Below are 144,179 nucleotides of genomic sequence, written 5' to 3' on the forward strand. Positions count from 1 at the left end.
ATATTATAGCACAAGTTGTGCTGAATAAAATATCATCATTAGGATCGATCAAACTGGGTTAATTTTCAAAAACATAATCTTAATTATCCTATACAAATCAGTAAATGAGACCTGTTATGAGAGGCCTGTTATCAACACCTGCATGGATGATCTGTTAACCATTACATTAGTAATTTTTCAGAGGAAATAAAAAAAAATAAAACCTGTGCACAGGGGTTCATTAATATTTCATATGGAGCCCGTGTGCATGTAGTTCTTTAAGGAATAATACATCACACATTCTGTGTCTCGTTTCCCTGAGCTCAACTCCCACACACGCACCGTATCGTTCGAACTTTGTTTAAAACAGTGCATTCGTGTGGGGGTGGTTTGATATAAGGCCTGTCTCATTTGAATATACAGCAGCGCCTGTGCTCATTGAGTGAGGACCTTTTATCTCTTTAACATTCAGCAGCTTTGGAGACACACAGTAGAAACCAGAGACCAACGATATGAAACCATGGCAACAGCAGCTGGGGGTAATCTGACCGGTGTGTTTCACAAGACGGCATTAATTGAAGTGATTCTACAACATTCAGATGTGCAGAAGCCATTCGGTTAAGTGGTAAAATAACTGTGAGAAGAAAAACAAATAGTAACACTTTTTAATAGCTATTTTCAGTTGGCTAATGCATTAGGTATGGAAAAAAAAATCTAAATCGAGGGTATTCATTTTTGGGTAATGCTTTACAGTAAAGTTCAGTTTGTTAACATAACTGAAAGCATTCCCATGATTCATGAACCAACAATTGACACATTATACAGTATTTGCAGCATTTCTTTAGTTATATAAATATTTACGCCATTGCGATCAGTTATTTTATTTATGTCAATCTATAATTCATTAACGGTGCATTCAGTAGTTTGGTGCTAATCTAAGAAGTTTTAAACATTGAGAAATAATATGTATTTTTGTGAAGAGCTGAATGGTGTACACTCAAATGAGATGAAGACTGTTCTCATAACAGTTTGTTTTAATTATATTTTTTCAGTGTGTTTCACTTTTCAGAGAATCCTTTTCAGAGAATGTAATTTGGTGGTGCAAAGAGTGAAAAAAAAAAAACACATATTCAATGAGAAAATAATTCCCTGTACAGCCAAAAGAAGCCGTAAAGTCTGAACCCAGAAGACAAAGCATTTGCCATACTGATGCTTTGTCTTCTGGGACAAGGAAATCTGACTTTAAAGTGATCTTAGATTAATGTGATGTTTGAGATTTGAAAACATTTCCCACTTAACAAGAAGGAGAAACTTTCAAAGTGGTTGCATGTTCCCATGATGCAAGTGAAAGATATGACAGCAAAGAAAATGTCAGTTAGTGTTGATCTCTGATAAAAAGTAAAAAAAAAGCACTGTTTCTTTCAAGTGTGGTGCAGGTCTTCTCATCCTGTCAGGAAATGGTTGTATAAATTATCATTATCAGAGCTGTCAAAACTAAAATAGTGCAAATAGCATTCTGCATAGCACTTGGCATTCCTTAAAAGGGGTCATCGTATGTCTGTTTTCCACAAGTTGATATGATACTTTCATGGTCTTAATAAAAAGTCTGTAATATAGTTTGGTTAAAATTTCACAATCGTAGTGTAAAAAAACAAAAAAAAATTTTACCTTGACAAAAACAGCTCTTTTCAAAGCAAGCAGTTTTGAGGCATTTTCCTTTAAATGTTAATGAGCTCTGCTGACCCCGCCTCTCTCTTCAGAGCTGCTCTCAGAGAAACTGTTCATTCATCATGAAACTTGCTAATTAGCACATTATTAGGAAAGGCTATTTGCAAAGATTAATGAAAAACCTTATACTCACCTCTTCTGTTGGTAAATCTGGAACACCAATGATTCTTGTGAAGATAGACACTTTTATGTAGTTCAGGGGGTGCATTCCCTTCAGAAAAAAATGTAATCAACTGTGTCTTAAATGAAGACTGCTATGAGAACACTTCAATCGCTTAGGAGTCATTCTTGTCTACATCTGCTCCTGCGGTGAAACAATGGTCGACTGATGACAGCTCAGTCTGCGCTGAAATGCCACTGTCAGTCAAACTATAGTGGGAGGGGCCTGTCTGTGTGACATCACAAAGACATGCATCTGAGATTGGCTCGATGTGAAAATAGGGGGAAAGATCTGGATTAAAAAAAAAAATTCTGGGTGGATTTTTATCATTATAAGGTGGTTGTGTATACACACTGCCAAACATACATTTCAGTTCAAACTACTTGTAAAAGTGCATGTAGCATCCAATGACAGTTTTTTATCTAGTACTAGTCTGTTAACAACTTCATAGCATGCATGCTTTTAATATCACAAGCAAGGATAGCTATTGAATGATTCATTTACATTTTGCTTGTGCATTATGGTCATGATAGCCATAAGGGCAAATACTTAATCTGTAAGCTAACTTGCTACATGCTAACACCAGCAGATAATACAAGGACAAGGACAAGAATGTGTTTTCTTTTGTACTCTGTGCTTTGTTGTTGTGTTTTCAGTGTAAGAAACAGGCCTGCACACAATTCCACAAAACCTCTGTGTACTCATTGCATTAAGGTGAAAGAGAAAAACAAAAAGGCCAGGAGCTCTGGAGTGCAGACTTTTTCAGCATCTCTGGCTTCTAAACTTCAGAGCTGGCTGGTAGAGCTGTATAAAGCTCCTGAATCAGAGCAGGTCATTACATATAGGAAACTCTATGATGTTTTACTACACCACAAGGGCACTGTAGAAGGGCCCAAGTCATTTAAATTGTTGGGACTAGAATGTCTGTCTGTGTTTTATGAGGCCATTTTGGATCTTATTAGGGCCTCTGCCTTGTGTTTCTTCCCACGAGAACAAGGTATTTTCTTTAAACACTAATATGTTGCTGTTTAAACTGTGGTGCTGTCAGTATGGATGAATGCTGAGTGCTCCCCTGCACTCTTTATTAACGATGCCGTTGTTTTCAATACAACCAGAGCACATGCCATTGAGAAGAGGGGCAGGATGTTTAGACACTCTCTAGAAGTGGTTTAACCAACACACTGGGCTAGCTAACCAATCAGAGCCATCAACAATTTCTGAGGGAGGGGCTTCATAAAAGCAGGAAATTATCAGCACCTTTCTCAAAGAAGGGACAGAGCAGTTTGGAAAAAAGGTAAATTATGCGGTAAAAAAACATTCAGACATATTAGACTGCACCTCATAAAATCCTAGGAAAAGCCTAGGAAAAAAAAAACAACGTGAACCACCCCTTTAAGGACACCAAAAGCCAAATTAGGTGTGCTCACTTAAAAAGACAATGAATCCATAATTATGATACACATCTGATTTCTTTCTCCACTGTATACTTTCACTTTAGACATAACCAACATTTTTTTTTTTTTTTTTGTCAAAAGCTTATTGTGGACCAGTGTATTTAGAATTGGAATAAAGCTTGGCATGTTTATAAAATATACTGTTAAAAGGATAGCGGTCAGGGACTGAGCCAGGGTAGTGGAAAGGGACAGGGTTGGAGGAAGTTGCTCTTCGAGAGAGAGTGTCTGCACCTCTCCCTCCCCCGAAGGAGGTCCGGGTGGAGAATCTTTTGTTTCATTTTCTTTCTGCTCTGGTGCTGGCTTCTCGAAGTCCCGTGGTACCCACCTTTTCAGTAAAAGAGCAATTTCTTCCATCTCTGGGTCACAAGAGGGCGCAGATTGCAGTGAGACACTCCTTTCCCCCTCTTCCATCGCCAGCGGGCAGCAGTATGTGAATCAGAGACACCCCCAAGCCTTCTGAGGTCTCTTCATTGGAGCTGCTCAGAAAGATATGTTTGCCTCTCCAGACTCGACCCATTGCCAGTTGTTTTATTCCCTGTCCGAGCAGACCCTCGGCATGGATGCACTGGCACACAGCTGGCCCTGGGGGCCTACGCAAGTATGCATTTCCCCCAGTGAGCCTTCTCGCACAGACTCTGTGCAAAGTCAAGGAGGACGAGGAGCAGGTCTTGCTATTTGCGCCGTATTGGCCCAACTGGACCTGGTTCCCAGAACTCATGCTCCTCGCAACAGCACCTCCTCAGAGACGAGTTCCTCCGTCACCCCTGGGCATTGTTAATAAGTGGTGGGCGATATATATTAATACAGGTAACTGGACATACCAAATCATTACAGTAGCATTACAGATGACCTGATGTGATCTATGATTACGCTATTTGTGCCAGTTAAGGCTTAGAAATAATAATGATATATATATATATATATATATATATATATATATATATATATAATATACATTTCCACATAGACTAATCTATTTATATGAAAATAATGTGTATTTCTTGATCGTATAACTGTGTAATAAACATCTTGGCTTGAAATGAATGGGGCTATCAAATGTGTGTAAATGAAGTCTTTGCTCATAATAGGCAGGAAGGCCAATATTATTAGTCTAAAAATGAAAAGTGGCTGATTTAACTGGATTAATGTACTTAAGTATTATTGTTGGGGTATTTGTCCATTTTGATATATTTATTAGCTGTAGTATATTGGCTGAGTGCAAATACTATCAGTGACGAATTTAAATACAATTCATGTTTTGGCAAGGATGGCAGCTTTTTAAAATTAAATGTTACAAATTTCCAAAACATGTTTAAATGAGCCTTGTATGTTATATTAATTATAAATCATGTTTAGTGATGTTCTTACCAGGGAGTGGACTTTTTATACCCCAGGCTAGTTACTATTTTTCAGTGTGATTTTTGGTTAATTGTATATAAAAAAAAAACTAGGGTAAGTTTGATCCTCAAACACCACTGTATCAATTATGATATTAATGTATGGAACCCACAATAATAAAATAAAAAAACACAAAAACAAACTGTCCCCGTTTTTAAATTTGTAGATAATGACAAGTGAGATTTCAGTGATATTTCATTTCAGAATTCTGGTCACCTTATTTTACAGTTGCTTATGGAAGGCCCTTACTGAAACCCCACAGTACACAACTGCTCATAGCTATCAGAATATGAATAATATCCTCTGCTTCTCACTAGGGCTCAAACCCATAAGTGATATTAAAACATGTTAGCGCCTTGAATTAGAGCTAACTCACTGAAACTTTTGCTAATAATCTGACTATCAGCATGTACACACATAGACAGACACACTTGTTTCTTGACATTTACAGCTAACTTGGCTTCTTACCTTTCCTTTTATTGGCTAAACCGGGAGTACATATCAAACCTAAGTGTGTGTGTGTGTGTGTGTGTGTGTGTTGGAGCTGTGGAAAAGGGTGGAGATCAAGATCAGATAGAATGTGTTTGTTAATTATTGCAATATTATCCTGACCTTAAACTCTTCTCACTCAGTGTACCTGTAAATTATGCTTTGTACAAGAACACAAATTAAAACACACAACACACTAATAAGAAGACACACCTCATGCCCAGAAACAAAAGTGTAGGGTGGGTGTGTGTGTATGTGTGTGTGTGTGTGTTTGAGTGAGGACGAGTGGTGTGGACAGAGAAACATTTTCAGAGGATGAGTCAGCTGGGATATATGAGGCTCTGGTTTCAAGATAAATCTGCTTTTCATTTAAACGTTATCGCACCTCTCCACACGCTTGCGTTTACACACATTTCAGAAGAACCATATCGAGAGACAAGACACATCAGCATAAAATCAGATAGCTTTCTGTTTCTCTGGCAACCTTGACTTTTAGCAGCTACATATGTATGTGTGTCTTAGTGTGAACCTTATCACCATTTTTTGTTTTGTCCTATTTTAAGATCTTGCCATTCTGGTAAGTGAATACTTGTACCACTTTTCTTTGTCTTATATGATCCTGTCATCATATGTGTGTGTGTGTGTGTGTGTGTATATATATATATATATCCGTATGTTATTTTTGATCTGTCATTTATTTTTATGCTGGCACCTCTGCAGTGCATTACAAAATTCAGTGAAAGGTCAAACGGAAGCAAAGATTACTTTCCCCGTAACAAACACCTTCTGATGAAATCAGTGAGGGACAAATCTGATAAGTAAAGCCTATTTATTTCCCTTCTAGAAAAATAAAGAAACCTCATGTTTATAGAAAACAAACCACTACTCACCAAGTGAGTCTCACTTCCTCTCAACACTGAACATTCTTTATGTTCCTGTACACCTCACAAAGCATGTCTTAAAAATCAATGATATCCTCCTCCTTCCCCTCTCACAACTACACAAATTAATATACGTTGAGTATTTTATATGATTTCAATCTGTTTAAAAATCTAAACGTGATGCTGTTTGAGGTCAATCACTGCCCTGGCCTTTCTTTATTAAACCACCTGCAAATGCACTGGTTACTGCAGAGACCATTCTGTCAGCACATTTTCTATTATTAATAAAAATACTGACAGGCCCAACACTACCTTACACATATCTGTCATTGCCCATATTATTACAGGAGTAATAGCCACAAATTAAGTCGTGTCACCTCTGTACATATGTGTGTTGGTAACAAATTAGGAATAATCAGTTTTTACACAAATTGTTTTCTGTAACAGTTTTGCTTGTTTGCATCAGATAATGTTTTATATTATGTATTAATTAGTATGTATTAAGTTATTCAAAGTTTTTGTTAAGGGATTAGAGATGAGTTTTTATTTAGCTTTTATTAAAAAAATAAAAATAAAAAAAATAATAGAAAATATAGTTTAATATACATAATTGGTTTCACAAATCTTAAATCAGTAAAACAATATTTTTTGGTTTAGCCCAAAGCAATCTAAGCTCTCTCTCTCTATCTCACAGACACACACACACAAACACACACACAAACATGCACTGAAAAAGAATACAAAATATCCTCCAATGCAGGTGTGTAAAAATGATTCTATTTTGCAAAGAGGACAACTGAGTTTCATTATACCTATATGTACCATAAAAAGTCAGGACAGTGATATATTGTATTTAGGTGTGAGATAGAGAGCAGCTGTGGCAATGTGATCTCATAAAGAGTGAATTCATGAATGTTTTGGGGGTTTTAATGATTTTATCTCTCAGACTAGACAGGGCTAAAGGGTTACCTTACAGCATCTTGGTTACTGTAGACTGAATTGATATTTAAGGGATTCAATTTCAAAATTTAATTTTAATAATAATTTAAAAAAAAGTTGATGTAAAACATTTTATGCTAAAAGCATATCTAATGTAAACACTTCTGCTAATCTCATAAAACATTTAGAAACACAGGCTCTTCTTAAGGCGGGCGTACACGGTGCGATTTTTGCTGTCGTACGAGTTCGCATGCGATTTTTTTCAATCGTGTGGAAATCGCGTATTCTCGTATGGTCGCTGCTCGTATCATTTGCGATGAATTACGAGCCGAGCAGAGTGGCTTACGAGCACTTCCCGACCTCCCGATCATTTTTAAACATGTCTAAAAAGTTCGTGAGCTATCGGTTTGAATTCGTGCCATTTGTGCGGTTGAACGAGCCGATTTGTTGATTTATCTGAAGTTGACCAATCACGAACTAGGAAAACCACAGAAGAAGAAATACGAAGACCGCAGCTGAAGTCTGTCAGGAACAGCGAGCGCTGTATGATGTTTCTAGCAACGTATTCCAATGCCTTTTTAGTTCTCTTCTCTCTCTTTCTCTCCCTCTCTCGCTCACACACGCATATGTAGTTTACAGGGACTTTCCATAAACGTAACGGTATTCTATACTGTATATCCCCATACACTACCTTTATCATCACGAAAAATGCATGTTTAAAATTTCTATTAAACACCGTATAGTATTTTTTTTTTAAAGCCATTTGGTTTACGAGGGCACAGTCCTCACAAACCATGTTTACATTTTAATACCCATTTCAGATATTTATAAACCATATACAAGAACACACACACACACACACAGGGTAACCAAACGTCCCGGTTTCCTATTGCTGAAAAATAACCTGTACGTGTAGGAAACAGTCACGGCTCATATCAATATTTTATTTGCAGTTATGACAGAGGGAGAGCAGTTATATTAGGCGCGTCCCACTTGAAGGACGGCTGCACGCCCAGAAGGATCACCTGTATGACATCAAAGTACCGCGAGAACGATTCGAATGCATTGGATATGTGTGCTCTCATATCGCTCTCGCGGTACTTTGATGTCATGCAGTGATCCTTCTGTGCGTGCAGCGCTGCTTCAAGTCGAACGCGTCTATCAACTTCGTGCGATTGATTCTGGAATTCGCAGGTGGTAAAATCGTGTAGTATATCATCTCGTCCGTACGATTTACAGATAAACTCACTCGTGCCGTGTGCGTGGACATACGATCTTCCGACCATCCGAATTCGCACCGTGTACGCCCGCCTTTATAGTACATTTAATGAATGTTGATACATTATAAGCTATCGTGCAGATCTGCTGGCCAATTGACCTATTGGTAAGCCCCTCCCCTCAAATGAAGATGAGCCAATGGCAGTCAAGTGTCAGTTGCATGGGGAGCGGAACTCAGACATCTGTAGGTTTCATCGCCATAGAGAAACATTGGAAGATCCGAAGCTTTCATCATTTTGATGTTGTTTATGCTGTGAAAATGGAAAACTATGTGCCTGGGGTACTTGTAACACTGATTCCAGGTATCCTGAGAGGACAGGCATTATCACTTAGTTTACTGCATTTCCTAAACCCAAACAAAACAGAGCAAAATGTCACTATGCATTCAACCCCAATGAAGACAAAAACATTCATTTTCTGGTTGTCACTCTCGTTAAGTTACAATTTTCATCTGCTCAAGCAGAAAGTTAATATCATCTTGCGTTTCAGCAAGCTAAAACTAGTTAACGTAAAAGTTAGTGAGTCAATGCTATTACAAACCTAAATAGCAAACTTTTGTCACATCATGTACAGTGAAGGGCATAAACAGATAAACAAAGGTCTACATTACACTTTCTCTTAATATTAAACTGGTTAAATGTCAATTAATTTACATGAACAGTGTTGATCTGGGATGTTGTTATCTGCGATCATGAAGAACGTAACATAAAAGGCTTCTCCCGATGTGATTTGTAAACTCTCGCTTCCAAATGAATACCCACAATCTTTATTTTAAAATCTTTTATATATCCCTCCATGGCATATTTAAGTCCCACTTGAATGGTGGTCCTTCTGTGTCCAAAATTGATCAAAAAGATATAAGAACAAGGATTTCAAACTGACAGCTGTCATTGTGAGACAGTTAGAAACTCTGTTTGTATGTCCGAGTTCACAACAGTAACTAATTGGGACGGATCTTGCCGATAGGTCAGTTGGTAAAAACATAAAGACAGTCCCACAGCTTTTTGTATTCTCCCCACATTTGACTGCAGGATCATCAAACAAAAGACCCAAATATGCAGCTTCATGTGATGCGGTTTGAAATAAGCTCAACAAACAAAACAGGAGGTAAGGAAACCTCAGAGGATAAGAGAGAAAGACGACACCCATCCTGACTAATGGAACAGTCACTGGAGCATGAAGGTAAAGGCACAGCGCATATTGTGAAAGACTGATAGAATTATGCTGCCACAACTAAACACAATGTGAGTATGGACTCATGAAATGGAGATGGTCATGAAAATATATAAATGGGGGTAGGAGACGGACAGATGTAAAAAAAATAAGAAAAGGTTAGGTTTTTCCATGAGTGGGAACGAGACCTAGAAAATAAAAGTGGAGTGGAGCGTTAGCACATGATATTTCACAGGGTCATGAACAGGTATTTCTGTCGAGATATAATGTAGCAGACATCTTTTCAACAACTAGGTCTTTTGTAATCAAGTGGTCAAGGATTATGACTGCAAAAATAATATTTCTCAATTTTTTGCCGATCACAATTAGTTGTGTTTTTTTGCAAGCAACACAAAGTAGGCCTATATATCAGTAATATTTCCTACTACTACTAAAAATATTTAATGCCTGATTCCTTTCACGTTTCATGTCACAGTTTATAATAGTTGCCAGTGAAGGGTTTCAAAATCAGACCCACTTTATATTGAGGGGCCTTAACTACTATGTACTTACATTTTAATTAATAATTTAGTACAATGTACTTATTGTGTACATACATGTTTTTACATTGTAAATGTATTTAAAAAAAACAAATGTAATTACATCTGTATTTAATTTCTGTAATAACATTTATAATTACACTGTTGACCCATGCTTTACACCTTAACCCACCCTTAAACTTACCCATACCTCCAACCCTCTCCCTAACCTTACCCCTATCCCACCTCGATAGCAGCAAAAGTGTTTTACAATACAATATGAACACAATAAGTACATTGTGCTTATTTTTTATGTAAATACATAGTAGTTAAGGCCACCTAATATAAAGTGGGACCTCAAAATCTAATTTTAATCTGGAAATAAACAAAAAAAGATGCTAAATGAAAAAGAAGAATTGTAAAACTAAGTACCATGCATATTATAACATATTAAAGCCTTATTTTGCATGGCCGTCTTTTAAATCCCTTATTCTACCCCATACCACCAGACAAAAATCCAAACTGTATATATCTATACATGACCTTTTGAAAGAAATAAATACTTTTATTCACCAAGAACACAGACTGATCATAAGACATTTTGAATGTTACACAAGATTTATTTTTTAAATGAATATCTTTATGTTGCTAATGGAAGCTTTTAGGCTGTTCTTGTGGTGCCATCACGCATTGTCATGATGTCATTTCCGTGCAGCTTTACAGAGATTAGTCAGGTCTTTCACAGCTTGTGTCATGAGCAAAGCCAAATCCTGAATCCTGTATTTCTGGTGGTTTCTGAGCCAGCATGTCACTTTTTATGAACCTCTTTGTGCTATAAAAATTTAAACCGACAAACTGAAAACGTAATTTTAACTGCTGCCTTAAATTTTCAAGTAAAATCAAATGTATATCCTGCAGTGAAAGTTCAGTGCAGTTTTATGACCACTTTGAATTTAATTACTGATTAATAAAATTAAGTTGAAACTGAAAACTCCTGATAAGTTAAATAGCCTCGGACACTTGCTGAATCTTTATTATATAACACAAGAGCTAAAAGTTATTATTTATTTATTTTACTTTCAAATGTATATGTGTGTGTGTGTGTGTATCATATAATTACCTTTTCTCCACAAAACCACCAATTAGTCCATGCAAAAATATTTCATAACATGAATTGTCAGAAACTAATGTAGTGTCATGCTATCGACTGATATAAGTTGTTGTTCTTGCTATTTAAAGAAGCCACAGCATGAAGAGCTGCCAAACACACAGGACCAATACCGCATTCTAATCTTAGTTATACATTTGCCATTGTAATCGAACAAACACCAGTGTGTCCACCTAAATCCAACCTTCAGAGTCCTTACTTTGTGCTGGGACTCATAATCGTCCCCGTCCCGTTTGTGTGTGTGTATGTGGGTGAGTGATTGACAGTCCTCTGACTATGTGCCACCCTGTGCTCCCGGAGGGCTGAGATTCGCTCATTAAGCACGTGTGTGTGACAGGCTGGCGGTGATCTACTGCTCTGGGCTGCCTGGCCCATGGCGTCTGGAGATTTATAGAGTCATAAAAGGACCCTCAGCTCCCCCCCCCCCCCGCTACCTGAGGAGAGCAGGAGGAAGACAGAGAGAGAAATGGGGGATGTCAATGACAACAAGTTTTACAAAGGAAGTTAGGCTAACCTTAAAAAGGAACAAGTCAGTGTTCAAATGTATAATTTATTTTCAAGTGCATATGATACATCACGCTGATAGAGTACTGAACTCAAAACGCCCTTGGAAAACAACACATGAGCGCTCTTTCATTGGTGCTGTTGTGTGTGAGTGTGTGCAGTGGTGTAGGTGACCATCAGGCCCCTCTAACTGCAGAGGATACTTTATCCTTCTCTAGTCTTTACTTCATGAAGGAAAGGGTCCAGATAGACAGGTGTGATGCTGCATGCAGTAACTGACAGACAAAGGAACATCATTATAGTGAGAGGGGAGGAGAGGTGATCAGAAAAGCAAACCCGTCATGCTCTTTTCACCCATGAGCCATACTGATGAAAAGCAAAGGAAGTACGAGAGACAGAGAGTCATGCTCACAATGCTACACTGGGTTTCGGCTGTCACCACTTAGTCAAATTGTTTTCACGTTCATTCGCCCATGGAATTACACCTGTGATGTTTTATGGGTCATTGACAACTAAGAGAGTCTGCAATAAAGGAAAAATCTTTTTATTTAAGGTAAAAGGTATTTTACAAATATTATTAAGTAATAATTCATAATTCTGTTTTAGGGGAGTCAAGTTACATGAAATGGATTTGGCGAGCAAAAAAAAATAAGTGGTAAAATTTTTTTAAAATCTATTAATTCAGAAATTAATAATGAAGGATCATGCCAAACTGTTTTCTTTTCTTTCTTTTTTTTTGGAGCTGATAGCCTTGTTAGCAACACTCTGATACATTTATGCATTTAGCAGATACTTTTATCCAAAGCAAACTGCAAAAGAGGAACAATTAATATTTGTAATACACAATGCCATGTTTATTAAACTACTAGATTTGGAAGCAAGCTACAGAATAGGAGACACGCCAGATTTTCCTATTCATTTTATATTATTAGGAGTGCTTGTATGAGTAAGTGCATTGGTTTTAGGTGGTTAAATGGGGAGTCATTAACACTGTTAAAGAGTTGGATTCTAATGCTAATCATGGCCAAAGTTTCAAAAAACTATTTGGATTTCTGTGCAAAATACTCTCCTTCTGGGTTCAAATGTGATGAAATTGTGTGTTTTTAAATACATTTAAAACTAATAGCTGCTAAGCAAATGATTGCAGTATTTAACCATTATTTGCTGTTTCTATTGTTCTTGATGTTGAATCTCAGACTCAGGACACGATTCTGTACGTCATAGTAGTACATTATAGTACTAAATAAGTCTTGTCTTTGCCACCCAGCTACTGTTGTAAAATTTTGAAAATGTTAAAAAAAAAATAATAATATTAATAATAATAAAGATTGCTAGTGGCTTCACTTGCAGAAGTGCAGTCTGACAGTGCATGTGCATGTCTGCAGGTCCACTCATGGCATTCCTCCAGGAGCTCAGCTGTTTTGGGAGAGAAGCTTAAAGCTATATATTTCTTTTATAAATCTGATAAAACTAAATACTCTTCAGAGATATGAAGGATACAATACTATATGGGTACTCAAGATTAACATGAGATTGGCAGAAACTGTGTGCTTATTTGAAGGATGTGATTGTCTCAGCAGTTCTGGTGGAGGTTGGAAACTCATTCCACCAGAGAGGAACAGAGAGGGTGATTAAAAATACTTCTTATTTGAGGGACTGATTTGATGATGATGGACAATTATGTGTTTGCACTTACATGCCTGATTTTTGCTAACCTTGTAATATTTGTTAGGTCAGTGACAATGATTTGTTTCCTGAATCTTTTAGTTTACTGAAAAATACATTGCAAAAATTACAAGTTACAATGTTAAATGTTAAATGAAAAAATAAATAAAATTAAAGCCTTGGGATAACTTTAATGTTTTTGGGACTTGGTATGTTTATGTATAAACCCAAGTAATAAAAAATATAATAATATGAATTATAAATTCAATATCTTGAATGTTGCAGTATCCTCATCTCATCTTAACAGAGCAGTTACAAGATATTATAAGACCATAATACATAGTATATAAAACAATATTAATACTACTAATATTAATGATATAAATATTAATATAAGCTATGAATATTATTGAACAACTATCATTAAAAGTTATTTATAATATTATTAAGGTCCTACATAGCACTTTCAAAGAATGGCTCTTTATAAAACCTTATAAAAAAGGCTTCCGCTATTGTTACAAGCTGAATAACCCTTTTCTGATATGGTAAGAGTGTACACATGGTTTATCGTGATGCAATATCAACAACACTCCAGTGTTTCCTACTAGAGTTTTAATGATCAGTGACACCAGACATATTGCCAAAGCTTTCGGCACCATGCTGGAGGAAAACTCCCATAGTAGCCAAGTGTGTAGGAAACCCTCAAGAACAAGGATAAAAAAAGTCTGTACATACACTGTAAAAAATTTACCGTAAAATTTACAGTAACTTACTGGCAACAATTAGCCAGTAAGTTACTGTGAACACGTTTTACAGTAAGGGTACTGTAATTCTATTTACAGTATTTTATGTATACACTGTGAAATCAAAAACAATTAAATACTGTGATTTTAGTTGTATTTACAGTAACTTACTGGCTAATTGTTGCCAGTAAGTTACTGTGAATATGTTTTACAGTAAGGGTACTGTACTTCCATTTACAGTATTTTATGTATACACTGTGAAATCAAAAACAATTAAATACTGTGATTTTAGTTGTATTTACAGTAACTTACTGGCTAATTGTTGCCAGTAAGTTACTGTGAATACGTTTTACAGTAAGGGTACTGTACTTCCATTTACAGTATTTTGTGTATTCACTGTAAAATAAAAAAAACAATGAAACACTGTGATTTTAGTTGTATTTACATACAAAAAACAGTTAAGCACTGTTTTTATGTATTGTATGCAATACAGTACTATAAGCAGTAGATAACAGTTAATCACTGTAAATTCAGTTTCTCACTGTACAATTTAAATACTGTATCACTGTGACTTAATATTAGCCATCATTAAAAGAATCACCCATATTCTTAAACCCTGCAATCAACTGCAGACAATAAGAAAATTGTTAACAGTTATTTATTTAAAAACATTTGGTGAACAGGAATGACAAAACAGTTACAACATAAAGGGATAATTGACACTGGACAACATGTCATTATGCCATCCAAAGTTAACGAACATTCTGTGTTTGTAATTTTTAATGGCGTGAAGTCTATTATCTGCGTATTCTACTGTTGCTAAATTTAATTACTGACTTAAGAAAATTTTACAAAACGAGGCTATTTCATTACAAGTTTTGTAAAGTTACAGAGCAAACTGTTACTAGTTCATTCACTAGTTCCACATGACTGGTTGCTATGGCAGAACAATAACGCAAATTGATACAACACGGTCAAAATATTGAACTACTTTGAAGCTTTTTAAATAACTGATTATTACCACATTCTAAAGAGTAATAAATAACACTATGGCAATACTGAAATAAAATAAAACATTGAACATTTAAAAAAAAAAAAAAAATTTAACATTTACATGAACATTTAAAACAGAAAGGAAAATAAACTTCCCCTGCCACTATGGCCTCTTGCATGCCCTGACCTTGGAGACCTAGAATCCTAGTTGGAGCCCTGAAATTAAAGAAGAAAACACATTAGATCAGCTGAATGGTTTCGAAAATGGTAAAACTAAACTGTTTAACTCTGGGGGAGTTGTAAAATGAGCCTATTTCCAAAAAAAGTGGAGTGTTCTTTTAACAAATACAACTTTTTATTTTAATAATGTAGGCTACTATTAAATAGTGAAATTAACATTTAGAAAGATTAATAAATGCTGTAGAAGTGCAGTTTATTATTAGTTAATGTTAACTAATGTAGTTTATCAGTTTACCAGTTTAATAAATCGAACCATATTGTAAAGTGTTACCAATTTGTTATACACCGATTCAGACGACTCGCGAGTTCAGTGTTGGACAGATCACTTGTTTTAACCATTCATTAAATGTAATCGGTTCAAATGAGTCATTAGTTCGAGAATCGGACGTGTCAGTAGCGGACTATGGCACGCGCTTTATTATCCCGGGAGTTTAGGACATTGCACAAGATTTTTGTCAACACAGGAAACATTTCATCACTGGATAGTTTTTTGTTTGTTTATTGAAAGTGTTTATATTTCAGGTGATGCAGAACAATTTTCAGAGTACATAAGGCAACGTTTTCTTTAGCACAATTCACACCCAGCGGTAATTCAGGGGAAACAAAATCTCTGAATGCTCGACATGAACTTCGGTCTTCCGATCTTTTACCATCATGTCAATTCTCAATTGATTTTGATTAATATTTAGATTTACATTTATGCATTTAGCAGTTGCTTTTATCCAAAGCGACTTGCAGTGCATTCAGGCTAACATTTATTTCCTAACATGTGTTCCCCTGGGAATTGAACCCATAACCTTTTGCGCTGCTAACGCAATGCTCTACACCACTGAGCCACAGGAACATGCCTGAGGGAGCGAGAGAGAGCAAGACAGTTTGACGACTGTGAGAGTGCGTGCGCGGCCAGGGCTCTCTGCTCGTTCTATCAGTAACATGCGCCCTGTCACAAGTGCAGCAGTCATCTACATCACACCATTCAAATGGCTTTGGCGGGACAAAAATTCGTTTTGGCGGCTGAGAGAAATGGAGGGTGAGTTAATAATTTTCTTTTAACTGAATAATGAAACGCAATTCAGACCCTGATATTTATCTATCACCCAAAAGCCGGTATTAGTTTTCCTACACTGTTCATAGGCTTGCAGCCTCCATGTTACAGCTAATGCTGTGAGATTTTATGCATGTTAAATCTTAAACATAAAATAACCTGATCATGTTTGATCAAGGCAAGCGACTGTTCTGACTTGCATAAAAATCCTCTCTATTCATTTGAAATATAGAGTTGGGTTCTGTTTTAATGTACCCAAGTGTACCTAAAATAAAAAGAGTTTAATATACAGGTTTGTGGCTCTTAATTTCTTATTATTAATTTAAAATCAAGAATCGAAAGCTTGCGAATCGAAATCGAATTGGAATATCTGAATCATTAAGGTTTTAATGGTATTACTACTCTTACCGATACGGCTTCAATCGATCGATCCGATACTTTAACGGTATTCTTGTCGGTACTCTTTGATAAATATATATATATATATATTATATATATACATAACAAAAGATAAACAATTAACAAAGATACACATTATATAGGCCTACACAGTGCTTTCATTTCAGGAAGGTCTACTACTGTTCAGGTATGGTCTAAACAGAATTCTAGTAAAGCAATCAAATGTAAAATAACGCTGCATCGTTTATCATAGATAGATTAATGCTTATTAAAGCTGAAGTTATTCATTTAAGCCTTTTTTTTGTTTAATTCACAGTAATGGTGCAATCGTCAGCATGTTTATTAGACACTGACCCTTTAAGACCGAGTGCAGATCTAATAGGCGACTGATGCGCTATATTTTCTGACAACTATTTCCATACCTACGTCCATTTTAGACATATTTTTGTGTACATTTGCTAGTTTAGATGTGCACATTAAACTGAAAGTATAATTTGCTCATTTCGTTGCGTGCGCCACCTTGGGAACAGCATCTCATGAGCATATTTTTGTGCTATTAATAGCTCTTTTTATTATTAAACGCGTCTCCACAATTTAGCAACAGTAGCTAGACTGCATTTTACAACAATCACTGAATGCTGAATCTGATTCTGTCGTTACGTTTAAGTTTTAGGGAAAAATGAGAGCGTAGCCTACTGCTGCAAAGGGAATTAAGTTGCGCTATACAGAATGCAGCTATAGTTTTTAATGGTTTTACCTCAAATATATTATTATTATAATCTTTGGAAGCCAAAATCTAAAATAAAATCAGAGTAATCACAAATCTGAAGTGTAACCAGGCTATGTTTGAATGTTTAGTTCTGTCCTCCAACGTCACTCATTAGGGCTGTCATGTGCGCACTGTGGAGATCTCTCTGTCTCGGACTGCGAATAGCAAAAATGCATCACAGACAAATGGTTTAATATTATGGTATATAGAAAAGGTTGGCGAAATAAAACGTCTTTATAGCAATAATAACATTACGTGTATTTTTCCAAGTACCAACAGCATAACCGATAACGTCCGAGCTTATCGATACAGCGGTCTTTCAAAATTCAGCCCCGGGGCCCGTTTAATACCAGCTTTCGGTACCCACCCCTACCCAGCCCTATATGTTAATGGAATATTTTTATGAATGAAGGCGTGTATCACTGATATTAGTAATATAGCTACTGATGTCTCGATGAAAATGTTTAAGAATCAGTATCAGTTTTGCAAAAATGAGAATCAATTAAAATAAAAAAAATCTATATTTTTTTTACCCAGCCCTAATAAATAAGGTAACAGTTTATGTTTTACTTACATATATGATTTAGTCAATCAAGAGCAATCAACAAGTATCTCTCTCTCGTCAGTTAACGTTGATAAGCTACATTGTCTTGTTTGACTTTCTTTGCCATTTACATCTGACTGAACTACAAACTTTCCAATGACGTTTGGATAAATGGATGCGCTCAACTAGCTCACGCGTCCCGCTGCACGCTCAAGCCACAGCACGTTTTTCTCTTATCAGCTCGCGCACCAAAGCAATGTGTGTTATATCACAATGGTACTATATTTCGTTTAATATTTCACTAGTAAGATAGATTTACTTCATATACTGCCTTTTTTATCCCCATTATACCCTCTGTTGTGTGTTTCTTTTTCTAAACACAAACACTATTTACACGCCTGGTATCGGTTGTTGGTATCGGAGTAAAAACAATCATTTTTACGACTACGAGAACATTGAGCTTAGTATCGGCCCGATATCAATACCAGTATTGGTGCATTCCTAATAATTATTATTATTATTATTATTATTATCATCAAATTATGATTAATTATATTAAACCCACAGATACCTATATTATTAATTGTATTATAATTATTATTAAAGCTATTATCAGAACCTCACCTGTATCTAGTCAGTTAGCAAATAGAACTCCGTGAAGTCCCTGATGAAGGAGATTACATGGGGGTTCATGTATGAAGTCTTCCGCTTCACCACTCTCCCAGTCGTCTTGCTCATCTGCTCCTTGGCAGTGCACTTGTTGGAGTCAGGATTAATCCTGACTAAAAACCTATGAACATGAGTATAGGAATTAGGAGATGGGACAATATGCGCACATTAATGAATAACTGTAAGTGCAGTGAGCAATGTAGAATCATACATAAAGGCCAACTGACAGAGGCATTTCACATCTCAACAGGAGTTAGTCAAGGCTGTCTACTTTCTTGATTACCATTCCTCTTCGAAGGACGACTAGATCATGCGGCCGACTAGATCATGCAGCCGACTAGATCATGCTGCAAGCCACTGACAACAGGCGCAATGGGATCCAATGGACCCCATTTACACAACTGGACGACCTAGACTTTGCAGATTATATCACATTACTGTCCCAAAAACACCAACAAATGTAAGAGAAACTTAGAGGGGTAGAACAGAAGTCAGCTGAGACAGGTCTCCACATTAGCACAACGACCAAAGTGCAAACAGAAAGACACTGGCCAGCTTGATGGTTAACCACAAGAATGGGCAAGGCAAGAGCTGCATTTGACACTCAAGACCAAACTACGGCTATTTGACTCAAGCATTAACACCATACTCCTTTAAAGATCTGAGACGTAGAAAACAACAGAGAACCTCCTGAACAAGCTACAATTCTTCAACCAGAAGATATATTCTCAACATCAGATGGCCTGAAAAAAAAAAAAAAATGAAGAATTAAGAGCTTAATTACTCCCAAAAGGTTTTATGTAAAAAATATAGTGTGTACATGCCCAACAGTCCTCCTAAAGCATTCAAATTGTTAGGAGGCTTCAACCTACACTATTTAGATACTTTACATAATAGGGCTGGGCCATAAAACATTAACAATATGTATCGCGATAGACATGTAATCAATATCAATAAAAAATGCGTTCGATAAAACGTTCGATTTTTTTTTTCTTTGCATGAACAAAGGCACTCACTCACTGGTAACCTAGCAACATAGGGAGTAACACACTACCAGCCAATCATGTAACAGTTTAGTTGCACCATATTGTTGTCTCGTGTTGGATTCTTCAATAACAGAACTGACGTGGAGTGATAAGTGGAAAGCCTTGTTTGATCGGTGAGTGATGTAGATAAGATGACTGACTGCTGCGCCAATTCTGACAGGCAAGCGCATGTTACTGAGAGAACGAGCAGAGAGAGAAAGAGAGCCCCTCCTCCGGCATCGCGCGCACACTCTCACAGTCTTCAAACTGTCTTGCTCTCTCTCCCTTCTTCGCGCATATTAATTAAAATTGATATTACCATCAAAATCAATTGAGAACTGACACAATGATAGGTCGGAAGACCGAAGTTTCAGGTGAAGCATTCCGAGATTTTTTTCCCTGAATTACCGCTGGGTGTGAATTGTACTAAAATAACGTTGCCTTATCTTCTCTGAAAAGCGTTCAGCACATTCAGCTGACATAAACCACACTTTAAATAAACGACAAACACTATCCAGTGATGAAATGTGTTCTGAGTTAACACAAATCTTGTGCGATGTCCTAACTACTGGAATAATCACACGTGCTGTCACTGCGTCATGATAGGTGCGCATTATATTTTCTTGCTTTTTTGTCCTTTGCCAATCACACCTATGAATCAGAGGAAGGTTAAAGGATTAGTTCACCCCAAAATGAAAATTTCCTAATCATTTACTCACCCCAATGCCATCCAAGATATTCACGTCTTTCTTTATTCAATAGAAAATAAGTTTGAGGAAAACATTTCAGGATTTTTTTTTAATTTAATGGACTTCAAATGGCAACTAACTCAGTTGGTTGCTATTGTTTCCTCAAAAAACTTAATTTCTTTTCCACTGAAGAAAGAAAGAAATTTTCGTTTTGAGGTGAACTAATCCTTTAAGTTTAAAATAAAAATGTTTAAATGTAATATATTTTTCTCCTGGTCCTTATTTTAAATAGGTCATAAAAATATCAATAATTATCGATATCAACCAATATGAAACACTTATATTGTGATACAGTTTTCAGCCATATCGCCCAGCCCAATTACATAACATTTTAAATAGGGGTGTCAAAATTTATCGTTTCTACGATGCAGATGAGGACGATACGGTATCGGTTCAGTAATAGACCATAACCGATTATAATGTACTGACACTTTTCTGACGTCATTTGTCGCGGTAGCATACAATGGCAGAGGGAGGCGAGACGCGAGTGCGAGTAATTAAAGATGCTCCAACTACTTTTAAAGCCTACATCTGGGCACATTTCAGCTTTTATGAACAACCTGGTAAGCACATCCTGAAGAAGACGCACTTTGTGCACTCATGTCACGCACAAATAGAATATGCAGGAGGTAATACCACTAACTTGATAAACCACGTTAGCCGTTTTCACCCCGAGCTGTTAACGCCTGGCAGAGTCTGATTGCTTTTAGAGATGCACGGACGAGCTCCAACGCTGAATCCACAGCCAAAAATAAATCATCCACCCGCCCCAACAATTTTCTCTGACTTAAGTATCCGCACCCGATGGTCAAATTACTATTATTCTGTGTTGTTATGCGTGATTATAAATGGATGATAGTTACCTTCAACAGCGGACTCAGCGACGGTTGATGCGTGCATCTTTAATGGTAACATAATACACCGATTAATAAACGCTGCTTTTAAATGAATATTTCTTTAAAACAATTTATATGACAGATTTTTCTTTTCTTAATGGCATAAACAAGCTTTACTCCCAACTGGAATGTCACTGTTTCAACAGGCGAGCACACACACGCGCACTCATCACTTTTGAAGAAAAATGTCAAATTGAGTATGCGGTGCATCGCGATGCATTGTGATATCGAATTGAACTGAATCGATGACATGATAATCGTAATCGAACCGAACCGTGAGACCAGTGTCAGTTCACACCCCTAATTTTAAAGGGAGAAGTTGATTTTGAACAGCTTTTCAATTGTCAATTTGCTTTTACACTGTAATCAAACTATTTAAGATAAAAAATACCTCTGAACAAACTCCAGTGTTGTGCTGGCTTCCACCTGATACTCTAGGTTGAATACATAGTAACAGGCGAAGAGAGCGGCCAAGGCAGTGGTGAAGTCTGCCATGTGAGCACCAGGTGGGATTACGACCCTCCCCTCGATCGACAGCATCCATTTTTTTGCAGTCAGGATTGTCTCTCCTTAGTAAAGACAAGAGTCATCACAAATTATATTTCATAGTAATACATTCTATAAAAGATTTTCTCCACATAAATTATTGTAAAAACAGGGCAGGGAGCATACATATCTTCGAAGCAATGCATTAAAGGGTTAGTTCAGCCAAAAATGAAAATTATGTCATTAATGACTCACCCTCATGTCGTTCCAAACCCATAAGACCTCCTTTTATTTTCGGAACACAGTTTAAGATATTTTAGGTTTAGTCCGAGAGCTCTCAGTCCCTCCATTGAAGCTGTGTGTACGGTCTACTGTCCATGTCCAGAAAGGTAATAAAAACATCATCAAAGTAGCCCATGTGACATCAGAGGGTCCGTTAGAATTTTTTGAAGCATCGAAAATACATTTTGGTCCAAAAATAGCAAAAACTATGACTTTATTCAGGATTGTCTTCTCTTCCGTGTCTGTTGTGAACGCGACTGTTGACGTACGACGCTGCTGACGTGTTTTCTGGTGCAACCAATAACAAAGAAAACACGTCAGCAGCATTGTACGTCAGGGGCGTCACTGCAGTGTTGTGAACGCGCTCACAACAGACCCGGAAGAGAAGAAAATGCTGAATAAAGTCGTAATTTTTGTTATTTTTGTAGCAAAATGTATATTCGATGCTTCAACAAATTCTAACGGACCCTCTGATGTCACATGGACTACTTTGATGATGTTTTTATTACCTCTCTGGACGTGAACAGTATACCGTACATACATTCTCAATGGAGGGTCAGAAAGCTCTCGGACTAAACCTAAAATATCTTAAACTGTGTGAAGAGGTCTTACGGGTTTGGAATGACATGTGGGTGAGTCATTAATGACATAATTTTTATTTTTGGCTGAACTAACCCTTTAAAGGAACACTCCTTTTTTTTGAAATAGGGCTTATTCACATTATTTCCTACATTTAGATAGGTGGGCAAATGCATTTTTGTGTCAGTGCATGCATTGTTTTAGTTTGACTGGGTCGGCGTTAGCTTAGCTTAGCACAATGAATGGAATTGCTTTGGAATGGCTTTGTTGCCAGCTAGCATGGCCTGAGTAAAAGTGATCAAAAAAAAAAAAAAAAAAACCCACCTAATTACTTCTTGTGGCCTGCGTATTCACAACGAGTACAAATAGCGATCCAGATTAACACTAGGCGATTTCCTAGGCAGATATTGACTTGGGACTATATTATGGGGAAGCACAGGCGAAGCACTGCTGCTTAGGCGAAGCACTGCTACTTCGGCGCAGAGATATCACGCAACACATGAAATCCCACGACTTCCGTCAACATACCGGCATGAATAGTAGCTGCCTGGCTATTTTCCTTACAGTACACGAATGGCGATGAACATGGCTGATTTTGAGAGAGACGAAGAGGGTGACTTCTCAGACAGTCAAGAACCAGAACCATACCTATTTGAACCAGAGTTTACAGAAGACGAGCTGCATGCTTTGGAAATAGACAGGAGGAGGAGGTTGCGATCGCTCAACAGCCTGAGGACGTGAGGATGAGAGCCAACATGAACTGGTGGTGTGAATGTGGGGGAATATGCCAATCTATGCCGACGGAAATAGAGTGTCTGTGCTGTAGAGAGTGGGACATGTTTTTGCCATTGATGACCAGGCTCAACACGTCAGATCAAGATGAGCGTGCCCGAAATTGTGTCACATCTACAGAGGATTTCACGGCGCTGATCCATTCTGCAGTACTCTATTTTTTTTCCGGTGTGACAAAGTGAACTGGAAAAAACGCCCCACGCCGAATGGACCAAATGGACAGCTGTCCACAAAGTAAGTGATTATTTTAATCATGACGCATGTATAGATCGACCCATATTATACCTGTATTCACATAGAGCTGATGTTTTCATGTGTTGCGTGATATCTCTGCCCCGAAGTAGCAGTGCTTCGCCTAAGCAGCAGTGCTTCGGCTGTGCTTCCCCATAATATAGTCCCAAGTCAATATCTGCCTAGGAAATCGCCTAGTGTTAATCTGGATCGCTATTTGTACTCGTTGTGAATACGCAGGCCACAAGAAGTAATTAGGTGGGTTTTTTAAAAAATTTTGATCACTTTTACTCAGGCCATGCTAGCTGGCAACAAAGGATTCCATTCATTGTGCTAAGCTAAGCTAACGCCGACCCAGTCAAACTAAAACAATGCATGCACTGACACAAAAATGCATTTGCCCACCTATCTAAATGCAGGAAATAATGTGAATAAGCCCTATTTCAAAAAACGGTGGAGTGTTCCTTTAAAGGATTAGTTCACCTCAAAATGAAAATTTCCTAATAATTTACTCACCCCAATGCCATCCAAGATATCCATGTCTTTCTTTCCTCAGTGGAAGAGAAATTAAGTCTGATTAAAACATTTCTGGATTTTTCTTCGAATAATGGACTTCAATTGTAACCAACGTTTTGAAGTCTAAATCAATGCAGTTTCAAAGATCTTTGAAGTGCTTCAACGGGCTGTGCAGGATCCCAGCTGAGGATTAGGGTCTTATCTAGCGAAATGTTTGGTCATTTTCTAAAAAAAAAAATTATAATAATTTATATACTTTTTAACTACAATTGTTAGGATTGAGCTGGGAACTACATGTCGAAAGGTTGCGCTCGATATCGCCGGTGGAAATACACAAAGATGGCCGGCGAAATGGAGCGCGACCTTTCGATGTGATGATGTAGTTCCCAGCTCAATCCTAACAATTGAACTGCATTGATTTGGACTTCAAAACGTTGGTTACAATTGAAGTCCATTATTCAAAGAAAAATCCAGAAATGTTTTCCTCAGACTTAATTTCTCTTCCACTGAGGAAAGAAAGAGATGGATATCTTGGATGGCATTGGGGTGAGAGTTAATTATTAGGAAATTTTCATTTTGAGGTGAACTAATCCTTTAAGCAGCAATAACTGGTTTGGTGATAGAAAAACTATGAGTGATACAGGCATAGCAAGCAATCTGAAATAGCAATCACGACATTATAGGTGGCTACTAAAGATGAGAGATTACTCCACATAACTTAAATTTGGAGTGACTGTGCTGTTACTGACTGGTGCAGAAGCAGAGAATGACACAACACACATTCACTAGTGTTTTCCAGAAACTTTGCTTTGCTTGTGCCCTATACATTCAAAGGATTCGTTAACATTGAATGTGAAACTTACCAAGTATGATGATCCTTGGAGTGACTGGGAGAGACAGCTGGGCCTCTGCGTCTGCGGGAGTGGTAGTCTCCTATGCCAGCAAAGATAAGAGTTACTTGAAACAAGGTAGACTGTATATTATCTCTAGGATAGAAAAAGCTTTTTGAAATTTGTTAATAAGGAAGCAATGAGCAATGGTCCTTTTTTTTTTTGCTCTGAAGGTTTGTGAAAGGTTTACACAAAAAATTAACTAAGTACCACAATATCTTTATCAATTACAACACTACATCAATTTTCTCTTAATTAAAATATTGTGCTCACAGTGGACAACAGTGACTTTACCCAGCATTTACCCAGGAATTGAGATAGAAGCTTGCACCATGTGGGTTATATTGTGAGGTGAGGTCTATCAAGGAAAAAGTGCTCAACCACCAATAACATAAACCTGACACAAACCTGTATTTACTTGAAAAACTGGAGGTTCGTCAACCTGCATTAACAATTTGAGGGGGGGGGGGGGGGTTCACTCTAATCAGGGAAAATGATTCTTCCACAATAAATGTGACAATTAATTGTTGAAAACTCCAAATAAAAGATTTAAATAATTAAGGAACTTACATCAGCAATGAGAAAAAGTGACTCCTCTTGCTCTTTGAAGTGTGCCAACATCACAAGCATCGCTGCTAGGCCATCAGATCCTTCTCGGTCCTTCTTTATGGCTTCCTTCAGAACAGCTCTTACTTCTTTCCTCCACTTTGTAATCTGACTACTGAAGAAATCCAGGAGTCTTTTACCCTTTTTGTCCATATCTTCATTCAGTCTTGTGTATAGTTCAACATTGGTGAGAGTGGTGAAGTGTGACAATAAAAACTTCTGTGAAAAGAGAAATGGCCACTCTTTACCCACATTCAGAATGCTTGGGGAAGGCTTTGCGTTGATGTATTCCCGCTGTTTGGCATAAGTGATTGCCATTAGGTCTTCTACCCTTCCTCTCTCAGCGCCCTTTAGTCCCTCTCGGCTGAATATATCAATCATCTCAAGCTTCTTTTCCTCTAATGATGCTGATGTTTCCCCATCTGGATAGTCCGCTGGCTGCCAACGAACACACCCATAACTGTCGATTCTTGCACATGTAGCTACTGCTGGCTGGTCATCATCACCATCCTCATCATCTCTCTGGGTGCGTTTGTGCTTCCTCAGACGGGAAAGAGAGTTGCCTCGATTCAAATATTCTACTCTGGTTTTGAGCTGATTTATAACGCTGAAATACCCACATCCAATTAGCTCCCCCTCTTCATTTTTGTCTAAAAAGCTATTTGGATATTTTTGAGTTATAGCTTTAGCCACTACCACACACTCTCTGCGAGTAGGGTTCAAGGAACGCTCTCTCATCGCATCAACAGTGACTTTTATCAAGTGTCTGCGGTCATCCGGAGCTGGCCTCTCACCAGCATCTACTGCTCTTCTAAGAGTCAGCCTCACTTTGTTCCATGGCACCTCAAAACTGTTCACCCATGCAGAGATGGGACTTATAGATGATATGGGGCATGTGCTGGAATAGGCAACTGACAGTGGCTCAGACGATGAAGGGCTCAGCTGGGGATTTGAAGGACCTGCATTACACACTGTGAAAGCACAGAATAGTCAGGTGAAAATAAGGTTTGACCCAAAAAAAAAAAAATCTAACAAAAGTTTTCTTAGTGGTTTACAATAGTATCAGATGTACTTAAACTAAAACTTAAAAAAAAAAAAAAAAAATCAAAATGGTGGCCGTCAAGTCCTTATAGGTGGGTCAATATAGGGTTAAACCAACAAAATTTATATAAAATGTTTTTTGTTTGTTTTTTTGGATTCTGGTACAGTTCTAATATACAAACTATAAAAAATACTAAATAACAGACTACAATGTATTTAAATGTGACCTTGGGAAAAGGGTCATTTCAAAAATGGTTGCCATGGCTTCATCTCAATTACTAATCAGCCTAGATGGGTGATTTGAGGTCAACTGATGGCAAACAAGAAAATTATTTTACATGTTAACATTGATATATTTTTGATGATGTGCTTTTTTCCAGCCGCATTGCAGGTGTATGTTAAAATCAATGTGTTTAAAAAAAGAGCAAATGCAATGCATGACTATGGGATCTGCATGGATGGGGGAATATGGGCAATATTTTAAATGCTGTTTTCAATTGCAATGCGACCACTATCCTTCTGTACTGTATTGCACTGTTCTTACATACTTGGGCCTATAATCAAGTGATTAGGCTCTTTGGAAAGTTGTGGGTCTGTAGTTTTGCGTGGAATAACTGTATCTAGTGCAGAGACAGCATTGCAGAGGCAAGAATATAGTTTTTATTTTTCCCTTATATACCATCTTTTTTTTTTTTTAAGCAAATTTGGCTTTATATGCTGCCATTAGCAAACAGCAAACTGCACATCCAGAAGGGCATCTATTGCCGCGGGGGATTTCAATAATTCTAACCTCAATCTGTACTCCTCAAGTTCTATCAACATGTCACCTGCCTGACCAAAGGGGACAGAATCTTGGACCAGGTATACACTAACATCCACATATAACAACTTTTTTTTTTATTTTTTACAAAATTATGATTGAATGATTGCGGATTTATTTAGTTATTAATTGTAGCGGATCAACTAATATATGTTAATTAAAAGAACTAATCTCACCTTTCAAGGAATGAATAATTTTTCTGCACTGAATGGGTGTGAGCAGATGTTTGATGTCATCTTCTTGAATAAACTGCAGATCATCTGGTCCTTCAACACCTACTTTCACCAACTCATTGACTAAAGTTTCAAGCTTTGCTTCATCTAGCTGTGGTAGCACGGCCTGTATTGCCTTCTCAATGGAGTCCATTACTCATTCTTCTGAAACACAGAATGATGCAGAGCAACAAGATTAAGACCAAATTGATTATATACAGAAAGAGGGTAATAATCTGCAAGATTCTCTACAGTCAAACACTGATATTGTGCTTCTGAGTTGCTTTGTAAGCAATAAACACCAAGATCCACAACAGGCACAGACTGATACTGCTGGACAACAAAATGTACGTTTGCCTCGTTTACCAGTATCAACAGTATTTTCCCAAGTAGATACCCTGTGTCATTTTGGTCCACTACAACAGTCATGCCTCTTTTGTACAGAGTGCCTTTGAAAGTGACAGAGGGTGTTTCAGTAGTGTCTTCTGGGCAGAGACCCTTGAGACTGATAGCTCTCTGAATGCCAACCTGGTACAGTTGGTCATCGAATTTACTTGGTTGGCCCATTTGCAGAGTTGGAGGAAATAAGTTACCAGCATGTAAATATGCTTGTAGCAACTGGTGTCTTTCTGCTAAGGTACTGCAGAGGTTTTTAAAGTTATGCAGTTTCCTTGCACACTGCTTAAAATATGAGTGCTTGCTTTCAAAGCGCAATGTCCACAACCTAATGAGGGGACCAAACTGAAGAATGAGTTCTGGGTAATGGACAAGATAGTGGTGTTTGGGTTTAAGTGTCTTTTCTGGGAATGTGGCAGTTCTTAGCTGGATGTATTCCTCAATGAGAATCTTAAGGTATGCTACTTGGTTGGTATGGATCTTGGGTGCACATATCAAATCCACAATTTCTCTGAGCTTTAAGCACAACTGCCACACCTCATCATCAAGTGGATTTTTGATTCGGTCTCCAACCAGAATAGGAAAGAGACGTAAGAGGCACCAGTTTTGAGCAGCATGTCCTCCCAGCTTCTCCGCATTAGTTTTAACCTCACATGGCTTGTTATTTGCATCACTGCCTAGGTATGTGAACTGTGATATAGTCCGATTCAGTTGACCATAGGTAAAGTGTTTGCCCACTGTCACTAAGTGCTTAATGTACATAGCAAGATCAAATGAAACAACCCCTTCAAACAGGTCATGACCCAGGCACGGAGGGAGCCCTGGCTGGCAAACATGAAAATATTTCAACTGATTGAAAATTGAGTCAAATTTTACTCCACTGTTCATCTCCTGGTCTGCCAGGTCTGCCACACTATTTTTGTAACTCTCTATGGTTCTTTTAGGACCAGATTTGCAGGGATCTGTTTGAAAAGACACTCTGTCGATGACACAGTACCGGCAAAAATGTGTGCTTTTACTGAAGTTTTCAGTAAACCCGCCAATACTGTGTGACCCCAGATTATCTCCAGTAATGGCAATCACAGAGCCTTTTATTTTCTCCTCAGCACCATATTCAATTCCATTTTCCTCCATTTCTTTTAAGTCACTGACTAAAGTGGAGAACACTTTTTCTTGTCCAAAAAATTGGAAATCCTCCTCTCTGCACAACATAACAAGTTGCATTGGATCAATGGAAGACCTGTTGTGTGGTGCAATCTCTGCAAGTGTCATGTACATGGCCAGTATTTTGTGTTTTTTTCTGCCTGAGCCCAGTGGGTTCGCAACTTCGAAAGAATCCTGATACAAGATGAGAGACAATGAAGATGGTGAATCTCGTAAAAGTATATTCTCTTTAAAGTTTCTACCATCTCTCACATCTTCCAGAACATCAGGATTTGTTTCTGTGTCAGCTTTAGCTTGGGCATACTGTTCTTTAACAGAGTTCTGAGAGAGGAGTGATTTAACTGTATCCTTGATGGGCACGTACTGGTAGAACCTCTCTTTGCCTTTAGCATCAATGCCCAAATAAGTCTTGACTGGCTCAACATAGCTAAATCTGCTCTTAAAGAAGGTTTTACGGGTTTGATCTGTTCTAAACACTCCTTCGTTGCACATTTTCAGAAGGTTATCTTTTGAGAGATTATCAAGGAGCCTCTTAATATCACTTTCAGGGACATTCAGATTTGTTAACTCTTCATGCATCCTAGACAATAGATGAGTCAAACCAGTGTTGTGTACCTCTTGTATTTCCTCTATTAAGGTCTGAATTGTACTGGCTGGTAACAGCATTTTAGCCTGCATTCGGAGATAAAACATGGCCAGATTGTTCATAAAATCATCTGTGTCCACTTCATCTTCTGTGTTGTCATTATCATCGTCAAAAGTGGTCTCAAAAGTGTGATCTAGTTCACTGTCTGATGACATGGAGGCACAGGTGATGTTAGTACTAGCAGCACTGGTAGAACTTTGGCTAATACGTGGAGAAGTAGATATACTCTTGTGTTTCCGATTCAAGTGCGAGGCAAAGGTTGAACGGACACGGAAATGTTTTAAACAATTAATATAAGGGCATGACACTTTTGTGCCATATTTAATATGCCACTGAAGATGTTCATGTAAGCTTGGAAAATTTGCTGACACATAGTTACAACCTTCAACAGAGCAAGCCAAATCAACTCCATCAATGTTCCTTTTAAGTACTGGTTTAGCGGTCTTCTTGTGAAAACGGTACATGTGGCTCTGAACGGCACCACGAGTCACAAAAGTGGCAAAGCATTTTGCTACGCCACATGGAAATCTAAAGTTAGCTAGATTTCTGTGTATGCTCAAATGACGAACAAATGCAGTAATTGAAGCTGTGGTGAAATTACAGTGCTTGCACGAGTAATTCATCTTGATGGAAAGCTAACTAATTTTACTCCTAGCGCTAGCTGTATACACTTGGCTTTCCACAGCCTGACAAGGGTGTGGCACTGAACTTTCTATTTTTCCTTTTTTTTATTTTTATTTTTTGCTCTAAGTAGTGATGGTAGAGTTACTTACTGATTTTCTGGAAGTCCCGATAAGCAGTCTGTGAAGGATCCGCGATTCCAAGATGGAAACTCCGGCAGAGGCCACGGGTGGGAAAAATACATTAACGTTAAAGCCTGTGAAAACGTCTCCGTCGGAGCTCTCACGGAAACGTTTTCGCTGAATTCCTCTCAGGCAAAAAGTGAAAGATATCAACACAAAGACGAAAACAAAATAAATAACTTTACAACCACAAGACAAATCCGTGTATAAAGAAACGTAAATTTGAGTAATAGTCTGTTATTAACGGAGCTTAACGTTAACGGCTGCGAAGACGTCTCCGTCGGAGCTCTCACGGAAACGTTTTTGCTGAATTCCTCTCAGGCAAAAAGTTAAAGAAATCAACACAAAGACGAAAACAAAATAAATAACGTTACAAGACAAAACCGGGTGTAAAGAAACTTAGATTTGAGAATTAACGGAACTTGTCTGTCACTGACGACGAGTCAGAAATTCAAGTGCTGCTGCCTCTTTCGCGCTTTTTTCCCCCACAGATACTAGATCGTTCTAGACTGGGTAAACTCCGCCCACTCTGGCGCTTTGATTTCGCCAAACAGCTCTGGAAACTTGCACCTTTATCTCTCCTGCTTCCGAAGGAAAAAAAATATATATAACACTGATGTTTGTAAAATAAAAATCCCATGGTACGTATTTATGAGTTAACCAGACAGCCCCAATTTTGGGAAGTAATGCACATGACATAGCCTACCCAAAATAAAAAGGCTGCTGCTCATAAGTCATTCTGAATAGACACATAACCTACATATATTTACAAAGCTTGAGAGTTTTGGCTCAAGTTCAAAACTCAAAATTAATCAGATGTTATTAATATTGAGATATACAAGCTCAAAAATAAAAACAACAAATATTAAGATTATATTTATTAAATGTATAAAATATTAATATTTAAATATTAATATACATAATTATGTGAATATACTATTGCAACTTATAACCAATGGTCATGCTTCAGTTCAAATCTGAGGATGATATCTCAAAAAATGATGCGTTTATGAAGCCTATATTGTTAGACCATGTCAGCGGAGACTTTGGAGAAGTTTAAGATAAGGCTTATCAAATATTTTATTGCCCTGTTAACACCCATTTACACCCAAACACCCATTTACAGTCACAAAACAAACAAACAAACAAAAAATATTCTTGAGAATGTGAATTCTTTAAAAAATATATATTGTATGGAATAGAAACCTGCAGCAGGTGCATCAGAGTACAAGTTACATGACACATTTTAATTTATTAATATTACACTTTTACTTAAAGCTCACCATTGAGTATTTACATCATATTCCGGTAATGAATTATGAACAACAATAATCTGGAGTTGTCCATGTGAAAGGGGTACAAAGAAAGATATGATAAAAAAAGGAAAATTACAGTAGTTTACTTTACTATTTACAGTACTATAGTGGCTAAATTGTGATTTTTTGCAGTAATGCTTTGACTACTGTGATTTCAACTGTAATGCTTGGACTACTGTGATTTTTACAGTCTTACTGTAAACTTTACAATATTTTACTGTAAAAATCTTATACAGTAATGTTACTGTGAAATCGACAGTAAATTACTGTAGATTTCACAGCCATTTTTTACAGTGTAGCAGATAGAAGTGTGTGGACTGAGTGTTTTCCAAAGTTTCGCTCTTAAAATGTTTTGTTTCACAAGCAATGACTCATGCAATAAAGAAATGTTATTGAGCTTCAAACACCTCTGAGCTCTTTCCACAGTAAAACACGTGCACATACATTTTAATCACTGTGGCTGAGTTAATATATATAATGTATATAGTATAAAGCTCGTATTTTCTAATGCTTTTAGACGCATAAAGGTAGTCATGAATGTTATGATATTTATATGACTTTAAATTTAGCAGGACACACTTTAAGTAGGGTAACATTAAAATATGATATTTACACATTTAAGGGACAGGTCTTCGTTTATTTAAAGCTTACACTACTACTGTTGACCAGATGCTGTATTTGGATCATTTAGTTTATTTTCAGTTGATGTTGCACCAGTTCCGTCTATCATTCCTCCTGCTTTGTACGTTTTGGCTGTTTGCGATCACTCTGTGTAACTCCTCAGGGATGTATTAGAAGTAACTCACTTATCTCAGCAGTTTACCCAAATGTTTAACTTCAGAATGCTAGCGGCGAAGCCCGAAGCTACCCTTCTTTGTACTCTCTGTATTGCATTAAAACATTGCTTAGGGAGAGATATGGCAATAACCATGGATAACATTCAAAGCACCTCTCCATGTCTCGCTCTCTTTTATGTTATAAATATATTCTCTCTTTTATGTTTTATATATATATATATATATATATATATATATATATATATATATATATATATATATATATATATATATATATATACATATTCCAGCTTGTGTGCGTGCATAATTTGTATATAATAATTTATTATATTATAAAATAGTATAGGTATAGTTATATAGAAACCCAATTCCAAAAAAGATTTTTTCAGAATACAACATTTGTGGTGTCCCACCTTTTTAATCGGGTTTGTATAATGATTAGATGAATAGCTAAGCTAGATAGATCTTTAGTGCATATGTTTGAAACAAAGAAAAAAAAACACACTCGCCAACCTTTGTGTGTTGGAGAAAAAGACAGAAGAGAAAAAGGAGTTCAGTAGATATTGCTGAACCAGCTACTGACTTGGCAATACAAATGTACCATCTTTTGTCCTGCCAATAACTCATGCTGAACGTGAAAATAAGAGAAAGAGAAATGGATGTATTATAATATATTGATCTGCATAGCTGATTAATAGTACATCATGGGTTTTTCATTAGTCAAGGCTTGATGTGAATTAATGTGAATTATGTTACATGTCCTTCATGCATTGATTTGGTATTAATCTATTAGCCTTAGAATACAGATCATGCAATACAAACTGTGTGTATGTGCATTGGGGGCTCAGAGAGGGCTTTGCTTAATGTAAAAACAATATTTAACATTTTTAAATAAATGTTTAAAATATGGCATTTTAAATAGAAAAATAATTACAAATTTTATTTAAATAATTCATAATTAGGCAAACATCATCTAAATAAAATAAATACAATTTCTCTTCACTATTCAGTGAATGGGCTAATGAACACCAGCCATTTTTTCCATATTTGAATGTGTCTGAGGTGTAATGCAGCGCTGCACTTGTCTCCGGTGTGCAACCCGGAAAAGGCTCTGGAATAGCCTGGAATAGTCTGGAATAGGCTCTTGTTTCAGACGTGGAATTGTCAAATTGTTCTTTCCCATGACAAGAGTACAGGGAGAGGGCCTAGCTTCTAGAGTCGCGGTTCGCTATACATTTGTCATTTTAAAATGTAAATGTATGTCAAGACTTACCGCCTGTGAAACTTTCAGGTAGATGTTTCAGCAAGAATTTATATATTAAAAAAAATATGTTACCTTAAATCTCAGTGCTTGTGTACAGTATGTCTTCAGTGTCTCACAAGGAGACTTAATTTACCACTTTCCATAAAGAAGACTCCAGACTTGCTGTGCTCAGCATGATCTTGAAAAAGCCTGACCTGCATATCTGATCATGTTGAGTTAGCTATCTAAAGTACAGTAAACCACGTTGTAGTGGTTTGTCCACGACTGTACCAGCCTTGACCAGCAGTGGGCTTGAATTTAAAGCACTGGAATTGTGTTTGAGTTGGCATTGGAAAGACCAGAACTTATCCAATTTTAACAGATTCTGTTACGCCAGATTCTGTTTTTGTTTTTTTGCCCAGATTTTTTTCCACAGTGTAGGGCTATTCACAAAATGTTGGCACAAAAAATACATGCATAATATTTAAAAAAAATGAAAAAAGGGATCTCTGAAGTCTCACACTGAAAAGATTAGTCTTTTTTTTTTTTTCATTTTACAAATGCCAAGAAAATTGATAGTAGTCTTATTGTGAAATAACTGTTTTCCGAGTATTTAAAATGTTTATGCTTCAAAATTATGCACCAAGCAAAAACTACATATTTTGCATATCAAAACACATCGAAGTGAATATTTAAGCAAACTCACAAAAGCAGAATCAATTATCTCCAAGCAACACACAGTAGTAATCAATAAATCAGTATTTCTGACTAAATCAGTTGACTGAATGATTTTTAGTAATGGCTCCGTCTCACTCACAGACAGTCACTTGTTTTGTTCCTAAATAAATCATTTGAGTGAATGAATTAATACCTCACTCAAAATAACTTTTTTCTTTCCTGAATGAATCAGTGGTTTAGAATGACTATTTTAAATTAATTATTTAAAGACTCACTTACGATGATTTTCACTTGTCGTTATCTACTGGTGTAACATTGTAGCCTGCAGAAAGAGTCCCTGAAAGTCTAAACAGAGTACCCCAGACCCGAGGACCCTGAACCCGACCGAGATCCATACGGGTTCGGGCCTGTATTTTAAATGGTCAGCCGGGTCAGGGTCCGGGTTGGGTCCCAATATTTTTACTTCGGGTCCTGGGTAGATTTAACATTGTGTGTAATACCCGAGTCGATCAGACTCAGAGAACACCCGACCGTTATCAGTGTCCATTAGCCCTGTGTGTGTGCTGTTTTGTAACTTTCAACTTGTAAAATTAGGATGAGAAAAGTGTGAGTCTGTAATGTGAAATAAGGTGGGGAAGAAAAACAAAAAACTTTTGACAATTGGCTTCTTTTTTTTTTTTTTTTTTAGAAGGCAGGACTTATTCCACCATACCACGCTATGCAGTTTCTTAAATTTGTATAATAATATTATGAATGAACCGTCTTGTTGTTACTGTGTATCTAAACTTTTTGCTCAGACTCGGCTCAGAGAGCACAGAGATTATAGCAAAAAAGTAAAGCTAACATCAGCAGTCATGGCACTAGACAAGCAATGGTTATTATAATCCATTGGCAAACAATGGATAATAAATTATTATGCAAGTTGACTCAAGATACAAAAAAGCAAAACTGCAAAGTCGCATTTGTCATCCATCACCGTGAGAGCAAGTGGACTTTTGAAGCTGGAATAATAAGTGAATTAAGGATTTCATTTGATTTCAAGAGAGGAATAACACAGATGGGACTTTCTTGGCGAAGAGGATTGTGTGCATCACAGTCAGGTACAAGGGAGAAGGCTTCTTACATTAGGTAAGACAAAAAGCAACTTGTTTATCGACTTGGTAATAGAAATTTTCAGGTCCAACTTTCAAAATAATAGACGGGTCCGGTTGGTTCAGTGTAGCATGTTTACATGTCTCTTCGGGTTCTTGTTTGGACTCGTGTAGAGTAGACCTCTACCTGAAAGATCCCCACCAATAATGCAAAGAACAAACTCAGACAAGTGATGCGATTCAAACTGTCCAGTATATAAGCACTCTTTGTAACAATGTTCAGCCGATCAGACTGGAGGTTTGGAATTGTTGTACAAAATTCAATTATTTAGACTTTGTTTTCTCATGCACTGCTGTACAAATAACACTGAACATTTTATTACTATTAAGATCTATTTAATTTGTATAAAAATATAAAAATAAACTCACTGTCTGCAACAATTACCATGTCATCATTAAGCATTCTCATCATCTGGAGAATTTATTAATAGCCAGCTGCAGATCGTGGATTACACGCGGCTGTGATGTGGTGTGTGGGTAAGCTGGGGAGCTGTGATGTTTTATTACAGCTGCAATCTTTGTGGATCGCTGAGTTCATGAGAGATATTAAGCATTTGCTTGAAGGTCACACACAGTGGGGCGTTAATGACTGACACTTAGTTTAAAAGCTGCTAGTCCTTCTGACTCATGATGATAATGAGAGAATGTGTGTATCTAAATACACATTCAAAAGTGATGCGTTTGTTTAGCTAAATTAGACATAAATTGCACTGTTTTGGCCTTTTTTCTTTTATTCTCTAGACTCATAGCATTAGTGATAGTTTTTCTCCAGCGGAGAGAGGTCTGTGTGTGCTCTTTGTCTCGTGTTATGCAGCTGTGGTCATCTTCTGATGAGCTATGAGGAGTTAATGGTTCAAGAATTAAACTGCATTAAACTTGCTTCTTTTATGCAACATAGATATTAATTGTTTCAACTTAGTTCATGCTTAATGATCTTTTAAGTCACAAAGTCTTCAGTCACATAAACATGCAGATACACATTTGTCTTAATCTCCACAATCCAATCTAATCATAATAAATAAAATAAATTAGCATTATACATATAGTATCATATTTATGTATAGTGTTAGTGTCATATGCAGGTTCTTACCAGGGGAAAATAAACCATTCATACATTTTGAACAAGTATTGTCTCATGCTTACCAAGGCTGCAGTGATTTACTCAGAAATACATGAATGGTAGTAGACTATATATTTATGAAGACAAAAACTAAATCATATTGGGTACTCCTGCTCTACCTTATTTGTTTGTTTGCAATTGTAGTACACTACAGTATATAAGCATATTAGAGAGATTCAGACATACCCGGGATAACTATAGAAAGTTTCATTGTCTTTTATTTTTAGAAAAGTGTTTGAAATAACTTTTCAAGGCTAAGCCACAAGAGCACTCGTGTATACACTGCAGAGCAAGGACACGGTGGTCAAGTATGAAATGTGGCATCATTACAACTTTGGATGTTGGAGGATATTTTTATGAGGACACAGAGCCGAGAGGGATGCTGGTCCTAATGAAGACAGATGGAGGTGTGTACTTTTTAATAAGCTGGGATGAGTTCTGATGACAGTTCAATCAGGACAGCTATTAGCTGCTGCCCTTGTGACTGCCTGAATCAAATAAGAACCTTTCATTACAAGACACATGCACATTCTTTCGAGATACTCGTTCACAATAGGCCTGATATAGGATGGGTGTCAACACGCAGACACACACAGTGGGGTAATTTAAGGGAACAAAGCCGCCTCCAGAAGCTCACCGCTGAGAGAGCAGGTGGGTCGACAGGGATGGTAATAACTGTAGTCATGAACCATCAGCTTCTATCATGCAGACTTCATAATACTGTCCTGCTGCTGCAAGTACACACACACCGACATTATTAAAACATCTCATAAACACATGTGTCCCAGACACAGCCTGACTTTGTAAAGGACCCATCACCCACACAGACACACTCTCAACTCTACACTTTACTGAGGTCACACTGCTCCTGTAGATTAACACACACAAACACACTATCATACAGAGGCAATAATACTTGGGGCTTTTATCTCCCTCGGAAACAGCTGAGTCAGTCTGGCTAGTGAGCCATTGAAAAGTGTCATTAGTAATGCACACACACACACAAAGTGATAACAGGTGTGCGTGTGATTGTTATTGTTCAGAGTGGTGACATGTTGAAAGGTTGAATATGTGCGAGTGTATTCACCCACACGAGCCGCAAAGGCCAAACGATATCAATTACAGACACGGTGTGTGTAGCAGGTTTTGTAAAGGGCAGAATTAATACAACCAGAACAGCTGCCGTATAACCTCACCAACTATCAGTCTACCATCAGTCTACCATCTGTCTGGGTGTTTTTAATATGGCCATTGTGCCGTGGTGGAAATAACAGTCCTATTTATTTAGCAATTGACCAAAATCATTTTACACAATAAAAATGAAAATGGTTGTGATTATTTTATTATTTGTTCATAATTTTAAATGTAATAATTTACATTACTAATGGATTTCCACACTAAAGACTGAAAAATCTGTAGAAGACAGCTGAAAGGTAGAAAATATAAATGCGGAAAGCATAGTAAAATGATTCCAAAAAACTCTTCTGTTAGTACAGTATCTATAGACTGCTTTAAAGTTTGGGATCAGTAAGAAATTAATACTTTTATTAAGCAAGTACTCATTCAATTGTTTAAAAGTGCCAGTAAATGCACTCTAATGTTACTAAAGTTTTTAGTTTAAAAATGAATATGAATCATTGTTGTTAAGAAATGTCTCTTGAACACAAATCAGCATATTAAAAATGATTTCTGAAGGATCATGTGACACTGAAGACTGGAGTAATGATGCTGAAAATCACATTTTAAAATATATTAAAATGTTTATTTTAAATTGTAATAATATTTCACAATTTTTGATCAAAGAAATGCAGCCTAGGTGAGGATAAGAAACTTTTTTTTTTTCAGAAACATTGAGTCTACCACCCCCAAACTTTTGAGTGTATCTTTCCATTCATCCATCTAAAAAAATAATAATAATACACACACCCTCTCCTAGATTATGTTTTAAAATTATATTTATTGTTTCTGTACTTGTTTTCCATTTGTGTGGTAAATGTTCTGTTGATCTATTAAAGTAACATTTTGGGAGAATCCCTGTGTTAAGCTGGCAGAGAAGGACTGTAATTCAGAGACACTTCAAAGTGCTGCACACACCCTTCAGCACTAAAGACTCTTTTAAACGTTCTTATCTGACAGGTACACAACCTCATTTCTCTTTCATTCTCTCCTTCTAATCTCTTTCTGACGTTCCCTGGTATTTCTCTGACTGACATCCCCTCAAAATTATATTGATACATGGAATGTTTTTGAAGAAAAGAATAAGCACTTCAGTTGTGTGTGTGTGTATTTGTGCTGACAGCTCCAGAACAGAGGCCTACTTTTTGACTAAAGGCTGTGTGTATTTGTGGACTGTCAGTGTTACAGTTTTGACAGATACAGGGCTTCAGATTGATACAGTGAATAAGTGTCTTGTTGACTCAGAGGCTTTAGGGATTGGAGGATTAAACAGGAGTGACACTCTTTTGAGATATCTCAACATGCCGCACTTCAGATGAAGATCTGCGTGTGTGTATTGCTCCACTGACCCGTGGTAAAACCCACTCCCTAAGCACCTTTCACAGTCTCACTTTATTACTGTACAAAACACCATTCTCACGCCACTACAAAGACATAATGACGGGTTTTGACATCAGCAGCAGAATTACCGAAACTTTTCATGGTTCACATGGGACAAAAGACTTTCAAATGTTGCTCTATCAGCCACACACAAACTAAGTTACTGGCCTTCAGTCAAATCCTCTAATTATCAGAGCTCATGAGGCGATCACATATGTGCTCGTGTGTCTGTGTGTGTGTTTGTTCGTGAGGGCTAAAGAAGGACAAATTGGGAAGTACTTGTCTTATTCCGTCAGGTGATGAAAGACAGCATTGACACTCCCTGAGGAAGAGGGGATGGAGAAATGGAAGGATTAGTAAGAAATGAAAGAGTGTGAGAGCAGTACACACTTGAATGTGTGTGTGTGATGGCTGCAGGCCTCTGCTCAACATCAAAGCTCAGTAATGTGCGTATGTAATTACTATGTGTTTAGTAAACAGGGACCGCGGCTTTCCTTTGTAGCTGAAGTGTGTGCAGATGTGTGTCAGTGTGTGATGCCCACAAAAGTTACCAAACGTTACATGACAACATTTTTTATACATATCCATTTCTGCAACCTTTTCTGAACCCAACACAAAGATTTAATGAGAAAAACACATCAGGAACGGACACCCACAAAGTATAAATACTTTTTTTGTTTTTTTCAATTGAGCAATATCACGCAAGCAATATTGTTTGATTATCTGCGTACTGGTATTCACAGCCATAATGATTTTACTATTGTATAAAAGCAATATCACACCTGCAGTCGTGATGCCTGCACAATCCCAAGTGTTATATTGCTTTTATACAATAGCTCCAACAAGTTCATATTGAGTAACTTGCATTATTTTAGACACATTCATATCGCCAGTTAGTCAGGCATGACACACTTTCAAGCCAGAAATAACATGGATGTTTTTAGTTCAATTGCAATGATATATATCTTTTCTACATTTTGTTAATCACATTACATTCAAAAAGCAAATATAATGCTATTTAAAGCCAAAGTTAAATTTACTAAACTATAGGCTAAAAAATGAAAGAATAACTGGATGAGCTCACTACAAAAATACACTAGTTCTATGTTAGAAATTTTGCATATGGCACATTTATTGTCCAACAACAAATATTTTAACAAATTGTATATTTTAGTCAGAATGATTGTGATCTTATTGTGTTGCGCTGCGTCTGTTTGGCACGCATGCACATGGTGGCACTCATTCACTGAAGGCTGTTAAGTTTAGAGGAGAATCGCGCAGAAGGAACTGGAAACTAGAAATATATCCGTAACTTTCTGACATTCACAGATGTAGAAACTACCTGTTTAAAGTTATGCACTAAGGAAAACAGCACATCTCAAGGCATTAAACAGTCTGTCAGAGCACGTGTTAACTGTATCTCATGAGTTATTTTAAAGACCTTTATACACAAGTATGTCTAATGTTATGAACAAATTAGATTAGGCAGTTTCCCCGCAGCAGTCTTCTACTATTTCTCTTTCTCAGATGCGCTCATTATATACCGATATACCACCCAGCCCTAAAGATTATTAAGAATATTCAGTTCTATCACTTATTTTTATACACGGTTTCACAGGTAAATGTTTTTTTTTTTTTTTTTTAATGTTTTAAGTTACCTTTACATTATTTTCTGACGACATGCTCACTTATCTCTATATAATAAATTAAAGATATTATATTTATAACCTATTATAGGTCACTGTTTCAGCCATGTTTCAAAGCAATGTTACAACTCATGTAGCATCTACAATTCAGAGACAAATAACAAACAGGGCAGTGAAAAAAACAACAAAAAACACTGGTATCGAGATGCGTTTTTAAGTTGACAGCATCCTAAAAACAGTGCTCATGCAAAAGACACTACATATGATGAAAAACAAAACAAATGAAACAGCCAAAGGCACAGCTGCACAAAAACATCAATGCAGTAGAATGTGGGGTTTAAGTGAATAAAGAAAAAGTGCTCTGTATGTTGCAGTGAGAACAGGAGAACGACTTCACTTTCACCATTCATTTGCTATAATTTACAGATTTAAATTTTGTTTTTTACACTATTATTGAATTAAAAAAAATGTCTATGTATATAAGATAAAGATTAAAATAAACAAGTACAAAACAATGCTTTGGGGTCTATCAAATGTAAATGTTTTTAAAATGGCCTAGTAGGCATTTTTTATATTGATTACTTTTGTGTTGTCTTGTATCTCAAGTTTAACACACCTGTCAAAGTAATATGTAGAATATGCACAAGAAAGGGGTTTCTTCTTTAGAAGTGCCATGGGTTGGATACTAGTTATTGGCTGTTATTTATTTGACAGGTTTACAGTGGAACTCCTCCTAAAGTCATTACAGTGCCATGGGCAGGTGTTTTGTACGGTTGGCTACTGTCCCCACCCACTGATGCATTACTCAGCGCTGGTATACTATTGACTTTGTTAGCTGCAAGTTGTGTGAACAAATGATCTTTAAATAAAAGAGGGAAACAAAAAAGATATATTGAGGTTTTGCTCTAATCCCTCTGAATATATAACAAATAAGAGATTCTAAAAATATCTGTTTAACCAGAATAATTGAATGCGATTACATTTTTTCCCTACACACACACTTTAAAAAGTTAGCCTTTAGGTGAGATTGTTCAAAATTACAAAGGTAAAAAAAAAACAAGCAGCATGTGTTTATAATCTTGTACTAACACTTTTACAAATGACTGAGAAACTGCACTGTATGGATTTTTTATCAATTGGTTCTAAAGTTTTGAAATGGCAAAACAATCCTTCTGTTCACTTTACTTGTGCAGCTAAATGCCTTTGATACAAAAATGGAAAGAACATGTCTAAATAGGTTTTGCATTTGCAATTACAGTCTGATATATTCAGTCTCAAGAAGCCCAGTTCTGAGAATCAGTCTTCAGTACCTATACAATTCTATAATTTATTTGCGACATTTGTATGACATAAACGGTCATTGTGAAAAGGGCAACTTGACTGACAATAAATCTCCAGTTAAATGATCTTAAAGTCAACATGAAATCAAAACTGCCGTAAGTAGATCTGCATTCATTCATAGATACAGATGTACCAACAATGAATTTTAAAAATCTAGTTGGAGCTGTGTTCTAGCAGTTATGTACATAAACACACCATTGTAAATATTAGATATCAAAATCTATCATAAAATAGATGGAAATTGTTTCAAACAAGAAAAAATACAAAAGCTGATGTATGAACGTTTACTATATAAAACACCTGATACACCTGTCTACATACAACAATTATACAAAACATGCTCTATGTACATAACAATGATTTCTTAAAAATATCAACAATAAATAAGGTCTATGGATTGGAAGAAACAAAACAAAAAATAGCAAGTGTTCTCACGTGCAGTTTTTCAATAGAATAATAAGTCATTTAAAAAAGCAAATACACATTGTATTCTTGTCACTTTACATCAAGTACATAATAACACCTAGTACTGGTCTGTACTGGTTTCTTTTACAACAATTATGCCTTGAAATTTGAATTGGGATTTTTATTTATTTATTTGTTGTTTTTTTGTGTGACTGAAATGACAGCAAGCTTGAATTATGCAATTTACAAACATATAGTCTATGTATGACCAAAAAGTGTTTATAGTGTTGCCCCACACAAGCAATGAATAATATAACAGACAACATTCAAAATGTGTGAACAAAGCCTTTAGACCAATACAGAAACATTTGAATTACCCTAAAGTATCAAGAAAAATATTTGGATGCAGTGCTGATGAGACGTTTTTTTAGACGTTTACTGCACATGTGACATTACAGGCAATGGTTCATGAGCACCAATGAATCTGAACCGTTTCAGAAGAGTAAAGCAGGACACCACATTATCCTCCATACGGACAACCAGTTTCCAAATGTGAGAGATTGAATTTGAAAGGTAACAATCAAATTCCTAACTCTAAAACCCACACATACATAACATAACCCTGACTCATATACTAAGCAGTGAATGCTTTTATAAACCAAATCATCATTCAACTACTGAAAGAAAGGGTCAGTATTTTTGCATCCTGATGTGAGCTGGCATGGGCAGTTGCAGAAAAATACATTGTTCAGCAGTGTGGGTGGGGGACTTTTGTACGTGTGTGACTAAACGTGTGCTGAAACTGCCTAACCTGATTCTGTCATTGCAGGCTGCAGGCTATAAAGCAAAATCCAGCCTCAGACGAGCCCCGTCTCACACACGGACCAAAGTAAGTGCTATGAAGTCTGGAGAATGTCACAGAAGGCCAAAAGTTTGATTAAAGTTTAAAGAAAGAAGCCAAAAGCAAGGAGTGGGATCAGATCCGGCCCAAATCTCAAATTGAAAATCCAAGTCCAAATGTTTCGTTTCAAAACCAACCATTTCAGAGATACACAATATTCTCCTCCGCATCAGTATCTCTGTTCTCTGTCTCTATGTTAACAAAGGGCTGGTTGACGAGCAGGACGTCGGCTTGATGAAGCTCTGCCCCTGTTACTCCGGCTGACCAAGAGTCTTGGACATGACTGAGATGACCCACGTCTGTGAAGGCAAGACCGGATGTTATGATTCATTGCTTCATCAATAGTCATCAAATTACATTACTCATCATTTCCTTAATGTTGATCCATCATTTTCTGTTGGTGAAACACAGAACGTTTTGTGTACAACTGTGGATTTTGGATGATAATGGTATTTTACAATGTAAAGCTCCACAAAGTCTCAAAAGCGATCTTGTGTGCAACATTCCAAGTCTTCTCCTAGCTTTGTGAAATTTAAGTCATTATTTACTGAAAAGGACAACATTTGAGAGCATCTGTTTCCATTATATATAAAGCTCCTTTTGTGTTTGATCAGAGGAAATAAAATGGGTCAACATTTTTTATTTGAGCAAACTATTATGTTCAGTTTCATGTGACTACATTCATGTAAAAATCTACTCCACACAACAGGTCCAGCTGAAATGTTTTCACATGTCATTTCCATTCATGTGATGTTGTGAACGACACTGATGAATTCCTCTCATTTAATTACCTGCTTTTCAACAATGAGCCAGTTTCATTATCTCCATTCTGAATGTTTGTGTATGTGAGGTAATGTTGTTCGCAGAGTGAAGGTCAAACAGTGACCCTTGACCTCTGACTAAACCATTAAACAAAGCAGTGCTTGTTAATTTAACCAGCACTTCAATAAAGGCCTTCATAGAAGGACAGGTAACTTTCATATTTATGCACTTAGATTAAAATATTTTCAGTTTGAAGCTACAGCAAACTGTAAGGAGATCTTTCAGTTTGTTGAGTGAATCATGACCCACTGTGGACACAAAAATGTATTTAATTTAGTGCTGTCAAAATTGACTAAAATATATTAATATGTTTTTCTTCAGTTTAACGTGTTTGGCCACTCCACTCACAACTGCTGCTTAGGTCTCTTTTTTTCTGGACAAGTATTGTGTTTATAATTTATTTAAATTATATTTTTTATTATTAATTTAAATTTATTTAAATATTTCATTTATTTGAAATACACATTTTTATAAACATTCTTAATGTCTTTGCTGTCAATTTTTGAGTGCTAGGGTTAGGCTTGGTAAATAATAAGATGTGCTATTTACTGTAATATCCACCTGTAAAAACCTGCATTTCATTTCAGTGTTCAACAAGTACCATCAGAAATTACAGAGATAAAGTGTATGTGTGTGTGTGTGTTTATACGTATGTGTGAGGGAAACAATTCATAATGTGAGACAGCTCATGTGTAAAAAAACAGATGAATAAGTCTCTGTCCCTCTCCTCCCCTCCCTGGTAAGATGACAGGCCACTCTGTAATGAGTTTGGTAAAGATTTTTAAGATCAATGTTCCAATCAGTCTCTCGTAGCTGGAGGCCTTTGATTCACACGCCACTGTCACCTCGACAGTCAATAGACAGAGGTGTAATCGATCGCCGAGACAGATGTGTATCTGTGTGTGATAGAGTCAGGATGAATCTTTGTTATTAAACACAGATTAACAACACAAATAGAGCAAATCGACCTTCACTGCTGCAACACAAGATTTAGTAACATTCTGCAAGTTGATGCGATGAAATCGAATGTTTCTTTTGCTTCTATGGCATAGTTAGGGGCTGAAGATATATACAGTATTGTTCAAAATAATAGCAGTACAATGTGACTAACCAGAATAATCAAGGTTTTTCGTATATTTTTTTATTGCTATGTGGCAAACAAGTTACCAGTAGGTTCAGTAGATTCTCAGAAAACAAATGAGACCCAGCATTCATGATATGCACGCTCTTAAGGCTGTGCAATTGGGCAATTAGTTGAATTAGTTGAAAGGGGTGTGTTCAAAAAAATAGCAGTGTGGCATTCAATCACTGAGGTCATCAATTTTGTGAAGAAACAGGTGTGAATCAGGTGGCCCCTATTTAAGGATGAAGCCAACACTTGTTGAACATGCATTTGAAAGCTGAGGAAAATGGGTCGTTCAAGACATTGTTCAGAAGAACAGCGTACTTTGATTAAAAAGTTGATTAGAGAGGGGAAAACCTATAAAGAGGTGCAAAAAATGATAGGCTGTTCAGCTAAAATGATCTCCAATGCCTTAAAATGGAGAGCAAAACCAGAGAGACGTGGACGAAAACAGAAGACAACCATCAAAATGGATAGAAGAATAACCAGAATGGCAAAGGCTCAGCCAATGATCACCTCCAGGATGATCAAAGACAGTCTGGAGTTACCTGTAAGTACTGTGACAGTTAGAAGACGTCTGTGTGAAGCTAATCTATTTTCAAGAATCCCCCGCAAAGTCCCTCTGTTAAAAAAAAGGCATGTGCAGAAGAGGTTACAATTTGCCAAAGAACACATCAACTGGCCTAAAGAGAAATGGAGGAACATTTTGTGGACTGATGAGAGTAAAATTGTTCTTTTTGGGTCCAAGGGCCACAGGCAGTTTGTGAGACGACCCCCAAAGTCTGAATTCAAGCCACAGTACACAGTGAAGACAGTGAAGCATGGAGGTGCAAGCATCATGATATGGGCATGTTTCTCCTACTATGGTGTTGGGCCTATTTATCGCATACCAGGGATCATGGATCAGTTTGCATATGTTAAAATACTTGAAGAGGTCATGTTGCCCTATGCTGAAGAGGACATGCCCTTGAAATGGTTGTTTCAACAAGACAATGACCCAAAACACACTAGTAAACGGGCAAAGTCTTGGTTCCAAACCAACAAAATTAATGTTATGGAGTGGCCAGCCCAATCTCCAGACCTTAATCCAATTGAGAACTTGTGGGGTGATATCAAAAATGCTGTTTCTGAAGCAAAACCAAGAATTGTGAAATAATTGTGGAATGTTGTTAAAGAATCATGGAGTGGAATAACAGCTGAGAGGTGCCACAAGTTGGTTGACTCCATGCCACACAGATGTCAAGCAGTTTTAAAAAACTGTGGTCATACAACTAAATATTAGTTTAGTGATTCACAGGATTGCTAAATCCCAGAAAAAAAAAATGTTTGTACAAAATAGTTTTGAGTTTGTACAGTCAAAGGTAGACACTGCTATTTTTTTGAACACACCCCTTTCAACTAATTGCCCAATTGCACAGCCTTAAGAGCGTGCATATCATGAATGCTGGGTCTTGTTTGTTTTCTGACAATCTACTGAACCTACTGGTAACTTGTTTGCCACGTAGCAATAAAAAATATACTAAAAACCTTGATTATTCTGGTTAGTCACATTGTACTGCTATTATTTTGAACAATACTGTATATTAAGTCCAGCTATGTTTTCTGCTACGTTGTTAACTATAGACAGCTATAAAATAGTAGAAAGGTTCCAATCATTAGAGATTCTCCAATACCTTTTATATCGCGGTATATCTGTGACATGATTTTAAATCAGAAAACTATAGCACATACTCCAAAGTGTGTTGCACTTTGGACACTTTTTGCATGAAGAGCTTTGTTGATTATAATGGGAGCAGTTTGTGCCTGGTGCAGTTAATTTTAGATTGTTTACAGTTACCTATTAATGTCACAACTGGTATTTCAACAGGCTCATTAAATTATTTTTGTCTTGTTTTTAAACTCAAGTGTTATGTATTGTGAGGCTTTATTCACTTCATCAGTTCATATTCTTACCCTTTGGTTTGAGTCATAGTATATTTTGAAAATATAACTGAAAATACATTATGGTTATGCAAAAATATTAAGGAGCACAACTGTTGTTAATAATAATAAATATTTCTTGAGCAGCAAATCAGCATATTAGAATGATTTCTAAAGGATCATGTGATAAAGGTGCTGAAATTTCAGCTGTGCCATCACATGAATAAATTACATTTTAAAATATATGCAAATAGGAAACAGTTATTTTAAATTGTAATGATATTTCACAATATTAAGATTTTTTTTTTTTTTGATCAAACAAATGCATATTATTATTTTTAGAGGAGGGGAATATGCAAAAAAAAATTTTTTAAAAAAATAAAAACCTACTCCCACTGAGACAAACGACTCTTCACTCTGCCCACGTCTACTGTCAACACAGTAATTAGAGATTGCAGTAAAACCATTACCATTGTTTGGGATATCTGTTAGACTTCTCTGAGGGGTCAAGGACAGTGTTCCTCCAGTCCAGCTCTCAAGCCCCGCAGGACCGTCAGATAATCCAGCAGAGCTCTGTCGGTGGTTGGATCGGGCCAGGAGTGAATTGAGACTGTTCTGAGCACTGGGAGAATCTGAGTATCCTATAGATCCTGAGTGAAGGTGAACAGTCTGATGATGATGTTGAAGATGGGTGTGCCTGTTGTTCAGAGAGGGAGACATAAACGCTGCCTCGTTCACAAAAATGGATCCATGCTCATCCTGACCACCCAGGCGATGGTGACCAGCGTCCTGAAAGACAGATATGCGGATCACTCACATATAACTACAATATACACAAATACAACTTATCTATAAACAATGCAATCATGGTACATACAGTTGCACCTCATTCAAATTATATAATCAAAGTAATGCCCAGATGGAAGAAAGGTGTTTCTGTGCAGCTTTGCAGCTTCCGATTATGTATAAATGACACACAACTTTACCCCACTTTTTAAAGTCATGATATCGAACATAAGAAGTATTGAACTTACATAAGATGTTTAATCCTGGGAGTTAGTTTGAAAATAATAACAAATAAAAATCAACAAAGAGAATGTGTTGGGGGGAAAAAACAGCAAAAGTATAGATAATATATGATAATTATTATATGATAATTTTGTTTCCTCAAAAATGTATTTTGTTTGTACTTGATTTGATCAAATTTAGAAACCACTGATTCACCTTATAAAACTGACAGCAGAGCCCTACAGTATGATGCAGTTTTCCCATCAGACATCATATCCACCTCTTCACCTCTCGTCCAGCGCTTCTCCTCGTTCATTAAGCTGGCCAGCCTGAATCCTTGATCCACAAGCTCAAAATCACCATTCTGTGCTAACAGAGCCCTCACAAGCAATACAATGACTAAAACCTGGGCCTGAGGTGGCTTTATTTTATGTGGTTCAATGTGTGATGGAGACTCTTAAAGGTAGACACAGAAATACACTTTCCAAAAGGTTACAGCTTAGATGGTGGATACACACTCTCAAGCCATTTAAAGTCATGATTTCATGAACGCCATTCTGAGGGGGAATTCATGCAGTGGAGAAAGAAATAAGAGCCTTTGGAAAAGGATTTTAGCTGTCAGATTGTTGCTGTGTTCATGTCTAAATGCTAAGTGTTTTTGTATCTAGTGAAGACACTTTTGTGATGGACACTACTGCCCTACATCTCGCCCTTGCACCTGTCCACTTTCTTATCATTCTGATCAAACTACACCAACAAATGAAACACCACTTCCCTGACCTGCAGAATGAAGCACAAAAGAGCTGTTTTTAATTATGTTGCCTTGGTAGGGGCTTTTTAATTATCATTAATCTTTAGCTTGTTTACTAGCACACAGTAAAGAGGCTGAAGCTAAGACTGCCTCACACGGCCTAAGACTGATGGGCCATGAAATGCTCTCATTATCCCAGGTAGTGAATCAGAGGCTTAGCTTTGTGTGAACAACAGACGTTTGACCGCAACGGAATCCTCCCTGTGTACAAGAGGTCGAAGGAAAGAAATGCTTTCTTCCTTAGTGGCCTGCCACACCTGATTTGACTCTGCCTGATAAAACAAGACTGGCTTTGAACCTTAACAACTCCACTGAGTTTGGGTTTCTGTTTGGGAGGACTGGTAACTGAATTTCATCCAATAATCCAAAATACTGTTCACCTCAAAGACAAGAAGAGAGAACGAGAGAAATATGAATGTGAAATAAACAATAAGAGCAAACTGAAGAAATAGGGATGCTTATTACTTCTCATTTAGATTTTTTCATTCAGCAAGGATACATTAAATAAATCAAACATGACACTAAAAAAAATGTTAGAAAAACATTTTTATGTCAAAATGCTTTCTACTCAAAGAATCCTGGAAAATTTTTTACTGTTTCTCTTGGGGACCAAATCAGCATGAATGAATGATTTCTGATTTCTGTTGATGAAAATTTACAATGATCTGTCAATCCAGAGAGAAGAGAGACAAAAGATTGAGAAAGACAGAAAGAAAGTGTACAAAACAGGTGAAATATGTAAGGAACAGAAAAGAAGAAGAACAAAATGAGACAGAAGGGAATTACAAGACAATAAAACCAAATGGGATCAAGAAAAACAGAAAAAATATAGCTTCTCTTTTTTGAATTCCTAACTGACAGTTTTGTTCCTTCTTCAAAGTCAAATGAGAGCGGATTTGGGAGAGCTTTCCTCTGACATCACTATCTGGGTGTTTTGGCAACAGAGTAAAGGAGGGATGAGGAAAGAGCAGAGGAGGAAATAAATATTTCAGCGTTTAGAAGACAGCTGCGTCTTCAGACTCATGCTGTTCACGAAGGCTTTTATGACATACCCACAGCTCACAGCTATAGCTTTTAGGAATATTTCAAACATACACAAACAGATATGGAGAACATGCATATACATGCATATGAGCAAACAGGCAGAAACTACAAAGTCCCAAAAGCAAAACAAAAGCCCCCTTGGTGCCACTAGTGACAGTCCATCACAGGAGTCAAGACAGCCTCAGTTTCCTCACAATTGATTTCGGAAGAAACTGATTAAAACTACTTTTAATCAATCTCTAACTAATGTGTATAACTCGAATAGATTCTTCTTTCATATGTGGTAGTCTAAGCAAGTTCAAATCATTGTATGAGAGTCAAAGGAAGGCTGACAGCTAAGTCTTCTGACGTATAAACTGATCAATCAGAATACCAATGCACAAATTACAACACTTTAATTTTAAAAAGTATGGCTTGAAGGGCAGAAAGAGAACTAGAATTTGTCTCCTTACAGATAAATGAGCAATTTTAACTAATGCGTCCATTGAGGTTGCTTCCAGGAGACAAAGATTGCACTGCATGATTCAATCCATTCATATGAAGTGGTTGGCTGGTGTTTAAAAAATGATCATTGTTAAAGGTATAGTACACAATAAAGAATCTTTGTTTCAAATTTACTTGGAAATGGACAAAATACTAAACTCATCCAAAATCACCCTCTTGTCCTACCTCGAGTCATTACGGCCTACAAAAACGGTTGATATTTTGATATTCATTCAATGGGAAATGTCAAGTTTATGTCATTCCACCTTCATTTTCACAGATAAATACAAGGACACCTTAAACCATTAGATTAATTGACTCATAAGAGAAGTTCCAAAGTACAACTGACGTAAATTATTTTCCTTAGCAAGTAACATAAAAATTGTAAATGATTGGATTGTTGTTTTTTGCTAATGTGCTTAAGTCACCATCACCGTTTCCAGATTCAAAAACTCTATAAGAACCTAAAAGCAAACAACAAACTATTAATTTACACTCATGGTGTATATCACGAGCCTAACCTTTATTTTAGTAGCGAAATATCCAGGTGTTGACCAGGTGTCAAAGTATTTAAAATCTTAAATGTGTGCTATAAATAAACAGTGCTCGTAAATACCCGTTGAGATTCTTAAATTAATTCTCAATTGAAACAAAGTTGAGAATTGGAGCAGCAAACAGTAATTGATATGTCATGATTTAACAAGTGGATTGATTTGATTGTTTCGTGTAAATGACAGGTTGCAGGAGGTGAGGGATTGAATTTTTTTTTTTTTATAATGGTGTATATAATAATAAACCATTTATAATGAACATGGCGATATTCCATTCCATATTCTAGTTTTAATTTCATGGTGACTACATCAACGCAGACCATACATTTCCATCCCATCCCATGATGATCACCTGTGTCTGCTGTCCATCCAGTGGTATCACCATAGCTGGGAGGTTCTGCTGGTAGCCCTGCCTCAAACTGTCCAGCAGCCTCCGCTGGGCATCCAGCTTCTCCTTCTCCTTTTCCACACTTCTCTGGCCTTCTTGCAGCCTCTCCAGGCTTTGCTGGTACTCCTGCAGCTGCTCTTGGAGCTCCTGCTGCTCACTCTGTAGTCTCCGCTCCTCTAGGTGGCACACCACCTCCCTCTGCTCCAGTGATGCCTCCAGGTCTGACTGCTGAAGCTGCCTCACCTGGCTCTCCCGTTCCCACTGCTGACGCTCTCGTACCAGGGCGCCCCGTAGACGGGCCACATCCGCCAGCTCCTCTCGCCGGCGCTCCACCTCCCGCTGACGCTCCTGCTCCTGCAGGGTCTGGTTGCTGCGAGTGATGGGCAGTGGGCGGGAGTGTTGGTGAGGGGAGGGGCTTGCTAACAGGAAGAGGAGGAGCCTCTGGACTTCATAGCAACTGTCTTGGATGGTGACTGCGGCCTATTCACAAAAAGTGAGGGGGTTTAAATGTTTGTGTTTATAGCCAGAACGTGTGTAGTGTCTTGACTTAACAACTACCCTCATCTTCAATTCATCTGACAATTCATCACCAGCAACAATTCTGACAGTTCACTATCATCATAAGGTTTTAATAATTTGATTCTGCATGTATGTACATGCACATATGTACATATGTATACATACATATATAACGCAAGCCCAATGCAAAAAATTGCATATTTTCTTGTGCCGTCTCCAGTGACATTTTAAATGAAGCTGTTTTCAGCTCTAAAAACCTGAGGAAAATTAGCATTTTTTAGACATGGTTCCCTCTGGTATATCTAATTGGTTTTCGATTTTGAGTAAAATAAGGTCTGTGGTTAACATCTCTTGAAGAATTACTTTCATGTTTCGTTATATAACTAATTGAAGTCATAACTCAAATGTTACAAAAAATATACATTTCTAACAAATTACTAAAGACTACATTGCTGTCTTGCATATGTAAAAGACAGTAACTACATAATCTGTGAAAACTGAATAATAATTCAAATCGAGTCTCTTAGCCTAAGATCTGTGGGTTTGCCTCAACTATGCTCAGGTTCAGATTCATGCTCAGAGAAAGCTGACTGTGAAAACAACTATAAACGTATATATCATATATAACATTTGAACAGTAGTGCACATTGTTGTAATAGCTGCAGTCCTTGTAAAGCAATTATCTATCATCTGTTTTTAAAGCACACAACAGCAACAAATTCACATTTGATTTTAATTGTAACGGTGTAAATTATGCTACATAACAAAATGTCTCCGTTTTATTTTACATCATGACTGAACAGATCTATTATGCCTACCTACTCACAAACAAACAGTAGAAATATAGTTTTTTTTTGTTGTTGTTGTTTCTTTTTCTAATAGTGATTCATAAAGAAGAGCAATCTCTTCTAAGAGCCTTTTGCAGGTGTGTCACTTATTTCTATGTTCCAGATCACCTGCATTACAACACCTGCTATTATACATCCAAACCATAGCATATTATATAAGAGAGTTTTATAGTCGGTCAAACATGTTTAGGCGATGAAACTTAAGGCTTGGACAGAGCTATTAACAGTGAGTCATGTTGTGGGTTTGTGTGTGTCTGACACAAGGGCTGTCCACTATAATTACTCTTTCAGTTGGTATGTGGTTGTGTGACATGAGCTCACCTGTAGACTATACAGCAGCTGAGTCAAGCTCTGCACACTCTGACTCACCTGCATTAAGACAACAAACAAACAATGAGTGACAAAGTGAACAACTCCAAAATAAACCTATGAGCCTACTCTGAGCAATGTCACTTCTTCCATAGCTGCGTGCACTATAGCAGTATGTTCTGTTCCATTGCAAACAACTGTGCAATATATTTCATTTACATTTTTTGGCGGACATCTGCTTCCTGTAGCACATTTTACAAAACTGCAAGCGTTGCGTTTACTTCAGCAGGTTGCTAGGGATGATTCAAAAACTTCAGCATCTGTTGACTAAAATACCACTTGGTTCATTATCTACAAAGTCAACAGACAGCACAGGAAACAGACGGCGGTGACCTGAGTTAAAGAAAACAGCCTTTTAGCCAAGTAGGTTTGTAAATTAGCAAGGCAAAGTGTTCACTCAAGGATGCATGAGTAATGTGGGAGGACATATTTAGACATTCGTTGATTGATTACTTCCCAGAAAGTGAGAGGATGAAAAAAAAATGCCTGTTAATGGTTGTTATACCTCTAAATTCACCTTAACTTGAGTTGGACAGTTTCCTATGTTAATTAAACATTGTGTTGGACTGAAAATCAATTAATATTACTACACTTTAGTGCAATTTGGATTCTAGTGTAGAAGTATAAACGGGAAGATAGTTGCAACAAATACACTCTTTTGTGTTGAAATCAACACAAAACAAGTCTGCCCTCTTAAGGCAAGGTTTATGGCCCGTCAATATCAATATTAAGTTCGTAGCACCATCTGGTGGACACACAAATATGTTTTTGTTGGCTGCTTATGTGCAACAGGATCAATTTTGCCTCTTCTATAACTACACGGAGTACAAATATAACATAATATAAATTGTCATCTAAAGCTTAAGTGCCAGAATAAATACATGTAGAAAACAAATAAATATAAATTTATTTAACATCCTGTAAAACAAAAACCCTTTGTTCCATTTCGGTTGATCACTTTGAAGGTGTGTCGAAGTTCCAAAACTAGGGTTTGTCCTTGGGAGCCCAGACACTTCTGACATTGAGAAAAGGCCAAGACAATTGGAGAGAAAATTTGCATAGCTGGTCACACCCCAGACATCAGAGTATAAATATAGCAGCATAGCATTTGCTCGTTATTTCGGTTTTTCTGAGCCAAATGTAGCGTCTCTGTGAGAACCCCCACTCATTCACCTCTCTATCTCCTCGTCTTTGGATCTACGGCACAGGCAGTGGTCAACCAATTATGGAGAGAGCAATTGTGGTGCATCTTTGCCTTTAAAATACCTCTAGCTGGCATGGTTGCCTGAGACTCCCGTCCAGGGCCTGTATGTTTTCTTTATCCCTTGTGGTGAAGGATGCCCTGCATGCCATGGCTATCCTGCAGATCTACTGTACAAGGCCAAGTTGTTGAAATAACTACACAAGGGTTGTCCCAACCCAGAGGTTTTCAATGAACTCCGCTCAGCGACCAACTATGCCCTGCGGGCTACAAAGGTCACAGCACAGGCTCTGGGCAGGGTGATTTTGCCCCCATTTCAATGCCCCCATTTCTAGGGCTGTGACGGTGGCAGATTTTTAAAACTGCGGTGGTAATGGAACAACTACCGCAATTGTGGTGTTGATATAATTAATATTTATTAGGGCCTAATATGTATATGTATAATTTATGTAAATATATATATGCCTCGTCCTATTTATGAGGTACTGACACAAGTTCAATTGTCCTGTGTAGAGACTCAACCTGTTCCACCGCCAAGCAAGCGGGCACATTAACTCCTCATCTGCACGCTCTCTCTTTGAAATAGGAATCTTTGCCACATTTCTTGTCAACATCTTTCATTTATTGCTGTATTTTCCTGCACTCAAACCTGCCAAACTAAAGGAACCACTGTGTATGGCGTCTGAGGTAATTTGAGAATTACCATAGACTTACAGTATAGTCTAAATAAAACAATTTGCAACTATTACTGATTTTACACTTGTATACAAAACTTAGCATTATGCTTGTTATAGAGTGCGTGTTGTCACATGCACTGCCGCCGGTGGCAGTAGACAACCACGGATGGCAGCTGACCACTGTGGTGACACGGTTTCATGGCTGTTACCGCCCTACCCATTTCATAGATTGGTCTCTTCAGCAACACTGTTGAAGAATTTACACAGACGTTATCCACAGTTACAAATACTCCACCCCATAATTAAAATTTTCTCATTAATCACTTCCCCCCATGTTGTTCCAAACCCGTAAAAGCTTTGTTTGACTTCGGAACACAGTTTGAGATATTTTGGATGAAAACCGGGAGGCTTTTGACTCTCCCATAGACTGCCAAGTAAATTACAATGTCAAGGTCCAGAAAAGTATGAAAAGCATCATCAGAATAGCACTAGCACTGTCATCAGTGTTTCATCTGTAGCGTTATGTAGTGATGCAAATACTTTTTGTACACAAAGAAAACAAAAATAACAACTTAATTCAACAATTTCTTTGTCAACAGAATTCAGTCATTATTTTTGTTTTCTTAACTTTACAAACAGTATTGTTGTCACTTCATAACTTTACGGTTGAAACACTCAGGGCAGATAGAATATTCGGACGATGCTTTTGATACTTTTCTGGACCATGACAGTTTAATTTACTTGGTAGTCTATGGGACACTCACAAGCCTTAACGTTTTCATCCAAAAACATCTTAAATAGTGTTCTGAGGACGAATGAAGCTTTTATGGATTTGGAATGACATGGGGGTAAGTGATGAATGACAAAACTTTCATTTTGGGGTGGAGTAACCCATTAAGAAGCAGATGGAGGCTATTATACACATTCTGCCTTCTTCCCTGGGTCACAATCACACATCTAGACTATCTGGCCTTCCCATCTGTGATGCCCAGATGCTGAGACACCTTGTCTCCTCATTTTCTGATCCAACAGGTTTGTCATCAAGCCGGCATGACACATGTTGACGAACTCCTGTTCTCTCATTCATCAATGACTCGTTTGACAAACCTTGCGGACAAGGCACAGTGCACTTCTTCCTAGTGCATTTTGCTCCACTGAACCACAGGAACCCTGCCCTAGGTACAACAAACTCTATTCCTTTGAGTCCATTGGCGAGGTGTCTGGAAGCTTGGTTAAGCCTCCCCAACCTTTCCTGCTGGCTTCTCAGAACCTTTCGTCTCGGCTATGAGATACAGTTCACCAGGCTTCTGCCGAAGTTTAGTGGCATTCTGTTAACCTCAGTGCGAGGCAAGAATGCTGTTGTTACACATAGCTGAGTTTGACAGAGGAACTCACTGTTATAATCCATTATGAAAAGGCATCCCTCAAACGAACTCTCCACATGAAGTGCTCCACACAAATAGTTGCTCGCCTATATGGTCCCATAAGTGTTTTACTTCATCGACTTGTCCGTTGGGATTTAGTGTTTTCCCTAGATAGACGTTCAGTTTGTCAATGAGTTCTGTGCTTGGTATTTCTCCCCTTTTTTGGAGCCCACAACAGAATCTTCCCTGTGTGGTCCTTCCTTCAGTAAGTCCATAGGTCAGTCTTTAAGTTGCCTCCCCTTCAGGTAATATGTGATCTCCGAAGTGTCTTTTTCCCTTCTAGGAAAACAGACACGTTCCCAACATTGCCTACCAGGATTTCAGCCATTACTTACTCTTTTTCTAATAAGCTCAGGCTGAGGTGACCTCCTCCTTAATGTTGGCTCTCTACGATGTTGGGTAGTAAGATCATAAGTCTTGGATGTTGTAAGGTTATGAGGATAGTGCATTTGGTTGTGACATGCCGGTCTTGTCAACATCTATGCCCCAGGCTCTTGTGGCGCAGTTCAGCATCTGAATTGAGACACTGTGATCATCTCCCTTATGCCACAACTCTAAACTGCCTCGGAGTGGGTTGAGACGTTTCTCGACTCCTCAGAACAGAATGAGTGAGCAAATGCTATGCTGGCTTATTTATACATGGATGTCTGAGGTGTAGCCAGCTATGCAGATTTTGCTTCCCAATTTCACTGGCCTTTTCTCAATGACGTCAGAGGTGTCTGGGCGCCCAAGAGCGACCCCTTTGTGTTAGAAATTCAACACAACATCTCAGTTTCCTCCATTAGGGAATGAGGTTTACCATACGTAACCAAGAGGTTTTGTAACAATAAAATGTAAATACCTTTTAAATATTGATCATCTCTTTTCATGAACTGTGCTCATGTCAGCAGCACAAAAAACCTTCTCAGCATGATGTGCTGTGCAGTGCACTGCAAGACGCCATAGACAGCAGAAAACAGATCCAAGAAAATGAAAGCCTAATTCTTTGCTTTTATTTTTAATGAAACGGGACCCTTGAGGCGGTGAAATGGACACCTCTTATGTCAAGCTCATGAATACTTAGTAACATAAAGAATGAGATGTGATAGCTGAAGAAGAATGTGAATAATTCATGCAAGGCGACTGTAAACTCATGCTGAACACAGCCTTTTTGGTAAGGCTGCAATTAAAATCACTAATAATGGAAAATATTGACTATTTCTTACCCATGTTAGTATATTTCTATTAGTAATCATGCTGTGACATTATACTTCCACAATTCATCTTCTAGTGGTAATCCTGTGTGCAAATAATGGCTGTGTTATGAGAACATTTACCTTTAGGTGAATATTGTGATCAGCATCTGAGCTGTGATTAAAGGCCTGTGTTTCCAAACATTCCTCTCCATCCTCTCTCTGGAGGGGGTCCATCAGTGGGCTCTGGTGCTCAAGGGACAGAGGGGAGGAGGGAGAGCAAGGCTCGGGTTGGGTCTGTTCTTCTGGACAAGACAGGATGGCAGCAGTTGAAGCACAGTGAGAGGAGAGAGCTGCTTTCAGGTTCTCCACTGATAAGGAAAGAGAGAGACAAAAGGATTTAATAAAAGTAAAAACTACTGTGCATGCTGTTATGTGTATTGTGGTTCATAACAAAGTAAACTAACAGTAAACGAATAATGATCTATTATTACAATTTAAATTAACCGTTTTCTGGGTTAATATATTTTAAATGTTATTAATTCCTTTTGATGGCCTTTACAGTCACATCTGCCCAGTTTAATGAATCCTTGCTGAATAAAAAAAAAAAACTGCACTGTTTTGAATGGTAATGTAAATATGGATATGCTTCCCTCGTTGGACTCTCACCCTCTATAAGAGCAGCGCTGAGCAGTACTCCAGCCTGAGGGATGTCTTCAGTGCTGGGCCGGACCAGCAGTCTGGGCTCTGGTCCTGTCTCACTTTCTCCTGCCATGATATGATAGATGTGTAGCTTCTCCTCCAGATTTGCACAGATGAGGTGATCGTGGCCACACAAAGATTCTGTGAAAGAAGGAAGTTGGTTGTCATGTAAAAAATATATATATTATTCTTTAGCTCACACAAATAGCTTAAAGGATTAGTTCAGCCAAAAATGAATATAAGGCTGTGATTTACTTACCCCTGAAGCATCCTAGGTGTATATGCCTTAAATTCTTTCAGACAAATCGCGTCTGAGTTCTATTAATAATGGTCTCTGATTTTTCAAGCTCTGTCATTTCAGTCTGCAGGTGTTGCATTGCTTCAGTTCAAACAATGTTTAATATAACTCGGAATGGTTTCGTCTAAAATAAGAAAGTCATATACACCTAAAACACAGCCTAATTATCATTTTTGGGTGAACTAACCCTTTAAGAAACCCTGGTCTCACTGACCACTATTCAAAATAAACTGTGTATGCTGATGAAATAAAAGCAACACACAAATCTGATGTATTTGATTATGTTATTAGATGTTTTACCAGTTACAGATTATACTGTTGGCACATACATTGACAAATCCATTTCATAGTACTATAAGAGCTCTCCAAAATAGTTAGGGAATGTGTGCATTCTTGAGGTGCCATCAGCCAATCACTTATCATAATGTAATTTTCTTGCTAATCCACAGTAATGGCCTGCACCACAGAACAATTTGAGATGAAAGATGAACAGGGATGCAAATGGATATATATCTTCAGTTATTGTGAATTATATATACATTTCAGCTATTATAAACTATTATCCTTGGGTTCAGCATATCTGGTTGGTTGTACCTTTTAGCCTGTGGATCTTTTGGACCTTTGCCTCTGTGACTCTCTTTTCCTCTTCTGACTCACTTGTGGTTTCATCCTCCTCTTCAGGGCAACTTATGAAACAAATATAAATTTATAATTAGTTTAATCACACACAGATTTTTTTTTTCACTCTCAGCTGCCTTTGTAGATCAAGTGTGAATATTAAGTATGACATGTTCCAGTTCCTCATCACTTCACACCTCTCCACAGCCTCTCTGATGAGTCTCATCCAGGCATTTCGTTCATCTTTAGAAGCAGCGTGCACCTCATACATCTCAGGACCAGCTGAAGACGCGCTGATCAGAAACATGCCTCTCTCCTCATTGGCCACCTCACGCACAATCAGCTTCTGCAGAGAGATCACCGGAGGCTTCTGGTCCTGAGAAAGACAACATAGCTGAGAGATTGGCAACACAGTATTCAACAGATTTACGAAGAAGAGCGGGAAGATTCTGCTCCACTTAAAAGTGGAGCTTGTTTAAGACTTGCACAATCCATAGCAATGCAATGGCAACATCAAATAAATGCAGCCTTGATGATTATAAAAGACTTCTTGTTAACCCAGACCTTTGACCTGTAATGCATGCTTTATAAAGATGAAAATGCATAGTAATCTCAAAAACCAACCACAGCAGCAAAGATGTATTTCTGATCTTTCTCCTGAAGGAACACCAATGAATCAGACAGCAAAAACGCCAGAACATCTGTGGATGACCAGAACAATCAAATAATGTAGCCAGACCTTTCATCTGCTGAGCCAGACAAGAATTAAGCACACATGGTTATTCATATGTCCTTTCGTTTGACTACTGTTGTGGCCGTTTTATTGGATAATTCTTTTCCTCACCTTTCAGTCTTCCTGTGGCTGTCTTCCAGAGCAGAGGGCCCTGGTGCAGCAGAGCTCTGCCACTGGTGATGTCCTGCTTGCGGAAGGGGTTTCCACTCTTCAGTTTAGTTGAGCACTTGTTCTCCATGCGGCCCAGGACCTCACTCAGCTTCTGGTTCTGCTCGCACTGACTCACGCACTGGTCCACAGCGGAGATCAGCTCTCGGATCAGGACTAGTGCACAGGAGAGGTCAGCATGCTCTTCTGTGCCCTCTGAAGCAAAGAACAAGAGAAACTGAGAGTAAACGAATGTGTATGCACAGTATATGTTCGGGACTGGTTGTGATGTACTGTGTGTGAAGACAGATACCCTCTGTATATTGCAGGATTCTTTCCAGGAGGACGGGATACTTTGTAATTCTCTGCGTCACTAGCAAGATGCATTCTGGGATTTCTCGTCTTTTTACCAAGGAGTTGCTACTCTGTTGCTGTGGGACCAAAAAGATCAGATTAACGGAAATGTAGTGCTACCAAGAGCATCCATAATACAAAATGTGACCGATACAGTCATTGATTTGGCTCTCACTCTGATGAAGAGCTGAAATCTCTTATTCTGCTGCTGAAGCTCTTTGAAGTAGCTGACCGCTTCTGTGTGGTGACTGCAAAACTCGCCATACACCTGCTTCATCTTCTCTGCATTTTCCTGGGAGAACTATGATGAACACAAACACACACCTATGATGTTTCTTATGATGTATGTACTCTATATGTACTTGATACCAGCAGCAGGTGTGACTGGAACTACAGCTCTCGAATTCTGGTGACAAGCAGGGATGCACCGAAATGAAAGTTCTTGGCCAAAGCCGAACTAAAACAAAACACTGGGCCGGGTGCCGAAGGCTGAATACCCGAAAACATTACCTATGTAGGCCTATTTTTCCTTTTCAAAACTGCATTAATTAAATAATTTTTACATTCTAGCAGATATTATACCAACAAAGCACAGTTTAACTTAAAATGTATAAGTCAGTAAAATATTATTTTTTGTCCATTTTTGAGACTTGAATCAGGCATCTATTTTTTTTTTTTACTGTACAAATAATGGCAGCCTTGCTGAGCCGAATAGACTTCTTTTAAAACATTAAAAAATATTACAGATCCCAGTTTAAACACTATGTATACATGTTATGATAGATGTATTAATAGAGCTGTTGTAGGGTAATTATTATTATCAGTGAAACTAACAATGGAAAATAATTACCTTAATGTTAATTTCAGCACCTGAATTAATATGAACTAGCATTAATAAAAACAAAAAATATATAGTAACAAATATATTGATTACTGTTAGTAAAAGTTAACTCATTAACTAACAATAAACTAATGTAACATCATTACAAGTTTTACGATTAAATTGATCAGGACCCTGAATTATTTGAATTATGTAATCGTACAGAAATATATACGACTACTACTATAATTAATGTACCTGTTGCAGAAAGATGTCACCCACATGGTGGATGAGGTAGTTCTTGCGGCTGTTGGGCTGAATGCAGCTTTGCCGCCGTTCCTTCATCGCTGAAAGGAAGTCACGGTGGAGGAGAAGCAGCTCATCTAAGCAAGGGAAAATCCGATCAATAGTGTCCGCATCCAGTCCGACTTCTTCCCGCATTCCCCGCCTGAAGACCTCCGCCATTATCACGAGCGTCTGTACGTGATGGAGCTCGGTCTGCATGAACTCTGAGTAAGACCAAGAGTACAAACACTTTCAAATGATGTACAGAATTAAACTGAACAGAACATTTCAGGTGAGTTTCAGCTGACCGTAGATGACATCCTGTCTCTTGACGATGCGTTTTTCTTGCATCTTACAGAACTGGGGCTCTACCGCTAGACTCCATGACTCCGCCTCCAAATCCACAGCATTCATTACCAGCTCATTCTGTAGTGGGGAATCTACAGAGTCTATGGAGAGGTGGGATACACATAAGAGCACTTTTTTTTTAAGTTATTAAGGCAAAATTACTGGGTTCCAAGTATGTTGAGTTGAGGTAGGAATTTCCTCCATCAAATGCCCAGCTGTTTTACCTTCAATAAGAGAAGAATCAGTGGATGTTGAGGACTCCAATGTTTGGAGGAGCTCCTCTGGTTGAATATTGTTCTGCCATGGGGGAGCGTCACTATCTGCTTCTGGGCTACCGCAAAGCCTGATGGGAAATAAATGGCATTAATGTTCATTACAACACCAAGGAATCCTAAACACTCTTGTTCATTTCAACAAATACAAACTTTGGGCACTTATGCTGTGTTGGCTTATTGTAATGCCCATTCAAATATTGAATATCCAAACAGTTAAGGTCAAGTAGCAATTATTTAGCATTTACAGAGGAAACAAATTGATAAAAGTTAGTCAGCTTGTGTTGAGACTGCATGCATTTCAATATTATGTCTGAAATTGTCAGACTGAAAATAAATAAGAATGTTGCAGTTATTTTCAGTCAAAAATTTACCTTTTAACTTTTAATATTTTAATAATCAAACAAAAGAAATCTTCTCACTCTAGTTGATTTTTGTAGTATTATTACATTATAACAGCATATGGGTCATAAACATTAACAATAAATTGATCTAGTTAGTTTTTGGTTGAATATTGCAACACACAGAGTTTCGGACCTTTCTGTGACTGCAGGCACACTTCTAGACAGAGGGCAAAGAAGAGGTGTAGAGTCTCGTGATGTCATCACAGGAAGAGAGGCGGAGATTGGCATCTGAGACCACGAGGAGGAACTTTCACGCACTATAAAATCTAAATGTGACAAAAAAGGTGAGAGCAAATTCAAAACAAAACTGTAACTGCTTAAAAAAACCTCTTTAGGATTTTCAAAGAGATGATAGCATGAGTCATATCGATTTCCTTTACATATTTTATTAAGGTGGTAAAACTCACTCTGAGGGAGGGAGGCTGTCCTGCTTTTTACTGTCATAACAGAACATTTGTCTTGAGGTTTCTGTAAAAGAAAGCATGATAAGTATATATATATATTTTTTAAATTAACATTACTTCCTCGTTTGACACACTGATTAGCAGAATTCAGTATTGTAACAATAGGGCTCACTACAGAGCCTCTGTCCTTTGTGTATGACCAAACATGGGCAAACGTGTCTCTAGGTTTAAATATTAAACTTAGACAATGTAGTTCAAGACAAAAAACTAAAAACAACAACAACAACAACAACAACAACAACAACATGTAATCACAAGCGCAGTCCACCTTCAGGCATGGTGCAGATGAGTCCTTACAGCCCTTATGGATGCTAACTGCACAGTCTAAGAGTCAAGAGAAATATAAACAAACCAGAAGAAAGAACATTAATATAATATAATATAATATAATATAATATAATATAATATAATATAATATAATATAATATAATATAATATAATATAATATAATATAATATAATACAGATAAACACTTAATAAATCAACTGGGAGACATCCAAGACCTAAATTTTCCAAATCACAAAAATAGATCAAGTGAAATGTCTCATTTCAAACCTCCTTGTTGCAAGAAACACAGTCTATCTTAATGTCTTATTATTTAAAAGATCTGAACAAACTCACATGTGCAGTGGAGGACCTCTTTCCCAGGAGCTGGCTTGCCGCAGATCTCACAAAGTGTCGACCCCAGGACAGATCCAGCTGTGAACTGATGTCCATTGACCTGTTTGTCTTTGGTCTCTCTCTCTTTTCCTCTCCCCTTAAAGAACCAAGAAAAAGCCATCAGATCACTGACAGTCCACATCACCATCTGCCATGACTGCACATTAAACTCAACATGTTCATCTCTTCACGTTGTCTGCTTGCTAAGTTAGTCTAAGTCTGACATGCTTGTGTAGCAAAAAAAAAGAAAAGGCCGTGGGAGAGTTTGCTGCTAGTAAAACAGTTACAGCCAGAACAAGGTTTAATTATTAAAGAGACAACTGTGGTTGTTTTCCGGTCGAACAACCAGTCTTTACCCCCAATTTCTTTTTCATACATCATGAATGGCTATTAAAGGATATTGTGTGCAAAAACCAGGAAGATATAGTACAGTAAAAAAAAAAAAAAACACCTTTGTATAAAGTAACATGTATTGTATAAGGTAACTTGTATAAGAATATAAACCAAAGTTTAAGATTTTAATAGATTGCTTATATGTAATAAGGTAAAATATGATTACAATTTAAAATAAATGTTCTATTTTAATATTTGAAAATTATTATTTTTTTCCTCCAAGTAACATTTCTTATTATCAATGTTGAAATCTGTTTTGCTTTATATTTTTGTGGACATTGTGATACTTGTTTTATTTCAGGTTTCTTTAATGAACTTGAGTGAATGCTGTTTGTGTGATCAAAAAACAAACTTAGAAAATGACAGCATTTGTTTGAAATATAAATCTTTTGTAACATTATTAATGCCTTTACTGTCACTTTTCTTAAATTTAATTTACCTTTGTTTAAAGTATTACCCAAATGTTTTGAACAGCAGTGTATAAATATACATTACGTGTGTACAGTATGTTTACCTTGTTCTTGTTGCGAGTGCTATACATCCGGCTCTTTATAAAGCTGAACGTGCGACTGACTTTGCATTTTTCTGACTCTGTTTTGGAAGGGACGATGTATTTGTCCCATTCCTCTTCCTCAATCCTGGAAGACAAAAGCCCGCTTAGATTATTCACCTGGTGTGCACTAGAATCACAAACACATGCCTGTCCAGTGAGTGTTTAATGATAACACTGCTTTTACTTTCAGACCATGATGCAGTGGCTGGCTAGTTTCATCAATGCATTTGTTTCAGAGTAAGTCAAGCATTATTTTCCAGGCAGCCGGAAAATTAATAATTAGTCATCACCCTCCGTGCCATAAATAATTAGGACATACCACCTGAGCAGTGCGGACATTCTCTGCATTTCACACATACCTGATAGAAATCTTTGCTTAGTTGGAGGTGAGTTGTGAGACAAGGACCACAGTTAGGTTCACAAACAGTGTTATTACATACTGGGTGAAGTGACAGCATCATTTGGAGTTTTACGCAAACATTAACAAGCATTAGACATGATTTCATGCCGGTGGGTGACAGTGCATTCTGGTTAGGTTATTAAGACGCTCATGCCAAGTGTTGTTGGTGTTTTGGGGCTACTGGGACTCTGTATTGACATACTCTTTGAGGAATTCAGAGAGCGTGAGGTGTTGGAGGGAGTTGGCCAGCTCTGCACTGGTCTCGTCGTCAGCCGACTGAGCACGCCTACGAAACCTTAACTCCCTACAGAGGTACAGTACAGCACTCTGAGTGTTTATACACACAGCAGATCCATGCATTTACATTTCAATGTATCACACACATGTTGTCTCTAGAGGGCGCTATTGTGCTTTGCTAAAAAAAAAAAAGTAAAAAAAAAACTAAATGTGATTAAAATAAGCTGACATATGGACGATGACGATATATGAAATGCAATAAAACATACAAAGTGATCTTATCACATAAACTGTAAGTCAATCACCAACTATTACATGCATATTTTTGTATCCATTGACATGTTAATAATGTTGTAAATAATGATAATGTTTTTGCTCATTAAGAAAAAGAAAAAAAAAAGGTTGACCCATGAAAAGGTGCCATATCCTTCAAATCAACCAAAAGCACCCTGTCACCTGGCCACCATGTTGTCAGGGACACTGGAGAATTCTTCTCAACAGTTGTATTCTCTGTTCAACACCCAATACAGGGTTCAGAGGAGATGACAGTGGAGGTTGTTCGAGGTCTGAATTACCTTTTCTCTCGAGGCTGCTCTGATGTGCTGCAGGCACGATGTTCTGTGGAAAGAGAATATAGGTGCTGATATGAAGATTATACTCTAAAATTGAAGTTTTATCATTTAGGTTGCTATGAAACATGCTTCTAACAACCTATGATCAAGTGTAAAGGCAATTATGTTCAGCTGCTATATTATATGTTAGTGTCCAGAAATTATTTTTAACAGCATAATAACCAAAAAGGAATCTCATCAGAAATGTCCTATAAACATAATAATAAAAAAGGAAAAGTGATTTTAAATTAGTCACAAATCCTATCATCCTTTAAAAGCTCACCATGCTTGAAACAGCAATTTGTGACTTAGTATGTGATTTATAAATATCTCAGAATAAAAGGACTTTTGTTTATGCGCTGTGATTCATGTTTGACTTGACTTCCTGTCACCTGACTCTGAAAAAAACCTAACCTTTGCAAAAACACACATCATTTGGGACAAAATGCGAGTAAAGTGAGAGGTGGAAGGTGAAAGGTTAAAGGATCTGACCCTGGTTGAGGTCGGTAGGTGGAGGTTGGGCATCCCTGCTTAACCGTGGAGGCAGCAGGCTGATTTTGGGGGATGTGAAGGAATACGAACGGAGACGGATGCCCTGCTCAATATCCTGAAAAAAATTAATAATTAACATTTTCAATCCACAGTGCTCACAAATGTAGTAACGACCATCATGTGTAGTAGCTGTAGTCAGATATCTGTATCTGTGCATAGTTTGTAATGTAGGGAACCAGGAAAATAAGTGTGGTACCTTTGCAGGGGTGGGGTTGCAGGGTGAGGAGGCGGAGTGTGAACGCGTGCAGGTAAGATCGGGGGCGGGGCCAGATATAACCCGATCATCTACGCTGTTTTTGAGCTCAGGCTGTGGCTGGGGGAGGGGCTTCTTCATTAAAATGTCATCATCATCATCATCCTCCTCGCTGTCCATTTCCAAGGCCACCAGACTCGGGCTTAGAGAGAGGATTGGACTTCAAAAAATTCTCAACAACTACTGCGAGTAAGACGAGCATCACTTAACGCTTTGTAAATAATTTATACATTGTTAGTTTATACAAACACTCCTCAAACTAAGGTGAAATATCACAGCAAGGCAAATGTTTTAAATCATGGAAACATTTTTTAATTGATTCTGGGCTTTTGCATAAAAACTGCATTCCTGCTTTATAAGGCATCCAGCAGACAGAGCCAGGTAAAGTCTGCGTTTGTTTTTGTATTTTTCTTCTCTAGTTTAGTCACTGTCACAGTTCTTCTACCAAGTTTTAAAAGATCTAAACAAAATGTCCTTAAAATGTTTTCTGAACAGTGACGGCATCATGCTCTCAGCAGCTAAGAATTCATTGTGTAAAACACATGTGGTCGGCTCAAACCATGTTTATTCTTGCTGTAAGTGAATCTGCGTTTGATGTACGAGTTGTTTTGTCATGTCATGCAACCTGTCCATGTTGGCATGTGCCTGATTTGGCTACTTCAAATCACTATGAAGTATAAACCGAGGCCATAAACTAGTATTCAAAAGCTTGGGGTTGGACGTTTTTGGGAAAGAAATGGATTATTATTGATTGTTCACCAAGAATGCATTAATTTCATCCAAAGTGACATTAAAGACGTTGACAATCCTACAAAAGATTTACATTTCAAATAAATGTTGTTCTTTTGAACTTAAAAAAAAAAAAGAAAAAAAGAAAATCTCACCAACCCCAAACGGCAAACGGTAAGTGTAAAGTGTCAAATTTTAAACACCACCAGCAATTAAATAACTGTCACAACAAAACATCAATGTTAGCATGCTTACCTTAGGTCACATGGCTCTGTAGGTGAGCTTGAGCTGTTATATGTCAGTTCAGCAGGTCGTGTGGCACGTATGAGTCTATCCAGCATCAGTCCCGCTGGAGAGGTGGGAGAGAAAGAACAGGAAGCATGCTGCCATCCTCTCTGACCTTCATCATCTTTAATAGCTGGAGGCATATCTATAGTCCCTGGTGACAAGACCCCCATATCTGACATTCGCCACACACCGCTATCTGTCCCAGAACTGTCCTCTGTGACACTTGTAACAGCGTACTTCATGTTGAGGTCATTGTCCTACACCAGAAGTGAAAACAAACAAATATTTAAAGGGTTAGTTCACCCAAAAATGAAAACAGTAGCCAAACTCATAAGTCATCCACCTGGAACTGCTTCCGTGTACAACAGTGAGCGCAAGCTATATTAAAGTGATTATTACATTTGGAATATGGATATTTTTCTTACAAAAACGCATCGATTCGCTACAGGAGGCCATTTTCTTTTCTTTTTTATTGATGGGCACTTTTTATTTAACCTCTTTTGGACTGATGCATGAGTGCCATGAAACATCTTGAAAGATCAAACACAATCTTTAATGTAACTCTGACTGGATTCATCTGAAAGAAGAAATTCATACACACATAGGATGGGTGAGGGTGAGTAATTTATGGCCTAATTAAAATTTTAGGGTAAACTAACCCTTTAAGGTACTAAGAAAACGACAAAAGTAATGTAGCGATATAGTAGGGTTATTTCACTTAAAGTGAAATATTTTTTCTCACCCTCATGAAACATTTTAAATGAAAAAACCTGTATTACATGCTTCTGGAAAAATCTGCTACCATTTTTGTCCATAAAGTGAAAGTTAATGCGGTCCAAAACATTACTGGTCCCCGCTGACATTTGTATGCACAAAAAACACTGAGAGATTTTTCAGAATCATATAGGTTTGGAAGGACATGAGGGTGAATAAGTGATGACAATTTTTTTGTTGTTTTGTTTTGGGTGAACTATCCATTACACTAAGTCTGGTGTCTCATAAACTACAGTGTCTTGATTCATGTCAAACTAAAGACTTGTAAGGCAGTAGAAGAGTTGTGGCTTAAGATTCAGGCTACAATGTGCCAAGATCAAATAAAGTATTTCCCCAAGACTTTCAAAGAGATCAATCATAGGACAAAGGCAGTAGAGTGAAGGGAGGAGATGGGATTTGGATGGAAAATGTTACAGCCGAGTGTCTGTAGATCTGGCATACTGAGTATGCTGATTTGTAGGAGTAGCGATATGTGTGGCGTCTGACCTTAGCGGAGTCTCTGAGCATGACAGCAGCAGTGTCTGAAGAACTGAGGTGAAATGGAGTGCAGGAGTCAGGAGAGGAACACAGCTTCTCTGTCAAAACAAAGCACACTGTCAAATTGATGTGTGTGTCAATACAACTGGATGGAAATGCAGAGTCAGTGATATTTAGCAGTTAACTAATAGAAAAAATAATGTGAATGACAGCACTTTACATGCTGCTGCCTTTGTTCTGTTCTATGAAAAATGATGTGTGCGTTAGTGTTTTGACAGTCTCTGAAAGCCAAGATGGCAGAAGAAACCATTAAAATAGAAAATAGCACAACAGCATAGTCTCTTTATGGCTGGTAAAGCTTTATTTTTAAGGAGGCTTTTGCTTTCCTTTTGCACAGTTAAATTTTATGTGTCTCTGTGCATTTATCCAAAAAACTATTTTTGAAGAATATAAAAGACATAAAAGATTTATATTTTCAAAAAAGGCTGTTCATTTGAACTTTCTAGAACGATTTCTTTTTACCAAATCAGCATATTAGAGCGATTTCTGAAGTATAATAATGTGACACAAAAGACTGAAGTAATGGCTGCTGAAAATTCATTTCTAAAATAGAAAACTTTATTTTATATTGTAATGATATTTCACAATATTACTCTTTTTACTGTATGTTTAATTCAAATAAATGCAGTGTTGGTCAGCATAAGAGAGTATAATTATTTCTCACACAGTAGCATGTACATTTATAATTATTCATTTAGCATGTTCATGCTTTTACTTTTACCACTTCTATTTATAATTTTAAATTGTCTTAGAAATAACCAACTTGTTAAGCAAATCTGCTATTATCTTAAATAAATATCTGAGAACTCCATTAATACACCATAAACTATGAAGAAGAAACCTCTGAACAATAAATTATCTTCTGGGCAAACGTACAAAATGTGTGGTCCCAATGCAGTCAAAGTGGCGTAGTGTGTAAAGAAAATGGAAGAAACAGACATTCAGCCTCACACACACACACACACACATACACACAATATTGACCTTTACAGCTATGTGCAGAAACACAAACTTACACATGCACCTATCCATTCACATGACAAGAACATCCACCGACATTGTCAAACAAACACAAACACATCAAGATTCAATGTTCAAGGGAGAGGTATGTATGTGTTGGCACAAGATCATGTGTGTGTGTGTCTTGGTAAAGATGAGTGTGTATGTTTAAGTGAAACTGGGATTCAGATAACTTGCAGGGGCATCCCGTCATGACGGATGCATGTGAAGGTCTTCCAACAACAACGGAAATACCAGATAGTGATGTCCACTCCACACACAAGCTGGATTAATCACTCACTTAACTTGACCTGTGACTGGCAGTTTAGTTTTACTCTTGCGTAGATTGTACCTCTGAATACAGCATTTCTGGTCAGGATGACTATACACACTTTTGAGGTAAGAAATGAAAGACCAATACCAGTGAAATAACCACTTTAATATCCTATCAAAAACATCTCACTGCAATTCTGGCTTAAAATTCCCATTGTACAGAACTAGAATCAGCAATCTGAGCTCTGATTCACTGCTGAATTAAGCTTGTAAAGCTGCCCTGCACCACAGACCCAAAACAATGAACAAAAACACACAAACTAGTCATGTGAGACAACCAAAGACTTTTAGTCTGTGTATGTTTGCTTTCCTTAAGCATTATATATATGTGTGTGTGTGTGTGTCTTTGTTGCATGCATCATTCATTCAGACAGGTTCTCTCACTCTCTCTTACTCGCTCTCTCCATTGCTCTCTAGTTACCTGCTTTTGATGTCCGTCTCCGGATTCTCATCTTTGGGAAGGATGGCCATGAGTAGTTAAACGGAGAGTCTGAATCAGAGTCCATGTTTTTAATCTTCCTTAACTGCTCCGTTTTGTGAAACACATAACAGTAAAATCAACAAGGAGTTACGCAGGAGTTTGAGAACACCTTTCTGAAGAAAGCAGATTCCTCAGATAAGCACTGAGGAGATGAGTCCACGAACGCTTGTGCTCATGTTGAAGCAGGTGGGCTCAGACTTGACACTCTATACTCCCACTTTCTTGTTGCAGGCAGAGTCAGGATTCAATCTGGACCTGGGAGAGCACGAAGGAGGTTTTTTTAAACTAAGGTGTCAGCCAAGGTTTATGAATCATTAACCATAAACGTTAATAAAACCCCATGAGGTCCTGGGATGCACAAGGAAACACACCTCCTCTTGATCTTTATAAAGCAGACTGCAATTTCAACGTGGAACAAATCTCCATAATTATGTTTTCATGAATTCATGATGCAAAGGAACCTAATTTGTAATGCAACTTCTCACAGGCAGGAATGAGCTAAGTATCGCCTCAAAAACAGTACAAGGGTGGCCCAAACTGACTTGCAACGAACATTAATTAATTTGAATAACAGTCCCAAACCAATCCCGGAGTGGTGGCCCACAGTATAATCTAGAACATGATCTAAAATCTCTATTTAAAACATGAGTTTACTGAAAAACCAACACAAGTCATGCTGAGCTGATAGCTAACGATAACTAAAATATATCGGTAATAATATTGTACCTGTATATAATAAAATATTCATTTATATTAACATAACATTGAAATTAAACTATAATCTGCAACTAAATAAAACCTAAACCAAGAAAAAGCCAACCCTACACAGGCAAATTAACACCAAATCAACCTCAAGTCAATACAAAACCCTACAAAACCCACCTATACATAAAGTAGCCCACTTAAATTGAACAGCTCACAGACCCAACTCACAAAATCAAACCCACTGAAACACAACACAAGCTCTACAACACACAGTAAGTCTCCTAGTTAAAAAGCCAAGTCACCCCCAGCCAGGAACTTTTCAAAAGCAGCATTACAGCCAGGTGTGTGTGTGAGTGTGTGTCTGAGACGAGATGAATTACTCTCTGCATGTGGAGGACATTCAGACTCTGTTAGCGAACCGCTCCGTGTGTGTATTTATCCATCCTTCAGCGGAAACATGCGCTCCAGTAATCCAAACAGCAGACTCATTCAGCTCACCAAAGGTCTCAAAAACCAGCAAAAGACTTATTTCACAGCTTATTTTTACCATAAGTCTGCTGCAACTCAATAATTATATATGTCTGTTTAGAAAATCCTCCTTATGAAGACAGATCTCCTGAAAGGTGAAGGTGAGTAAACAAAAATGTCATATTAAATTCCTTTTTTGTTATATCTGTTCATCCATGTTCATATTCCCTTACTTCGACGAACTGTCCATTCAGTTTAAATAGAGACCTCCAAAAGAGTTTGCTTCCAGTCTGCCTGCTCTGACTGCCTGACTGTTTTAGTCTCTCATCTCATGAAATCTGGGCTCCAACCCCTGGTTTCTCCTCCCTCTGCCTCCAGAGTTTCTAGTGGCTAACTGTCTGCGTGTGAGAGACTTAGTTTGTGTTTAAAACGAGAGAAAAAGGGAAATGTTAGCTCAATATTGCTCAGATTATGAGAATGGGTTGCATATGTGAGTGTGAATGAACAAATATTCTTATAATCATTATCATGGGCAAGTACTACTTTTCAAATGTTTAGAGTCAAAACAAGATTATTTTGGGAAATGAATACACAATTATGCTACACTTATTACAGAGAAGATCAGCTCAAGTTTGATCAACCCAAAGTCATTTAATAAAACACAAGTCATTTTCATCTTTTGTGTTGTGCAATTTGTTCATTTTAACATTTAATTTAAAATGTACTAGTACTTTCCTACATTTTCATTCCTTGAAAAAAAATATCACAATTAATAAAGTACTTTCTTTTTCTAGGTTTAACCAAATAAATCTCTCCAATGTAACCCCTCGGGTACCATAGACCTGTATGGAAAGCAAAAATTAGGTAACTGGGAGAAATCGATGAGTGCATTTGTATAAGATGAGGAACCCATTCTGTCAGATTTTAAAGCATCATCTTAAATGTCAGCTTTTGTGCAAGTTCAAAAATCTAAGCCTGAAACTGTGAATGTGCATGTCTGTGTGAGAGGGCTGTTGTGTTGAAGGGACCAAAGTGGTTTCAAAAGAAAAGAGTTATTCTGTCCTTCCTTGCCTATAAATCTTCCTCCAAAAAAACAAAACAATGCACTTTTTGTACCAAGGAAAGCAGATCCATAAGAGCAATGACAGCATCTGAAATCCAGAAGGCAGCAATGACATGAAACTAATCAATGAACACTGAACAGAAGGTCTGCACAATTTCATTTAGATGGAAAATGAGCATGTTCTGGTGCCAGTGCCTGCTACTCGTACTTGTAACACACTGAGAGAATAATTAAAAACACAAGACGTCTGTTTTGAATGAACACGATTTTGCTCTAACCTCAAAGAATCCTCTTAAATTAAACACTTTGCTGCTACTCCTTTGGCCAGACTGATGTAACTGCACTGAGGTAAATTTGGTTAACATCACTCCAATTAGACAATTCATGACTTTTCCATCTTCAGTAAACCCTTCTCATGCATGCAAGGACATACACAGAGCATTAACAGTCAACAACAAAATTTCTTGTTGATGTTTACATATAAGAACTTTGTACAATATTCAATATTTATCTGTAGTCCAATCAATACATCTGTTGAAACAAACATAAACATTTCTGACATCAGAAATCCTAACATGACACACTACCAGGCACCTTTCCATACTCAATACTAAATCTCAACTCCAGCATCATAAATACTCTGCTCAAAACCCAGTCAGCTCCTTTAAGATCATCCAGTCATTCTCTGCCATCTGGTAAGTGCTTCCGTAGCCTGATGGCAAAAACTGAGAGACTTCGGAGCAGCTCCTTCCCCAGGACACCAGGCTCCTAAACTCAAACCCAGCCTCTTAACATGACTTCACTTAATTATCAGTAAAATTGCACACAGCAATATCTGCAATTTAATTTTTTTACCTCTATTGCTGCTATGTAAAGCAGTACAAACGGTTTGCACGTTCTTCTCTTTTACATTCCTGCTCATCGTAATATTTATTAGGTCTAGAATATACTGTCCTGCACATTTAATTTTATAAGCATTTTATTTTATCCTTATTTTTTATCTTACCTTTTCCGTACCATATTTATATATAATTTTATTGTGTGTTTGTATTCTTTAGCAATTGCACTGTTGATGGAGCAGACCTGACTTACATTTCACTGCTGGTCATATGCTCTCCATATAACCATGTATGTGACAAAAAAAAATTATAATCTTGAATCTAAGGATACATTAAGCAACTTAATTATGCTGCCTGTTATAATCACTTCTTTTGGACAAAGGTTCGGATTAGGATATATTACTATATTATTAGTCAGCATGGACCATAATGGCCTCCAACAAGCTCAGTGAGAAATGAATTTCAACATGGCACAACGAAAGTTTTTTTTTATTATATATATATATATAATATATATAGATATTTTTTTTTTGTTGTTATTTTACCCAATTTGTTTGCTATATATTTTTATCCTTATTAGAGTATCACAGTGTTAGCTTAGCAACATGCTAACTTCACACTCAACCTCCAGTGTAAAACAATATTTGAGTTGCTGCTACTGTACTCCAAACCGTCCACGACCAAAAATGATTATGAAAATGAAAACTACATTACAACTACATTACTGTTCAAAAGATTGTTTAATGCTTCTGAAAGAATTATCTTATGCTCACAAAGGCTGCATTTATTTGATCAAAAACAGTTGAAACAGTAATATTATGACATTTTTTTACCATTTAAAATAATTGATCTTATTTTAATATATTTTAAAAGTTATTTATTTCTGTGATGGCAAAGCTGAATTTTCAGCAGCCATTTCTCCAGTATTTGGTGTCACATGATCCTTCACATGATCCTTCCGAAATCATTTTAATATGCTGATTTGGTGCTCAAACATTTATTTATTTATTATTATTATCAATATTTAAAACAGTAGTGATGCTTAATATTTTTATGGAAACTGTGATCCAGTCATTGTTTATATATATATATATATATATATATATATATATATATATATATATATATATATATATATATATATATATATATATATATATAAACATTTATCTGAAATAGAAATCTTTTAAGATTATAAAAGTTCTTCACTGTCACCCTTGTTTTTATTATTATATCCTTGCTGAATAAAATCAATTCTTTGGACGTATGTTTACCTGAGTTAAACGTGTTTAGTTCTTCTTCCTCTTCATCCGGACAGAGAACAAGCTGTTCTTCAAAGACCTGAAAAAAACAAGACGACAAAAACACACTCTCACACCGCAATTCAATCGTTTTCAAGAACAAAAACAGACCAAAATAAGAACGCAAGCACGAACATCAGTCCATTAGCAAACAGAAAAACACTACAAGAGCACATATGGCAGGTCTGAAGAAGACTAAGTGGTCCATTATTGGGTTTCCGATTCCAGGAATTGACTGAGACTCACTCACACACAAAAATAACTCCACTCACACTATCCACCAGGGTTTCATCCATTCTCAGTGGGCTATTCAGATCTGAGGAGCAGAAACAACAAATACAAGATGAAAATCGATTTCCACTTGTATGCATTTGCAAACTTGAGCACAAACAAGCCTTTCTGTTGGAAAACCAAGACACCTATCACCATGGTGAGCAATGACAGGAAGTGTGTGAACGTCAAGTTCACAGGGTCACAGAGGCTGAACCCACAGAGGCTCATGCCATTTTTTTTCTTGATCAGTCGAACTACAGACAGATTATTTCTCTCATTTTGTCCTCTCTTACCCCTCCCAAACATATAGTGTCTCTGTCTCTTGGCCCACCCAGGAGGAATGTGTCTGCTCATACTAGACATGTTTGGGAAACCGGCCGGAGGTCCCTCACAAAGACTGTTCTGTGTATGTGTGTGTGTGTATTAGTGTATGTGTTCTCCTCATCCCACATTCTACCACAAGGTCCTCCCGACTGAGCCAAACTCACCCAATGTACTCTAACAACCCTGCCAGACCTAACTCACAGTGACACACACACACACACACACAGAGAGAGAGAGAGAGAGAGAGAGAGAGAGAGAGTTGCTGTGGGGAGAGCTGGGGTAATGAAGAGGGAAAGGAGAGTGAGAGACAGAGAAAAAGTGAAAGTGAAATAACAGAAGGAGGACTGAGGCTAAGTAAGAGCCACACGAGAAGAAAATTGATCACAACTGCAGGATGAAAAGTGGTAAGACCTTGGTGACAGCAGAATATAGAAACTAGTCATAAAATAAACCCAAGACAGGAAGAATAAAATTAACTTTAAAATAATAAAAATGAACATTATGACCAGGACTGATCTAGTGGAGTTTGAACACTCACAACACAGCTTATATCTAATTTCCAGAAAGCCACAAATATTAGTTGAAATCCCAGATTGCAGGTAAACATTTTAGTTTAACAGTTTTATTTAAAAAAAAGACAGATATTTTAATCTGTGTATTGAGGTAAAACACTCTGGTTTACCTGTGTCACATTCATCAGATCTGCGTACGCTTCCCTCACTCAGTCGCTCCACCTGTAAACATGTGTTTAACACGGTCAGGTCTGAGATAGAGTCACATGTGTTTGTGTTTGACATCATTTGAAAAATCGCATTTTGATTAACTCATTAAACTCTTTTTTTTGTATTATTCAGCAAGGATGCAATAAATCAAAAGTGACAGGAATAAATAACATTTTAAAATATATTAGAATAGAAAACTGTATTGCCTGTTTTTGTTTTTTTTTACTGTATTTTTGATAAACTACATGCAGTATTGATGAGAATAAGAGACGTCTTTCAAAAACGTTTTAAAAAACACTTGCCAACCCCAAACTTTTAAACGGTACTGTACATTTACTTATTAAACTATGCATAAGTACATATGAAAACAGTTTTGAGAAACCTCACAGGTACATGATTTACATGTTCTGTCTGCCAACAGTTGTTATATGAGAAATACCAGTCTGCTGTAAACGATACTGTAAACTGCCCAAAAAAATCCAGTTATGACTTTAGTCATTTATAGACTTTTAAAAATGAAAGTTAGAGGGAGGGGTGGACAGCTGAAAGGTGTATTTCAAACTGGGGATTATTTCACCTGGAGTTTTATGATACTTTCTTTTCTGCAACAAATGGTAAGCACATAAAATATTTATTCCATTATAAAATTAATATTACCCATGTATTTACTCAGAATATATAAGGGATTTTGAATTCTTTTGAATAACTGCCAGTAGAGAAAGATGATTTTGGGGTGCAGATGGTGTAGTTACAACATGTACTGTACCAGCAGAGGCTAACAAGTCTTTGCTAACCAGCTGAACCCTGACCCTTTGAACTCAATCTACTGCAAATTGGAGGTGTGTTGGAAATTTGTATTCAGAAGCTGTTTAAATCATCAGTGTCATCAGTTTTTTAATTATGTTCGGTAATGGCATGTTAATGGGTGTCCACACCTGTATGCAAATGCAGACCCACCCTTGCAAGTGTATCCGAAGCTCTGCCCTTCTCTCTGTACAGCTCGATGCTGTGCGCTGCATCTATCCATGTTCCGTTCCTCACAGTCAGACAAACAGATTCGGTGACTGGGCAGATACGGAGCTGATGAGAGCCGTCAGTCCATATCTGACACATCCACACTGGCCTCCACACACTGCTACTTGAGGGACTGATCATAACACAGTCATAAAACACATCAAACTCAGCCCTACTGTATGCTAGATCAGTGACTGAGGTGACACAACAGTGATTAATGGATCTTTTTCAGATGTAATCTTATTATAGTGCATTGTGTCAGGCTGGATGGAGTTACTCACACTGTTAGAGCGCTGATGAGCGGGTCTCCGTGCTTCTGAGCCAGTGTCAGAGGACTTTGTCCTTCCTTGTTGATGATGGGAATCATCCTCTGACCTTCAGACTCCTGGAGGAGGAAGTGACTGAGGTGGGGGAACCCCAAAATGATAGCCACATGTACAGGCATTTTCCTGGAAAGGAGATCTTAAAGAGACAGAGAATAATCAACGATCAGACTCGGAAAAATACTGCACAGCTTTATTTTTCAAAATATTTTTTTTCAATAAAAAAAAAAGCTGATTATATTTCTTTTTTAATTTTCTATTTATTTCTATGTATTCATTTCCCAGTTTGGAAGAAATTGGCTTTTTATAAGATGTACAAGTATAAAAGGAGTTGTAGTATGTGAAATGAGTTTGGCATTCTTTTCAGTGATCCACGTCAAAGTTCTCTTTTATTCCACCCACAGATTTTTTTATATACTAGGGCATGACTGCATTCAAAATCCTGTAGAGCACTTGTTCTCCATTTTTTGGGGCTTGAAGGCTACACGATATATACCATACGCAATATTTAAAGGTCCTCTACAGTATATAATATAAGCAGAACTACTATATATAATATATATATATATATATATAAATTTAAATCATGAATATTTTTGCAACTCATTAAATATTGTACAAAAAATAAAATAATGTACACACAGTATATTAAAATCACACACAAATTGTGTTTATTTTTAATATATATAACTACTTTAATTAGCACTAAAAGAAAGCCCTTTGCATGCTCAATAGGGAGATTGTCAAATAGAAAAATAAAAATACAAAAAAACATCAGACATCAGGAGACCAACTGGCACATTAGTGTACAAGTTCTAAAATAAACACAAGATGGTGTTGTTTTTTTATTTGCATGCAAGCCCATCTGTGCTTTGTGCTGTATGCAAACAAACAGTAGTCTGATAACAGGTATAACACTTCTTTTTTAAAAAATGGACCATTATAACCTTGTGAACATCCACATCAATGGTTTAGAGTTCAAACAGACAGCTAATCTCTGTGTGGTACACATCTGGTCATAAACATGCTGCAGGGAGAAAAACACTTATGGCAAGCACTTTGTGCATGGAGTCTGAGGTGTATTATGAAGGGGAGTCAAAGACAGGGCCCAAAGGTTGAATACGGTCCATGGATGAGTCCAGTCAGCTTTTTGGATGATTTGAGGGAAAAATATTGAAACCAATCCGGCCTTAAAACTACAGTGAATGTGTCACCCTTTCGGTTTTCCTCTTTATTGTTTTAGTATTTCCCTTAAGTATGCGTAAGCCACAGATATTTAAGTGTAATGTGTGTAGAGCTGAGTCCAAACCTGCTCAGCATGTTATCACGATGCTCAAACTCACATAGCAAATGCAAATTCCATTCAATCAAGTGGACTCGTCATAAACAATCAGTTCATCTTCATCAGGAGGCTCAGGATATAAATAATCAAGTTGACAAAGCCTTGTATAAGTGTGGTTCAGTGGAACTGAGGACAAGTTACTGGGTCTTGACAGACAAACTAAAGAGGGGACTCTAAACCGGACTGGTGTGTTTGTAAAACGCAGAACACAGCTCGCACACACACACACACACACACACACACAGTAAATGACTGAACAGATGTCTATGACTCTTTGCTCATACTGATGGTGGTAGTCGAACTACTGTTTTGATTTAAAAGAGAAGTGTCAGCAAGGTGAGGCAACATTTCCATCACACTGCTCTCGGTTTACAATTTCTGCAACCATGTCACTTATCTATTTTGCAAGAAGTTGCAGAAAACGAAGCAGTTTGTTTGAGAGATAAAGCATTGCAGTTGCTTGATTTGTTTTGTTGGTGAATCTTATAAAGTGCATCGTGCTAAAGCTGTTTAACTCAGCAAACTGCCAACAATAGTTCTCAAGGGAATGACGCAACAAATGTAAAGGATTAGATAAACATATTCATATCCATTACGTGAATGTCCAGGTTGTTTTGATACACTCAAAATAATCAGTAACACTTGTGAGATAAACTGCTGTTACTTTCCCTGAGACTAGCAAGAATGTTGCTAAAGAGTGCTGTCATGAATTAAAGCTGGCACGCCATTCTCCAGACAAAGCAATGAAATAAAATGAGCACTAATTCAGCTGTGCAATTTACCACAAACAATCGCTAGTGTTATGCCAGGGGCTCTGTGTGCACTAGAGACATTCTTTAAATCTCTTTCTCTACTGTTCAAGAAATGAGTTAATGTTCTGTGAAGGAATGATCCACAGTATCCATTCTCTCTCAGACAGAGCTCCTGACCATAACAACTACAACACTTCACTCTATTTCAAACACACACACACACACACACACACACACACACACACACACACACACACACACACAGATAAATATTGTTATATTCAAGAAAAGAAGATGCATGGCATTACTTTAATTTCAGAATATTCTGCATTAAACAGTTTATATATATATATATATATATATATATATATATATATATATAAACACACACAGAGAAAGATCATGTATATGAAATAAAATATTCTATCAACAATATTCGAGGAGTTAAATGGCTTTGCTGAAACTGTGCTCTGGCCAACAAGACTCAAATTATTGTTCACTATTTTATTCTATATCACCGTTTGTTAATATTGGCTGTCTGTCACATGAGAAGCATGCTCCTGGAAATCCATAATGCATAAAACAAGTGAAATTAAGTTAAGAATTCCTCAAACCAACTGTCACTGGAAAAAAAAAACATTTTGTTCTTCCCCCAGGTACCCTAAAAAGACATCCTGATTGCAACAACTGAACTCTTTCTGTAATGGATTATCCACATTCCTAAAAATTTTGTGTTCCTTGGTTAAAACCTGTCTATGATAAATTTCAATGGGCTGACTCATTCTAATAACTTTTCCTGCCAGACTACAATACAGAAATAGAAGACTGATTCACCTCTACAGGACAAAGGTAAGCAGAAAATGCTGATATTATATTGTATTGTATTGTATTGTATTGTAATGTATTATATATGCACAGATTCATTGGCCCAGGAATTCAAAACCATTCCCCTTCATACGTCTAGCTTCTAAGTGAACACAAAACACTATTACTTAAAATTACTCAGTTGTAACTAAAGTGCTGTTGAATTTAATCCTGTGTTCCACTAACGAACCATAACAAACATACTGCAGAGCTCCATACATCTGTCCTACAAAAGTTAGTTAAACACCCATATGGATAATGCAATTCAAATCTAATTCATACAGTTCATTCAAGCAGTATCACCTCTGAAAAGATCACAAGAGGCTCTAAATGTTTCAGAAAGGTGATCTGTGTTTCCAAAACATAAATCACATATTATGTATTATGAATATAATGGCAGTCTGGGTTATGGTGCTTTGAAGTGCACTTTTTTTCTGAGAACAAATTTTTCTGAAGACTTTGGCAAATCTATTTGTACAAAACAATCAGTATGTGGTGTAGCATACAGGAATAAAATGAGGATTAGCAGCAGTACTTGAAGTGATAAGAATGGCAGAATGAAAATGACTGACCTTGCTTCTGTCCAGCTTGGCCGTCCCATCCCAGAAAGTGCATGTTAGCCAGGGCCTGTGAGATTTGTTCATCAACTGCACTCTGTTGTCCCACTGTGCATCTGTGCTCTGGATTAAACTCTGATGTTCCTGAGGCTTCTCCCTGGCTCAAATTCCCCTGTTCACAAACACTGAGCCCTCGATCTGCTAGGCAGTCCAAACGAAATAATTCCTTTGGATCACAAATCCCATCTGTCCCATGCTGGCCAGTCTGGTCTAAATGGTTAGTCTCAGATGAAAGCATTTTCTCTGGGCAGAACTTCCGTAGGATATCCTGATAGCTGCTGGATGTCAAGTTCATCAGCTGCTCTGCCACCTCTTGTGCCTCATCCCGGATATACTCCAGAGAGAGCTGTCCTGAATTGCAGAAGGGGCTGATGGGACTTCTGCTGCCCCTCAAACAGCAGTAGATCTCGACAGATACTTTCTCTGGAACATCGTGGCCTTGACGGAGAAAGGGTGAGAAAAGTTCACTGAGGTAGCTCATCAAATATGTTAAATTATACATATTCTATCTGCTCATGATGGACTACATCATTTTGATCTTACCGTCCAACTTTTTTTATATTTGGTAATTTGTGATTTTGTGTAGTTTTTTGTTTTACAGTGTCTTAAACTAAAGGCTGCTGAAAAAAGGAGAAGTCCTTCAATATGCCCTAAACATTAAAAACTAGGGTAATATTTGTACATCATCATACTGTCTTGTGTTACTGTCTTGATATGACAAAACACAAAAACAGGACGTTATGAACACTAGAACTTTATATTATAGGAAGAAATCAGGCACTGGCCCATTTTACTTTTACTTTACTTAAAGCCATCAGGTAACATGAGCTCACAACTCTATTTCATTATGTTTCAAGACTGAACAATTTCTTTCAGGTATTTGTTGCCTTCTAACGATATGTTTCAATAGAAATACATATTCTTCACTCCTCACCATATGCAAACAAGCACTATCACTGACCAGCGCTGTACTGGTTTCATTTGTGAACAGGAGATCCCCTTATAATCCAGTTCACACTGACGACGGTAACCATAAAGATAACCAGAACTTCAAAGTTTTAATACTCATTCTAACTCTATATGAAAAAAGGTACGACTACACCACAACTATAGAAATATCTTTAGAACCGTTTCAGATGATGCCCATTTTCCAAGATGATGGATGATAAAAGCATTGACAGCCAATCAGAATCCACCTGAAAAGAATGCTCAAGCATTTGAAGCAGCAGATGAAAAAAACTACAGCACATTTCAAATAAACAATGTTAACATCCATTGACGTGAATGCCAATATAGTTATTGTTATAGTTCTAGGTGTGAGCTGGCCATTACACAATCAAAGAAAATCAACCTATATACATCTATTAGACTGTGTGATTAATTCAGTGTTTTACCGGGCACAGTGAATCTAACTGAACCTTGATCCGTGGTCCTGTGAGCTGTAGTGACATGGTGAAGGGATGAGCCTACAAGGAGCACATAGTAGTCAGCTTCTTCCTGAACACACGGTGACACCTGCAGCTTCACAAAGACCTCCACCTGACCCTGAGAGAAAGACAGTTACATCCACATTATGATTTGTGATACACACAGCATGTCATGATGGAGTTATCAAAGAAATATATTTTTAAAGCCAAGACAATTCTTTGGAAATGGAGCTTATTATTCAGGCAAATAAATGCAGATCACTGAAATGTTACGTTAGTCAAATTGAAAATGAACAATCTACTGAACAATAGCAATATATTTCTTCAAATGAATCCAGACTTTTATTTTGACGGGTTGCCGGGAATATCTTTACAGTTCTGTGTGTATATGATATGACACCAGTTTTATTCAAATTAAATGGTAAAATGTCGAGGAAGTGACTCTCAGAACAGTTCTGGAAATGTTGTTCATGTATTTATGTCCTCATTTAGTGAGACGGCAGAGCTGAAATCACCGCGAGCGTAACGCACTTCAGTATGTGTGTAAAGTTAGCAAGCGAAACCACGTGTCTGTGCCATTCACACAGAGATAAGACACACAGAATATGCAGGATTCATATTTAAATAGTCTTTTTGTGGCTTAATATTTACAGATACTAGTCCATATAGCAGTTTGACGTAAGTGTAATGACCAGACCTACTTCGATTAAATCATTCAAAATTTGACAAATTCTGTGACATTCAGCGTTATTCACGAATCAATTCCTTATTATAGGGCCCTAATTTAGTTGGGTTTCTAGAGAGTCTGCCAGCTCAAAACAGTTGGAAAGAAAACACACAGCCAGCTTGTAATGGGCTGTCTGAATCTGAAACGGTGTCATCCAGCGAGTTTCTACGTAGATAGCTAGCTATTTGAATAAGACAACATCTGAGCCATGGATATATTCATGTGTCTTGTGTTGACACATCCCAAGGAAGACAGGAATGGGATGAGTAATAACTCATTATCATTTACAAAGACATGCACCGAAGCGGGTCGCTGTGAACAGAGCTGTATTTGGTCAAAATGGTGTTGTTTTACAAGACCACCAAGGAATTATGAAAAAAAGTATGTTAATACAGACATTTCATAAAGACCCTAAAGAATCATACCAACTTGTGGAAAATGGGCATATGATATGTCCTTTAATATTAGCTTGTTAATGCTACTATCTAGTCTGGTGCAGCAGTGAAGTGCACTGCAGATTGAGGCCATACTTGAACTGGGCAATCTGGAGCTTCAACGTCTTTGATTCAACAGCCATTTTGATTTGTTCAATGAACATTGGGCTCCTCCTCCTCTATAGACTTGTTTGCATAGGAATTTCTTTATACCACAGCAAAGGACATAGATAAATTCAGTCTCACCGGAGACGTGTGTGACAAGTCACTTTTCTCTTTCTCCCTTCATTCAACATAAAGCCCCCGTTTGATTGTATGCCTTCCTTCACCAGAGGTCTGTCTCACTTCCTGTCATTTAAGAGGCCCTGCAGAAATAGTGATGGAGGGAGAAAGAAGGCATACAGAACAGGTCTGGTGCGGGAATGAGGGAAAGGTGAGCTCTCTCCTATTTTCTCAGGCTCTGAATACTTCACACAGGGTGAATGAATGATGAGCATGGGATTCTCTCTGCTCCTCTTCTTCTCTTTCCTCACGCTGCCTCTCAGTTATGCGGATTCACGGTGCTCTCTTTCCACACAATCTTACTGCCGTTTAGAGGTAAATAGCAATAAAACTCTCATATACTTAATCTAACAGACCCAGTTTTAGTTCTACTTGCAAAGTTTATGGGTTCCGAGGCCAAAATCTTACATCACAATATGAGTCATGTTTAAAAATGGTTTCTATTTTAAACATCATGTGATACTTCCCATTTCTTAAATATCCAGTTAACTAAATACTAAAAAAACTGTTCATAAGTAATGAATCAGTGGAAAAACAGCTGCTTCACAAATGAAACAATCTATTAATTAAAAAGACTTTAAATACATGAATGTGTGTGTGTGTGTGTGTGTGTGTGTGTGTGTGTGTGTGTGTGTGTGTGTGTGTGTGTGTGTCTCTATGCATGTACGTATGTATTTATGAGTCAAGAAAACAGAAAAACATTTGTTTTAAGGATGTTTTTTTGGAAAACAAGCCAAAAATACTGATGAAGGAAACAATGCTATGGTCACATCAACAATATTTAATGAACCTCATGATTTTATTTTATTTTTTTAAAACTGTATGCAACAGATGGAGCAGAACAGTTAGCAAGTGTATATTTTGCCCTATAGTCTTATTGTCATGCTGGCTAATAAATTAAGAAAAGAGCAGAAGCTAATTTACTGCAGTTACTCCACGGATCAATGGGAGTCTCTGGCACCTGTTTACACACTAGTTCCTGGAAGGAAAAACAGCTCACTAATACCCTGGTCCCTATTGACGGCATGTGTGTTCCCTTACCAGTGACATAACTACTGCCACCTGAGAAGGGTGTGTATGGGTTCTCATGTTCAAACAGGATTCAAGTCCAAACGCATGTTTAGGTTAGAATTGCTATTCAGTAGTGATAATATCTTTCTACCAACTTTTCAGACATCTGTGCATCTCACAGTTTACATCATCTAATATGAAAAACAAAATTAACATTTTAAAACAAAATTAAGCACATTTTTGTTAATGCTACTATCTAGTCTGGCGCAGCAGATTGAGACCATATTTGAATTGGGCAATCTGGAGCTTCATCGTCTATGACCAACGCTGTGATAAAAGACCAAGTGATAAAAGTCTGAGCAATTTTGTTTAATTATTCCCCTTTCTAAACAGAGTTAGATTTAGAACAATGTGCCAGAATTTTAAAACCATAAACATATCGTCACTTATTTACTGGAGGTTCGGTCAATTACATGACTCAAGGATACCAAGGATAATAAACTTACCATTAAACATTATATTCTACAGTCATAAATTAAGCATTTAAATATAAAATGGCAAATCATAAAAGGTTTTGTTAATTTATTAAAAGGATTTGCAGAACATGATCAACGTCTTAAAACATTTTAATATAAATGTACATGAATAAACATGCATTAATACGCTTTAGACAAACTCAAAATAATTAATAATTATTTTTTCATTATTTCATGAGAAACAACCTGTGGCGAGTGGGGCGGGGCCGAGAGGCGTGGGAACGAGGAGTGAGGCCAGGTGTAGTGATTGGAGATGAGCTACACCTGAGCCCCACCGCTAGTATCGAGTCCCACGTAGGAGATGGAAGGATATAAAACTGGAGCGACGACCGTGAAGGACGAGAGAGGACCGGGCCTGGGACATTACTTTATGTTTGCTTTTTATTTATGCGCACCAGTCGTCCGTGAGGGGCTGGTGCGCCGTTTTGTATTTACTTTTGATTATTAAAATGAGTTTTTGATTGTGCGCCGGTTCCCGCCTCCTTCTTCCCGATGAATATGGAGTTTTGTTCATTACAGTGGTGCCGAAATAAAAACCAAAACATAAAGTAATGTCCCAGGCCTGGTCCTCTCTCATCCTTCACGGTCGTCGCTCCAGTTTTATATCCTTCCATCTCCTACGTGGGACTCGATACTAGCGGTGGGGCGCAGGTGCAGCTCATCTCCAATCACTACACCTGGCCTCACTCCTCGTTCCCACGCCTCTCGGCCCCGCCCCACTCGCCACACAACCCCTCTGTCATGCTATTTGTGACTGACTTTCTGTGTGTTTCAGCATTTCTGTGTGTTAAAATTTTTTAATGAGGAAATATTTCCTCTCCCACAGTACCACTCTACTATTTGCTACTGCAGTTTGTTTGTTTGTTTTCTTGAAACTTGTGATGGCCATATTAATTTGTATTAATATTAAACCATTATAAGAAATACAGATTTAATTGACATCAACCATCCAATATGTATAGATGCAATAGTTGATTTTCAAAAGACAAGCAGCCAAACAGCTCAAGATTTACTGACTAGCTGTGAAATATGAAGTCTGTGCAAGGCATAATCTTCTTAGTGAGCTGAAACAGTATTTCTAGAAACGTCTTCTTTATTAGAGATAATCACCTGTTGGATTTTCTTTGATCATGGTGTTCCTGTCCTGTTCCTGTAAATTTTTGGAATCTACAAGCTTCCAAGACAAAGCGTAACACTCTAGTCTTACTGGACAACACATTAAAAATATTTATTTATATTAAATAAAAAGGTAAAGCTTGGGACTAGAGCAAACAGCTGATCGATAAAGAGTCATTTGATCAGCTAGCAACAGCTGGATACCGACAATATCCCAATTAACAACTCAGCACCTGGTAATAAGGAATATAAATGGATTATATATATCTTATGTCTGATTATATATGGTTCATACAAAAATAGTCAGGTTTTTTTTAGGTCAACGTCTGCACAAAATCATTTTCCTTTAACCCGAGATGATCTGCTCAATCCATCTGCATGATGTTTAAGTCAGTGGCTAAATTTCACAGCTGCGGTTTGTAGGTAAGTGTTTGACCAGAACAGAGTATCATGTGTTCACCGAGGAAATGCCTTCCATGCGATTCCAACTGATATCTGAAACAGAAGACAGGAAGAGGAAGAACACAGCGCACGGGAATATTTCCAAGCTCATAGTGCCACATGAGAAAATTGTCCAAATAGTCCCCTATGGACTCAACATGACTCCAACATGAGATTCCAGCTTTGCCAAGACGTCCAAGAACTTACTTCTGTATGCTTAATGATTCCTGAGGGAGTTGTGCCAGAAGCCAGTGACCCACAGTCATGACCCACATCACAACACTCAGAATCCAGAAGGCTGAACGTTAACACAATCAACTGCTAGCTTGACCAGTATTTTCCATAAATAGTAATATGACATTTTCTTTACACTTTACCACTCATGGGGTCCATAAGATTTTCTTCATGTTTTTAAAAAGTCTCTTATCACCCCAAAGCACATTTATTTGATAAAAAAAACTGTTATATTGTGAATTAAAATACCTATTTTCTATTAAAATATATTTAAAAACGTGATTTATTCCTGTGATGGTAAAGCTTGAATTTTCAACATTATTACCCCAGTGTCACATGATGCTTCCGAGAAAGAAAAAAATGATAATAATATGCTGATTAGTTTCTTAATTTGCCCCATCATAGTACACAAAATGTAATAATTTCTTGGTGAATAAAAGTACTAATTTACAGTAGTGTATATTTCCATTGCTGATCATGATATTTGGGGGTCCTTGACATCAAAAAGTTTGAAAACCCCAACACTAAACTCACTGTTTTATCACTCTAAGCACTCTGTGGTTCCCTGGATAGAGCTGATTTAGTGTGATTGAGGAAAAATACTTGACAGACAAACACAGAGGCCTTTTCCTCAATGCTGTTTGTTACAGTCAAACCGTACACAGAGCCAGACTTTACCATCTCTGTAAAGATGTTTGTACATTTTTGATTGAACTAACTCTATCATGGACATCACAGTTCTAGTAATGTAATTTAAACTCAAAGAAAGTCTCAATGAATAGTTACTAAGGCTCTAATATCCTGGTTAGTTTTCTAAGTGACATTAAGGGCTTTACCAGTCGTTAGAAACATGCTCTCCTTGACTGTGACTCATTAAATATTCCTCATGGCTCTGCACACCAGGTGAGACTCGGGTATGGCCAACAATATCCAGACACACCCTGGCACACAGGGCCATGCTAACACACACACACACACACACAAACTGAACCCACTCACAGATGTACTGAATGAGCACATATAGTCATGATGACTGCAGTTAATAATGTCCACACTCACTGGTTTCATTTAGAATGTCATGGCAACAGCAACGCAACTAAAGCTGCTGAACCGTAAGGACTACAATGTTTGTCTGATTCTTCAAGTGTAAACTCACATCCCAAATTGCTTGTGCCATGAACCCATGGCATTGTCTTCCAGGTTTTAGAGTGACAGACTTTGACTATCGCCGTTTCCACAAAAAAAAAAAAAAAAAAATGTTTAAATAGAACAACTTTTTTCTACAGAATTATTTCCTGAAAGTTCTTGCATAAATTCAACTTTACTTGCACAGGGGAAAAAAACACAATAAAATGTATTTATTTATTTAATTTTTTATTTAATTTTTACAGCGTTTTTGAATTTTGATCAATATAAACCTTTTATTTGGACTGACCTTCTGATCTAGAAGCACATTTTTTCAAAAGTGAAAAAAAAAAAAAACACTTCCTAAAACACACTAGGTGCCACATATTGGACCAGGAACACCTGAAAGCATTTAACGCATGCACGCGCACACACACACACACACACACACACACACACTGATTGCTTTTAGCTCTGAGTGAATGAGACTGTTTGTCTGCAGTGCAGTACAGGGAGTTGAGGGTTGACACTATGCAAGTTTGCCACAAACTCTCAACATATCCCCTTACAAAAACACATTATCCCCGTCACAGTCACACACACCTTAAAAAGCTTAACTAAGCTAGCACATAGTGCCCCTCTTTTATAATGAGGTCACAGAGAAGGATTGTGCGACTCTCTCGTTCAGCCCACCGATGAAGAGAGCTTCAGATTCACAATGGCATCCTGTCCAGGGATCAACACCTCTCAAACATCTATTCCTGTAGCCTAGGGTGTAAAGATTTGGGCTAGTAATAAAAAGGTTGCAGGTTTGAACCTTGCAAAGAGTGACCCAGGTTTCTTAAGCAGAATTGCTCCTGTCAGTTTGTAAAAATGTAACGGGTAAATGATTCAGTAAAGTACACCAGAAATCAGAAAAAAACAGGTAAAAGTTTGTTATTTAAAGAGATAGTCCACCCAAAAAAATCATTTATGCAAGGGGTATGACATCCTCTTACATGAATTAGATTTTGAATACCGTTTTAGTGTCTTTTGTTTCGCCCTATTTTTAATCCATATGATGAATGACAGTGTTGTTTTGTAAATAAACAGAGCCGGACAGTAACGGAGTACATTTACTTGAGTACAGTACTTAAAGGGGGGGTGAAATGCTCATTTTCACTCAATCTCCTGTTAATCTTGAGTACCTATAGAGTAGTACTGCATCCTTCATATCTCCAAAAAGTCTTTAGTTTTATTATATTTATAAGAGAAAAATAGTCGGTGCCGATTTTTTTCGGAAAAACACGAGCGTCTGGAGGAGTGACGTGTGGGCGGAGCTAAAGAATCACAAGCGCGAGTTGGCTTTTGCATTGAGAGCGTTTGGAAGTTGTGACATTACCTTGAGGACAAAACCATCATCCAAAACAAACCATGGCTAACAGATTCAGCCGTTTATTTATGATCCAGAATCAGATCCCAAGGCTGAAACTGAACAAGAGCAGCAGCAGCAACGACTACAGCAGGACGTCTCTATGTGGTATATATTGAAACTGTATATATTTGCTTAGCGGTTTTGGAAAATGACTAAGTTCCACTTTTTGTCGTCTTTTTTTTTTTCTTTAAAAGTGTACAAGGTTTACTTGATGTGCTTATGCGCCGATAGCTAAGTTAATAACACAGAGATATTTGAAGCAGTTTTACTCACCGCCTGTGGTTCCAACACACGATTGTGATCCTTTTACGTTGGGACTGCATTATCCCTAAGAAATAAACGATACGCAAATCCGTCGTCAAACTGGGCCTTGTTTGTAAAACAAGCATCTTCGAAATGCAGGGAACAAACAAAAACACTTGCACAACTCCGTCGATGCTCTGTAAAAATAAACTCCATCCACTGGTCCCTTAATGTTTTTTTTTTTTTTGGTAATCTGTGCAGGGTTGTCTTGCCCTTGCCCAAAAACACACTTCTTTTGTGACATTTCGCGACGCTCTCGCTCTGATCAGTGAATGTCTCTGCTTTGCTCTACGGGAGCGCGCGCTCTTACGGCAGAAGTGCCCTTATGACCCATATAAGGAAATTCCGCTCCATTTAACGTCACACAGAGCCATACTCGAAAAAAACTTTCCGAAACTTGTGACAAACCGGAAGGAGTATTTTTGGAACAGAGGTTTTCTACCAACACGCTCTTAAAATAACAAAAAAATATTGTGCCATTGACTTTAGACCAGGTTTGAGTTGGTCTATGGCGCAGTCTATTTTCACCTCCTTAAAATAGCAATGCGCCAGGAATGCGACTGAACACACCTACTAAAACTGCTTCAAATATCTCTGCCTCCTTGTTAGTGCGTCCACCTCCCATCGGAGACCTGGGTTCGAGCCCCGCTCGGTGCGAGTCGTTGCTGCTGCTGCTCTCGTTCAGTTTCAGCCTTCACAGCTGTCACAGCTTCCAAACGCTCTCAACGCAAAAGCCTACTCGTGATTCTTTAGCTCCGCCCACACGTCACGCCTCCAGGCGCTCGTGTTTTTCCGGGAAAAATCGGTAAAGACTATCTTTCTCTTATGAATATAATAAAACTAAATACTTTTTGGAGTTATGAAGGATGCAGTACTACTCTATAGGTACTCAAGATTAACAGGATATTGAGTGAAAACGAGCATTTCACCCCCCCTTTAAAACTCTAGCAGAGGTTTGTCAGAGCGTTGCCATTGTGCTATTGCCTTGTGGGCAAGTGAGAAATGTTGAATAAAGCAACATGGTAAAAAGATGAAAATGACTTGATTTTACTTTGAATTCATTTTACATTCTCCAAGGTATTAACATTAACATTAACTCCATGTAGGATGTTTCTGTACATAAATGTAAGCACTGTGGCAGTAGTAATGCAATAATTAGAAAATGTACTCTTGTACTCTTGATTCTCAAGTACTTTGAAAAACAAGTACTTCAGTATTTTTACTCAAGTAGACATCTGACCCTAGTACTGGTACTTGAGTAAAATTTAGCCAGGGGTAGGCTATATGTACTTTTTCTCAAGTAATGAAGCTGTGTACTCTGTCTGCCTCTGTAAATAAATAACAACAGTTAAAACTTTTCAAATTATCTACGTTTTTCAGGTTTGTGTCTCTTTAAGACACAACAACTGTACCAACTTCCAGAGAGGCAATTTCACAAGACAGAGTAATAAACAACTGAAAACACAAACTTTCGTTCCTGTTATTTTATAAACCGAATGTAAACACGGTTATGAGAGACGCAGTCCATTAAATGCAGAAGCTTGAACAACCAGAACAATTTCAAGGAGTTTTCTCTCATGCACAGGTAAAGTCTTTAATAAATGAGTTTTGTCCTTTGGCACCCTGAGACAATTGAAATGACAGATCCTGAAGGTACAATGAAAGAATAAAATTCCATAAAGTAAACCAAGAGTGACAGGACATCAAAAAAATCTAAGTCGTTGTGTCAGACTCACATAAAGTGGCACCTCTCCCCTGCTGAGCTCCATTACGGCAACAGCACCTAAAAGTAGAAAACACACATGTATAAAACACGGTAAAGACACAAACCTACAGATAAAACACCTTAAACCAAGCACATAATATAGAAAAAAAGGACGTATGAGCAGAACAGACCCTTGCATTTCAGTGCTGCACAATATATTGAGACCAGTTGCAAAACTCTGAAAACAAATGTCTACTCACCACAAAAATAAAACATGACATTTAACTGAACGCTGGCACAGAGAGAGAAAGAGAATATCATACACAAGCAACAAAAAAGCCACTAGAAAGACGATTTGATGTCGCTGACAGTGTCCATTATGGCCAGTCATAAACAAATATGAAATAAGGGCATCACAATGAAATCTCAATGTCTTTTTGTCCGTCCTTTCATTTCACTGACTCTCAACTGACTTCTCTTTTAATTAGGCTCAGAGACGGATGAGAACAAAAACCTTGCTTTTAATTGGGACATGCTCTCATGGCAGTGCGGGGGACAACAGAGGGCTTAATCTTTTGATCCTCAAAATGTCAGAACACAGCCCTGTCTCACTTTCTATGGCCTAAGCACCACTGCAATGTTTTCTCTTGCAAACAACAGGAGGGAGAGCCGGGTCTAATGTAAAGAAGAACTAAGATTGGTGAAACTGTGCTTTTTATTCCTTGAGTAAACTCAACCCTCAACGCACACCTTGGCAATATAATCACTATTAGCTAGTAAATGTTTTTTACTCACATAGGCCTTTTTTATAGGCCTATGATTCCGATCAGTTTAACTTTGTAAAATGGCACATCTTCTTAAATTTTGGCTTCTTAATCAGTCAGTCTTTAGTGATCAGAAATAAAAATAGTTAACCATGTATGAAAGCATAGTTGTCATAATAAAATAATGTAATACTCCATGGTCAGTACCAGTTAAGCTTGTTCTTCAAAAAAGGCAAATCTGATTTTCAATGAGGCATGTACAATGAAAATGGATTGGTCAAATAAAACCCAATAATATTTATTGTTTCAATAATATAGTCATAAGGCAACAGATGTGTACTAACATGATTTTAGAATGGAAAAAGGTGATTTAATTGATGCTACTATGACAACCAGCAACATAAACCTTAAAACCCTTAAAAATTACTCTTAAAATATATATATTAAAACAGTTTTACAGCTTTTAAGATAGTTTATGTTTAAAAAAAAAGTGTAAGTGCTTTTACAATAAGCTTCACATTTCTGCTTTTAAATTTTTCAAGTTCCATTGTAAATAGCCCACCATAATAACAAAACGATGGAAGAAATTACTCATGGTAATCAATATTAGGCCACAAACAGTGTTGATTGAACCTAACCTCTACTGAACCTGGAAAACTCCTGCAAAACATAGTTTTCTGTTAGATAGCCAAAAATGTGACTAGACTAAAGGCCCCGATATACTTCAAATGAAATGAAATTAACTGATATGACGTCTTTTCGAACAACATCAGGCCGAAACAAAGTTCGTTTTGAGTTCATTTCAGTAGTTTGAAACAGCTGACCAAAGCTTTCTTTCTTGGGGACTTTGTTTTGTCTCCTAGAAACCTTGGAGCTTCCACTGGTCCGTGGCGGTTATAAATGTTACACCATACTGCTGCTGCTGCTGTTCTTTCACTAAGCTAATTTAAAGAGTATACAATAAATGAAATGTCAAACAAACATACAATAATAAGCCTAAGTAAATCATAACACCACATAAAATATAAAAATGTGTAACAATGTATCCAGTTTAATAAAATAAACACTAATATAAAAAGTAACAAACTGACTCCAATTAAGTTTTCAGACTATGAGCCATTCACACTTCCCGTAAAGGACTGATTATGGTTCTTTTGAGATTGCAAACATGATACTTGACTCTGAACTGCTGCTAATTCTTCTTTTTTTTTTTTTAATAATATTCTGAGCACTGGGACCCATCTCACACTCAGATTGCCTACACTTCTTCACTCCATCACGGTTTTGTTTAGGGGATAAGCGCAAGCATCGCAACACGTTTATACTCATCTACACTTGCCTCCAGCAGCGTGGGGGTGTCGGAAAGTTCAGAAACAGTATATCACTGCTCAGCCTTTTCGAACTTTTTTTTGCCCCCAAACGAAGAACGAAAACGGACTTCGTTTGAAGTATATCGAGGCCTTAACATTAGTCGTGTGGGATATTCGCAAGCTACCCAGTAGGCCTGTGAAGCATTCTTTTGTTACTTCAGTTTGCTCAGTATTCTACAGAGAAAAGTAGAAAGACAAAGACTGATGAGGAGCGCACTTCAAAGTGCCTTTCATGCCAGACCCTCCTATTTCTCTTTCCCTGGCCTGAAAGTGAGGGGTGGGACTCTCTAAGGCATAGGCTATTCATGCAGGATACAACATGGGAAGGAAGAAGTCAAAATCAATCCTGATTACCAGGACACAGTGCCCTCACCCCCACTTCTCTCTGCATCCTCAAGTTTGGCTCTGAGACATCCACGAGCCCAAAGTGTGTATCTAGATTTCTGGAACATAATCATGGCTGCAGCCTCAACATTATACAGTCAAGTGCTTAAAATACTTCCGATGACAGCTCTGCTAGCTTCATGGCCACATTCATAATAAAGTTTCAATTAAATGGACACAACTATCTCAAGTGCTGTCTCAATGTTATACTACACATGTTAAAGGGGTCATATGGTGCGATTTCAAGTTTTCTTTTCTCTTTGGAATGTTACTAGCTGTTCAAGAATAGATAAGAACCCTAAAGTTGCAAAGACTAAAATCTCAAACCTAAAGAGATATTCTTTTTAAAAGTTAAGATTCGTCCATGGCACACCCTCCTAAAACACCTCATTGAAACTGGTCATATGATGCTTTTTAAAGAATATTATTTGGTGTAACAGAATATGTTGGCATGCTTTAATGTTCAAAAAACACATTATTTTTCAAATGCAGTACATTATTGTAGGTCATCTATGCCCCGCCTCTCTCAAACGCATCATTTTCTACAAAGTCCCTCCCTCTGACAAGTGCAGTCTGCTCTGATTGGCCAAATGACCAGTGCATTGTGATAGGCTGAACACCGCAAACACTCATCGGAAATGTATCTCATCTTTCCATAATCACGAGCTTCTTCATTTAAATGTAATGACAGTTAATAATGTCCTTAGTTTTAGCATCAGTAAGGGGAACAGAGTTGTGTGACAGACACAGTGATGAAGCTCGTATGTGTTTGCAGTACACAAGCCACGGACGGTTAAGACAGCTTACTCCACGGTGTTTTGGTCTCTCTATCTCTCTCTCTCCCCCTCTCTCTCTCGCTCTCTCACACACACACACACGACATGCAAAACTCCACATTGGGACATTCAATAGCAAATACTTAAACTAATAACAAAACGTACTTACAGTAGATGATTCAGAAGTACCAGATTGTCGTAGCAAAGTCAGAATTACCTCCTCTCCTAGGTTCACGAAAAAGTCATCTATAAAATGTGTTAATGTTCTGTTGTAATAATATTAAAGATTCCTAAATGCATCTATTTTCAGAAGGCCAAATAAAGTGCTTTTGCTTTCGCCAAGAATCACACAGCATCTCCCTGACATGGCTGCTTCAACACTCACAGCGCTTACTGAAACAACGCCTTCTTTCTATACATGATCATTTGGGCGGCATTACACAAAGATTTCCACATCGTGACATGTGGGGGCGTGTTTGTTTGAACCGTTTTGGGGGGCGTGGCAAACTCTTAACTTTGATAAAGAATATCTCTTTGGATTTGAGACTTCAGTCTTTGCAACTTTACAGATCTTCTTCATGCACCAAGAGCTTGTTACACTCCGAAGAGAAAGGACATTTTTCTCAATCGCATCGTATGACCCCTATAAACACGGCCCAACATGTCTTCGTCAAGATTTGCATAACACCACCCAAATTTTCACCGCACACAAAGAAGGCGTAACTTTGATTCTCACAAAAATACTTTGTTTGGCCTTCCAAAAGAGGACACAAGTAGAAATCATGATCCTGAGCGAGAAGACTACAATGCCAGCTGTTCTGACTCACAGTCTGTAACAAATTATGGACAACAGCTTACGTTTACATATGTAAAGAATCTGCCACTGATGATTCAAACGCGAGTTTTGAGCAGTCTGGAGTAGCACTTGGTGGTTTGTCATTTCTCTGATCATGAATGCAGACATGGTTTTATGTTTAGGCATTGCATTGCACTGCGCCACATAAAGATAAAACCATGTCTGCATTTGGATAAAAAGACTGTATAAGTCATTGTAATCCATATTTATGTCCCCACTGGATGCAACAAATAGCTTGTTTGTAATGGGTTTTATTACTTTCTGACCGGGACAAAGCATCACAGTATGGCAAACATTTCCATCACACGCTCGAAGTATTCGACCAATCACAAAGCACTGAATAGCTTGCCAATCAAAGCACACCTTGCTTTTTAGACAGATGAGGAGAAACAATAATTCGATTAGATTAGATTACATTTTATTGTCATTATGCAGAGTACAAGTACAGAGCTAATGAAATGCAGTACAGTATGAGGAAAATAATGTGTTTTTTTTTCAAATCCACATTCATTATCAGCGTGGATTTGCTCAGCTTGTCAGTTAACGGCTCTGTGTAGTAACAGCTGCTCTATGTGAAATCACGCACCTGATGGTATTTACCGATGATTAGAGAACCAGCTTTACTGACTAGATGCGCATTAATCATCGGCCAATATATATCGTGTACCACTACGGAGTATTATACCAACACAGTCACTCATCTGGAAACTTCCATCGCAAGCATGACTTGATCAGGGTGTTTAGTGGTAAGTTTTAACGTTGAATGTGGTACTTTACATGATGTGACAGCATTTTTATTGTTTTCATTATTATTATTTACTTATTTGAGTTGCAGGTGTGGGAACTGTGTTCGAATGCCTAGTTGGGCTGAAAACACCGCATCTTCTCAAACACCAACTAGTGGAAGTGTTTGTGGGCAGGTCAGAGTATTCGTATTTTGCTGGCAGGTGTGGCTTATGCAAATGTGTTACCTTGTGACGCATAAGTGACAGATAGAAAATTCAAAAATATAACTGCACATTAAGGTGGTTCAAAGTCAACTCTTTCTTTTGAGAGACAATATCTTTATCATGCACTTGTTTGATTAATAACTTTGCAGACCGTTTACACTTTTTGCAGACCGTTTACACCTTTATCCAAAGCGACTTCCAATTGGGGGATAAATAAAGTGATTCTTCTTAAAGAGGCAAACAGACACAGGAAGTACTTGTAATACCAAGTTTAAGACATTGTTCAAATAAATACAAGCTAGAAAGAGAAGGAATAAATAAAGAGAAAGGTTTTTGTTTTTTTACGATGAAGCCAAGTATTTTCAAAAGATACATTTTCAGCTGTCGCTTGAAAATTGTCAGGGATTCCGCATTCCGGATAAGGGTGGGAAGATCATTCCACCAACCAGGAATGGTGAACGAGAATGTTCTGGAAAGTGATTATGAGCCTCTCTGCGATGGTACCACAAGGTGACACAATTGAAGGATAGCTACAAAAACGGGGGAAAATACTTTTTTTTTTTTTTTTTTTTGAAAACCCTTATGACCTGTTCTTTAACCATTCACAAACACATTTGTTTGGTTCTGATCGGATATGCCAATTTATGGTGGATATTAAATGTTTTACCTTTTATCCAAATTAAATACAGACTGACATGCATACCAGTTGTCGAATACAGATTCCTTAATCCGAATGTTGGCTTAATCTGGTAAATGCCAATTGGATTATTTACATGACATTTCAATAGTATATTCTGTGCATGTAAACACAGTCATCGTTATTGCAACTGCTATTAATTGCAGTAATGTAAAATATGAATAACAATGAAATGTGGCCATTAAAAAAAATACAACATAAAACAATACTGAAGTGGTTTCAAAGTTACAATCTATACTGATAAATTCAATACTTTTTCTCCCACATTAAATAAAATCCAGTAAAAACGACTGAGATTATTAAAATAGATTAAACTAATGTAAAAAATTATATATTTTTATTATACTCCTAATGAAGACATTTTACAGTGTTTTCTAGTTCCCATAGCTGCGACTGTCAACTGGTTACAAACAATGAGCTTTCAATGGAGCTTCATTCTTCCCGACAATTTCAAAACGTTTACATTATTTGAAGACGAAAAGATTTCATTTAAGAAGCCGTGGTGGGGGAACTACTTCCCAAAACTTTAATTAAAGCGCGCCCGCACCTGACCTGTAGAAGACCTTTCACAATAGAACTCTTACCTCACTCCATACGAGTGTAATCTCTTCAACTTCAGAATGATTTCAAATTGCTAGCAAAAAGTATCCTGACTGACTCACGGTCGGCATATCTGTGTGCATGACTTACACGGTTACACCTGTACAATGCCGACAGTTTTCAATGGACACGAGGGTTGTGGATGCGCCACCGGTGCTCACTCTCTTCAACGCCGTGTGTGATGACGGCACTCCCCCCACCGCGAGCATTAACCAATCCTACTACGGTGAAGGTTTGGCTTATGAATATTAAGTAGGCTACTTGACTTCACACCGCAGAAAAGGTAACCAGGTAAAGTCAGTATGACTGAATTCATATTAATATTAATATTAATATTAATATAGAGCTAAAACTTCAGGACTTACTGAGAGCTTTATCCTTTTTTTCTTTTCTTTTTTTAAGTATAGGCTACTGCTTATAAACAGGTTTTGGCATTTGGCACTACATGACAATAAATATGTACATTTTAATGTCTTTTGTAACACAAGTTAATATTTTCAAAATTGCAGAAGCGAAATTGTGTCATAAAATATCTTAAGAACAGAAAGGCTATTAGGCTCTACTCTATAACATGCTATTTTAGGATCATGCCAGTGATAGACGAGACCATAGCTGAAAGTAAATCTGTTTAAGCCAGATTTGATCCATGTTAAATAATAAAAAATTACGATAATATGCTTGTGAAATAGGATATACAACCATATCACTCATAAATCCTGTATCGTCTAACACGTAGCTACTGTGTCTGATCGGTATAGATAAAAAGACATGTCAAGAAATGTCAAGAAATGTCACTCCTAGTCACACAGGATCGGTTTACCGAAAGTGCCCCTTGCAATTGAATAGGAAATGAAGAGGAAGTCAATCAATGTGCCCACCCTTCCTTTCTATTCTCCAAAAGGCTGGACAGAGTCCAAGCATCACAGAATTTCCCCAGAAAACCCACCAGAGGATAAGAGTCTGTGCTTCAACCGTATACAACTAGAGTAGACTACCATCTAGTGGCTGATCAGTGTTTAATATTCAGTGAGCCTGAAACATATTGTGTATGAAAGTCATGCCATTCATTATTCTTTTGAATCCTTGGCATAACTGAGATTTTAACAGAAAGCATCATTCTAGTGGGTAACAACATTATTTCGTGTCAAAACATGAATAAATGAAACAGTGAAAATACACTGTGGTGCCCCCGTAATGTTTATAATGAATGAATGATTTTTATTTTGAGGCAATTGTGTAAATGTGTCTGATTTTTTTTTTTTTTTTCTGCTTCTCTGTGAACCTCTGGTTAATTTCTCTGTCTAATCGAACCTGAAAAGTATAAAATACAAAAACAAGAATACTTTTTGTACGTGAAGAAAAACAAAAATAATGACTTTATTCAACAATTTGTCTCCTCAGTGTCTCTCCACATCACCAAAGCGCCATTTTGGAGAATATCCGCTAAATGCAAAAAAGTGCTAAAAGTGGCCAAAACCACCTTAAAACCATCTTGGGAGACCAGCCAAACAGCTTAGGTTTTAGCATGGTTTTCTTTTCTTTTCTTTTTTTCAGTAGGGAGTTGTTAGCAATAGACAGCATAAATACATAAGTCTTATTGTATAAAATTTTTACCCCCTCATTGAAAGTCTATGGGATTTTAGGTGGCCTTGATAGTCTGGTTTACGAAAAGCGTAAGCCACATCAGTTTAAAAAGACATAGCAACCTGAGTCAGACCAGGATGAAGATCTGACCCATGTTTGGTGGTTTTAGCTTTAAAAGTCTAGGAGGAGATACACTTTCAAATTTGGTCTGAGAATTTAAACAGGATTTCAGTTAGTTGGCTATTTCAAGCCAACTTAATCATACAAAATGTCTGCTTATTTAGTGCACTGAAAAATGTTTTTATACAGATGTTAAACTTCCTGTTATGAAATGAAGACCGACACCTTTTTTGTTTTATCCAGCTGTATTTACTCTTTGCAACTTATAACATCCAAGTGAAAGATATAACACCAACATGCCAGCAGTGTCGCCTCCAGACAATTTTGATAATGGGGGGTCCTGGTCATTTCAAGGGGAGTCTCATGAAAATCAACAAAAAATACAGTCGACACGGCTAATAACTGCATATTACTGTTATTAAACAACAAAAACAACACGCATATATAATACTTTGTTTTTAATTAATTAATCAGTTGAAGTTTGCAAACAATATGCTAAAACTTTAAAGGGTTAGTTCATCCGAAATGAAAACTATGTCATTAATGACCCTCATGTTGTTCCAAACCCGTGAGACCTCCATTTATCTTCTGAACACAGTTTAAGATATTTTAGATTTAGTCCGAGAGCTCTCAGTCCCTCCATTGAAGCGGTATACTGTCCATGTCCAGAAAGGTAAGAAAAACATCATCAAAGTAGTCCATGTGACATCAGAGGATTGGTTAGAATTTTTTGAAGCATCGAAAATACATTTTGGTCCAAAAATAACAAAAACTACAACTTTTTTCAGCATTGTCTTCTCTTCCGTGTCTGTTGTGAGAGAGTTCACTGCAGTTTAGTGATATCCAGTTCGCGAACGAATCATTCGATTTAATCGGTTCTTCTTGAACTATTTCACCAAATCGAACTGAATACTTTAAAACGGTTCGTGTCTCCAATAAGCATTAATCCACAAATGACTTATACTGTAAACTTTTTTAATGTGGTTCAAACAAACCAATACCCCAGAGTAATTCATTTACTCAAACAGTAGACTGACTGAACTGCTGTGAAGAGAGAACTGAAGCCGAGCCAGATAATGAACGAAATCAACGAAGCATTGACTCGTTCTAGAGTCAAGAACCGGTTGCATCGGTTTTCGGATCACCAGTAGTTCTTTCTGACAGTTCGATTCAATAAACCAGTTGAAGAAAACGGTTCACCGGTTCTTTTGCGCTCGACGTAATGACGTCATTGGCGATGATCACCCTTGATTCAAGCCATCGGTTTACCTGCGCTCATAACACTAGCACAGAATCAGTTCAGAATCAATAAAGAATCAGTTCTGTTCAGACGCTCTGTGTGTCGGTCTGCTTCACACTGAATCAAACATGCGCAGTATCACCAGCTCCTCGGTTCTCGAATCGGACGCGTCTGACAGAAACAGTTCTCGGTTCAGTGTACGAATAAATGTCGAATAAATTATTAATTATTTTGTTCTGCATAGTTTGAAGAGAAAACTTTTTTAATCTTTATCCTGGATATATGTATTTTTTAATCAGGAAGAGGATGGGAGGGGGGTCAAATGCGGGGTCAAGGCGTTTTTGACAGGGTCTAGAGACCACACACCCCCCCGGCACCACAGGTGCATCCCAAAATAAATAAACGAGTATGGAGAATAACTCTTTATTTTCCAATAAAGAGTTGGAAAAAAGGATCACACCTCACAAGAAAAAAACACTCCTCAAGAAAGGCCACATGCAGTCACGACTGAGCTCTGACAAAACGCAGCTTGAAGATTCAGAGGCAGATGAGATTAAATTTAATTATTTGGTCTCAACCCCAAACTAAATATCTGGTGGAAATCCAATACAGCTCACCATCCAAATAACAGCACTCCTACAGTAAAGCATGGAGGTGGTGATGTCCTGTTATGGGCTGTTTCTCTGCAGCAGGGACTGGAGCACTTGTCAGGATAGAAGGAAAAATTGATTGGTCGACACACCATCAAATTCTTGAGGAAAATCTGCTGCCCACTGCCAGAAAGTTGTCAACGGGAAGAAGGTTTACCTTCCAACATGACAATGACCCAAAGCACACAGCACAACTGAGCACACAGTGGTTGAAGGAGAATGTCCTTGCATGATCTAGTCAGAGCCCAGACTTAAACCCCACTGAAAATACTGACACAAGGGGATCCTCAAAACTCAGTGATTCTTTTTTATTTTTATTATTTACACATGTAGGTGTTTATATCTTTCACCTGAAAGTTGCCCAAATTGACAGTACAGCTGGATAAAACAGAAACTGTCTGTCTTCATTTCAGGCTGCAAATCAACAAAATGAGATTATTTTAAAAGGGGTGATTCTTTTCTACAGCCACTGTATATTACGAGTTTACAATGCCATCTTCTGGACATCACTCTACACTGCATCCGTGGCACTAACGTTTTACCATTTCTTTTTAAAGCAGAAATAGTATGAGTTATATGCTGTTGTGAATTAATCAACAGTAACTTAAGCCCATAACGGGTCCCAAAGAATATAATCATACAAATATTTTGTTTTTATTAAATATTGATGAAGCACAGACACAAATTTGTGTGACAGAAGATGTAAAAAGGAAAGTAAATATAAAGGCATTAAAGGGAATTTGTACCCTACAACCCTGCACATTTCCCATTCTTGCATTTATTCACTCAGACAGCTTTCTTTGGGATTCTAACAGGATTGTACAGGATTCTGCTACTTTAATAAAGACAAACATCTCATGAACCTTAGTTTACTAAGCATAATTGAATAGTCAGTAAGACGTTAGGTGGTGACATATAATGTTACTTTTAAAGTAATCACAAATAAGAAGAGTGAAGGTATGAACAGTTAAGATCATTTATGGGTAGTTTGATACGTACAATGAAAATAGGACATGTTTTGAATTGTGATACAATTTTTTCCTGATAGTCAACAGTAATGTAACCGGACAGTCACTGCATGAGGTGGAAGGAAAGAAATCTCCCACCGAGCAAACCACCGTCATTCCTGTGTACTGGAGCTGAGCCGTGACCCAAAAAGTGCCTTTAACCCCCTAGTCTCTCTCATGAGCAAATGCACAAAAAACACCAAGAAACAAACTAAAAGCTACAACAACAGTTTCCCTTCCTTCATCACAATATCTGTCTGACTCCCTCACTCTATGAAAGAGGGGAGATCACTTCATGGCCCATGTCCTTGCTGTGAAGAACAGCAGGGGAACAGAGAAAAGACTGGCCACAAAAGCTCCAGCACGACTTCAGATCCTATTGACCGGAAGAACATACAAGGCTGCTCAGTAGGGTCTCACGCTATCGGCCTATATTCAGCAGGCAGCTCTCTCACTGCTGCCCTCCTTGGGTTCCTGATTTAGTTACACCACCAACCCCGAAATGAAAGATCCCCAATCTCCCATCAGCCTTCGACATGTTCTCACATCCCAGAACACACAGAGATGACTAAAGGAAGGGAGTTGGCAAAAAAAAGAGAGAAGTGTGAAATGTACAGCATGAAAGTCAATCAGTTCTTAAACAACACTATCATCTATTTATTTACGATTGACAGCACAAGACAAAATGACAGTTTTCCACAGTAAAAAACAACAAAATAATACTAATATGCAGGCCAAACTGGCAAGTGCAAAACCAACATTACATTATAAGAAGAATATAAAAAAGTCTGTATATGGTTGTGGTCTCTATTCTTTGGGAGTTGTTTATTGTAAATCTGAAATTGTTCTATGTGTGTTTAAATCAAAGGTTGGACTGCTTTTGTTCCAAATTTAGGCTTAAGTTCAAATTCGACCCAGGTGTCCCAAATCATGATCTCTCATGAGTCCTGTCCTCTCTTTCCGTGCAAGCACAACTGTAGTCTCTCGCTCCGGCTGGCCTGAGCCCTCCACTGGCACAGCAGTGAGCACATTTACCAAGCTACATTTCACAGCACTTCCCGAAACTTTTCAACTTCCAAACTCCATCAGAAGTCACTGAACTGGGGAACTAAAAAGAAGAAATCAGTGAATCAGTGCAAATGGGAGATGATTTTCCATTTTAATGAAACATTTTGTTTCCCGCTTTTGCTGGTTGAAAATGTAACACTTTCAAGTTTCACGTTTGCTGATGTTATTTTTTAATTACTATTTTATTGATTTTTAAAGTGATGTCAGAATATGATGCCACTTTTGTTGTCCCAAATGTAAAAAAAAAAAAATCAAAAACTAAAATCAATCTTTGTTTAGGATGAGAGAACATATTCACATTTCTGTGTTACATTTTAACTTTTTACTTTAGTAATCTTTTATTTTGTTAAATATTTCTGTCATCAAGATGCGACGTGCTGGGAAAGCCATTCTATCTTTTACCAATTCACAATTACGTCGCACTTAGTGGCTTTAAATCATACTTTTTAATGTCATAATGTTGAATGTTGACTTTTTATGACATGATTTGGACCTTTGTTATCTCATTTTTAAACTTTTTGTCTCACAATTATACCTGTCAAAATTGCTATTCTTATTTCTTTTATTGTGAAATGGGCTTTCATACAGCCTAACAATGAACTAAAAACACAGCTTTAGAAAAAAAAACACACACATATATATATATATATATAAAACAACCAAAATTCACATGCAGTGCATAAGGATGCTACTATCATAGAGGAAACAAAAGATGAGGAAAATAAGAAAGAAATCAGAAACATCAAAAGCTGAGCATGTCACAGTTAAGGCCTATTTTATATAAATTAGGATATAAAAATTTTGCAAAAAAAAAACTAGGAAAATACACTGGCATTTTTCATTTATGAGTACAATCTTTGACCCTTGTCATGTAACTCATAACCTTAATAATGGTTTATACTAAGCAGCTCACCAACAAAAATGCTGCAGATTTTCAACCCACCCTCCATTTATTTGGTCAGTGCCTGTATAGGCTAACTTTTAAACTATTAATCTCCTCTAGGGTTCAGCAAAAGTATTCAACAAATACTGCATGTGTTTGTGTTGGAACAGATTATAAAAGCTTTTTTCATTTTTTTACTTGGATTAATCAAATTCTTCAAAACACTTCTCCGTAAATCAGTAAATTTTTATCTTTTAAAGGAACACTCCACCTTTTTTGATAATAGACTTAATTTCCAACTCCCCTGGAGTTAAACAGTATATCAGGAAAAATATAAGAACTCTTTAATCATTTTTGAGTGAGATCCTAACAGTCCAATCAGATTCGATGATATATGATAAGCTAAGCTAAAAGTGCTACCGCCGGACCTGGAGATCGGCTGGAAGGATTAAAAACAGCAAAACTCAATTGTTTAACTCTAGGGCAGTTAGAAAATGAGCCTAGTAAAAAAAAAAAAAAAAAAAAGGAGTGTTCCTTTAAATATCTTGAAAATTCATACAAATATAGGTAAAATGGTGTTTAGTTATGCTGCTTCATCTAACTGGAACCAGATACATTTTGTCTCAGAGAGATGATCTCTTTCAATTAATCTAAGTGTATTTTAAATGATTTTGTCTTGAGTTTTCCCGATGTGTATATTTTTGTTTATGTGAATTGATGCCTGTTTTATTGTTTAAATGTGTAACAATGTGTGCTGCCTGTCTTGGTCAGGACCCTCTTGTAAAATAGATTTTATATCTCAAGAGTTTTATTTACTGTTTAAAAAAAAAAATAGGTATGCTCCATGCAATAAATGGCCTTTATGAATATCATGCGTAATTTCAAAACTAGACTATGGTTCAATAGGGATTGGGATGAAATTTAGTTTTAACTGAAGCAGGGCTTCTAGTGCCAGAAAAAAAAAAGATTAGTGTAACAGAAGCTGGCTAAGTTCTAAACAAGAGCTTAAAATGCTGCCTTATCCCGCAAAGTCCTTAATCAGCGAGTTAAGAGATCAGCACTCTGGAGCTTTAGAGGCATGTGTGTGTGAATTAGTCTCACAGTCAACTCAAAACAATCAAGGAGTTAAAGCCATGAAACACGAGGGGTCAGAGTGTACAGCTGAATTAGATCCTTCTGATCAGCTTCTCCAAGAAAAGCTCTCTGCACATAGTTCAAGCAGGGCTGTTGAAATGGTTTATATTTATCTTAAATGTTTTATTGTCTTTAAGCGTCCACTAAAAAAAAAAAACAGTCCATTATAACCTACAAAACAATTGGCCTGACAATAACTAACATGTTCTTCAACAGTATTACAGTAATTTATAAGTAAAATAGGATCTGGTTGTAACCATGCTATACTATCTATCACCAAAGAGCTCGCTGCTCTCTCACATGTGACACAAAGTTTTCTGTGAAGACTTTCAATTCAATTCTCCAGCACAGAAAAAAACAAATATTTACATCCAGGATGATAAAAGACAGGCAATAAAAAATGCATTTTATCTTTGTCTTTTAAACTTGATATAACTGACTTTCTATAAAGTACTTTGACAAAGAATGCAGTGATTAATTTTCCTCAAAACATTTCAGTTTTCTGTGTGTATTTAAAGGTTGAGGATTGAAGGCTGGTAATAGTGTCCGTTTCAATCAATGCCCTAAAATCCATCATTTACACAGGGGTCTGTACAAACAGTGAACTCGAGTGTGAACACAAAAGTGAATGGGGCTTAGAGGCTGTTAAAGCAGACCTTTGACAGGTTATGTAGAAATATGTAGTATATCCCATATAATCTGATTACCATTGTGAAACCAAAGGGCAAATCTAGTAATATAAATGCATGATCTCAGACCCACTAAATAGTGGAATAGAAAATCACATAGCGGTCATGATGTATGAAAAATGCCATAAACGTCAAAAGCACAGGCTTTCTGCATACTGAGAACAAATAATGAAGTTGATTTGCTTTCTTAAAAGCAGGGAGATACTAGGAAGTAATAATTATACATTTGCATCAATGAAAAGTTTTTTGTTGGCTTCATCAAGCAATTATTACATACTGGAGTGGGAAATGCAGCTGTCTGATCAAATTGCAGTGAACATTTCAACTGTACCCAAGCAGAGAATGGAGATGTTATTATCTGGATGTTTTTCCAGTGGTTTGCAGTGGGCCGGACAAGAGTCTACTTTTGTTTCCTCTTCAGTTGTTTGGACCAGATTTTACATAAATATTTATGCATTGCTCCACTCGATTCTGAGAACGGCTTTGATGGAGGATATCTAGTGACCACTAATTCCAAAATTACACAAATATTTTGTAAGAATAAACAAATGACAAGAACTCATGAGTGCACATACTCAAAAAATCACTAAATATGTCATGCAAGATTTGCAAGACTCCAAACAAACACATCACTCATGATAGAGCTCATGTTATAAAAAATTTAATAAAATAACTAAATAAATAAAGCCTGCACACGCAGAATGGATAGTTGCATAAGCACAAAAGGCAGGCGTTTTGTCACTAAAGTTACAAACATTAGTGTGAATTCAGGTAAAATGGGACACTATTTGTCACTAAGATGACAAAAAATATTTAAAGTAACTTTTTTTTCCTCTCTTTTACTTTTTATATGAATGTCAGATTGGGAGCTTTGAATCCCCTCTCATGATTTAATTTTGCTTATTTAAAATGCCTTTTATATTTATATTTTGTGTTGGAAAAAAATATTGCTATTTTTATAGCGGGAGTTGTCTTACCATGGATACAATGTAATTGCAATGTACAGCATACATTTATAAATCCAACTGTTGATAAATGAACACACTTGACTCCACCCACTCTGCGTTCGAAAAAAACTTTATTTACACTCAACCTTAAGAACAACGCGTCTTTTCAAAACAAACGATATTAGTAAACTTGGTAGGTATATATGATTGAATTATTTAAAATAGACGATGATTTACGTTTGTGGTTAAATGTTCAATAGTATATGTTGAGCAATATATATATATAACGTTATATATATTTTTATTTTTTCAAATGCTGAAATAAGATGATGGCGTCAGCCTGTTAATCCTGTATTAGAAATCAAGCTGTGCCGCTCTCGTATCCTGTCTGTGTTTAAACTGAGGAAATGCCCATGCTGGAATTAATATGTATTTGTACAGCAGTGTTTCACTTCCTTTTTATTGATAAACTACAGTCAGTGTGACGTGAACTACGGCGGTCGTTAGCTGGTTGGCTAACCTTGTTTTGGTCACACTGACACCAAGCGCGTTCATTTGTTGGACATGTGAGATTATGTATCGTTTTCCAGGATTAGGGCTTTTTCAAACGTGCATGGTTTAATTTCCATCATGAAATCTGATATAATATTATAATAATATTCAGCTGGGGGGTGTTGCTGTTAGTGATGGTTGTGAGGTTATAGTATCAAACAGAGGCACAAAAGTAACTGAAGGGACAGCCTTTAAAAAATTATAAACAAAGAAGACATGAATTACAGTTGTTTATATCAGCTGTAGTGTGTCAAATCAAATTGTACACATATTTAAACTACTGTAAATTTCTTTGTAAATATCCCAGGCACAAAAGATCCATTCTTCAGGGCGACTGAACATCATCCACTTACTGTAAAGGGGTTGAATCTATATAAGAAAAAAGAGGCTATCGTAGCATCTTTTGGAATATCACAGATTCCGAGGGGCCGATGGCATCAGAGGAGATGGAGGGTTTGTGCCCATTGCCAGAGGTGACGGGCATCAAGGTGGAGCCATCCGTCAGCATTGGATCAGCAGACGATAGCAACTCACAGAATGCCATGGGCATTAAGTTTATATTACCCAATCGCTTTGACATGAACGTGTGTTCGCGCTTTGTGAAGTCACTGAATGAGGAAGATAGTAAAAATATCCAGGACCAGGTGAACTCTGATCTGGAGGTGGCCTCTGTGTTATTTAAAGGTAAAGCAAGTGAATAGATAAAAATGATATTTTCCCATTGAATATAATTGTCAGAAAAGTCTTTAAAATGGCCTGTTTCCTTACTCTCTCTCTCTACAGCGGAGTGTAATATTCAAACATCTCCCTCACCTGGGATTCAGGTTAGGCATGTGTACACACCATCCACCACCAAACACTTCTCTCCGATAAAGCAGTCGACCACGCTAACCAACAAACACCGTGGAAATGAGGTCTCATCCACACCGCTGCTCGTTCACTGTAAGTCTTCTCAATCTCATTTGGCAAGACTGGCCTCTGATATTTGTCAACCTACTGTTTAAAACTATAACCATGATCATAACCATTTGTTTTCTCTTCTAGCACTGTCTATACATCAGTTGGCAGCACAAGGAGAGATGGTGTTCTTAGCCAGTCGAATAGAACAAGGCTAGTTTGTTTGTAAAAATTTATATGAAGCAATTTGGTCTTACTACTGTTCAAAGTTTGGGGTTGTAAATGTTTTTAATGTTTCTTATGCTGACAAATGTTGCAGTTATTTGATATATTTGAATATATTTTAAAAGTTTTAATAGAAAAGCAGAATTTTCCACAGCCATTACACCAGTCTTCAGTGTCACATGATCCTTTTAATATGCTGATTAAGTGCTGAAGAAACATGTTGCTTCATTATCAGTGTTGAAAACTAGAAGTCTATTTTAGCATTAGACATGTTTTGTCAATTTTGATCAACTTGATTACTTGCTGAATAAAAGTATTAATTTATTTTAGAAACAAAACAGAAGCATTTGACTGACCCCAGACGGCTAAACAGTAGTGTAGTTTTAACTATATCTCTAGGTCTAAAATTCTGATAGATGAGTTTACTCTTACCTTCCTGTTTCTCTTTGAATTAGAGTCTGTAATAAACCTGCAGGATGAAGAGGGATTCACCCCACTGATGTGGGCAGCAGCTCATGGACAGATCGCTGTAGTGGAGTTCTTGTTACAGAGTGTGAGCACATCATACACACTCACTACATTTTTCAGCTAGAATTCATTTTTGTGTCCATCCTCAGTTGCTGCCATCTTTGTATCATGAGCTCACTGTTCTGGATCGTTTTTTAATTCTTTATTCTGTCACCTCAGATTTTAGCTGATCACCTGAAACACAAAGCAGAAGTGAAATCCTATAGCCAAATCTCCAGGTACTCACAGCTCTTTCCTTTCAGGGTGCAGATCCTCATCTCTTGGCCAAGGGAAGAGAGAGTGCACTGTCACTGGCCTGCAGTAAAGGGTACACAGATATTATCAGAATGCTTATCGACTGTGGAGTTGACGTCAACGAGTATGATTGGGTAAGCAGTCACAACGCTGAGTCCCTGAAGACATCTATATCTATGGCCTGGTTTGAGGAGTAGGAGTCATTTTTATTTTCTAGTATGGTTATATGGTGTGAATACACTTCTGAGTATGGCTTGGACCTTGCACTCTGAGGTGTAGTAGCCAGAATCAATGTTTGTTTAAGCAAAAAACTGATATGCACTTAAGGCAGTGCTTCTGTATTTCCAGAATGGTGGCGCGCCATTACTCTATGCAGTGCATGGTAATCATGTTCGCTGTGTGGAAATCCTCTTAGGTAAAATGCTTACTTTAAATTGATTTCATTTCACTGCTGTGCAAACAGCATTTAAGTATTCTTCTTAGGTTTGGTTAACTGTTAATATTACTTCCGATCACTGGACAGAGAGTGGAGCTGACCCAACCATGGAGTCTGACTCTGGGTTCAATGCGATGGACATGGCTGTGGCAATGGGACACCGAAATGGTAACTATAACATGATTATTATTAGTGTTAATCAAACTGAGCTTTCTTAAGACATGTTTTATTAAGTGTAAATAATATTCAGACTATTATACCCATTTTGTGTTGGTCTTATTATTGTCTTTGTAATCATTTATATTGTTTCCCAGTCCAACAGGTCTTGGAGGCTCATCTTCTGAAGCTTCTGCAAGGAATCAAAGAATAACCGTAGCAACTACAAGAAGTACAGTGAATATTTAAGTGTTGTCAGTGTTTGGTATGATGACATGGACAATACCATTTGAAGTTTGCAGAACATACTTTATATGAAGTTGGCACTTTTTATCCACTGTAGAAAATGCAAATGCACAGATCAAAAATGGATGGCACATGATGAGATCGGAACTTCAGCATTTTTAATCTACTGATATATATGTGGTTTTTATTCCGTGTGATGTGTTTTTAGGTCCTCTTTAACCACTTGCAATGTGTACTTGAAAATATATTTTGCCGTTTAATGCAAAAATAAGCTGCTTCACTTTACATTAAACTTGAATGGGTCATAAAACAAAGTAAATCTAAATATGGGTACTTTAGAATCAAGTGGAAAAGAACATTGTGAAATCTAGGTTTACAGTAACAATATACATTTTTCCCCAAGTTTTTAGATGTTGCCCTTTTCATGTAAGTTTTGTGCTACAACACTGTAAATAAACCTTAATTTATACTGAAGGATGTGCCTGACTTGTGTCTGGAACAACAACTAATTAAAGTGCCATAGAAGTAGAATTCCACTCCATTTCTAATATGAGGGTTCTAGTTATGTACTAATCCTTTAGGAATCATCTTAATTGTGGTTGAAAATGACCAAGTCAACAGCATAGAGTGACCTCAACCCCACTTAAAAAAAAAAAAGTATTTAATAAGCCTTTTGTCAATAACAAACGTTTATTTCCAGATGTTGATTCAGACAGGCTCCAAATGAGTGAGCCCCAGTAACAGGGAAGGTGTAGGCAAAGATGGCTTCGTGGATAGCACAAGCAAACACACACACTCATAAAACTGTGCGTAAACTTGTGTGTTACAATCAATCTCACACTCTCAGCTTCGACATGAGGGTCACAGCAGTGCACGAAATAGATAAAGGAGATTCAGGGATGCAAAATATTTATAAAAGAAAAAAAGAAAAGAAAAAAAAAGTCCCACAAGTCTCCGCTGAGACCAGAGATTTCAAACGTCTTTCCTTCCCATGACGTTAATTTGCCTCATTCTTTGAAGCCTCATCAAAATTCTCCACAAGGTCTGCAAAGAGAGAAAAACAAGGATTCAATCAAATACCAGCTCTACCTGTAGTCAATGACAATTCAGAGTGTTTAAATCTGAACACGGGGAAAACAGGATTTATGAAGAAACACTGGACAAATGTGAGTGTAACAAACTAAATCTCATCTTTAATAAACAATCTGTGAATGTTTAAAGAAACATGATCTGTAAAGGAAATTTCTGTGCTTCTCTCTCACTTGTGTGCCCACGTGTGTAAGTAATTTCCATAGAGAACAAACGAGCACTTGGGGACTGAAAAGTCCACAGCTGTAAAAATTAAACCACAGAGGATCAAAAGCAGGTTGCCTTTTAGGAGATGAAAAAAAAAAAAAAAAAAAAAAAGAAGGGACCAGCAACTTTTCTGCCTTGGGGCATCAGAATGGAAATCACTAACAGAAGGCTGGACTTTGTTTTCAGAAGGGACAGAAAAGGTTGAATCTCAGTAATGGGCACAATGGCACAAGCTGTTAACCTCTTTTTGTCATCGCACGGGTGAGCTCATTTTGCAGTGTTGGAGATGTAATCATACTGTACATGTGCAAGACTTGGGTTACTAACTGGAGTTTGATCAGGGAGGAGAACTGGGGAATTGTAATGGCAACCGTATGTGTTTGACCCCCTCTCTTTCAAAAGAAAAGCAAACTGAGCTTTCAGTACTCATAAACAATAGAGGAGATTTTAAACACTTGTATATGATGACGGTGCAAAAGCCAAGACAACCTGCTGAAACCTTCCTTTTTTGGACATTTCCACACCACAAGATGAGATGCTGCCCTAACATGAGCAAGGGTGCTTTGCTTGCATTACCACATGCACAGAAACCCATATGGTAATAATTGTGGAGCTCAAGCAAAGAGGCATATAAAATACACAAGAAATAATAGAATAATAGAAATAATAGAAAATGTAAGCAAATAATTTTATGGTATTTGTTGCAACTTAAGACACGAGAGCTGATTGTTTAAAAATAAGAAGGAAATTGCAACAAAAAAAGAGTTCAGAGCAGCATACTGACCTGGAACTTCGTCATCATCTTCCTCTCCAGCAGCTACCGGTGCCTTTCCATCACCAGCTAAAACAAATTGGAGAAAATCTTATAATAATGTACAAACATTCTCCTATTTAAACAATACAATATTGGAGATTCTAGAGCATTTTATTATTATCTGTGTTTTTGTTCTGTCAGTGTCATTCTGTTGCAATGCAGAATCTTCCATCATGAAAACAAATTCCTTGTATGCGAAAAATAAAGCTCATTCTGATTCTGAAACTCAAAAATATATAACTATTTAGCAGTCTTAAGTAGTGATGCAACGTTACAAATTTTTCAGAACCAATCCAATCTGATACCAGCGCAGTTTTTTTAATTCAATGTAAAATTTCTATTCTTATCTGTGTTGACCTGATCATCACTCTTGTGTATTAAACAATCAATATAAACAATATATAACAAACATATAAACAACTTCATTTTAATGAAAAATAACAAATGTAAAAATATATAATCATAATACATGACAAAAAGACTATTATAAACTAGGTTAGTAGATAATTCAGCAGCAAAAGATACTCTAGATTCCAGAAAAATCACTGGTCCACAAATGCACAAAGTTTAAGTATATACATATAGAAATTTAAAAGACTGTTCTTTTAAATGTATAGCACAGTAATGAAGGGAGCAACATATCATAGAAAGGACAAAACAAGAAAGACTATTAATAATCTTTGATAGCGCAGAAAAGTATTATAATACTAAAGGTGCCCATATATAGCGGCACAGAGCGATTATGCGCATCACGTGCTCCGCATGATGAGATTAAAACAGTCACAGTGTGCAGGCTGCGCAGTCCTCAGAGTCAATTTAGAAGAGTTAGCACAACACACAAGCTGCTCGGCTCGTGTTCATCTTCAGTTCTCGCTTCACAGCAGTTCAGTCAGTCTACTGTTTAAGTAAATTAATTACTCTGGGGTACTGGTTTATTTCGACTCAGAGTGTTAGCCATGTAAAAAAATGAATTAAGTAATTTGTGTATTCATGATTACTGGAGACGCAAACCGGTTCAAACCAAATGATTCAGTCCGATTTGGTGAACTGGTTAAAACAAATAGAAGAATTGGTTAAGTCAAACGAATCATTCGCAAACCGGACATTACTAGTATAAAGAGAAGAGGTATGGATACGTAGTGTATTAAATCTGTATGTTAGTTTATTGACCCCTTTGAACAGTTCTAAACCTGGTTACTGTGCGCTCTTGAAGAGAGTTGTTTCATGGTTTTGACTGTAACCAAACGCGACACACAATTTGATTGCTGAACGGAAAAGTGTTGTCAAAAGAACCGGTACTTCGGTACTAAAAAAATGAAAACGTTGTAAGTACCCGGTTCTTGATGCAAGAAAGGTGCGCACGAAAACGTCTTGGTGCTTTATAATTTTTTTGTGCCTTTTGGGGAGCTCAGATAACAATAACACAGAATAGTACATGCTGTCTCGTCTGACCGATACCCAATCAGCGGAAAATGCCAGTATCGGATCGATGCATCCCTAGTCTTAAGACACAATATAAAAACAATATTACTACTATTAATAATATGAATAAATACTTTTTAAAAGGAATAGTAACATTTGTTTTCTTTTTAATTTTAACAGTGAACCTCTACTGTGCATCACTTTGCTTTCCAAAAAATAAAATGGTTTTTAATTAGGATAAATTAAATTGTTTTATGCCTTCATCGGATTACCAGAAAAATTAAGAACATTTCATATGGCCCCATTATTGTTTTAAAAAAAGGATCCTATAAAAAAAATTAAAAAAAAGTTTAAAATACAGGCCTGTGGCTTTTAATTTCTTTTTATAAATTCACAGATTGTAAACTAATGTTAACAGTTAATTTTGTAAAAAATTTATTTGAATTAAAACTATATTCACTGAATGTAAAAACAGAGAATCGAATGGAGAGCTTGTGAATCAAAATCAAATCGGGACATCTGAATCAATACCCAGCCCTACAAGAGAGACTAAAAAAAAATATATAATTTCCATAAAGACAGGGCTAAACATGCATATGTTATGGGAACCATTGGCTCAGATTAATAGAAGAGCGAGAAATATCACTCAGGGTTAAAAGCCTACATACCAATAGCCAAAATTCAACCTTCAACCATGTCAAACAAGAAATAACACACTTTATATTAGCGAAGATTCTGCATGTAAAATAATTAATCTTGCTTTGGCTCAAGGTTTCAAACTAGGGTTTGTGAGTTGATTAAACCATTAAAAACAATGTGAAAATTAAAATTACAAAGCAAACCAATTTTTCCCAAACTGCGGTTTGAAAAACTAAAGTGTAAAAATTGAATATCACTACTAAATCACAGAACCGGCTTTACTGACAAGATGTGCATGACAATCACATTTGATTAATCTTGCAGCCCTGAGAGTACTTCAGAATAATATTTGAGGTCAAAGAAGTTCTGCTGATAAAAAAAAAGCTTATGCATTCCTCCTTTGCTCTCTCAATTTAGTCTTAAATGACCAGATTAAATTCTTTTTTAAAGCAAACTCTCTTGGAACAGACCAGAGGCAATGAAACACCCCTCCCCCGAAACATGCTTACACCTGTTAGCAACACACACACGGGACTGTCACTTTAAAAGGTTAGTTGGTTCACTAGCTGCTTGCTGCATAAAATGAAAACAAAAAATGTGACACTGCCTCTGAAAAAAATCTGTCCTTGTGCAATCTGACCCATTTTTAAGAACTGAACACACCTTGTTTGGGCAAGGCCTCTGCGAGTCTGCGCAGACTGGTCAGGCTGTCAGCACCCAACTGGTTGAGGATAGAGGGCAGCATCTCTGTCAGCTGCTTGGTCTCGGCGTGGCCTGTGATGGTGAAGGTATTGGCTGCCAGTGAGGCCTGCACTTTGGGATTATTGAAGTGGATCACCGTGCCCTGGTTTGTGAACATGTTCACCTGCAAAGCAACAGTGTGGCAATTAAATGACCAAAGTGTACATGGAAAGAGATTATTTTAGACATTAGTAAATACAGTATGTACACAGCTGAAACCAAACCTTACCTCCTCAATGCCAGAGATGTTATTTACTCCCAATTTCTTCAGAGAGAACTGAAGCTTTTTGTCATCGGCAGTGGCCGTTCTGTGGACCACCTTCTTCTTTCTGCGGGCTGTACCCTATCAAAACAAAATACCATTAATGTGTTTGTGAGGAACTACACTTACATGACCAAACAGTTATGAAGTAAATACACCAACCAAATTACAACGAGGTTTTTGCATTATAAGCTCTTACCTTTCCACCAATGCGGACTTGTGCCTGCAACTTGGCTAATTTCTCCTGGTTCATTATCGTTTCTTTCATCTGTAAAGACGCACAGAAGGATGTTAATGATAGTGTGGAGGGAAGTTAAAGCAAAATGAGTTGCAGGGGCGCGGTATGAATGACACATTCAGCGAACAATCTTCTTAATAATACACAAGAAAACTTGAACAAACACATGCACATCCATTAGTTAATCGCCCAGCTCACGCCCTTGTTCATTTCTTAAACGCACAGAATATATCATTTGCGGTGCAGCCGCTAATAAAAAGAGCAAATGAAAGAGCTGGTTGTCAGGCCTGTTGAGCAAGAGCGATCAACTGACTCAAGTCAAGTCAGGTAGTTTTAACACCCGCAACGTAACACTTTCAGTCCGACACTATTATGTAGCCATTTTCTTTAAATATAAAACAATGCGACGCGATTTCTCGCTGAAAAAAAAAACAGAGGCTCTTGGTCCACATAGAAAACCGTTAAGTTAGCCATTTCTAAACGCTGACGAAAAGTCATAAAGGAAAAGGACATTAGCAGAAGGTTTACAAGTATATATGTAAAAACATTAGATAAAAGTCTAATGTCATCATGTTTGCAGTGAGCTAGCAGCAGTGCTAATCTCACGCGCTCTCAGGCCTGGGTCTCCCCCAGTAGGGCCGAGTCTCACCCGAACCTATTTAGGCAGCTTTCGCGGGTATTTCCTACAAAACAGCAGTCGCGTTTGGTAAATAAGGTACTTATTTACCTTGAGCCTCGGAACCAGGAGTGGTTGTGCAGGAAATAGAGTATTTTAGAGCTCCTCACTGACCTGCACGCTAGCAGCAAACACACGCGGAGAGCAAGATGGAAGCGAGAGAGGAGGACGGAAGTGACGACAGGGCTGAAATGCGACGCAGTGGGCTGGATCCAGAAACCATTCCTACCCGCCCTGGCCTGCACTAGTCTGGGCAACAACAGTGCTCAACCAGCGCAGTCGGGTCTCTTTTGTGCGGTATTTGTGTAAGGATATAAGGTACAAGTTTAACGAGCACAATATTAACCAGACATAATGTCGTTGCTATACGTTGTTTAGCTATGTGGAAATTGATCGTGAGATGGCCTCTGATGTAGCCTAACGTTAGTTTAATAACTCTGTATATATATATATATATATATATATATATATATAATGTTGACGCCTCAGATCAATATGCCATCTCAAAGCAATATGATTTTTATGAGCTTGAACATCTGTAAGTAGTCCTGTTTGATTCTAGACTTTATTGTTTTGTGGGAAATTAATTAAATCAATGAAAGTGTAGGCTAGTTATAGCTGTGGAACAATATTTACACACTTTGTTCCGTTATTGGATAAATGCGGACGGACATTATTCTTGGTCCAATAGGACCCATTTGAGTCTTCAAAGTAAGACTATCAATAATTTTAATAATAGTAGGAGTAATAGCTACAAGATTGTATATAAACAACCAGGCATATCTTCCATTGATATAGCGTGACCATTTAGAGGCAGTGTGATTTGGAATAGGTAGGCTACTGGAAAAGGAGATAAACGTGTATTCTGCATCAACAATAACAACCACAGTTCAGTTGTTAGTGTTACATATTTTGGCTAAACGAATAAATAAATGTATCAATAACCATTGATGAACATTGCTTGAAATTATGAACTCCTGCATTGCAGATGTCAGAACCCCTCAGAGAATTATACGAGGAAGAATCGCCTGGCTTTTTCCATGTGGATGCAGATCTAGAAAAAACCTAGCCTGCTTCTGCGCCTAAATAAACGTTTGCTAGGGCAGCGAAATATTTTGAAATAAATGATTTTCCCACTTCTCGAAATATTAGAACACGCATCCTAACATAAAAAAGACTGTGAAAGCCCACTGGTATAGTTATTAGGCTACTACTATGTCACATTTAAAAACATTACTCATTGTTGGAGAGCAGTAGGATTTTTCAAGCACATTCGAAATGAATAGGTCTTCCCATTATAGCTTTAAACAGGTTTTATTTCGTGCATATGAAAATAATTGTAGAGCACGTGAGAATCCCTGCAGCTTTATTACAGTTCAGATAATATTCATGGGACTTGTCACCCAGAGCAGCCGTGGCACGGAAAGCGCCTGCTCTCCCCTCCGGGACTACAAACACTTTAGATGTGGTTAAACCACAAATACAAGCCCTGACCAGGTGTCCTGACATTTTATCCTACTCGTCAGATTTTCCTACCATGTTTACTGCGCATGCGCACATCGATATTGCGTCCTTTTTCTCATGCTGAACAACATTTAATGTATCTGCATTACTGTAAGGGAAGCTTTAGGCTTAGGATATGACTTTAATAAAACAGTCTAATATGTTTTGTTGTTGTTGTTTTCGGTTTCCTGTAGCTGTATCGCTTCTAGCTTCAACCGTGAATATAACCCATAATTACTGTATTAGGTAGGTTTAGGGTTGTGGTAGGTGTAGATGATAATAAACCATAATTTTATCGGTAGCATTTTTCGTTGTCAAATTGTACTTTTATTGTTTATTTCGTCCACTCTCACACCCAGAATAATTAAGCCACAGCCAATAGGAGCATCACTGCTCCTACTACAATCTACAATCCAACATCCAACAATCCAACATCGAGTCTACAAAATATTTTAAATACTGATTATATTTTACAAACATAAAGAATAAAACATTACAATAATAAAATTTTAATGCATTTAAACAAGTCGTTCTGTTTAGCTGCTGAGCTCATTTATCTGCATTGCTGCAGCTGCATTGTTAAAATTAGAATGTCCTGACCTGCTGAAAGTTTACTTTGCTGCACATAGGCTTTCTGACTTTCTGACATCGGTCTTCACAATTTAATAGGGTTGTTGTTTTATATTTTGGGGGATATGCAGAAACGATGCAATTACTGAATTTGTCTGTAGCTAGACATCTTTGTGTCAATGTTTAAAATAGTCTCTGCTAACATATCGTTATGCTTTCACTAAAATAAGCATGTTTGTCTTTTGACTTAACCCACATATGTAGAATAGCTTAAACATAGGCCACGCTTTTCTATAATATTAATCCTGCATCGGCATTTAATACAACGTTTGATATTTTTAAATTAATAGAGTTAAACCTATGATATTCCTTTTCTACATCCATAAGGCAAATACTGAAAAAATATATAGAAAAAAACGAACCTGCCACATTAATTAAAGATTGATTAAAGAAATGTTTTGTTCCAGAAGCTTTGATTTTGAATTTTGAAAATGTTTTTATTTGTATGTGTATAGCCTAAATGTGATTATGTAAATATTATTTAGTGGTCAGTCAGATTATTCCTTAATCAACTTGCTTGCAAAACAACTGAATGTTTAAAACATTTGTATAGTTAGAATTTACGTGCCAAACAGAATAAAAAGTGACGTTAGGATCATCTGAACTGCCGCGAGATGGCACTCTCACAGCCCTAAGCAACTGCTGGATGAAGTAAATATATGTTAAATACACAAGCCTGACCACATGCGTTACCATAAAACGGCCATCAAACCGGACCAGATGTTTTTGCAATCATACAAAAATACCCCGTATATCCACTGCAACCTCCAGAAACAACAGGGAACTATAATAATAAAAAAGGAAAAGATAATTCATTTTGAGAAGTTCGAAAATACCTTTATTTTTATGTCGGGTTGCTACACGAGTTCCTGGGTCAGTGTTGTTTGTCTTTTGGACAAGATATTTTTCATCACTCCTACCACAAGTTGTTTTAGTATATAACTTTATATGCAATTTCTAATTGGCAGAGCGAGCTTTTTAAATAAGATTTAAAAAAAAAAAAACTTAGGCCCACAAAATTATAAGTAAACTAAAGCTTTTATTATTATTATTATTATCATTGTTACATTAGTCAATAATAATAATGACATGAATAACTATTGTAATATTTAATAAAATGCTAATAGCATTCGAAACAAACGCGGGAGAGCATACAAAAAAAAAAAAAAAGACAGACTCTAAAAACTAATTAACAAAAACAAACACTGTACAATTTTGTATTTTTATGCAAACAAATATAAAACGTCTGATTCCGCGTGTATAGCCTAATAATTAAATTTTAATCCTGTTTATATTTAATTATGATGAGATTATATATATGGTTGTGTATTTGCAAGCAGAATTAACGTTTTCATTAACCGTTTAATGCGATAATTTAGTGCTTTAATTATTGTCATATATTGGCCCCTTTGTTAAATTAAGGCCTGTTTGCACGATGGATGCTTATCATTTTGAAGCTGCATGTGTCAGTGCACTGTTACACCTACTTTTTCTTAATGTGTAAAATCATGACAGCTCAGAAACGTCCAATATTTCAGATATGCTACTTATTTAACATTATAAGAAAAAAAGGACAAGATACCAATTGCGAATATTAATTATCAATATTAATATGACAATGTTGGACTCTCGGAATAGGGCACGCGCGCATGTGCCCTGCTTTTTCGCAAGCTAGAATGCGCTTTCGTGATCCGCGTGACCGATGCGAGTCAACAGCTGCCTTTTTTTTTCCATTACCAATGGCTCGCGGTCTGGATGATCTGGTGCACTCCCGTGTCACGCAAACTGCGATGCGTACTGGGGCAGACAGGGAAAGAATGTTTTTGAAGCATTTCTGCAATCATCATCATTCTGTTAAGTCCACATTAAACGTCATGCAACTGAAAGGACACTACAGTGTTAAAAAAAAAAAAATAAAAAAAAAAATATATATATATATATATATATATATATATATATATATATATATATATATATATATATATATATATATAATGAGTTTTATTCTATCAGGAGAAATATAACAATAGCAGGGAGGATCCTACCATAACGACGTGCTGAGCTTCTTACATCCTCGAGTCAATAGGCTTTTAAAGAAGACAGCAGCATCTCACCCAGGAGATGAAAATTCCCACTAAACCATTGGGATAAGCGGCGGTGACCGCTAAAGATGCAGAGGAACCTCAGAGTTCTTTAGATTATTTTACAAAGGCTGATATTTGTTATCTCTTCAATAGCAGCGGTGACGCTTTGTTGTCATGTGATCAGCGAGCTGGTATAAAGCGCATGGAAAGGTCCGCCCTCTTTGGAATCCTGGTCTGGCCTTTAGGAGGGTCCCCCCAGATAGAATAAGTGTGTGGATGTTGGGATTTGGGCGATCTGTTGATTCCTTGCCGACAGTAGGCTAATCCATTAAAAGCCCATGGCACTGGTGACACACTGGCACGTCCTGTCCGCGTCTCCCGCATCTGCTCGGCGCGTCTTATGAGTTCCCTCGAATCGAGAGCGCAGGTAACACGCAGGCTCAGCACACGCAGCGCTTTTCCGCCGTAGTCCATCTGGGACCCGAGATAGCCATGACTTTGAGCTCCGAGATGTCGGATGCGTCTGTGCTCTCGGAGGAGACCGACATCGACGTGGTTGGAGAGGGAGATGAAGGTGACGGCCACACGCGCTCCTACGTGGACGAGGTGGCTCAGATGCACGACGAGATCCTGCTCGGTGGTTCACCGTCTTGTGTGGATGCCTCCGCCGCACGGGACCCCTACAAGCCAGCAAGTAAAAACACCCTGGTGAAGCCCCCATACTCCTACATCGCACTCATCACCATGGCAATCCTCCAGAGTCCCAAGAAGCGACTGACGCTCAGCGAGATCTGTGACTTCATCAGTAACAGATTTCCCTACTACCGGGAAAAGTTCCCAGCTTGGCAGAACTCTATCCGGCACAACCTGTCTTTAAATGACTGCTTCGTCAAGATACCACGGGAGCCTGGGAACCCCGGTAAAGGCAACTACTGGACACTGGACCCAGAGTCCGCCGACATGTTTGATAACGGGAGCTTTCTACGTCGCCGGAAACGCTTTAAGCGCCAGCAGACGCCTGAACTTCTCCGCGAGCACGGAGGCTTTCTCCCTGCGTATGGTTACGGACCTTATGGTTGTGGATTCGGTCTGCAGCTTCAGTCTTATCACGCGCATTCTGCGCTCCTCGCCTTTCAGCAGCAGCAGCAGCAGCCTCCGGCGCCCTCGTCCCGGCATCCTCACACCGGAACTCTCATCCCCGCTCCTTCCCTCATGCCAACCACCACGGACCTCACCCGTTCCCGCTTCTATCCTCCTTTAAGTCCCGGGCTTTCTTCCCCCATACAGACTGCTGCTAAGTCCCCGGTTCACCGTTCACCCTTCTCCATAGACAGCATAATCGGGAGCTCTTTAAGCCCCACCAACTCGCATTGTGCCTCACGGACTTCCCCGGTGGTCCCGGTGCTTCCGCCGTCCCTCGCATCTCAGCACTCCTCAAACCCACTACCGGGAGTCTTGTACGGACCAATGTCTTTACACGAAACCTACGCAAACCGGATTGTCAGTGGCACTAGCGGCTGTTAATTTTGTTATGTTTTTAAACTAAACGTCACATTTTAAAGCGATACACTCCTGTGTTTAAGGTAGGATTATTTTTGTATTGTTTTGTTTCACTCAGCTGAATGATGGACAGTAACACGTTCGTGCCTATATTCAAGCTGTGAAATATAAAATATATCTATATATATATTTATGTTAACGTTTAAATTCAATCTAATTTCCGCTCCACGAACTTTTTGCTGTCGATGTGATTGTGGTAATCACTGCAGGGCGTCTCAGGACAACCAGTTTTTTTTTTTTTTTTTTTTTTTTTTTTTTACAGGCTATAAAATAAATAGTCGATGTATTTTGTGTGAAAACACAAATGTTTTCTAGTTTGGCAAACTGATTTTTTAAATACTTTGTAATGAATCGATAATGTAAATCGAGTATTTTTTTTTTTTTATACAACACGTAGCCTACTTCTCAGTAGCCTAATAAAAAATGTACATTCGTTGATATTGTATACTCGGAGTGTGATTATTTTTTACACGGTCTGTTTTTCATTAATAATAAATATTGTTTTGCAAAATAAGATGGAGTGGAAATGACCTCATTGATAGTCCCAATAGCTTTAAATGCTAATAAGATAATAATACTCTACCCTCTGCCTCTGAAATCAGGTGTTAACTTTGTCTTGAGCCTCTTGTATCCTGAAAGCATATATACAAATATATATAAACACACACACATGAGGTGGTGCAGTTCAGTTCGTGGGTCAGTGTTTGCAGTTTTTTGTGCAGTGCTGTTGTAGCATTTGATGGCGTCTTGCACTGCTTGAGGAAGAATCGACTGTATTGGAGACACGCACACACACACACATACAGAGGGAGATAATGGAGGACCAGTTGAACTCTAATGTAAAGTTATCATGGGAGCTGTTTTGAATCGAAGAGCAGCATCAATGGTTTAGTCTCAGCTTAATGACTAGATAAACTTGCTCAGTATAAGACAGGATTATTGCTCAAAGACGCTCAAAGACGCGTTTGGGAAAAGATAAAATACGCCTATGACTGTCCAGTTCAACTGAGGCCTGTGATAGAACAACTGTGGGCATCTTTTTTTAGAAGAAAAACTGACAGGTTTTGGTGCTCCGGGACTCTTACGTATTTATCAATGGGATGACAATGTTTAGAACACTGTAAGATAATTATGTGCTTTATTGAACGATGGCACGCAATTTACTTAACTAAGCTTGAGCACAGTAATTTTGAATTCATATTTTAAGAAAAAATATAGTATTTTTTAAAGAAATAACAGCAGTTATAATAAAGAGAAAAACCCCGTGAAATAAAACTAAATACTATAGATTATATGACATATTCTGTCATTTAGCCTACACTTTAAATTAAGTTCTTATATATTCCTTAATATTTGTATTAAATAATCTGAATATTTCGCGCGATAAGTGTGATACATCGAAAGGCAGGCATATGTATTTTTAAGAGGATAATGTGATTTTTTTTTAGCTCGTGATTACATTATGGTTTTATTCCCTCCTCTCTAACAGACAACAGAAACACGATGTCGATTCATCTTCATGGCCCAGTTATCTCCCTGTATGTTGTTTCCCACATTTATCTCCACAATACTCCGCGACAGCGCAGTGTCACTGGGGTGAGAAACGCGGTGCTTCCCTGTCCAGGTCGGGGATAATCGGCGTGATTTGATCCAGCTGGCCTGTGCTCTAACTATTTTGTCTTCTGCTGTCATTTGTGAGGAGCATGATTTAACTGACTAGAGATAGTCAGTAAAAGAGATCGGTCAGTTTAACAGTGCAGGGCGAGAGTGTGTGTGGCGATGCCGAGGCCAGTTTGCTGAACCTCAGCAAATCCCATAGGTATCATAAACTGCTGTTGAGATGCTTATACGGGATAATGGGCTGTAATTATAGACACTTCTTATAATACACTTCTTCAAAAGGTCGACAATTAAGACCACAATAGAAAATGTTTGAGACAAACCAAAATAAAAAATATTTCAAAGTGCAACACGGATGCACGGAAGTTGTATTTGTCTGTGATTTTTGTGATCCTAATGGAAATCTAGAGTAGCATATCTGGATTGTACGCAGATGAAATGTACAGTAGAGACAGTAGGCCAGTGGAGCAGGAAACGCTCACACGCTTACTTGCACACAGATAGTGTAGTGCCACTATGATGTAACCATTGGCTGGAGATAAACGTGATGGGGTGAATACTCGCTTTTTCCCTCCAAGCATTAATTCATTCATTCAGACAACTTGTGACGGCTCATATATGCAATACTTAAAAAAGTAAAATTATCCTAAAACAATATAAGTGTCAAATTTGTATTTAATATTCCAAGGTGAAATTGTTAGATAAAAACAAAAGTACACGCATAAACATACAGTTTTATGAAATGAACACACATGTAGCATCACTTTTTATTTTTTTAGACTGCTTTGGAGAGGTCCAGAGTTTATCTTGCGCATCCATTCAGACATCCTGGCTAGCTCGTGCAAATTCAAGGACTGTTCGCGTGCTGAGGTCTATATAGTGTTTTCATCTGGTCAGGTTCATAAATTATAGATGGTTACTATGCGAGCATGCATGGGTCAGAATGCAGGATGAGCTAAAGAGGATGCTATCCCGAGTAGAATTCAAATCAATAAAAAAAAAATTCAGACTTCAAGACGTCCATTTAATACCAAAGGTTGGTAGCTATGGAATCATATATATTTTAAATAATAATAATCTCAGCGAGGACCCTACTGCACGCACACCCACATCACCCGACATGAGCGTCAGAGGAGGGCAGGACGGAGAGAGGCACCCCATCTCTTAATTCCACCTGTCTATTTCTCCTTGACGCTAAAGAGAGGCGTTTACACACACTTGTATATAACACACAAACAAGTTCACTAAAATTGAGCTGTTATTGTGCTTTTTAAATAGGCTATATGTATTATTATTTTTATTTACTTATTTATTGAACACAAAGATCAAGGCTCTAATCCCGATCTCATGAAGGTAGGCTACGTTTAAAAAAAAAAAAAAAAAAAGATGCGTATAATATGTAGCCTACGCCAAACTGCGTATATCATATGCACGACAAATACGTGCGTATCATGTGCACGCCAAAGTCAGTTTCTGCGTAAAAACATTGAGCCAAATAGAAACAGAAAAACGTGCAATTGTATTTTCATGAGACCGGGCTCACAAACAAGTACAATCAAGCTAAAACACACACTTCCTTTATGCTGACGGTGACTGTGTTCATCTTGAGTGGATGCAAACAGATTTCGTAACCTATTTGAATGTTTAAAAATAGCCTACAAACTATTTTTCCATTTTTAGTAATTTTATTAAAACTCTCAGAGCAGCAGCATCATTTGCAAGCGGAACATTGTGTTTAGAATTTTCTAAATTATTATTTTAAATCGACCTGTGATGTTGCTGTTGAACACTGATCATCATACAAAGTTTTTCCTGCATAACAGTGCTGTGCACATAATTACCTTGTGATTCATGTTTTCATTATGATTTACAGTGTTATAATAATAATCTAATGGTGCCTGATGCTTATCTTATAAAATTCAAGTAGGCTATTATTATGGTCGTAATTTAATAATTGCATTGATTTCACGACACAGGCCTTTTTACAAAAATACAAAATACAATACAAAAACCACAGTGAATGTCTTTGTGGCCAGCATCAGACCAAATAACAATACCCAAACATTGGTGGACATGATGTTGTTACATCCACAATTCTAAACCAATTAAAATATAAAGAACAGAGAGTTGGATGAGTAGGACCAGTAAACCACAACAAGAAATTGCAGTTTACAAAACTGGAAACAAGTCCCGGAAATGTTCTTCTTTGTTTTCAAGTGTTCAGGATCGTGTGGCATTGCTGAGTTTGACCCAAGACCCGCAGTTAGAAGTTTATAAAGTGAGGTTTAAAGGGCATGGAGATCAGGGCTAAAAGCTAACAGTCAAACACGGTATGCACACTTTAAATGACATTACAGCCTATGGTGATCATAATATCTGCAGTGAAAGTAACTGGTTGTAGAACAGTAACAGCAACGATTTACAATATCAATTCATGATGCAAATTAAGACTGATTAGTTAAGGTTTTTAACATTTACATCTGATTTTGCACTCAAAACAAGGACTTTTGGTGTTACAAATTGCAGTCAGTTGATAATATTTTTTAATTTAGATATTACTACATGAAGAACATTTAGTTTTTTACAATGAGATCTGTTTTCGTTTAGAATCACATTGTAAACCATGTAAACAATAAAGTGGTTAACTATCAAAAATCAAACACTTTTTTTCACATTAAAATACTACAAAATCAACCAATAAAAGAAAAGAAAAATAATCTTCGCAAATAAGTTTCACTAAATTCACCTGACACGTAATGGTTTTTATAATGTAGAAACTGTATATTCTATCGCCCTTCACCAACCCCTGTGTGTGTGTGTGTGTGTGTGTGGGCATGTTTTTGTGACATATCAGGACACAACTCTGTATAATGACACAAAGTTTCATGTGAGGGTTAGGGGTAGGGTTGGTGAAGGGCGATAGAATATACAGTTTCTACATTATAAAAACCATTACGCCTATGGGATGTCCCCACTTTTCACAAAAACAAACATGTGCGTGTGTGTGTGTGTGTGTGTGTGTGTGTGTGTGTGAAAAAGCAAGAGAGGTATTAGGAGGAGAGATGTAATAAGGCAGTGAATGCCCTCCATGGGAGGTGTTGAATCCCTTTCTGATCTATTCACATTGTAGCCCAGCAACACTTATCCTCTGTAGCTGTATAGAGCTGAACAGTGTGTTTGTGTGTATGTGTGTGTGAGTTTTATGCTCCATTAGCAAGTTTGAGAACTAAAGGCAGGTCTGAATACAGCTCCAATTAGAGAGAGTTAGAGAGCCCACTAACCCACTAGTCTCTCTGCCACCCAACTTCAGTCAATTACTTCCCTCTTCCTTTCATGCTTTCACTTTTCTTCTTTTCTTGCTTTCTGTCTTTTGTTAATTCTTCTTTCTCTCTTTATCCCTTTTCTGCTTCTATTTCTGTTTCACCGTTGTCTCCTTTCTCTCTTTTCGGTACATGCTTTAAAATGCTGTCCATTGCTATATTTTGACTATCCCATCTTCCTATCTGCCCTGCTGCCTGCGTTGTCATTGCACTGAAGTGATTCCTGTGGAGAGGTTATGAAAATAAATCCAGTAGTTTTGCGTAACACTGTTTTTTCTAATAATATTATAATAATAATATTTTTTAAAATCATTATTATTACACAACTTATTTCAAGTGTAAACCAACTTCCACAGCGACTAATAGCAATTTCAGCACATGTACTGCCGGGAAATACCTGCTTTGATAGGTTTAAAGCACCTAGAAGAGAGACAGTTACGATGATTTAGCTGGGAAAGCAAAACTGTCCATCACTATAATATTGCATAAACACACCTATTAAGTCATCAGCATTGATTTGGCAAACACACAAATAGTCCCTATTTCTTTTAAATGAGTAAATAATAATTTAAATAAATTACAATTGAGAAGTATAAAGAAATATGTTGAGAAGTCTTCTGCAAACCCGCATTTTTAAATGATTTTGCATATTGCATAGAAAGTGCAATAAAATATTCTCACTAAACAGTGGGCCAAATCTTGTTGGCTACTTTCTGTGTTTTTATATGTACATGCCACTATTTTTCTGTTCAAACATCGCTAATACAGACACACTTCCCAACCTTTCATGTCTGCTATAATGACTGGCTCAATCGTATTTCCTCAAAGAGCCTGATTGTGGACGCCAGTTACACGCAATAACGCCACTGAAGCATAAACATTTTAGCACACTACGCTGGGCCATTCATCACAGTGACACCAGTAGGTAATCTACACCGCGCACCGCACTGGACGTTAACCAGAGGCTCACCACTCACTCTCTCTCTCTCTCTCTCTCTCTCTCTCTCTCTCTGGCAGAAGGCTTTGCCCTTTAATAGCATTTACTTAACATTGAGTCATAAAGTCCATGACAAAGTCACTGTAAAAACTGAATATGGGCAACTGTTAGCTTAGGTAGCTAATTCTACCTGATTTGACTCTTAAAAGTGATTTTTATTGGTGTAATTTAACTGTTGGTGTAACTTTCACAGGCTATCCATCATTCAACATTTTTTAAGAAGAAAGAAATCTAACAATCGTAGGCATTGTTGGTAAAATACGTCAATGGTAAATGTGAACTAGTGAGAGAAAGTGCGCGTGTACATGTGTAGCCACTGAAAGCAGACATTTACTGAGTTCCTGTCTATACTTTCTCTCTCAACTTTACGTTTGCATGACACCCTTGTCAGTCATTCAACTAAACCAAAGACAACCGAGGGAACTACCCATGAAGACTTGCTCTTTCAGTCTACCTCTTACTCTGTTTCCCAGTATTTTCCCTCCCTTCTCAATTTCCTTCTTCTGGAACGAGCATGATGCCATGATTTTATTGGTCATTGACTGTTTTCTCCAGGTTGTGTGTAACTCAAGGCTCACCCTAACAGAGGAGTACATACAAACTCTTCCTCTGCTCACACCATCGTTATCTGGCACAGCAGCAACTTTGATCCACTCGGCTATTAAGAAGGGAACCCCTTCTGAACAGAACCGTAACATTCCAACAAGCCCTGAAACAGATTTGAGGTCTACTGGGCTCTGAAGATGTGCAAGATAGTGATCAACAACTACACAGTGAGTAAAGGCATTACAAAGGTTTCAGGTAAACGTCCGCACCTCGGTGTCAAAGTTGTATATGAACTATGATGGGGGGATGAGATAGGAAAGAAGTGTGCAAAGCCTTCTTGAAGCATTTCCAAGGTTATATGGCCTACTGAAACATGTTCGGCATTAGCCAAACACCAAAGCACACAGTCGTACTGCTGTCCTTGATGGGAAGCTAACTGCATTATTTCATTATTTTGCATTATAGATCATGACATGTTCCTTTGAATTTACTGTGTCCACTTACCCTTTTATGTCATTCTAAACCTGAATGACTACTTTCTGCTGTGAAACAAGATGTTTTGAGAAATGTAATGAGTGTTTTCTTTTGTTCGTACAGTGTAAAATTTGGAAGAATTTTAAAAAGAAAGAAAAACAGTTATTTTGCATTCTGCAGAAGAAAAGGAGTCACGCAGGTTGGAAATGACGTACAAATCTTAAACATTCGCTAAAAAAAGAAGAATTTATTTTTTCAACGGACTGGAAAACAGAAGTGGAATCCTGCAAGAGCAGGTCAAGGTGGTAAATCTTTGTGGAAAAACAGTGGCGTTATATGCTGCATTTCCTCGTGGCTAACAAATTCTGACTTCTGCTGAAGTCTGCTGAAAGTATGTTCCTTCAGATTCCAGTCTGTGACTGTTGATAAAATACTTTATATGAAAAAAAATATATAATAAAAAATAAAAAAAAAGGTTTGTGTTCAATGTCAACTTTTCTCTCACAGTGAATGTGGCCTCTCTCCCTCTCTGTCTCTTAGGTAAAAACTGAGCCTGTGCAATAACATTATGTTTCCCGATGTGGGCCAGATGAATGCAGGCTTTTGTTTTTGCTTATCCCCTCTTCAGAACGGCCCATTTTAAATGTCTGCGTAAAGCACCTCTGACTGGAGCGGAATCTCCTCCTTAAGTAGAAAAAGATGCTGTTTGATTTGATACTTCCTCCCGAGGCACCACATGCTTCCTATGTCCTGTCACAACACGGCTGGAACTGAGCCGGTAGTTGGGATCTCCAAGACGACAGAAGGTTGATGCTTCGGGGTGGTCGGAGTGCGTGTGTGTCTTCAGATGTGTGCGTGAGGAGTGTAGATTTTGAACGGATCGCAGGAGGAGGTTGGAGTGGAGTCTGTGGGGGCGAGAGGTTGTGACTGGCAATATATGTGAGATGCTGTGTGGCTGAAGGCCTGTAGATTTCCTTAACCACTGCTTTCTCTCAGTGTCCTGTAAATCTATTTCTCTTCCCGTACAAACCAGCTGCCAGATTTCTACTCTTAAATTATATCCTGGCTTTAGAAAACCCCCTTTCTCTAGAGGTGTGCGATACCGCTAGATTTGGTATCGATCCGATACCAAGTAAATACAGGGCCAGTATCGCCGATACCGATACCAATACCAATACTTTTTAATAATTAAGGTGGATGCGTCTTCAACCTAAATCTAAATGAATTTTCATGACTTTTAATTTGTTTTTGTGATTTGCATTTCGGGTTATTAATCAGTACTACAAAAGCTTTTGTTCAGAAACAACTTTTGGTTACTTCTGTTTTTTTTTTTAAATAAACAAAGTTACAAAATGATTACTTCACAAATATATATATATAAAAAAAGTAAAAACAAATTATCTTTTCAAGTAGCATGTTAATAAAAAAATGTTTCTCCTCTTTACTGCACTTCTTTTCAGGATTTTTTTTTCTTAAACAAAGTCATAAAGTTTTACTTCACAATGTAAAACAAATTCTCCTTGTACAAAATTCCTGAAGCTGACATCTTCCACTATGGAAAGAGGCTGCAGGTCCTTCACAATCATTTCTGATAGGCGCCTTGTAATATCCACTGCTCTTGGAGAATCAGCTATTGATAAAATAATAAATAATAAAAATAATTAAGTCTGGTGCACATCACTATGTGTAGTTTAAATATAGAAACTAGTATCCCTTTCACAGCTGACACAAAAAGGGTAGATCGGCCTGAAAATACAGCCATACAACGCTCCTCTTTCTCTCCGCCTCTGACTGACTGCTGTTAGAAATGCGCGGCTGAGCGGTGCGCGCGCCTGACTGCTGGTGGTAGCGCTAGTGGTGAGTCACGTGACGGTACAACACAGTAGAGGGGCGGAGAGCAGTGTCGAGCACGAGCAGCACTCTTGAGAGCTTGCTCTGCTCTGTGACAGTAGCAGCATTTTGATAAACACGGCCAGGTCGCAAAACGAGAGAAACTGAAACTTAAGTATCGATATTTTCCCGTTGGTATCGATCAATACCGATACCAACGTTGGTATCGATATTATCGATATTAGTATCGATCTGCCCACCTCTACCTTTCTCTCTCTCTCTGTCCATATCATTGACACATTAATTTAGCCATCAATCTACCTCTTTGGAATCAGCTTTATTCGCCAGGTGTGCGCAAAAACAACATCTGACATGAGAACAAAAAATACAAATAAATTTAGCAAGACTTAGGAATAAATAATGTGAAAGAATCAGGAACAGTATATTGATGTATGTACCTATATGCATTTTTACTGCATATAGAACTGTATAAATAATAAAGATATGCATATGTATTTACATAATACTTGAGAAGGCAATAATTCAAGATGAAGAATGATTTACAGAAATGAATTACAGAGCTCAGAATAACAGAACACAGGTAATGATTGATATGTTAGCTGTTTAAGCTGGAGATGGCATGGGGGACAAAACGGTCTAGTGCCCAGAGATCTGTGGCGTCTGCCCGCAAACAGGTTGTGTCCAGGGTGAGAGGGGTTTTTGATGAAGTTACCTGCTTGTTTCTTCAGTCTGGAATTTTACAAGCCCTGAAGACTGGGCAGGTGAACAACAATGATCATTTCGGCGGTTCTAACAGTCGGTTGCAGTCTTCTTAAATCTGATTTGCTGGCTGACCTAAACCAGACAATTATAGAAGAGCACAGAACTGACTCAATAATAAAACCATGTCACACTGATTTGCATGTTACACTATCACACACCTAAACGAATAACTTGTTTTAGATAAATAAACACACACACAAACACACGCACGCACACACACACACAGACACACTACTAATTTCTAAAGGATCATGTGAAACTAAAAACTGGAGTAATGCTTAAAATTCAGCTTTGACATCACGGGAATAAATTACATTTGAAAATATTGCAATTAAAATAGAAAACAGCTATTTTATATGTGTGTGTGTGTGTGCAAATGCAATTTTTTTCATTAACAATTTTATTGCCAGTCTTTTATATAAGAAAATCAAATTGTACTGAAAAAGTGTTTTTTTTTTTTAACTCCACTGTAAAAGTGAGAATACAAGAATGTGTGGTTGATGCATGTATAGACACACTTATATGAGTTGCACACAGAAACACACGGTTGTGATTTAGTCCACTCTCTTCAGCTTTTCTATATGGGTGGGTGGTAAGCATTACTTTCACCGGCTGCCCAGTATAATGCACTGCTTTTTAACCAACAGCTCTGTTTGAAATCTCTATACTCACATTTTCATTCCATTTTTATCCCTCCCCTCTGTCTCACCCAACCATTAAACATCCAGACAAAAAACAACCGGAATCGATAACATCTGTAACATTATTTGTTCAAATGGAAAATATTTATTTGGTCGAATTAGATCAAAGTCTGCATATTTCTGAAACAATGCCGTAATATAGGGTTTTATAGACCATCTGTTTAAATAAAAACATGCACACAAAAAAGCTAAAATCTATATCAACTTTTTTTTTTTACACTCATTTAGCGTACACTAAAAGTTTAGGGTCAGACCACGAAGAAATAGCACCTTAAAATAACAATTGGTCACTTTTTACAGCGTGTGAAAAGAGTCCATTACTACACAGACTGCACATAAAAACACAATGTCTGTGCACACTCTAACTACCTGGATTACCTTACACACCCCAATAAAATAAGTGTTTATTGGTTATATATAGGGAGTGTAGATGAGGTCAACCTGGTTCATTTAACTTTAATAGGACAAGTTGTATGTTGCTGGACAGTATAAAATGGTGTGTAATTATGATGAAAAAATGGCAGCAAAATATCAGCCTGCCAACTGAAAAATCTCCAAAAAACATATATTGTTTTAATAGTTAAATGAACATCCTTTTTCCACATGCTTGTGTTTGTTTCTTGGCTACCGAATAAAATAATGAGTCTTTCCCTGAGTATGTTGTTCTTTTTTCAACAGTTGTTTGCATGCAGATTATATCCACTATCCTGTGTTTGTTTTTGATAATTCATCTATAATTCTTTATTGGGAGGTTCAGACCTCTGTTATTTGCCAGTGCAGATGCCTCTATTCATCTTCGCATTGAAATAATATTTGCACAGCATTTCTGACAGATTCTACAAAACACATGCTTGTCCTTCACTAATAGTTCAGTACACCAGAGCCTAAGACAACATTCTCAACTTTGTTTTTTTGTTTTAGCCAAGTAATCATCTAGGCTGAGAAAGCGCAAGAAAATCCTTAACTAAGCATAACATAAAGCTGTACACACAGACACACATGTACACAGTGCATATACATTCACAGAATAACACACTCTCACACTTGATCTCAGCAGTTGTGCCAAAGGAAACATGGTGAACATGCAGTTTTTGTAGCCATTAAATTGCAGTTTGGGGGAATTCCGCTTACATTTCTTTGTTATTGATAAATGAATGATCTATTTATGCTGGATAAATTACCTAAAACAAAATGTGCACACAAGCACGTATCACAAGCACAAAAGCATTTCTGACACACACACATCATCAGGTCAAAGGTTTATCAGTCTCTAGGTTATTGTGCAGTATCTGGGTTATGTTTTTGGGAATGCATGCAAAATATATATAATCATATTACGTTTATGTACACATTACACCTACATTCGCATGCTTTGGTACACCAGACAGTTGTTGAAGGGATATTACACCCAAAAATGAAAATAATGTCATCATTTACTCACCCTCATGTTGTTCCAAAATGTATGACTTTCTCTGCTGTGAAACACAGAAGGAGATATTTCTGGATATTTCGAAGAATGTCTCAGTGTGCAATAAAAGTTAATGTCTGAACTGTCCCTTTAACGTCTATGTCTGTGTACAACACATAAACATAACAATTTGCTGCCATTTATGGTGTATGAGGCCTCATATTAAAATGTATATTTACAAAGTGTAAAGTTGCATTATTGTTTGAGAGGCTTTCATTGCAGTCATTTGACTTACTGGAAGAGAATGAGCTGTAAAACTCTGAGGACAGAAAAAAAGAACTGTAACATGCAATCATGCAATGATGAGAGATGGTCAATGAAAAATCATGAAAGTGCATCTGATTCTCAAACCACAATGTGTGATTCTCCTGATCCACAATACACTCCCACAATATGGTGCTACCATTTTATCATCTTTCCGTATGGCATCCTATCAAGTTTGGTGTCAGTTATTTCAATAAAACCTGTTGTTTTTCTTTTTAACTTACTGAAAGTTTTATTAGCTAAACGTCAAATAGTTTTCAGTGTCTATACTGATTTTATGATATACAGCCAATGACTTAACAGACTATCAGTGTCTGGCAGAAGAACACACTCACACACCCACACACACATTCCTAACTCAAATCAATGTGAAACATTCATACTTTGTTTTTCCAAGGCATTCTCTACTGGGACGAATTAAAACCCACCACAACTTTATAGACCTGCAGCAAGAAGGAATAGCGAGAAAAGGAGCGTGTTAGAGAGAGAGAGACCGTGTCTGACTGATTTCCACAGTGGCAGATTACATGCACATTCTCCACAGTCATGAGCAGATCATTCACTTTCTGTGACCCTTAAAGTCTTCCATCTTCTCCTCTGAAAGAAAAAGAACTGCGCCGGGTCGTGACCCATTTACGCTCTCCCTCGCACACGGTCGTAAAACCTTAGAGAGCACATAGTGAAACTGAGTTCAGAGAGACTAACTCTGCACAACCGCAGTTTGTCCGAAAAGATTCAAAGTAAACGGCCACATGTATAATAAAGCTCACACTGTGACACAGAGGGCTTTGCCTAAACAAAGAGCTAGGCTCTTGTTCCTGTTGCACGCACACAAAACGTGTCCGTTTGTCCAAAGGTGCTGCTGTGAGTCCTGTTACATTTAACCTGTTGAGCCTAAAGGGTGTATGACTTCCTTAAATGTACTTCAACTTCCACAAACATCTGGATGAGTTGCACCGCTAAAATTCCCCAAGGTCTTACACACACACACAAATGAAGGAAGAAAAATCCCAGCACCTTTCACCTCATCCACAATTTTTCTGTAGTGAGACCTGAAAACAAGCAGAGACTGTTTGTGCCGGTTTTCACGAAATGCTGCAGGAGAAAGAGGTAAACACTTTCTGCTAATAACTCTCTGCTCCACACAGATGTTGCTTTGAAGGTTTGCATACAGTGAATAACATACAATGCTTGCACTATTTCCCCCCAAGACTGGAAACAAAATACTGGGGTTGGATGACTCAACAACTCAGAGCTCAGTCAACAGCAGACTCTATCCTGAAGTCAAAAAGGAAATTGGATTTCTAATGACATGAACTTCATATGTTGAATTTACATTCCTCACTGACATCTTGCAGACATGAATCAATTAAGTCATATTTTTCTATGACTGAACTGGAGGGTTATAACGGATGGATTATTGTGTGTGTGTGTGTGTGTATGCTTTCCCACATAGTGAAATGAATGAATGAACACCCACACACACACAAACTGGGTTTCCGTGTTTTATGGGGACTTTCCATAGACATCATGATTTTTGTTCTGTAAAATCTGTATATTCTGTCCCTTCACCTTATCCCTATCTAACCCTCACAGAAAAATGTCTGCGTTAAAAAAAAGAGGTTTTACTCTCCTTGTGGACATACACACTTAAAGATCATATGCATCTGGACAATTAAGCAACCATTAAAATCAGTAAATATCTTTGCATTGTGCAACAAAATATCAAATATTGCATTTATTTTCAAATAGGATTCTATAAAGCACACTTCTCTATCATAACATTTCACATTTCATAATAGTTTCAAAATATGAAGCCATAGACCTTGTTCAAAATTAAGACAAAATTTCCTGCACACTTTTTGGTTGTCAAACATAGTGGAACATGTTTAGTGTCAATATGTTAAACAACATGGCAGTCGTTCTCATAGGAGATCTGTGTGAACTTTCATACACCCATGAATTTAGTGTTAAGCCCACCACAAATATTTGTCAAAGTAGAAAAACATGGAATATTTCATAATGCTTGCGTTACAAGAACGTATAACTACCTAAACTCAAACTGTTAGCAGTGTTGAAAAGCAGGAGTGAGTTTACTGTTAGAATTTCTGCCAACCGGCAATGAGATCATATCCAGAATCAGCATTTCTTGGGGTCAAGCCCAGATAAGCATTGTGACTGAACGCAATACACACACACACACTGTGCAGGCTGAGGTTCAAAAACACATATTAATACACACATACACTTGAGAGCTTGCGTGACAGTAACTGTGATCCAGGGCCACACTGGAAAGAGTGCTGTCCTGCGCAACCTTGCCATTCACAAGCGTCAGATATTATTAGACTGTACTTGCCAAATCAGTCAAGGTCAAACGGACAACTGGAAAAGGGTACTTAAAAACAGACGTAAAGACAGGCTACAGGACACTTTGCAAATCTCCTCATTTTCCTCAAAAGAAAAGCACATACTCATACAGACTCACAATGCGAGGGTTTATTGGAGCGAGAGATATACCACCTCTTTTCCTGTCGGAGGATTTCCTTGACAAGAAAACTCCAATGGCAGTTTTTAAAGGATCTCTCTCTTTGCTTTCTCTCTTTTATTGATGGAATATGAAAGAAATTTCAAAGCATTGTAAATCACAACCCCTTTTGCAATGCTAACAGTTATAAAATCTGAAAGCATAACTAAAGAAGACACCACAATCATTCAAACAGCCAGCTAATCAAAACCTGAGAGTCTGGGCTAGTATCATTGTAAGCGATGATCTACAATCATCTTGACATCTTCCTTTTATGAGAGCTTATGTATTGGTGTATTGGTATGTGTCCCTATAAATTGAAGAACGAAATGAAACCATTTGTGAAACATTCAAAATTAAAAAAACAAAACAAACAATGAAATGTTAACAAGCTGATTTGAAAAAGATGTGCAGGCATTATTTGGAACTGTTTAATAGAATAAAGCTAAACAAAACCTTCATTTGTAAACACCCACTAACACTGATGGTCACCAGGCTTCAGTCACAGCAGACGGACATCAGAAGACCTGATGACAGACTCAGTGTGAACTGTCTCTTTAATGACGGATTCACAAGGGAGGGTGAACACTCATTATATCAAAAAAGATTGAGTTGGGTGTTCTTTAATCTGATAATTGGCCGAATATAAAAGAGAAAGCCAGAGAGAGAGCATGCATGAGCGAGAGAAAGAAGTGAGAGAAGCAGAAAAAGAGAAAAGAAGACCTCGATAGGCTGAGTAGATAGAGATGAAAATGAATAGGACACCATAGAGAGATCAGAGAGTGGGAAAGAGAGAGTGAGATGCTGAAGTGATGGACTGAATGAAAAGCCCTTGTGGGGATTGTGTGCTCCCCTTCTTTGAAAGCTTGCGTGAGGCAGTCCGAGGTCGCTTTTCCACTTGACCGCTTTCGGTCTGAACTGTAAAACCGAGACGACATTCTCTCATTAGTCGCACCGCCCTGCCAACCACATGGCCATTTAGTGTACCCAGAATCCCATTGTTTGGATTGTAGAGGTTATGTCAAAGGTTGCCCAAAATATTGATGAACTTGTCCATGTAGCACTAAGACTGTGAGTGGCAGGGGTATGGGTTGAGTGTGACAACACAGCTGTGTATGGACAAACACTGGCCCCCTGAAATCTGTTTTATTTTCTGGCAAGTTCCATTTTTGTCTGTTTTAATTCTTACATTTTCATTTCATTTTAATGGTTTTAAATGATATCAATCAAAAAGCATGTCTAAGTAATTGAAATCATGAAACTTACACAAGTTTAACAAATTAAAATTATTAGGGCCCTATGAAATAAGTCACCCCACCCCATCCCCAGAATTCAATTTTAATGGTTAAATTACATTTGACAATCAAAAGCATCTCTAATTAATTGATGTATTATTGTTTTATTTATTTGTTGTTGTTTTTTTACGAACATTCTATGTTTTGTTATTTTATTATTTTTTTTAAATACTTTATTGTGTATTTACATTTTTCTGGAAAAATAATGTATAAAACATTAATTTACCTTATAATCAAATGTAAATTAAAAAAACACTTTCATTTTTGGTTAAAGTGCAGAACAACAGTTAAAACCTAGAAGAAAATTTGTGTGATTATTCCTTGTTTTAATAATTAATTTGTTATTATTAGTAGCCTACTATTATTATATTGAGTAATATTTCTTACACAATTTCTTCAAGTTAAACCAAACTTTTGTTTTGATGGCTTGCTGTAAAGACCTTTAAGTTTCTGTTTGTATATGGGCAATTCTGCATAATTAATCCAAAGTCAGAGTTGGAAACATCTTGGAAAAAAAAAAAAAAATTTCCACACAAAATAAATAAATAAATAAATGTATGCATACAAATTGTATAATATCTAGTAATTGCATAATTAACTCTCATATAGTATTTTCAGGAAGTTTTGAAATATTTGTCCTGGCTCCCTCCAAATTTGTCACTACCGAAACACAGTAATAATAATTTAAAAAAAGCTGATCATACTGATTTCAAAGTTAAGGATTCATTAGTTTGAATATACATTGAACCAAAAACTACCATAACATCTTAGCTGATAATTAAGTATACTTTATTTTTGACAAAACATCCTGTTTCGGTCGTAACTGCACATTTTCGGTAGTGACAGTAATGCTTTGGTAGTGACCACATCACATAACGTTGTTTTAACTTACATACTAAAACACTACTAAAACATACTAAACTAAAAATATTGCATAACTGTACTAAATTGTAGTTTACTTCCCCAAAATATGAGGATTATGTGTTCCCTTTTGTCACTACTGAAACAATGATCGCATGTTTTGGTCATGGCTGTTTCGGTAGTGACAATTTTATGGGATAACACTCAAAAAAAATAAAAATAATAATACATAAAAAAAACAAACAAAGATTTCACTACCGAAACTCCACCAAATTTTTCAGTGGTGACATTTGAGATATTTTTGAATTGATTGCAAAGATGTTAATCATCACATGGTTAACTAGCACAGTTCTGAAGAGTTGTACACCCTGAAAATTAAATGATATGGAAAAGTGCTAAATTGCAGAAAAGAGGTGTTCGGTATAGTGACATTTAAACACAGATTTTTCAGAATTTGGATCACATTTGCCACAAAATGATGGGGCCAACTCACCCTGTAACTTTGAGAGAGTGAGAGACACACACAAAAATATTTCCTGATCATAAATGTGGGGGTGTAATTTCAGTCTCACCCAATGGACTAAAACACACTGTTTCGGTAGTGGCATGAAATAATTTTTTTAACATACATTTTCGTAATTTACAAAGACAATGGAAAATAAATGTATATTTTTGAACTTCGCTTCTTAAAAGAATCAAAAAGATATTTTTTAAAAACAACAATCAAAAAAAAAATTATAATTTTCATAAACTGAAATTAAGGGCTTAGGGTTCGGGACAGCCACCTCTTAATTGAAAGTATCCAATAAATGAAGATTTGATATATATTAAGCTTACTAATATTTTAAATGTTATTGGGTTTCAATAAATAATAGAAGTATCTTAGTAAACATATATGATCTGAATACTTAAATGCTTGTTAAATATGTTGTAGTTTTGTTGTTGTTGCTGTTGTTTTAATTTTTTTATTTTTTTGGTTGTGGGAAAGCAGTTTGGAACATTTCTGTAGAATGACCCATATATGACAAGTTTTTTTCTGAAATGAAATGGTTAAATGCTCATGAAGTGCAGAGGCTGAAAATACTGGAAGCATATCTGTACGAAACCATTCATTCACACAGAGACATGCAGAAGATGTAGGATTCATATTTAAATAGTCTTTTGAGGTTTAACAGATACTGCTTTTGATTTATTCATTCAAAACTCATTCAAAAAGTAAATTCCATTTTTATGATTAGATTCCACAAAGGCTCATTTCACATTTCATTACTCATAATAATACTCTCTCTGCCTTCAAACACACACACACACACACACACACACACACACACACACGGGTCTGTTAATTTAAAGTTTAGGTCTAGCCTTCTGCATGGTGATTGACTCTCTTGCAAAAGATCTGCTCATGTGTGCACATCGAAGCTGGCGTGAGTCACACAACATTACTAATACACATCTGATCACCAGCCTCTAAGGAAGACTCACAGCTCAGCAAAGAAAGGTGAGCGGTTGTTCTAATACAAAAACAAAGACTAAAACTAATGTAAAGACAAAACCTAATGATGCATTCACTAACTGAATGGCTGGCAGTGTTAGCAGCTAACCTCAGGCAAATTGTTTCAACAGCATGAAGGCAGCACAGCCTGGCACACAGTTATCCTAAATCTTAACAGATGTTTATTTTTTTATTTTTTTTATCACAATTAAGCCCTAATATTCAGTCACAGAGGACCACGATAATGCTGCTTGGAGTACTTTCTCACATTTCAGCCATGTTTTCTTTATTAATGGTAGCAACTTACATCTTTTTACTACTTTTCCTTTTCCGATTTTACCTTTGCCATATTTATTTTGGCAAGTTATTTATATTTAACCTAAAATGTAGTTAAGGAAAAAACATGCTGAAGACGAGATTGTTGAGAAATCAAACAACTGTTCTGTCATAAAATGATCTGAAAATGTTTTATATATTTTAGTATATTTTTGTGTATAGATAAATTATAAATTACAGAGGGGTTTAATACAGATACTTAAAGCAATTGTTAAAAATGAGTGAGTGAAGAAGGTATTTTTATTATACTTCTGCCCAAAAGTAAATTGTGATTTTGTCTTAATCACATTAATCACATTTTTGTCTTGTCTTTTTTCCATACACTATTAAAAATAAAGGTTCTTTGCTGGACCCTCTCCTCATGTCAAAAAATATGTTGATTAGTGTTCTTATGTTGTTTATATGGTTCTCTAGAATAAATAAAACAATTATGAAAATGATTACAAAATCATTACAAAAATGATATTACATATTACATTACAATTTCTTCAGATCAATATTTGTTTCTTGGTTCTAACACACCAGTTCATGGAAGAAAATCAACGATTACATTTATTTGAATAATCCACAAAAACTTATCTAAAGACATCAGAGTGAATCTACATGTTTTTAAATAACCTTTTTTTAAGAATGTAAAACAGGTTATGATAACAAAGGGATGTATGCTTTATGTGGGTGAGGAGTGGATCATTTTACAATATGATATATTTTACCTGATGTGAGGATCTCAAAAGGGAAAATTGTATTCTCAGTGTTCATGCATGTGCTCGAGCCACTGGCCCGGAATAACTGCATTTCTCAAAAGTTTTTTTCTTTCTTGTGCTAAACAGATGCAGCACAGTTCCCTTATACTGCCACTCGTTAAATAACTGCAATGAAGGGTGAGAGAGATCTGAGGATATTACTTGTATTACCATTCTGACGTCCCATCTGGTTAGTCCTGAACTTTCTCACAGATTCACAGTCAAGCAACCAAGATGGGGCTGCATAAGTAGATAGATAAATGCACACAAACAAATTTAAAAAACAATTAAAGTCAAAATAAATAAACTGTGACATGGCGTTAAATTGCCAGGAATGTTTCCAGATGTTCTAATATGTGTTTCAAATTGTGCTCAAATTTACAAGCACAAAGGCCAGAGTAATGAGCTGGAGATAAGGTCAGGGAACTGCCAGTGACCTTTTTTTTTTTTTTTTTTTTTTTTTTTTTTTTTTTTTTTGCATTTGTCTGAAATAAAAACTACTTTCACATGTCATTATTATTAACAAATCATGCCTCTTTGTTAAACATTGCTTTATGGACTATGTAATGTATAAATTAATTTCTCAACAGCTCAATCTGGTGAATCTGTTTGAAGCAAAGTCAGTGAAAACATCATATGAACATTCAAACACTCTCTGTATGGGAAACTAGAACTTCTGGAAGACACTTTCCCTCACATGCTCCAAACAAAAAAAAATGTCTCTGTGACATTTTGCAGCGTGGAGAGCTATTTCCTACACAATGCAAAGGAAAATGTCCTTAATTGGTCTGGAAGTCTGCAGCAGTTTGGGAAAATGTTTGTGATATACCATGCGCACTTCTTCTATTGATGCTGCCGCCCTGGCGAGCCGAGTGTTTACAGTCCGGCAGGAAAATGAGTTTATTTGGGCAGGAATTGCAACGTGAAACCAAACTATTCCCTTGAACTACTGCGCTCAATTGAAAAAGCTTTGTGTACTATAATGGCTATTCATTATAGGTGTCACGATAAGTTTATGATGTCATTAAAACAGATTGTACACAGAAGCAAACATTTCACCAACGGGGTCTTAT

The 144,179-nt window shown here is 37.3% G+C and overlaps 5 protein-coding genes across 9 annotated transcripts; 2 read left to right on the forward strand and 3 right to left on the reverse strand.

The window, feature by feature from the left end:
• Window positions 1-14,102: 14,102 nt before the first annotated feature.
• On the reverse strand, window positions 14,103-32,475 carry LOC113075991 (uncharacterized). 2 transcript variants are annotated; one of them, XM_026248643.1, is made up of 7 exons: window positions 30,841-32,472; window positions 27,826-28,026; window positions 25,753-26,759; window positions 25,156-25,225; window positions 21,798-21,975; window positions 18,692-18,857; window positions 15,189-15,286 (listed from the first exon to the last, which is right to left on the reverse strand). In XM_026248643.1, exons 2-6 carry the CDS (start codon window positions 28,013-28,015, stop codon window positions 18,698-18,700), a joined length of 1,605 nt encoding a protein of 534 aa, XP_026104428.1. In that variant the 5' UTR covers window positions 28,016-28,026; window positions 30,841-32,472; the 3' UTR covers window positions 15,189-15,286; window positions 18,692-18,697. The 2 variants fall into 2 exon arrangements, with proteins under 2 accessions (XP_026104435.1, XP_026104428.1); XM_026248650.1 differs by lacking the exon at window positions 18,692-18,857 and having other exon boundaries at window positions 14,103-15,286; window positions 30,841-32,475.
• A 10,513-nt stretch (window positions 32,476-42,988) lies between these two features.
• On the reverse strand, window positions 42,989-99,467 carry LOC113076008 (rho guanine nucleotide exchange factor 28-like). The gene is made up of 35 exons (XM_026248657.1): window positions 99,373-99,467; window positions 93,023-93,069; window positions 83,631-83,781; window positions 82,192-82,674; window positions 78,620-78,800; window positions 78,282-78,471; window positions 77,285-77,336; window positions 76,278-76,321; window positions 75,979-76,045; window positions 69,766-69,854; window positions 68,473-68,762; window positions 67,432-67,630; window positions 67,176-67,290; window positions 66,648-66,690; window positions 66,038-66,139; window positions 65,397-65,520; window positions 64,451-64,586; window positions 64,098-64,153; window positions 63,773-63,833; window positions 63,499-63,631; window positions 62,914-63,032; window positions 62,650-62,790; window positions 62,315-62,565; window positions 61,412-61,537; window positions 61,196-61,313; window positions 60,847-61,098; window positions 60,627-60,703; window positions 60,200-60,378; window positions 59,979-60,070; window positions 59,054-59,227; window positions 58,529-58,755; window positions 53,863-53,910; window positions 52,139-52,654; window positions 48,360-48,678; window positions 42,989-44,323 (listed from the first exon to the last, which is right to left on the reverse strand). Exons 2-35 carry the CDS (start codon window positions 93,053-93,055, stop codon window positions 44,166-44,168), a joined length of 5,346 nt encoding a protein of 1,781 aa, XP_026104442.1. The 5' UTR covers window positions 93,056-93,069; window positions 99,373-99,467; the 3' UTR covers window positions 42,989-44,165.
• Window positions 99,468-108,810: 9,343 nt separating this feature from the next.
• Window positions 108,811-112,455, forward strand: ankra2 (ankyrin repeat, family A (RFXANK-like), 2). Of its 3 annotated transcripts, none has more exons than XM_026248667.1 (9): window positions 108,811-108,903; window positions 109,570-109,946; window positions 110,046-110,204; window positions 110,307-110,372; window positions 110,840-110,937; window positions 111,155-111,280; window positions 111,495-111,561; window positions 111,670-111,750; window positions 111,897-112,455. In XM_026248667.1, exons 2-9 carry the CDS (start codon window positions 109,694-109,696, stop codon window positions 111,950-111,952), a joined length of 906 nt encoding a protein of 301 aa, XP_026104452.1. In that variant the 5' UTR covers window positions 108,811-108,903; window positions 109,570-109,693; the 3' UTR covers window positions 111,953-112,455. The 3 variants fall into 3 exon arrangements, with proteins under 3 accessions (XP_026104452.1, XP_026104467.1, XP_026104459.1); XM_026248682.1 differs by having other exon boundaries at window positions 108,842-108,903; window positions 109,680-109,946; XM_026248674.1 differs by having other exon boundaries at window positions 108,887-108,907.
• A 200-nt stretch (window positions 112,456-112,655) lies between these two features.
• On the reverse strand, window positions 112,656-118,327 carry LOC113076039 (transcription factor BTF3). Of its 2 annotated transcripts, none has more exons than XM_026248699.1 (6): window positions 118,187-118,327; window positions 117,358-117,426; window positions 117,126-117,239; window positions 116,819-117,020; window positions 114,065-114,121; window positions 112,656-113,028 (listed from the first exon to the last, which is right to left on the reverse strand). In XM_026248699.1, exons 2-6 carry the CDS (start codon window positions 117,424-117,426, stop codon window positions 112,982-112,984), a joined length of 489 nt encoding a protein of 162 aa, XP_026104484.1. In that variant the 5' UTR covers window positions 118,187-118,327; the 3' UTR covers window positions 112,656-112,981. The 2 variants fall into 2 exon arrangements, with proteins under 2 accessions (XP_026104484.1, XP_026104475.1); XM_026248690.1 differs by having other exon boundaries at window positions 118,124-118,268.
• Window positions 118,328-122,251: 3,924 nt separating this feature from the next.
• On the forward strand, window positions 122,252-124,471 carry foxd1 (forkhead box D1). The gene has a single exon (XM_026248711.1). The coding sequence runs from the start codon at window positions 122,782-122,784 to the stop codon at window positions 123,811-123,813; it is 1,032 nt and encodes a 343-aa protein (XP_026104496.1). The 5' UTR covers window positions 122,252-122,781; the 3' UTR covers window positions 123,814-124,471.
• The last annotated feature ends 19,708 nt before the right edge of the window (window positions 124,472-144,179 follow it).

Source organism: Carassius auratus, chromosome 5 (assembly GCF_003368295.1).
Source record: "Carassius auratus strain Wakin chromosome 5, ASM336829v1, whole genome shotgun sequence".
Lineage (NCBI taxonomy): Eukaryota > Metazoa > Chordata > Actinopteri > Cypriniformes > Cyprinidae > Carassius > Carassius auratus.

What these genes read in the sequence shown, in the direction of transcription:
- LOC113075991 (XM_026248643.1), bottom strand. Translation starts at nt 28,015, where the DNA reads ATGGACTCCATTGAGAAGGCAATACAGGCCGTGCTACCACAGCTAGAT. An exon ending in AATTATTCATTCCTTGAAAG is followed by an intron (nt 26,760 to 27,825) that starts GTGAGATTAGTT and finishes GTGCTTTCACAG; the next exon opens with TGTGTAATGCAGGTCCTTCA. An exon ending in CACTTTTTCTCATTGCTGAT is followed by an intron (nt 25,226 to 25,752) that starts GTAAGTTCCTTA and finishes TTGCTGGCATAG; the next exon opens with GAGACTACCACTCCCGCAGA.
- LOC113076008 (XM_026248657.1), bottom strand. Translation starts at nt 93,055, where the DNA reads ATGGAGCTCAGCAGGGGAGAGGTGCCACTTTAT. An exon ending in AGAGGTCCTCCACTGCACAT is followed by an intron (nt 64,154 to 64,450) that starts GTGAGTTTGTTC and finishes CTTGACTCTTAG; the next exon opens with ACTGTGCAGTTAGCATCCAT. An exon ending in TGATTCTTCTCTTATTGAAG is followed by an intron (nt 62,791 to 62,913) that starts GTAAAACAGCTG and finishes ACCTCTCCATAG; the next exon opens with ACTCTGTAGATTCCCCACTA.
- ankra2 (XM_026248667.1), top strand. Translation starts at nt 109,694, where the DNA reads ATGGCATCAGAGGAGATGGAGGGTTTGTGCCCATTGCCAGAGGTGACG. An exon ending in ACGTCAACGAGTATGATTGG is followed by an intron (nt 111,281 to 111,494) that starts GTAAGCAGTCAC and finishes CTGTATTTCCAG; the next exon opens with AATGGTGGCGCGCCATTACT. An exon ending in CTGTGTGGAAATCCTCTTAG is followed by an intron (nt 111,562 to 111,669) that starts GTAAAATGCTTA and finishes ATCACTGGACAG; the next exon opens with AGAGTGGAGCTGACCCAACC.
- LOC113076039 (XM_026248699.1), bottom strand. Translation starts at nt 117,426, where the DNA reads ATGAAAGAAACGATAATGAACCAGGAGAAATTAGCCAAGTTGCAGGCA. An exon ending in AAGTCCGCATTGGTGGAAAG is followed by an intron (nt 117,240 to 117,357) that starts GTAAGAGCTTAT and finishes TTGTTTTGATAG; the next exon opens with GGTACAGCCCGCAGAAAGAA. An exon ending in ACATCTCTGGCATTGAGGAG is followed by an intron (nt 117,021 to 117,125) that starts GTAAGGTTTGGT and finishes GTTGCTTTGCAG; the next exon opens with GTGAACATGTTCACAAACCA.
- foxd1 (XM_026248711.1), top strand. Translation starts at nt 122,782, where the DNA reads ATGACTTTGAGCTCCGAGATGTCGGATGCGTCTGTGCTCTCGGAGGAG.